General features: G+C 37.6%; 1 pseudogene; it reads right to left on the minus strand.

Annotated features, from left to right (window-relative positions):
• Positions 1-34,093: 34,093 nt before the first annotated feature.
• LOC116915010 lies at positions 34,094-35,306 on the minus strand (annotated as a pseudogene).
• Between the last annotated feature and the right edge of the window lie 108,873 nt (positions 35,307-144,179).

Consider the following 144,179-nt stretch of genomic DNA (forward strand, 5'->3'; position numbering starts at 1 on the left):
TACGTTATTTTTATAATATTATAGTATGTCATTTGAGATGCAAGTAAAGCAAGCAAATGAGCTACTTAGTAGAAATGAACCATTTATTGATTTTGTGAAATAATTGAGCAAATTTTTCACATTTGAATTTAAAAATTTGAGGCTAAGTTACTGTTGTTATTTCTTACTTTCTTGTGTGTGTGTGTGTGTGTGTGTGTGTGTGTGTGTGTGTATTGCCATGCACACACTTGTGTTTTAGGATGTGTGCAAGTGTGTGGATGTAGGTATGGAGACCAGAAGTCTACCTCGGATGCCATCACTCAGGAGTCATCTACCTTTGTTTTGTTTTTGAGGCACTAAGGTTTTAAAACACTAGGCATACTGGTAGATGTTTGTAATCCAAATGCTGGTGAGACAGCTATAGGAGAATCCCTGGGACTCATGGTACAGAGAATTTGGCCAAGTCAGTGAGTTCCTAGTCCCAGTGATAAATCTTTAGTGCCTGGGATCAAACTCATATACTCATGCTTCTATGTTACCCAATGAACTTATATGATGGATTCTTCCTTAAGTCTAAAAGTAATAAATGAGTCAGTAAGTAAAGCAAGACATATATCTGTCCATTTTGCAGTAATGACACCTAGTTCCTTCCTGGGATTCAGAAACATATTTAGATTGATTTTGGTACTACCTGAAGTTAGCTTAGCTTATTTTTGTAAGGGAGAAGTAATTGCTTTGTCTAACACTTTCTCCAAAATCTGAGTTAGAGATCAGTTGCATTGGTGAATATGTATTTAAATATTAAATAGTTTTAATATTTACTCAGACATAAACTATCTAAGCAAATCATAAGACTCAAATATTAAATAAAATATTCTTTATTTAACCAAGATTTTTCACATACATCCTCTGACTTCGATGAGTCTGTCTTACTGTATAAACATGTGGCATCCCATTCAACCCTTTCAATATGCTTAAACCTTAAGGCTTTTTGCCGCCTGGAGATCTGTAGCCCCCTGCCAGTGTTGGCATAGTGATAGCAAAATGATTTGAAATGCAGACAAAGGCTGATAGCACAAACCACTAGTCTGAGTGACTATAGGAAAACAAGTGAGAGGCACATGGCAAACAAGGCTACTACTGTGCTTTTAGGTCATGAGCAAATCCTTCATTGTTAGCTGAATGCTTCCTGTGGCAGGCTGCCCTCTGGAAAGTGTCAAGCACAGCTGAAATAAAGGGGTCCAAATATCAATATGGACCACGGATGGCACTGAAGTTGATAGCAGCAGGCAGACTCCACTTTACAACCTGGCTCCGAAGTAAAAGGAACAAAGTTTCTAAAGATTTCCAGACTATTTTGTTTGCAAATCCTACTCTTTGTGGGCACTATGTTAGAAAAGGATTTCATGTGAAAATAAAGATTTGTGTACAACAGATTCACTTTATAATGAGTTAGGAGTATCCAAAGCAGCTGATGTTACAGAAAGGGTCTACTCATATTAGCCTTCAGGGAGTTCAACTTGTTTCAAAGAACAGCCCAATTGTTTCTGCATTTACACTTTAGTGTGTAGGTTCATTGTGCCCAAGTCTTAACTCCAATAGACATCAGTTCTATTTGTCAAACGCAACTTCCTGCCCATATCAGTAGACAAAACAATTCATGGTAAAGGTGCTGAGTTCACATTACAATTTCTCCAAAGCATCAGACTCCCATTTCTTTTCTCCTACAAATAGAATAGAGATATAGCAAGCCTTTGAAGTCTTTATTGAAGTTGATGGATAACTTTTTTTGGAGCCCCGATTCTTTAGATATTCTCTTCCCATCCTATATTTTCATTAACCAGCTCTTCTTTTGTAGGAATTATTTGAGCTATTCCATTACCCAGAGTTCCTTGGAATTCTTACACTATTAAGCATATGCATGTTTGATTTAACATGTAAGACTCACTGGGTTTTCAAAGATGCACTTAGTTTTTAAATTTTTATACACCTGCTTGTCAAATATTGAGTCAAAGAGATATAGATTTTTAAAAATCAATTGCTTTTACAATTTAATACCTGCATAGTGTAATACTGATTTATAGATCAACCTGTTCTGAATTTCTAGCAAGGATTCCTGTGTTTTCAAGTGGTAGCTTTGGTGTTGCCTTCTATTACAATTATTTCATATACTTTCCCTTATTCTTTTAGGAAAATGATAATTTATTAGGCACAAATCACTTTATATAGTATGCAAAATTAATAGACTTAATAACTATTAAAATAATATTAATAATAATTAATAATAACATTATGTTCAAGAGCTTAGATGTAAATATATCACTATTTGATATATTTTTGTAAAACACTTATCTTACTGTTTGGGGAGCAGAACATACAAACGTTCATTCACACAGACACACACACACTAACTTACACACACCCACAAACATACACACACATACACACTGAGTCCTATTATTGTGATAGAACTTTGAGAAATCAGAACAAAGGAGATAAATGCTTAAATGCTGTATTTTTTTCACATGGGGTCTGGGAGAAAGATTTAGGCTAATTATCATCCAACTACTTTATGTTTCTATATAAGTAAACAACCTCAAAATTAGTAAAGAGAGTGAAATAAAACTTAAATTTAGCCAATCATTAACTATCAATTATGGGTTTTTCCAATATATCATATCCATACGACACAAATAATATCCAAGCAATGTTCCCATTTTGTATCTATGTTCTTCGATTGAAATGCTACTTGTCTAAGTCAGCACACCGTAGAGATGCTTGCACCCCTATGTTCATTGCCATAGTATTCAGTATCCAAGTTATGAGGCCAAAGTAGATGCTTATCAACAGATGAATGAAAAATGAAACGTAGTACACAAACACAATAGCATTTAACTTAGCTATAAAGAAGAATTAAATTATGGCATTTGCAGGACAATGTTTGCACCTGGAGATTATACATTTAAACAAAATTAAGCAGAGTTACACAAAAAATATCACATGCTTTCCTTCACATATAAAACTTAAATTTGAAGACACATGATGAAATACATATCCACATATAACCAATGTCTCTCTCTCTCTCTCTCTATATATATATATATATATATATCATGTGTATTCATATCATGTGTATCCATATCATGTATATCCATGTCATATATACTCATATATAACTATATGATATGAAATTAAAGAGGGAATATGTAGAAGTTTAGAGTCGAAAGAAGAAAGAAGATATAGAAGTTTGTGAGAAGAAATGCAAAGGAAAATTTTGAAAGATTTCTTTCATGTGGAAGCTAGAATGAAATGGAAGTGGACTAGTAAGAAGGGGAGAAAAGATCTTGAGGGTTATGAGATGATGTGGTAATATTGAGGAAAGTACAATAATACATAGAGAGAAAAGTGCGAAAATGACGCAAATGACTAGAAAATAAAATGGAAGATTTTGAAAAGCCTGTTGCTCATACTGTTAAAAGTTTTCATCTAAACTATCATTTCATTATATGCTAGTATTGCTATGGGCAGGCAAACATCTTCATATACTCTAGGCCATCTAGAACTAAACTCATACAAAAGACCAAGAAGGGGAAGTTAAAAGAGCCTAATAAACATATCAAGAGAGACAAGGAGAATGAACAGCCATGAGAAACAAGAATAGGGTACATGGAAAGGAGGGAGGTACAAAGTAAAAACCATTGCCTTAAGTCAACATTGTAAATAAGTAGTAGACTATGTATATCAAAGAACGAATAGGGCATCATTTAGGAAAACATCCTGAGAAAACAATTTTAAAAAATAGAACATAAGGGAAAAGTTAAGAGAGCTGAAGTAGAAATACTGAGATGTCCCCAGGTCAACACTCGTTCAAAGCTCAAGGAAACAGTTCTGCTAATCAGTCTTCAGTATCAGATAATATGGGCTCTTTATATAAACTAATAGAAGAAAAATGGGGAAGACTCTTAGCACATCGGCACTGGAGGAAATTTTCTGAACAAAACACCAATGGCTTATGCTCTAAGATCAAGAATTGACAAATGGGACCTCATAAAACTGCAAAGCTTCTGTAAGGCAAAGGACACGGTTATAGGACAAAATGGCAGCCAAAAGATTAGGAAAAGATCTTTACCAATCCTACATCCAATAGAGTCCTAATATCCAATATATACAAAGAACTCAAGAAGTTAGACCCCCGAGACTCAAATAACACTATTAAAAATAGAGTACAGAGCTAAACAAAGAATTCTCAGCTGAGGGATATCGAATGGCTAAGAAGTACCTAAAGAAATGTTCAACATCCTTAGTCATCAAGGAAACACAAATCAAAACCACCTTGAGATTCTACCTCACACCAGTCAGAAAGACTAAGATCAAAAACTCAGGTGACAACAGATGCTGGAAAGAATGTAGAGAAAGAGGAACACTCCTCCATTGTTGGGGAGATTGCAAGCTGGTACAACCACTCTGGTGGTTCCTCAGAAAATTGGACATTGCACTACCTGAGAACCCAGATATACCACTCCTGGGCATATGCCCAAATGATGCTCTATCATACAACAAAGACACACACACTTCACTATGTTCATAACAGCCTTATTTCTAATAGCCAGAGGCTGGAAAGAACCCAGATGCCCTTTCACAGAGGGATGGATTCAAAAAATGTGGTACATTTATACAACGGAGTACTACTCAGCTGTCAAAAACAATAACTTCATGAAATTCATAGGAAAATGGATGGAACTAGAAAATATCATCTTGAGTGAGGTAACCCAATCACACACACACAAAAAAAAAACATGGTATGCACTCACTAATAAGTGGATATTAGCCCAAAAGCTCGAATTACCCGATACAATTCATAGACTACGTGAAGTTCAAAAAGAAGGACGACCAAAGTGAGGATGCCTAAGTCCTTATTAAAGGGGGGAACAAAAATATTCATAAGAGGAGAAATGGAGACAAAGTGTGGAATAGATACTGAAGAAATAACCATTCAGAGCCTGCCCCACCTGGTGATCTAGCCCATATATGTACAGCAACCAAAACCAGACAATATTGCTGAAACCAAGAAGTGCATGCTGACAGGAGCCTGATATAGCTGTCTCCTTAGAAGCTCTGCCAGAGCATGACAAATATAGAGGCGAATGCTAGCAGTCAACCATTGAACTGAGAATGGGGTCTCCATTGGAGGAGATAAAGGATTGAAGTAGCTGAAGGGGTTTGCAACCCCAAAAGAACGATAATACCAACCAACCAGAGCTCCAAGGGACTTAACCATTATCCAAAGACTACGCATGGACAGACCCATGGCTCCATCTGCATATGTAGCAGAGTCTGGCCTTATTGGGCACCAATGGGAGGAGAAGCCCTTGGTCCTGCCAAGGCTGTACCCCTGTGTAGGGAAACGTTAGGGTGGGGAGGCAGGAAGGAGGGATTGATAGGGAGGGGGAACACCCTTATAGAAGAAGGGATAGGGGATTAGGGGACAGTATAGGGGATTTATGGACAGGGAACAGGGAAAGGGAATAACATTAGAAATGTAAATAGAAAATATCCAATTAAAGAAAAAAAAAAGACACTCAAACCAGCATCCTAGGACCTTCATGGTGGGGCAAAAAAGGGGAAAAGATGGATCTGGGGGAAATCTGTTCCAGCCAAAGGGATGCCATACTAATTAACTATGCACCTTCAGATCTGTTACCACTTATGGTAATCCATTATCCTAGTAAAATCCTTATGGAAGATCATTGGCTTGGAGGATCAACTTCTTGCTTGCACAGGAAAGATCCATGTAAGGATCAAAGGAAGTGCCTCTCTGCCTCTGAAATGAATCTAACTCCTTTCCAGGAATGAGGCAGAAACAGTTCTTCTGCTTGCTAATTAAAATCCTTCCCACTGTCTCTTTACTCTCAGAAAGATTATTAGCCTTTGTAAGGACTTAGAGGTGGATTTGAGAGTCTTTCTCTTTGATTTTCGCATGCCCTGGCCAAGAAAAGGCTTTCTTTCATCCATCTGCTAATGCTGGGTTTTCTAATTGGTTCCATAATTCCAAGAGGAAAAAGGATCCAGCTTGGGTTAAAAAATTGGAAACGCATAAAGAAATAAAACTTCAGGTGAAGAACTACATAAGGAAATAATGAAGACATATTTTCTAGAATTTGTAGAAAAACAAATAATTTATACTGAAAGGAGAGAAATTAAGAAAAATACAGTGAAGTTATCATAAATGTTAATAAATTGAGTTAGAAATTTAAAATGCATGCACTTATGAAATTTTCAAACAATAAATAAAATTACTTAAAAAATAATTTCCAACAAAGGAGTTTAAAATATATAGAAAGTATAATTATTAACAAATAAAATGGTGGTAATATATTTTCCTTAAGAATTCCAGAACCAAATTATGATCAACTAGTATTTTCAAAATATTAAATGAAAATAGTTAACAACTGGAATTTCATATTAAGTAAAGGGACACATCATTCATCATTAATGAACAACTTTATGAAACTGACTTCTAGGCACCCAAAGTTTCAAAAGTTTTGCAAAACAATGACAATTGAAAACAGTCTTGAATAAAGTCATTCAAAGGAAAAAAAATTAGAGAGATGTTTAGGTATTTTCATGATAAATGGAGTTCCAAATATTTTATGTATACCATAAAATCATATGATCCAAAATAACTAATTGAAAGATAAAGAATGAGTGGCTGAATAGTAGGTAAGCACTACCCAAGCTGTATCAACAACCACTCTATTTTTTCTCACTCTCTGAGACAGGGTCTTAGGGAATCCAGGGTGAAGTCATCTTGCTATGTAGCCAAGAATAAATCTGACCTCCTATTCCTCTTGCCTCTAATTGTAGATGTGTTACACCATGCTCAGGTAGAAATGTTTGCTTCTCTTTCTAGTACTTGTGTATAGCTGGCTTTGTTACTTTACCATGGGTCTTTCAAACACCTCTTTTGAATTCTCACATTGGACTTTATATTTAAAGCAGTAAAATCAGCACATATCATCTTGCTATATCTCTAGACTACAACTTCTAATTGTTGCCACTTTATGCTTATCACATCAAAAAGCCAAATTGGGGAGGGGAGCAGGCTGAGTTGAGATCATCCCCAAGAGTGTTAGGTAGTAATATACACTATCAGTAGGGTTTTTAGAAAGTTTACAAAAATCGACTTAGAGAGTTTGTTTCAGATTTTGAAACAGATAATGAGCTGAAAATTGTAACATATATGATATAAATATCATATTTATCACAAATATATTTTGGTGATAAGTGTTAATACATATTTAATGGTTTAGTCAGAAAAAAACTGCTTTTTAGCTAATATGGTTTTCAAGTAAGAGTAGAAGAATGACCCATAGAGTTATGTCTCAGTGGAATTACTCAAAAATTACGCTTTGCACCTATTCTGCAGCTGACACTTTGCTAGTTCATAGCCAGCTGTAAAGGAGCTGAGCTCTGAGAAATTCCACTTAGAAGTAAATGGGAATTCAATGAGGTGCACTTAACATTTTGGCTGATAATTTGCTTGATTAACTTAATATACCATATGTGTTCATGTTATTCTTAGATTCCTCTTGTGAATACTTTCAGATCATGTATTTTTTCCCCATGTGCTTCTCATCCTTAACCTCTTCTACTCTTGGAAGGACAAGGTTGTCTATGACAACTAAAATTATATTTTAGTTCATTTATAATATTTATCCAATATTCTTTTTTTCCTCTATACAGGTAGAATGTAACTAAAATAGATTCCTTCATCACCATAATGTCTTTACATATCTCCACTAAAAAGTATAGTTTGTTTTTTAATAATCTATGCCAGATGGCAGAGAATTTTTAAGCTAAAGTTTAGTGAAGATAAGTCTATTTTTTACTCAGTTCAAAATGACAATCAAGGTTATTATACTTTTATTGATAAATTTTATAGTAAAAATGTTACACAAGCATTAAGAATAAATTTAATTTTTTTAAATTAAGATTTTATTCATATATTTATTACATTGTATACTGTTATTTATATCATATGGAGGGAATTGTGAATGTATGAATATATTGCTTATGCTAAAATTAGGAAAAGTGATCTAAATCTTTGGAAATTCATTAAGCATAAAAAATGAGGGGCAATGGGGATAAAATGGAAAAGGACTTTAAAGAATATGTTTTCTTGATAACTTAACTTTGAAACTAATATATTTCACTACTATTAAAATAATAACCAAAAATAAAATATCTATGTTTTTACAATATATTCTTTTATTGATTATTGGTATTCACACTTTTTCTGTTTCTTAATCTCAGTTTTTCATGACAATAAGCACATACATTTAAATTTAGATTTGAAAGCTTATAATTCATTGACTTCTTTGGGTGGCATATAAACCTTCGTGTTTTTTGATCCCTCCCTTTTGTATTCTAAAATGTTGGGGAGTCCATGTAAACTATACTTCTCTTTTGTCTGATTGGCTCTGCTTCTTGGAAGTTGTTAGAGAGTTCAGAGAAAGCTGAAAGATTAAGGGAACTGTTCATTCCCTTTTGTTCTCAGTCTTGTTAGAATCCCTCTTCTGTGTGCTTCCTTTGGCTCCCCACTGTGGGCTTTGACACTTTCTTACCCTCTGACAATCAACTTCAGTATAGTCCATGAAGAATGCCAGGACCAGTTGGCTTGCTCCCTCTTCTCCTGTCAAACCTTAATTCCAGATCCACAGGGCCTCTTCTTTAAGATACAGGGGGACCCATATTGGACCTTCATAGAGGAAGTCCCAGAACTGCAAGCCTAACCTTGCAGTCAGTTCTGTAGCCCTAATGAAAGCTGTTGGTTGCTTGGTAAGGTCAATGTTGTCATGACACTTTGTTGCCATCCTTGTTCTTGACTATTTGCTAATAAGTTTTCATGTTAGATTATCTTATCTCTAGTGGAGACAAACAAGCATTGCGACCTCATGAGTGGAATCTAAACTTGTGGAGTCGAAAAACTACAACTGTATAGAAATAGAGAGCAGATGGTTAATTCTCAGAGAAGTGAATCAGCATCAAAAAGGAGAAGGTTTTCTTCAATGGATACAACACAACAGTTAAAGAGGAGGAATAAGTTTTGATGTTTTGTGTCTACAGTGGCTATTGATAAGAATATATTGGACAAGCATGGGACAGACCTATTGTCCTTACACATATGTAAGAGATGTGCAGCTTAGTACTCATGTGGAACCTATAGTAACAGGAACAGGGGGCTGTCTCTGACTTTGTTGTCTGCCTTGGAATGCCTTTCCTCTAACTGGATGGTCTCGTATACACTCAATAGAAGAAGATGAGCCCAGTCCTGCTACAACTTGATATGGCAAAGTGGGTTGATATCCATGGGAGGTCTTCTCTTCTTTGAGAAGAAAGGGAGGGGGTATAGGGGAAGGAAAAGTGAGAGGAAGGAACTGGGAGGCAAAGAAAGAGGTAAACCTCTGATAGAGATATAAAGTAAATAATTAAATTAATTGAAGAAAAATACATTGTACTATTCAAAGCAACTAAAAGTGGAATTCTTTAACATTCTTACCACAAAAAAATGGTATACATATTTTAGGTAGGGTTAAATAAATCACTAACTGCCCCAAGTTAAATATTAGACAATAGATACATAATAAATCATATTTGGATATATATATATATATATATATATATATATATATATATATACATTCATTTTAAGAAATTACTACTTCAAATTCTATCTGGCAAAATAAACCCTGGACTTCCTTTCTCCTGACTAGATACTGATAAAAGATGTAAGTATGATATGTTCTCAAGAACATAATACATTTCTCAAATACATTTGTCTTTTTCTGAAAATTTTTAATCACTGATGAAAGTGGATTATTCTCTTATACAATATATCTTGTCCACAGTTTTCCCTCCTTCTATTTCTCCCAGTTTCCTCACCCTCTCTCCCATCTCCGCTAGATCCACTACCCCTCTATTTTCATTCAGAAGAGACTAGATCTCCCAAGAGACACCAGTCGACAAGATACAATAAGAAAAGGAAAAGTACTCACTCTGAAGGTGGACATGACTACCCAACAAGAGGAAAACAGTCCCCAGAGCAGGCAAAAGAGTCAGGGACAGGCCCACTCCCACAGTTAGGAGTCGCACAAAAAAATGCAAAGCTAACAGTCTTAACATATATGCAGAGAACCTGGTATATATTTTTGCCCACCCTGTGATTGCCACTTCAATCCCTGCAAATCTGTGAGAGGCCTGCCTATCAGACTCACGAGCCATGTTTTCCTGTTGACCTTCTTCCTCTCTGACTCCTACAATTCCCATCATCTCCACCGTCAGGATCTACTTCCTCTGGGTTTCCCCCAAGCACTTGTTCTTAAGTACTGTCAGAACTTTTCAAGATGTTAAGTACTAGGAACAAATCTAGGGTCTCACATGATTTAAACAATCATCCAAACACAGGCCTACCTAGAATTTTCTCTTTGTACTGCAAAGTAGATGTCTAATCCCCATACATACATAATTTCTCAATAAATAAGTTATTACACATTTTAAGGTAATTATCTTTTTACCTAGACTTCTAGATAAACTGTTTGGGAGGTATTTATGATATATCTTTTAAATATATTAGACAAATAAAAGAGGGAAATTGTATGAGTTTGCTAGCTAACTGGTTCATTCAATCATTACATATATGCTTCTATCTGAAAGAAAACTCTTCCTATTTGTGTGTTTGGGGAAGAGAAGTGATGATTTTTGAAGCCTATTAGTCTTTGCAAATTTCAAGTAAATGATCTAATCTTAACTCTAGTCACTAAATTGTTCAATAGAACCTGAGATTTTATAGTTCTTTGTCTAATCTCAACGGTGATAATTTATGTCTACCTGAGCTCTAGCTATTCTACTGGCTTCAGGACCTCACACTGTGTATATAGCCTTTGTGTCTTGAACAAGCAATTTAATTAGATATCCTTGAGGAAGAGCAGGTGGAAGGGATACCATGAGATCAGGACCAGAGGCATGTATAGGAGACTGTGAATCACTCCACTTATCATTGTTTTTCTCCTACTGTTCTCACTAATGGAATCTAGTATGGCCACGTTCTTAAAAGACACAACCATATATTTCTTAAATACACTTTAACTTGATTTTTCCAGCCCCCAAACAAGTAAATATTATAGATAATGAATAATTAAAAATGATAACTGGAACTTTTCAAGTTTGTAGGGAAAGATATTACAAAGAAATTATACCTCTATATAGATCTGTAGTTTTGCTTCAAAAAAAAAAAAGAAAGAAAAGAAAACTTTAAAATTCAGATAAACTATAAACCAAAAAGAAAGAAAATCCAATGACAGTGAAGAGCTACTGGGACAAGCAGAACCTGGCCAAGGCTGTAAACAGAAATGCTGAAGGGCTGTCAAAATCTCAGCAGGATTGGGAGTCTCTGCTTAGTTGCTAACCACCAAAGTAACCCAGTAGAACTGAAGTAAAAAAGAAAAGAGTTGTGTCTTGATCAGCTAAAGATTCAAGTAGAGAAGAAGCTAAAATATCTCTCTGTCTCTCTGTCTCTCTGTCTCTCTGTCTCTCTGTCTCTCTCTGTCTCTCTCTCTCTCTCTCTCTCTCACACACACACACACACACACACACACACACTCTAAAACTCCACCTTGCTCTTTTCTCACCCTTGGAAGGTGTGCCATTCTGGGGCAGATCTGTGGAGCTTCCTGCAAAGGACCCATGTTTTATAGAACCTGGGTCTTAGATTAGGAAAGGAGTGAGGTCTGGATACAGAAAAACACTGAGCAATGAATCAATAAGGAGGAAAAGGTCAAATTTTCCCCTTACTCCCCTCTAATGAAATGTCCATCCGCAAAGACTCATGAAGAGAACCTGGATCTAGGCCTTAAAAACAAAGACCTAAGAGTGCAAGCAGCAGGCTTAAGCACGTGAATGTGTCAGGCACTTGACAATAGTTCCTATCACAGACAATAAAAGCTTCAGTTTTTTTTTAACCTGCTGGGAAAAAGACAAAAACTGCAGGCATATATTCTCCTTATATATTAAAGCCATTATGTTTATGAAATCTACAAATAACCATAGTTTAATAAAAACATTATTAGAGCAGAGTAATACTGCAGCAATTAAAATAGTAAATGAAACAAAATAATTGAAAGGGACTTACAGGCAATTGAGGAATGGGAGTCAGTTGTTAAGAATCTCAGTACTGCCCACCTTCTATTTTCTTGTTTTCCTTGTGATTGGGAACAATCCGGGTGCTGGGTCACTATACTCTCATTTTAAATACTTAACTGTATTTTATGTTCCACTGCAAGCAGGAAAGATACTATAACACTGGCTCTGACTTAGGAACTTTACATCTCAGTTCTCAGGGTGGCTTCAAAACGGTTCAAAAACTCACTCTAAGGGCAGTGTGATTCAGGGATTCTCCCTAGAAGTCAGAGAATGACTGAGTACTTTTTTTTAACTTCTGTCAAAAGAAAAACATAAAAATCTATGAAGTTTGGAATAATGCCTCTAAAGTGATGTTTATACTCACAGACAAATGTTACCCTCTGCCTTAATTAAAGACGCCTTCTAGGTAATGAATGACAGTGAATGCAGAGACACGTGGGCTAGCCAAGTTGTGGAGAATAATAAGTGGCTGTTGAGCCCTGAACAAGACATTTTTTTTCACATTTAATATTTAGCATTTTCATTGGATATTTATGTATTTGCATTTTAAATGTTATCCCCTTTCACCCCCTCTCCCATCTCCTCTCCGTCTCCCCATTTCTATGAAGATGCTTCCACTACCACCTCAACACCCTCGAATTCTCCTACACTGGGGAAACAAGCCTTCACAGGACCAAGGGCTTCTCCTCCTATTAAAGCCAGATAATACCATCCTCTGCTACATATGCAGTTTTAGCCATGTGTCCCTCTTTGGTTGGTGCTTTACTCCCTGGGAGCTCTGGGAGGTCTAGTAGGTTAATATTGTTCTTCCAATGGGGTTGCAAGCCCCTTCAGCTCCTTCATTTCTTTCTCGACTCCCTCATTGGGATCTATGTGCTCCATCCAATGATAAGCTGCAAGCATCATCATCTATATCAGTAAGGCTCTGGCACAGCCTCTCAGGAGACATCCATATCAGGCTCCTGTCAGCAAGCACTTCTTGGCATCAGCAATAATGACTGGGTTTGGTGGCTGCATATGGGATGAATCCCCAAGTGGGACAGTCTCTGGATGGCCTTTCCTTTAACTTCTGCTCCAATAAACAGTCTCTGTATTTTCTCCCATGACTATTTTGTTCCCCCTTCTAAGGACTGAAGCATCCACATTTTGGTCTTCCTTCTTCGAGCTTCATATGGTCTGTGAATTTTTCTTGGGTATTCCAAGCGTTTGGGCTAATGTCTACTTATCAGTGAGTGTATACCATGTGTGTACTTTTGTGACTGGGCTACCTGACTCAGGATGATATTTTCTAGTTCCATCCATTTGCCTAAGAATTTCATTAGTCATTGTTTCTAATAGCTGAGTAGTACTCCATTGTGTAAATGTACCACATTTTTTTTTATCAATTTCTCAGTTGTAGGACAACTGGGTTGTTTCCAGCATCTAGCTATTTATAAAGAAGACTGCTATGAACATGGTGGAGCAGGTATCCTTATTATATGTCGGAACATCTTTTGGGTATATGCCCAGGAGTGGTATAGCTGGGTCCTCAGCTATACTATGTCCAATTTTCTGACAAACCGCCACATTGATTTCCAGAGTGGTTGTACCAGCTTACAATCCCACCAAGAATGGAGGGGTGTTCCTCTTTCTCCATATCCTTACCAGCATCTGCTCTCACCTGAGTTTTTGATCTTAGCCATTCTGACTGGTGTGAGGTAGAATTTCAGGGTTGTTTTGATTTGCATTTCCTTGATGACTAAGGATGTTGAACATTTCTTTAGGTGCTTCATAGCCATTCAACATTACTTAGTTGTGATTTCTTTGTTTAGCTCTGTACTCCATTTTAAAATAGGATATTTGGTTCTCTGGAAGTCTACCTTCTTGAGTTTTTTGTGTATATTAGATATCAGCCCTCTATCAGCATGACAAGAGCATGCTTGTCAATTGAGTAGTCAATTCTGGGTTGAAAAGGATCTCATGGGTTGTTTTCCTCCCTTCTAAACTATCAGCCATTATGGAATATGTGCTAAGGTGACAGTTATTTTCTTCAATCTTGGGTTCATCTGGTGAGCTCACCAGGGTCTACTTCACAGTTCCAAACTAATGGTAACAAAGAATATCACAAAAATACTTGGTGAGTCAGAAAACAAGACAAAAAGACAATATGGAAAGGAATTTAAAGGAGTTGGGTTTGAGAAGGTTGGGATAAAGAAAAGGGAACCCTGGCAGTGAATGTAATCCAATTGTGTAATTCATGTGTTTGAAATCATCAAACACCTAATGAAATCTAATTTATTTTCTTTTAAATCTAAGAAATTGGTGTGGAATCCCAATAGGTAGTCATCAATGTTGTTGTGAAATATTCAATAGGCACAACAAAGGTCCAGTCTAACAAAAAATTATTCAAGCCAGATGTTACTAATATACAAACTAAGAATTGATATAAATTATTATTCATTCATTGTTTTGAATACGAAAGAACTAAGTAGAAATGACACTATACAAAATATATACTTAAAAATCCTAAATACAAAATCAAGTTCAAGAAGTTAATTTAGTTTCTTAGTAACATAATTAAGTAGATGTTTATAGTTTAAATTATATTAGTATATGTGCCCATTTAGTGTAATGAAGCCTTCTGGCAGATTTCTGAACCTAAAAAACAGGCCTTCTGATTAACTTCTGGTTAACTTATTTAGAATAATCATTAAAATAGAATCATTAGAGTTGATCATAAATATGTTCCCCAATTAATATCAATAATTTTATAAATATACAAGACTTGACTATATCAGGCAATTCTTTAGGAAGTTGAGATTATCCTGAACTCCTAAAATTATAGAAAATTCAATGTTGCACACTTCATTAAACACTGTCAGCTCTTCTAACACATGTCACTAATACATGGAGATAAATGTTAAGAAAAATAGGGAATAAAATAGAATCAGAACTTATAATGCAATGTGCAATATTGTAATACTCATTTAAGAAAAATCACTTCCTTAGCCTAAAAAACAACATTGAATGGATAAATTTCAGTGACCTGTCCTATGAAGATAAAGAATTCTGTTATCTTTGTTAAGTTGAGGCATATTAATGCAGCAAACTGAAGAACAACTTAGTAAGACAATAGGAGGCTTTAGCCTAGTAAGAGCACCAGTGGAAGGGGAAGCCCTTGGTCCTGCCAAGACTAAACCCCCAGTGAATGTGATTGTTGGGGGGAGGGCGGTAATGGGGGGAGAATGGGGAGGGGAACACCCATAGAGAAGGGGAGGGGGAGGGGAATAGGGGGATGTTGGCCAGGAAACTGGGAAAGGGAATAACAATTGAAATGTAAATAAGAAGGGTTTGGGGATTTAGCTCAGTGGTAGAGTGCTTGCCTAGCAAGGGCAAGGCCCTGGGTTCGGTGCCCAGCTTCGGGGGATGTAAATAAGAAATACCCAAGTTAATAAAGATGAAAAAAAAGTGTCTTTCATCTATTTCTAGCCACTTTCCAAGCATGCACTTGTCTTTCAATTACTCTGTTATCAATCTGGAATAGTGATTTACAGGAATGCCACGGCTTTCACTCTGTTGATGTATTTTAAACACACTTTAAAGTTTAGACATAAACATGGCAGCACAGGCCTAATTTAAGATTAGATATAGGCTGTCTTTCTAAGTGTCTTAGTTTGCCTAGTGGGAAAAAGAAATCCCACAGCTTAATCCTGTTAATTAGCTTTTGGCAAGCACAGCCACAGACATCAGAAGTCCGACTCACTCTTCTCTGAGCTTTAATAATAGCTGATAGCGGTGTTTTCTTTTTCTGTTCTAATCTTTCTCTTACCATGCCAATTTTAATCATCCCTCCAACTCATTCTTACTGCAACTTCCACTCCTCAAAGAATAGTATAAAAAAGAAGTTGTGGCAGAAGACTGTTCTTTTCAGTTTGGCTTTAAGTGCTTCTTAAAAAGGATACAAGTATTTCAGCTCTTTAATATTTTAAATTTGTCTTTTCAACATGTGATGGCATCTGAGGAAATTTTATGGTGATAATGTTCAGGACCTAGTTGTGCTGCGATGATAGGTGGTGGAACATCTTCCACAGCTCCCATCAAGAATAGTTAATTTATTAGGTAACCCGGTAAGCTCGGCTTACATGGAACCTAAATTGTAATAAGCAACCAAAAAGAAGTTGTATGTTTATCTTAAGGCATTATTTAATTAAATACACACACACACACACACACACACACACACACAAAGGGGATGGGGGGGGAGAAAGTCAAATAGCCCCAAGTTTAGTTTGTCAAGAGCTTTAGGAAATATGGTTGCTGTGGACACTGTTCACATTGCAAGTTTTTGTTATTTTTTAACAGCAAAGAAATAATATTTACGATGAAGTTTGGGTCTTATCAGAAGAAAGTCTAAACATGTTGCAAATAAAATCACCAGATATTCCATAATACTATTTTTTAAATAATAGAATAATTACCAACTGGTTTGGGTAACAGCCAAGCTTGCCATTACGATCTTTTTATACTAGTATTTTTGTACCATTAAACTACATGCAAAAGAAGCTCACACATTCATTTATCTATGATGTGTCAGTTTCCTTGTTATTAATTGTTGTGTCTTTTATTGATTGACTTTTATTTATCTTACCCTGTTCTGTATTTTATGAGTGTTTACTGAAATAGAGACATTCTGTTAAGCACTTAAAAATAATTTATTTTGCTCTTGCTTTTGCTCTCTTTTCTGTTCTATTGCCCTCTTCCCCTCTGTCCCTTCTCTCTCCTTTCCCTTACCCCTTCCCCCTTCCCTCCACGTGCTCATGGTCAACCTTTCCTTTCCTCTTCTACTCTTCTCTCATTAAACCTTTCCACATGGAAAAATTATTTTAATGAAAAACAACCATATACAAAACTGCTATTAAACATCACAGATGGGGAAAATGAAGCTTGCACATGCAAATTGCGATAGCAAGGACCTGTCTGTGCTTCCCTCACAACTTCCCAGGAGATTTCTTCTGGTAATCATATGGAAGCTGCAATCAGGATAGATCAACAATATGGCTGCCTAAGCAAGCCCTGAACCAGAATAGCACCAATGGATGTGCTAATGTGAAAGGGAAATCTCACTGGGCTCCACCCCTGGGCAGAGAACTACCAGTAACTGAGGAGTGCTGAGAGGAACAATAATCTTCTCCAGGATGAGCCCTATGATTGGTTATCCAATACCAACTAGTTAGCCCTGACAGCATATGCAAATAAATAACACTAAACTGACTGAGCAGTTTGTATACAATACAGCGGGGTGGGTGGGGGTGGGGACATTCTCTTGATCCTTTTGGAGGTGGGGTGGGAGGAGGTATGGGATGGGGAGTCGTGGGGGCAGACTGGGAGGGGGATGAAGTCTGGACTGTAAAAATGGATTAAAAAATAAAAATAGATAAATTTTAAAAAGCCAAGTCCAATAAAATGAAATGTCAGAAAAAGAAAAAGAAAACTATGAAATAAACATGAGCGGGAGTAAAGGGGGATGGCTATACAGGAGAGATTATAATGAGTAAAGGGAATGGGAAATAAGAGTTTTAGTTTTTAATTTAATTTAAAATTTTAATTTAAAATTAAAACAATAAGATTTACCTCATTAGCTCAAGGGAAAGCTGACATTATTGCAGGGATTTTGTCTACTTGATAGTTGCCTGTCCATCCCAAGACAAACATCACTATCAACATTACACAGATATTAGCCAAAAGATTCAGAAGTGTCAGTTGAGGCGCATAACATTGAACCTTGGTAAAATTCTCACAAGTACAGTGACTGATCTATCATATTACCACCATACTTGTCAATTAGGATGTTAGAATCTGTCAAGTGTGCATCAGGAGAGCACACTGATTAACTTTCAACACTGATTAACTGAAAAGCCAATTGCATATTCCTTTTCTCAGAGAGTCATTTTATGTGTTTTACAAATGAAATTGACATATCATAAATTATTTTGTATATTTTGCCAGTAATATATATATATTGCATAATTATTTTATATATTTATATAATTATTTATTCAAGGGAACCCAGATGTCAATTTTCTTTTCTTACTTTTTTCTAGTTCTAATTCACATTTTAAAAACTACTTTAACTAACCTTCATATAGAAAGGAATTCTAACTCTTTGAGGCATTTCAAAGTTTTTGTCTCCTAACTTTACTAATGGCTAAAATATCTTGAGATTCAGATAACCAAGAGACCTGTGATATAATCAGAAAGTGCTCACTCTGTCCTTAAAAGAGTGATTTGGTTGTGCAGCAACCAAAGCAGAAAGTTAAATTCTGTTATTTACTTCTATGTTGCAAAAGATTCCCATTGTATATAAAATGGTCATGTAATAGTCATAATAATATTAAATAGGATGAACTTTAGCCAAATCATTTGAATTAGTTTAGGGAAAAAGGAAGTTTTTGGTGATAAGTGGTTTGTTTGGTTTTTTTGTTTGTGAGACTAAGCTATTTATATAACTGTAGGAGAGCAAACTTGCCAGTAAATCTTAGAAATTATGGGAAACAGAAAATATTGTCTTCATCTCTCATGGTGCCCTTAGTTTTTCTTATAGCAACTTGCCCGGGACATAGCTCCTGTCAACTATTAGCCTTAGATCCATGAGTTTGCCCACTATGAAAAGATTAATTCAACCTACCTAACAGACCCAAAGAAAAGCTCAGACACATTGGCTTAGGTCAGATACATGGCCATCATTAGACAAAATAACTGAACCATTAGACCTGAACCAGTTCTTAGCCAATAGATAACAGTGTCTCAGATGAACACAATAATAATAGCAGTGCTTTATTTACTTGCATGCTATAGGTAATGGTTTGTCTTGTCAACTTGACAGGATCTAGAAGCATCCAAGAGACAGGCATCCACTTAATATCAGAGCCTGTCTACAAGGGATTATCTTGATTAGGTTAATTGACATGGAAAACCCCATCTTAAAAGTGGGCAGAACCATTCCCAGGGCAGAGATTCCAGACAGCATGAGATTACAGAAAGTCAGTTAAGCACTTGTTTTCAATGCTTTCTGTTTCCTGATTTGTGAATGCTATATGACCAAGTGAGTGGTTGCAAGTTCCTGATACCTCGGTTGTCATGTTATGATAGAATGTAACCTTGAACTGTGAGCCGAAATAAACCCTTTCTCCCTGGAAACTATCTTTCAATATTTTGTCACAGCAACAGGAAGAGACTATGATACCATGTGCTGTGTACAGTTTAACTGTTGTGTAACCATAGTAGTAGATTTAGACTCATAAGAATTTTATACTTCTTATTCACTGTACTAATGAGAAGACTATAACACCAAAAATACGTATAAGTTGCTCAAAGTTTTTATACACCAAGTAAATGTACTTCCTAATTGTAAATCTTTGACTACTGAGCTTCAGTATATAGTATCTTCAGTGTACAGGAGTCTATCTTATCTATTTCACCTAGGCACTTGGTTGGGAGCAGCTTTTGCTTGTTTTCTTCCCTAGTCTATACTTTTACCAAATAACACTTTTTAGAGTTCTTGCTCTATGTGGGGAATAAGAATTCAAAGTTGTTTTGGTACTAAATTAATTTTGGTCCATTAGAGCCCAAAACTCCAGGCTACATGAGACAGATAGCTATCAGGGAAGTTACTGGGTGTAGAGGTGCTTTTGTGAGCAGTAATTTCTTACCACCTTTAGTATGTATATATTTCTTTGCCTTTTCCAAGTCTATACATGAATTTGAATATATTTACTATAGTTTCCAAGTTTAAAAAAATCCAAAAATTCTATGCATGAAAGGCTTAACTCCCAAAGTGGTATATCTGTTTTCCAGGCTTGGTAAGCCATTTGCTCTGACCTGAAATACACATCATTGCCATGTGGCATACCTGTCAGAGGTCTACCCAAATTTTTAGGTTGGAATATCAAGAACTGTGAGCTAAATTAAACTTTTCTTTTGTAAATTAATCATATCATGTATTTCTTTAGAGTGGCAGAAACCTGACATGCAAGATTTAGGACATTCTATTGTTTTTATCAGTAGCAATATCCTGAAACTGAAGTGATATTATATATGGAAATAATAAAGAAGTATTTCACTGAGAGAACATTTAGGAAAAGATGATAAGTCAGATGTGTTTTTAAAAGAAATGATCAAAAGACATCGAATTCTTAATAGAAATGTGACCAGAAAAAATCAATAGCTATAAAAATTCTATATTAGTAATATGTCTATTTATAAATGTGCTAAATTCTTAGTGCTTCTTAGTGTTGAGATTCAACTATAAAGTCTAAATGTAAACCAAACACAGCACTCATCTGTAGACTTAGATTTTCCAAAACCTGCATTAATAAGAGTTCTTAAATGCTTCAACTTCTCTTACAGCCCACTGATCAAAGGTAGGGGAGGAAGATCATTACTATGACAATGGGGATTTGGACCTGTTTAGAAGTAGTTCTTTGCGGCAAACCCAATCTTTATTGTCAGAAGTTTAGTCCTATCGAATCAGCAGCAGTGTCTTGATACAGGACAACTATGAGGCTCCACTATGGGCACAGTCTGCTAAAGCAGCAAGAAGCAGCTCGAACACCTCCAGAAATTCTTTGGTGCATTTAACTCTACAAAGTCATAACAATTGAAGATTAGTAAAGAAAGCAAGGCTATCCAATGCCACAGTGTCATCCACTGATTGTTGGATTATACTTATATTCTTTCCAAAGATTATGTATACTCTCGAAAATCTGTTCTAGCAAAGCATCAGATGCCATTTCCTCAGACAGATTCCAGAAAACTATCACATGTCTGTTCTCAGCAAAACATCCCCTCAGACGTGTCTGCTTTGGGGCAAAACAACCTTTCATGTGTCTGCTTTAGCAAAGCATCCTCTCATAAGCCATCTTCCAGAAAAGCATCACATGATACAGCTGAGTCTCCAAACAAACCAAAAATAACCATTTCACTCATCTATATTTTTTCTAGAGAATCCTAAAATAAGGTTGTGATTCAAAATTTCTCCAGTTATTTGCCCAGAATGGATGGTTTGTGTTTGGTTCTCTTAATATGAGTAAACTGAGAGACAAATATATGAATGAATAGAGAGTTCCTCCAATAACTTGAGAATAAGTAAATAGTGTGTGCTGACTCTGATTCAAATAAGAGTAGATATGTTGTAAAGTAAATAGAAAAGAGAAATAACTGACTTTGAAACATAAATTGGTTCAAGTTCACTTGGCTATGATATAACGTGTCCTAGTATAATCTACAGGAAATATAACTTTTTTCCATTCTTGTCACACTATAGAATGTTCTGGAACATAATGTCCGTAATATGTCTTTCTGTTCTAAATGAAAAATATTTTCTAGTTCTATCTGTACTTTAGTACAAAAGTAAAGGATACTAAGATCAGGATAACTTATAACACAAACTTTAAATTGACTTTGTATAAACAAAAGGAATTGAACACTAGTTATCACATATTTTATAGCTGTTTTCTAGATGTATCACTATCTATTAGTCTTGGTATTTTATAGGGACTATAACCATAGAGTAAGGAGGAATTTGAAATAATTTCATTTTCCCAGCACAAAGAAGGGAAAAGAATGAAGAGACAAGCTTACACTGTGACAATCCTATTGAGCAGGAAGGGAAGCACTTCCTTTGATAACACATGAAAATCAAGCTGCTGGCAGTGTGAGTTCACACTACCTGAGTGTTGTATGCAAACTAAATCCTTCTCATTGGCTGCTTCCTTTTGAGCATGACTCAAGAGAAGAAATGTAGAAATGATCTGGAGAACATCTTAAAACTCAGGGCACAACGTGAAGGAAGTCTCAAGTCAGAGGGGAAGTGGCTCAGTCTATACAATGGCTTATTGCTCAAGGATGAAGACTCAGGTTTAAATACCTATCACTTATATTAAAAAAATGATCATAGCAGCACAGTCTTGCTATCTCAGAGCCAAACAGTAAGTGGAAAAAGAAGGACCCATGGACATTGCTTATGAGAGTCTGGGTTGAATGTTTTTAAATTAAAGAAGAGAGCAACCAAGGAAGACATTCCCCATCAACCTCCAGCCTGTGTAGACGTACAAATAAGCATGTCCATATACACTCAAAAAAGCTTCAGGACAAGCTGAGCATAGCCTAGCAGAATTAAAACCACAGTAACAATACAAATAAGTTTTCATAAACAGCACCAAAAATTAAGGAACTAGACTTTAAAACCATTGACATAATTTATAGATATTCTATAATGGTATAAGGAACAATAAAATAAATAATTAACAAAAAGGTTGAAAAAAACTAAAAGAAATCCAAGAAGGTAAAAAAATAAGAATTTTTATTAAACTTAAAACTGAAGAACACATTTAGCATTCATAAAGTGTGAGAAAAGAATGAAATGAATGATAGAGAATTATAAATAGGAGAAGGCTAAGATGGAATTTAAAGGGAAAGAAACACAATAGAAAGAATGTTTCACAACTGTGAAGAGATCAGATGAAGATCCTAAAAGCCCAATAACTTAAAAATGATGAATACAGCATCAAAATAAATCTAAGGTATATGTAAAGTAAGTCCACATTTAAACACTTGATAGTGGATTATAATACACCAAAAACAAAGGCAATGTTTAAAGTCTTCAAAGCAAAACTATAATTATTAACAAAACAATGAAAAATAAATTGGTAAGTGGCTTCTGTGAAAGCAGCAAAAGCTTAGACATAGAGGGATGTCTTTGACATGTTGGAAGATAATGGCCTATCTTTTCCAAGGATGAAAGAAAACAGACATTTTAAGGAGATTAAAACTGAGGTTTCTGATGAAAAATCATATGTAATAAATTCTAGAGAAAAACTCAAGGGAGACAAATGGGTTGACTTGTTCTGTACATGCAGGCTAAGATATTGCACATATATGGAAAAGCATTTGTAGGTCAAGGCTTTAGAATACTGCAAGTTAACTCTCTGGACATCACCTTTCTTCATAATCAGTCACTTAGCTGGTATGACAATGGATGAACTAGTTAAATTCTTTTCTCTTGTTTTCCCCAATTCATGTTGGTGATATTGATGTCACCATCTTTACGGGACCAAGAAGACAGTGAAAAGGAACAGGGACCCGCCGAAAGAATGGAAGCAGACAACCTTGGAAGGTAGGAGGGTGGGGGACCCTCTAGATTGTACCAGAGACCTGGGAGGACAGAGACTCTCAGGACTCAAAGGGATGGACCTTGTATGGAGTGCTTTAAAGTAGGAAGGGGGAACTTGTAGAGTCCACTTCCAGTGAAGGGACAAGACATCAAGTGGGGTTGTCATCCTACAGTCAAAAATTCTGACCAAAAATTGATCCTGTCTAAAGAAACTGCAGGGACAAAAATAAAGAGCAGAAGAGAAATGAGGTCAAGTGACAGGTCCAAATTGTGATCCAGCTCAAGGGGAGGCCTGGGGCCCTGACACTGTTACTTGATGCTGTGGCGTTCTTGCCGACAGGAGCCTAATGCGGCTGCCCTTTAATATGCTCAACAAGCAGCTGAAAGAGTCAGATGCAGATACTAGCACCCAAGCAATGGACAGAAGCAGCGGAACCCTGTGGTGGAATAGGAGAAAAGCTTGAAGAAACTGAGGAGGAGGGAGGCCCCATGGGAAAACAGCAATCTCAACTAACTTGGACCTGTGAGATCTCTCAGACACTGAGCCACCAACCAGGCAGCATACACCAGCTGATATGAGGCCCACCTCCAACCCCCACCCACTCTCCACCCACCCCCCACCCGGACAGCATAGGCGGCCTGGTCTGGCCTCAGTGAGAGAACCTGCACCTAACCCTCAAGAGATTTGAGGCCCCAGGGAGTGGGGAGGCCAAGTGGGGTAGGGGTGGAAGGGTGGGAACATCTTCTTGGAGACAGAGTGTAGGGAGGAGGTATAAGATGGGGAGCTGTCAGGGGTGGAAACAGACTGGGAAGATGATGAACTTTGGACTGTGAAAAAGAATTAAAGATTAAAAATAAATTAATTAAAAAGAAAAGAACAGGGGAATTCAGAAGACTAGGTAGCATGTAGTGAGAATATGCTTTCCTGTCATCATGACAGTATAGAAAGGAATGCCAATATTGTCTAAAATATGAAAGTATGAAGTCAATAAAATGTAGTACTAAAGGCAGTAGCATTGAAAACACGCTGTTTTGGAAAAGAACGAAGATTTTAACATTAGGTTAGACCTCAATAAATTGCATCTGCACACTGGAATGCATACTAACTGAAATAATAGAGAAGCCCCCTAAAAAGTAATAATGTCAAAAGATAAAGGGAAAAATCTACTGAGGATGAAGACAAATGCTGACTTGTTTTTAGAAAAGAGTGTATGCCAGGGAAGTGAAAGTGAGAATCACTTCTGTTTGTTATCTTCTCCCCTCATGGGGTATTAACTTAAGCATTTCCATGGCCACCACTTCCACAGGCGACAGTAATGTGGTTCTAATTTTGGCAGCTGACCCAACAGGCTCTATTAGCTGAAGTTCTTCTGTTTCTCTGTAGGTCAGGCAAAGTAATAGCTTCCCACTGCTGCTACAATTGCCCCTTCCCTCTGCCACTGCAGGCAGATAGGAAGTCATATGTATGCAATGCCAAAAGTCGTCTCTGCTACCTGTCCTGTCCCGTCTGCTACTGAAATATCATTGCAAAAGGTAACTTTCAATTCTTTCCTTAATCTCCCCACTTGCTCTGAACCTTTACTCCTGCAGTAACTACCTTATAGTTAGATTTCCTCCAAACACTCTCATGGGGATTTATTGTTAGTAATTCCTGAGCAGGAATACAGTTTTTGGAAATTAAATGTTGTAGCCTCTGTAAGCAGGGAAAACAGACCTGTCCTCTATGCTCTATGCTGGGTACTGATATCTGTGCATTTAATCCTACAGTTGCAAAGACGAAGGGAAGGGTGGAGGCCCTGTGAGTCAGTTTTTAATAGCACATCCTCAGATTTCATTGTGTAGCTAGTCTTTCTTCTTGAAAAGTCTAAGAGTGCTGCTTTCTCTGTATATTCTGAGAAAAATGAGTACAATAACCTTTCTGGTAAAATATTCAAGGAGCATCATTTCCAGTACCAATGAGGCTTCCTAGAAACAACCAAGTTCTTTCTATAGAAGCACTTATTTCACAAAAATTTTTAAACATTGAATCACTGATATTTTAATATTTTGTTTGTTCAATAGCCCATATTGTTTGTGGGTCTTCTGGATTCTCTTGGCAATAACTTAAAATTGTCTGTAGAGTGGAAAATCAACTTTTTAATAAGTTCTTATCTTCCTATTAGGCAATATTAAAATATCCAACTTCAGATATTTTACTCATATAAATAATATGAAAAACATTTCATAATCATGATTTAATTTTGTTAAGGCATCAATAATTCTTATGTGGAATGCAACACTTTGATGTTAATGCTTTCCATCAATTAATACAATCTCAATAATTAAAAGCACATTAAAATTAAAGAGCCTAAGAGAAAGCAATGAGGGAGAAGGCAGTGAAGGAAGACCCACAGTAGGTAACTTTAAATTTTACATTGTGTAATAAGCAATAAATATCTACAAGTTTATATATATATATATATATATATATCATATATCATATGTCACATACAATATATCATATATCTCATGATATATACTGTATAGCACACTATGATTGATATGTGATATACAGCATGGGGCATGTGATATGTGATATATAATAATAACATAATATATAAATTAATATATAATATATAACACAACATATAAAATATAATATATATTAGGATAACATGTAGTATTTCCATGCATATGTTTAAATTAGGTTAAACAGAGCAATCTCTTCAAGTATTTGGCATTTATGATGAATGTGTTAAAATATTTTTTTGATATTTGGAATATGCAATGAATTTCACTGTGTATAGTTAATCTACTGTGCAGCAGCATATCCTGTCTCTTCCCTCCATCTGCCTGTAACTGAGCATTCATTCAATAGATAGTGTATTCCTTCTGTTATGTTCATTAGTTTTTCATACAAGGCTATGTGACATAAACAACCACAACTAAAAATGCTTACATTAACTATAATAAAGTATTACAGACTACATAATAAATTAACTATTATAAACTACAATACATTAGATTTGGACACTTTACGGATGGCAGTTCCTATTTTAAAATAAGATATTTGAGAGTCGAATGATGGATGTTTTTTAACTTTTTCAGTAATTTTTATTAGTAGCTGCATCATGACTTTGGGTCCCAAGGTGGAGAGCATCATATAACTGGTGTGCCCTTTTACTATTGGGGAGAAGGACACAGAAAGGAAAGGTGGGTGGGGTCATATCAGATCTTCCCAGGAAATATGCCTTCTGCTCTTACATCATCCCAGGCTGCGACCCGTGATACTGTGCAGAGGAACTTGAACATGCACAGGAACCACTCATAGACTCTATAACATAGATATCTGAAAAGCATTATTCTGCATGTTTTACATGGTTTTTGAGTTGTTTTCCACACCTTGTTGCCTGAGAATGTAATATTCCCCAGGGCAAGAATCTATACTTGTTTGTGACTCTCCTGGCATGAAGATACAGCATGAGCAGAGCACCATCTTTTATTCCTAGGTCACACAGTTTGGGTATCTAATATAAAGTTTAGTGATATAAAGCCTTATCAATCAATAGTTAATTTGAGAACAATTCTGTTTTTTAACCTATTAACTAGAATAATGATCAAATACAATGTGCCTGGAAAGCTAAATTATTTGAAATAAATCAATGTACCAATTGCCTTGATTGTGTGAATTCGAGAAAAGACTGATAAATTGTAGTGGGTTAAAAAGTTACCTTGATGTTTCTGATTCTTTGGCTGGCTTTTGGGACCCTTTTCCTCCTCCTGGGTTGCCTGGTCCAGCCTTGAGTATGTCAATGTAGAACATGAAAAAGTCATCAAAGTGTAGAGAAAAATAATGCAATGATAGGTGTTTCTACACTTCTTGATTCTCTAGACATGTACTGTGTTATGACAAAGAGTTTCCCTTAAAAAGGGATAACATTTTTATTTTTAAATATTATATTATAGAATTTTCCTTTTCCTCTCTCCAAGCCATCCTATGAATGCTTTCCATAGGCTTCCCATAATTCATGATGGTCAAGGTTGACTCCAAACTAAGATTACAAATTCTAATGCCATCCCTGGCCATGTTACCTGCTTCTGGATCAACTGTTTATGTTTTCAATAGATTTAAGATTGGAGAACAAAGAAAAAAAATCCAGAAACTTATTGACAGCTCTGAAAAAATCTAAAGTTTTACTCTTAAAGTAATTAATTTCAAAAATAAACTTATTTTATCTTTGGGTAGATGAGGAAGCTAAGATTGGAGAAGAGTTTCTCTTTAAAAAACTTTGGTCTTTCCTTAAATGCTTTGCTCAGTAAGTACAAATGAATGCAAAGTGGCACCGTTTTAAAATCCTATGGTCAGGCTTTGATGAGAAGGGAGAACTCTGAAACAGGTTGGTTACTGCTGTTAACAACAGAGATGGGAAAGAAACAGCAAAAGCTTCTCTTAGCTGGAAGTGTCGAAGAAAACTTAGTAAATTTAATTCACCTCGAGTTCCTAAGTTTCTCCAAACTGTCAAATTTACTAGAACACACAAATTTTAAAGCAAGCACCCAGAAGGCCTTTAATGCTAATGCTGTTTATGGGGCTCCCTTAGCGAAAGTAGATGCGCTTTAAAAGCTTGCCTGCAATCAGTCTGCTTTTAAGAACCTTCCAGGATTTCTAAGGGAAGGAAATCACTGCCTTTGGAGTACTATCTTTCACAGAGTTTGTTTTACTAAAAACAGTAATATGTTTTATTCAGTCCATTTTCTAAAAAATTTTGGCAGATCCTACAGAGATGTGCACGTGATTCAGTAACAGGGCTTGGCTGAGATATTATTCTCTTCCTGCTGTGTTTATTGGTACTAAAATTCATTATAAACCCAAAGGAATTTATTTTTATGTTGCAGAATTATGGTTATTCAGACTTCATGGATTCTTGAGTGCATCTGTCAAGTGACAATTGGGAAAGTGCAAAATTATGCTAAAATGTGTTGTTAGCATTCTTCATCTACTATCGATGGGGTGCGAAATATTTTTAAAAGTTTTGTTTTCTTTTTTTTTAGTTTTAGTTTTTATATTTCTTATTTTTTCCACAAAGTACTTCCTTGGGGACATTCAACAACAAAACAGCTTTGAGGCATGGAAATTACTTCTTACAAGTCTGAAGTATCCTTGCTGCAGAAGAACCTGCACTAGGGTATGACTTTCTGGGCATTCAGGTCTGTGCATAGGGAAGGACAACAAACTCTTAGAGATGAAGACACTGGAGTTGCTGTAACATGGAATCAACTTTTCCATCTGGTCTAAATCGGTGAGCATGTGGGAGTCTCTCTTTTGCCAAAATATGACTAAGAATTATGCAGAAACTTTTCTAGGGCTAAATTCTACACAGGCCAAAGTAGTCTCGGGATGATGATGACATGTTGTATTTCTAATTAGTGTAAACCCACTATTGATCAAGAGTTTGTTCCCATGAATCATATTCTCAGAATGATTTACTGAGTCTGTTGATAAAAACTTGTAAACTCAAGAGCCTTTAAGATCATAAGGAAAGGTCTAAATTATGATAAAATAACAAAGTAAAATAATATCTCCAACAAAAGACAGTTGTTCCCCTCCAAATAGACATGCTAGTATTTGAATTTTTTATTGCTGGGGTGATACTTTTATTAATTTAGCGATAAATATTTAAAATGAAAACCTGTTTTCTTGAAAGCCAGTTTGTAATATTTAGCTGTTTTTTCTGAATAATATTTTATATTTGAGTACCTTTTGAGTCTGACAGGTAACAATATTTTGCCTTGCTCACTCAAAAGTGGTGTAAGTGGGGACAGAGACCTGTTCGGCAGTCATGATGTCTGCATAAATTATGAACCTCATGCATCTTACTATCATAAAGTTTAAAATGCCCCTCTTTGTATTCCTATTTGCTGTATTTATATAACGTCAGGCATTTGGGGATTTAACAGGCAATAGGTATATCATGATAGATTTTTTGCCTTGTATGTTTAAGACATCATGCTTGATATACAGCACTACAATAAAGAACACACACACACACACACACACACACACACACACACAAATTGGTTTGTAACTATTTTCTGACACACTCTAGCTTGTCTTCTTTCTGTTTTTCTTTCTTTCTTTCTTTTTCTTTATTTAAGTTTTATTTTATTTTAGTATTTCTTTTACAGGGCTCTCCTCTAGCTCTGGTTGTCCTGAAACTCACTCTGTAGACTAAAATGGCCTCTGACATAGAGATCATCCTGCCTCTGCCTCCCACCCCCAAGTGCTAGAATTAAAAGTCTGCCCCACCACTACCACCCAGCTTCCTTTGTTTTTACTGCCTGTTTGGGCAAGAAAGTTTTACATTGTTGTAAACCCTTTTTCTCTCATGCTTTTATTGCTTGTGGTTTTGGTAACTTATTAAAAATTCAATTTTCTCTGTATTTTCTTTTGTACTTTTAGAGCTTGGGATATTTTAGTTATATTGTTAATCTGTGTAGAATTTTGTGTGTGTGTGTGTGTGTGTGTGTGTGTGTGTGTGTGTTACATCTACTCATGACATTGTATCTCCAACTCCCCACAGACCCCAGCAGCATATCCCTCTCCTAATTTTGTGTCCTTGAGTCTATCATTTGATATGAGGATGATGCTGAAAGAAAGAATGAAAGTCATGGAACTAATTAGAGGATTGTGAAGAAATGAAATACAAATGACTGAAGAAACACTTTAGGAGAAATGTTCAACATCCTAAGTCACTAGGGAAATGAAAATTAAAACTACTTTGAGATGTCCTCTCATCGAGTTCAGAGTTGTTAAAATAAAGTTTAAAAAGAAAAAAGAAAAGAGCACAAGATAACTAAAAATTGCTGGATTGAAAGTGGCAAAAGAGGAATACATATTCACTGCTGATGGGAGTGTAAATTAGTGCAGTCACTGTGTAAATCAGTGTGGCTGTGCCTCCAAATGCTACGAATACACCTATAACATGATCCAGCTATCCCATCTTGTACATATCCAAAGGACCCTTTACTCTCCTTATCCATATATTCATGACTGCTCTATTCACAACACAAGCCAGGAAATGGAAACAGACTAGATGCCACCAACTGATGAATGGATGATGAAAATATAGTGCAATTACACAATGAGCTATTACTCAGCTGTTAAGAAGAAGAAATTAAGGAAATTGCAGGCAAATGAATAGAACTGGAATCACTCTGAGTCAGAAAACCCAGATCCTAAAACACTGTTTTATCTCATTTTTGGATGTTAGCTGTTAATCTTTACATATGTGTTACATTTGTAATAATCAAAGACATCATAAAATTACTAACGTTATTTTGGGGGATGGAGGAGCTCAAGGGAGGAGATATAGGATGCATGGTATAAAATATTTAAAAAAAAAAACAAGTAATGGAACAGTAAGGATAGATTTGGGACTGGGGAGGGGAAGGAATGTTAGAGGAGGGAATACCGAGAAAAATAATAACAGTATGTCACATGAAACCCAACTGCTCTAGAAGCCTATGTGTGTGCAGGCAAATATGTGTTCACATGTATGTGTGTAAATGTGTGTTGCAAAGGTATATATAGTGCATACATATATCATTAAAAGAACTTAAACTGTACTAGTTAACCCATAATGGGGCAACAATACCTATTCAAGAAAATAACTGCTAATATATAAAATCCCCAAACCAGAAATGAGTTGCTTCTTTTGGAGTTGCTGGTCAATGAAATCTGATAGAGCCCAAATATTACAGGCTTGCTCTTGATGATATCCATTACTTGTTAATAGACCCTTCTGCTGAATAGATCGCATATTTGAGTCATAGAACATGGAGAAATTCATCTGATACTGACCTGGAAGCAATTTTTATTTATGTTGTGTTCACAGAATTATTATAGAAGATCAGTTGGACAATAACTGTGTGTGTTCATTTTTTGCCTCTTTATTTTGCACTATTAGAGTATGCTTTTGTTCTTCTACTGAGAAAACTGAACTAGGCAGAGCCAGGCTGACTCCATGACAGGCTGCAAACCAGCAGTTTAGGAAGCTAGGCTTACGTTTCTGTTTCCCAGAACTGGAAAGGTCCAAAGCAAGTCATTCCTGGAAAAAACATCCCCTCGCACAGGATCAGCCAATCAGGAAGCTGCCCTATGACCTAGTTTGAATCAAGTATAGTTAATCAGCAAAAGTCCCCACATCCCCTTGGAGCCTTAACCAATTACAAAAGCACTGATAGCCTTGGAGATAGAGCTAACCAATCAAGGGAAAGAAAGTTAAAATCACTCACTCTTACCCTAACAGGATTTGAATTGACCCTGCAAAGTCCACCCACACCTCTGTTTTCTATCCCCATGGTAGACCCCTGCATGCAGGTTCTCTGCAGAATAAATGCTCTTTGCTCTTGCACACTGTTTGAGTCTAATTATCTGTTTTCATGAATCATGGACTCTTACACACCAGGACCATACAATTTTGATTATTATAGCTCATGATATAATTTGAAGATAAAGATTCCTTCAGTTTGCGTAATTTAATATTTCAATATTTGCCTCTTTCTGGTCATTTCACTTTTATTTCCTCAGATGGATTTCAAGATGAGAACCATACCCAAGCTCTATGAATGCATGACTCAGGCTGAACCCAGAATATTTCTTTCTGTGTTCTAACTATCCCTAGTCTTGATGCTTCTAGTCTATGTACAATATAAGCTTCGAAGCTGACTGAGTCAATCTAACTGAATTGCTCTGCTTGGCCTCATATTAACTTTGGCAATCTGTTCTAATCTTCTGGCTCCTTCTCATTCTCTGGCTCATTCTGTCTTCACCTGTGTCTTGCTTCTCTCTGTCCTCCATCTTTGTAAAACTCTCCTACTAAAACCCATTCTCTCTCTCTCTCTCTCTCTCTCTCTCTCTCTCTCTCTCTCTCTCTCTCTCTCAAGTAGCCTCTACTTGTCTTCTGTTCTTCTGTGAGTTGGCAGATCCAATCTCTGAATTATTCTCTCAAATCTTTCTCTGATTAATAACTTTGCCTGGTCCTCAATTAGGGGTCACTTTCAAACATGGCTGCTTCCTTCTTCAAACTAACCTTACCTTCATTGTTAGGAATTAAAGGTGGTACTGAGGGAATGTCTGCATTCCAGCCAAATCATATTAAAATCCAGGGCATGTTTGCATTCTAGCCAGATGTGATCTGTTATCTTTGGGTGTGATCCCTTGCCGGAGCAGCCATGTTTATGTTTTAAAATTCCTCTGTAAATGTAGTGGCACATGAATATCAGCTATGATTTTACTACTTTAAAGAATACACTTAAGTGTTGTTTGTAATTGAAACTATCGCTTTAAACAGCAAGTTGACATTAATCGTATTTGGTCTGATTAACTATCAAGCCTTGAAAAACTTTAGCAATCTTTCCTATGTTCTGACACATATGTATGTGACAAAAGTCCTTTCAAAGAAGAGGGACCCAGTGTTTTTACTTTTTTTTCCTCCAAAAGTTAGTGGGATGATCAATTCTCAAATAGCTAGGTCAGGTAGAAAGAAATTTATAAACTGGACCTCATTTGTTGTACACCACCACTAATTAAGAGTCACAGTTTGAGCCGGGTGGTGGGAGTGCACATCTTTAATGCAAACACTTAGAGGCAGAGGCAGGTGGATCTTTGAGTTTGAGGATAGCCTTATCTGCAGAGCAAGTTCCAGGACATCCAGGGGTACACAGAAAACCCTGTTTCAAAAACAAAAGCAAACAAATGAGAGAGAGAGAGAGAGAGAGAGAGAGAGAGAGAGAGAGAAAGGGAGGGAGAGAGAAAGGGAGGGAGGGAGGAGGAGGAAGGAAGGGGAGGGAGGAAGGGGAGGGAGAGGAGATGGAGATGGAGATGGAGAGGGAGAGTTAGTTTGAGCCTACAAAAAAGAAATACTCTGGTAACTCAGCTACATCAGCTCCCTCTGACTCCTTGATATAGGAGTGAAGGGAAATTAAAGTGATGGAGGGTCAGTCAGCCTGCTCACAGCTGTAAAGATAGGCTGATAAGATGTGTAAGCTGAGAGTTTATTTAAGTCATCACCTTCTCACACTGGGAAAAGATAAAAAGGAAGGAGTTGGCTTTTACAGCAGAGAAACATCTCGTCCTTCAAGCTTTCTGCCAGCAAGAATAATTTCCTTTTAGATTTATGGCTTATAATCTTTATGTTCTTATGGATGTGGAAGAAATTAAAGACTAGCCAATATTTCTTTTCCTTTTACATTTTCATAACATCTTACCATTTAATAGAAACTATATACAGTAATTTCACTATATTTTACATAGAGGATCCACCACAGAAATATGCATTAGTTAAAAGCAAGAAGAATTAAGGAGAGCCCAGACCTATGAGCTGCTTTTCTCAGTCACAGCTCACTAGGAAAAGGGGTTTATATTGCCCAAGTATGTGAAGCAGAGGAAAGGCTTCAATACAGGTTTTAGATACAGCTAGCCAGACACCAACAGCCCCACCTGGAGAGCACCATTCTTGACCACAACTTGGCCTAGACATGCATGTGGATTTCTGTCTGTGACCTATAAAGTCCCATTATAGAAATGTCTCTTCCCTAAGGCACAGTCTCCAAAATGCATTACATCCCATAGGCAGGGGCCACCTCATGTTCTTCCTTGCAAAAAAATCCCAAAACTTAAATACTAAATATCCATGCTGCACAAACTTGGATTATGTTTGTCTATAGCACTCTAAAGTCCTGAAAGAAACAATTTAGTCTGAGCTCTCCCTGTTCAGGGAGAGATGATCAGAGATATGCTTTTCTGAAGAATGGAAAGTTCAAATCCAAAGGGAAACAATTCCCACATGAACTGTCAACTGATAGAAGTGTGTTCTGGTTTTCCATTTGCAGTAACCAATCAAAGTTGAGGGAATGGTGCACAGGCTTTCTCTGCATTTCAAGGTCCCTGGAATCTGCACCCATCCCAGCCATCTGCATCTGTCTGGGGCTTCCAAATCTCTGGCAGTATTTAAAGAGAACCTGATTTGTATCCTGACAGATATGAGCAAGGCAGTGTCTAGTCATCAGAAGAGACTGGTTGGAGCAGCAAACATCATCCACAAAGGCTAAGCACCTCTGACTGGAATGAGTGGTATGAGGCAGTTGAGCAGACCCACCTGTGGCCAGCGTTCTGAGTTCCTTCGACTGCCTGTGTAATAAGGCTCCTACTCCATAGTGCTGACTGTATTGCCTAAGATATTTTAGTCACTTTAAATTTTCTCTGTCTCTTTGGCCAAAAGTCCCTCAGGGCCAGTCAGGAGACTCCTACCTAAAGCTTCATGTTCCACTTTCCGATTATGCAAATAACAACACTTCTTCTCTTTGAGCAAGTGTTGTAGACATTTAAACTGATCAATGTACAAAGATTGCAAACAAATTAGCTTTTCTCTCATAATAAGAGCCGTTTCTTCAGCTGTATGGATACCAGCATGTTTTAGAGGATCTTCTTGATCACTGTCTATGCTACCAGCTTCATTGTCAGGGTCACCACTCCATGTCTCATTCACAGTAATGGGTTCTTTGTCCCCATCACTCCAGCTGTCTTCATCCAGTATCTAGGGAGCTTGCTTCACTTCAGCTACTCTTTTGGAGTCTGCAAGCTCAGCTCTGTTTTAGCATATGAGCTCAACTGGCACAAGAGGGTTTCACTCATGAGGTCTGGGTTGCTCTTCTTCATTTGAGTTAGGGTATTCCTTCAAGTGTGTCAGCACAGAAAGACACCCCTCTTTCTTCTCTGGCTTTTGGGCAGCACTGGGGCACCTTTCTCTCTTCTTCATCGAAATGTAACTTCATTGTTTGAAGAATACATTCTTGTCTTCAAGAATATGCTTAATGCAAAACTCCTGCCTCTCCAGACTCAGCTGAGAGTAAATGAACAAGAAAGGGCCTCCTGAGATCCAGGCACTGGGGTGATCCTTCCCTGATTCACTGGCAAAACATGAATCCAAATCCTGTCCATACGCAAACCTTCTCTCTACTTGCCTTCTGCTCTTCCCAATATCACTTTCAGTATTTTGAGCAGTTCTGTTTCACTTGGAGTCTTCTATGGATTGGTAAAAATGTAAGAGAAAGTATGGCTTTATCACAAGATTCATAGGGAGTCACAATGTACACCATCATTGACAAATATCAATGGTGGTAGGGATGTATATTGTTAAATGCAGAGTCAAGGCAGAACCCTGTGTTTCTGCAGACATAATTCATCTTCTCAAGAAATCCTCCAAAACAATGGGCATGTATCTGTGGAGGATCAAAGGACTCTTGTGAATTGAGAAGTTGCGAACGCTTGGTTTCCACAAAGTTAATCCTCATTGTCTTTGTGTCTCTATGTCACTATCTTTGTCTCCTCGATGTCTCTCTTTCTGAATACTATCATCTTAAAAATATCCTCCAGTAAAACACAGAAACCAAGCCCAAAGCAAACAAACAAAACTCAAAAACTAGTTAACTTCACAAATGACCCATAAATTATACTGAACTGTTAGTTTGTTTTACATATTAGCCAAAGCTTTGAAATGTTTTACAATTTTCCTATCCTTCAAAATTACTCATAAACTGCTACACTTTGGAGATGCCAGAGGAGCCAACACTAAGCAAGCTTGAAGTCTGACTGATGCTAAACAAAACAAAACTTTCGGTCAGCTATTTTTATTGCCAGCCTGAGTGTAGATCAGATATTTCAAGCACATTTCAGCTTTTTAACTAGATCTGGAGGAAGCCTAACCATGTACATACATGTTTAACCCACTTATTACCCTATTAAGTGGAGGGGCAAAGTGATTCTTGCTATAGAGTCACCAAATTATCAGATTCTAGTTCTTTTTCAAGGTTCTTTGGATGAGTATAGAAATTTCAAAGGATTCATTCAAGATATTGTTGCTGAACTGAACAAATACTTAAAAGGCAGTTTCAGACTTCTCACTTTCCTTAAGTCTGGAATTACTTTCTGACTGTAAGTATTGGGAAAATAATTAGTAGTGCCTTACCAAAGAACTCAGGCATTTCAAAAAGAAAACTAAGGAGAACATTTTTATCTCTATAGTTAGCCATAAAGGTAAGTAGTGCAAAAGTATTTTTTCACCTCAAAACTTTGGCAAGTATTTGTGAATGAGCAGTGTACATTCTTTGATTATTATGCTTTTTATTTTTCCACATGGTTGTTAAAATTAATCTAGTGATTAATACTGGGGAAGTTTCTAGAATCTCTTGATAGTTCTTATCATCTAAAGACATTTGATACCAATTGGATGATCTCATTGACTGTTTATTTGTAGAAGAACAGCAAAGGTTAAAAATGGGAGTGGTAGGGAAAATCAAACACCTCAGCCAACATGAGGGAGAAAATAGTTTGGTGTCAGTAGAATGGCTCAGACAGTAACGGTATTAGCTGCCAAACCTGACAACCTCAGTTCCGACCTCAGGAACTACATTGTGGATAGGAAGAACTAACTCCTAAATAGTTGTCCTCTGACCTCTACATGCATGTGGCTACCCACAAACATGCATGCACACAAGCATAAGTAAACAAACAGCAACCAAACAAATTAGGTAAACTAAATAAAAGATAAGGTATTTGCTGAGATGTTTGAAGGTTACAAAATTATCCATGTGAACTTTTCAAATGAGTTGTACACCCAGAATTTGATGTGGAAAAATTATCTCATCAGAAACTGTAAAAATCATGAAGGAAAATATATTGGCTGCTTCTCAACAAAAATTTTTTATAATCTAAGAAACACCTAAGAGACACCATCAATCACTCTCAATGCATTTGAAAGGTCCAAGATATTATTTTCAGCTAAACATCTATCTGGCATGTTTCACCAAGTTAGTAGAGGGCATGAGACTCTAGAAGGCAAGTGATATTCCTACTCATGCTTGCATGTCTGAGTGGTTTTCTTATTTCCAAACTCCATGGAATAGTACCTATTATTACAGCAGGCAGTGTCACAGATGCACTTGTTTTGCACAACTGAGAACATACACATACTCAAATTTTTTATAATGCACAAAAGCAAATTCGACCTTTAACCTGGAAGAATGATTTATCTACCTTATCCTAAATGATAAGAAAAGTTTCCCATTTTCCCAGAAAGAGAAACTACATTTCTCAAAGCTGTTCATTTACAGACATATTTCAAAAGATTGACTGGGAAAGGGGAGGGGGAAATTACTGTTTTGTCTGTAAGATGTTCAGAAATGGGAGTGGCAAGACTGAGAAGATGGCTCATTTGGCAAGAATGTAGCAGATGAACTTGTGATCTTGATGCTAAGGAGAGAGAAACAGGAGCATCCCTGTGGCTTGAAGGCTAGCCATTCTATTCAATCTCAAGGTCCAGGAGAAACCTTGTCTCAAGCAAAGAAGGGAGTGTGATAAAGAAGATTCCTATATGTCATACTATGGACTCTGCCTATATGCACATACATTTCCACATGAGGCAACAGACACAATCATATTACACATCACACATAGATGTGCACAATCACACACACACACACACACACACACACACACACACACGAGAGGCTTGTGGAAATTCTCCAATCATGCATGGGGGATTCTTTAATAATAATTATCTAGTTTACTCATAATTTAATTAAATGTAACATTAGACTTTCCCAAGTAAATTATAGTTTTGAATCAACTCATTATTGAAAGAGCTAGGGAGTAATATTTTTTATAACCATGGCTATAGTGAAAATAAGATAGCACAGTTCTGATTAATTCATTTTATTCTATGGTGAACTTTTTATTTGCTTAGAAATACCAAAGGAATATATTATATTGGAGACTATAAAATAGTTGTTATGAGTAATCTAGCATTTAATATTGAGGAAATTTCCACAATTTCTTGATTGTGACCTGAAGACCTTGATAGTATTATACTGATCTAAAAGGCAACTGATTTACAGACAAAGTCAGCATGGTTCTTCAATAGACCTTCCTTTAGAGTCTATTTTAATGTAACAATTTTTAATCCCTTCATATTAGCATCTGGGTTAGTGACTAGAAGGACTATACATGACTAGAAGGAAATGTACTTAACGGGTGGGCAATTTTTGGAGCCATTGGGAAGTTCTGCTTCCCATACTAGCCCTTTATCCCCCTCTGAAGAGGTACAGTTGTCACTATCACACTTGAATTTATGTATATTTTATCCTTAATTTATCTTCCTACCATTCATAGCTTTCTTACCAAGGAAACAAAGTGATCTTTTTCTTTTGAGTGATAATAATATTTTATTGGATATTTATTTATTTACATTTCAAATGTTATTGCCTTTCTTGGTTTCCTGACCATAAACCCCCTATCGCCTCCCCCTTCCCTTCATCTAAAAGGGTGTTCCCCTCCCCATCCATGCCTCCTTACTGACCCCTCCGACATTTTCTTGCACTGAGGGTCTAACTTTGGCAGGACAAAAGGCTTCTCCTTTCATTGGTGCCCAACAAAGCCATCCTCTGCTACATATGCAGTGAGAGCCATGGGTCAGTCCATGTATAGTCTTTGGGTAGTGGTTTAGTCCCTGGAAGCTCTGGTTGGTTGGCATTGTTGTTCTTATGGGGTTGCAAGTCCCTTCAGCTCTTTCAATCTTTTCTCTAATTCCTCTAACGGGGGTCCCAATCTCAGTTCAGTGGTTTGCTGCTAGCATTTGCCTCTGTATTTGACATGCTCTGGCTGTGTCTCTCAAGAGACATCTATATCTGGTTCCTGTCAACATGCCCGTCTTAGCTTCATCAATCTTATCTAGTCTTGGTAGCTGTATACATATATATATGGGGCACATGTGGAGCAGGCTCTGAATGGCTGTTCCTTCAGTCACTGCTCCAAACTCTGCCTCCATATCCCTTCCTATGAATATTTTTGTTCCCTCTTTTAAGGAAGCATCTGCACATTGGTCATCCTTCTTCTTGAGCTTCATGTGGTCTGTGTATTGTATCTTGGGTGATTCAAGCTTTTGGGCTAATATCCACTTATCAATGAGTGCATACCATGTGTGTTTTTCTGTGATTGGGTTACCTTACTCAGGATGATGTTTTCTAGTTCCATCATTTGCCTTTGAATTTCATGAAGTCATTGTTTTTCATAGCTGAGTAGCACTCCATTGTGTAGATGTACCACATTTTCTGTATCCATTCCTCTGTTAAAGGGCATCTGGGTTCTTTCCAGCTTCTGGCTATTATAAATAATGGTTCTAACATCTAAAATGCAGGAGTCTGCACTGTTGTTTGGTGCACCAAGCTTCCCAGTGACAAAAAGCATTAGAACTCAGTTGCATCTATACTATCTTAAGCAAGTTGTAAAACATGTAACAGTGTAGAAAACAGGTACACTGAATCCTACCACTCCTTCAGAGTCCCATGTCTGGTCCTCAGCAAAATAATGATGAGAGACATAGGTCAGCTGCTAATGTGTTTGCTTACTGTCTTAGGGTTTCATTGCTATGAATAGACACCATGACCAAGGCAACTCTTTCAGAGGCAAACATTTAATTTAGGCTGGTTGATAATTTCAGCGGTTTAGTCCATTATCACTGTGGTAGGAGCATGGCAGTGTACAGGCAGACATGATGCTGAAGGGACTGAGAGCTCTACATCTTGACCTGAAGGCAGCTAGTAGGAGACTCTCTTCTGCAGGTAGTCAAGTGTAGGCTCTCTTGTGCACTGGGTGGAGCCTGAGCGTAGGAGGCCTCAAAGCCAACCTATATAGTGTTGTACTTCCTCCAACAAGGCTGCACCTTCAATATAGCTGTCTCCTGAGAGGCTCTGCCAGAGCATGACAAACACGGAGTCAGATGCTCGAAGTCCTCCTATTGGAGGAGTTAGAGAAAGAATTGAAGGAGCTGAAAGTGTTGTAACCCCATAAGAACAATAATACCAACCAACCAGAGCTCCCAGGGAATAAACCACCATTCAAAGAGGACATGGACAGACCTATATATAGCAGAAGATGACCTTGTTGGGCACCAATGGGAGGAGAAGTCCCTGGTCCTGCCAAGGTTGGGTCCCCCAGTGTAGGGGAGTATCAGTGCAGGGAGGCGGGAAGGTGTGGGTGGATGGGTGAGGAACACACTCATAGAAGAGGAAGGGGCTATGGGATAGGGGTTTATGGATAGGAAACTGGGAAAGAGGATAGCATTTGAAATGTAGATAAAAATATCCAATAAAAAAGGAAAAAAATAATAAGGCTAAACCTTCTCCAATAAGGCTGTACCTCCTAATAATGCCACTTCCCACTGCTCAAGCATATTCAAACCATCACACCTAATAAGCATGCTAACCTGCGTTTGATCAATAGAATTCACATAAAGAAAGCCAAGGGTGGCGGAACATGCTTGTAATTCCAGTACTGTGGACTCTGATACCCTCAGATTTCAGTGTTCCCCAAACAGCCAGCAGAGCCTACTTGGGAACTTTCAGACCAGTGAGAGACATTGTCAAAACAATATGTAGACAACATAGCAGGTTGCCAAGTGATTTGCTTGAGTCTCTGTTGGATAACACAATGAAGCCAAACTACAACCATTGAGGCTCCCAAAGCTCCACATCTTAGCCACTTTGAATCCATCAGGTCAGGTTTTCCTATAATTGACAAGTAACATATAGAGATGACCATTTAATTAATTGTTGTAAGCTAATATCAATCAGTCATGTATAACATAGGAATAGTAACCAACAAAAGTTTAATATCAAGAAGAATCAACAGTAAGTGCAAACAGTCAAAAATACAAAGCATCAAAATCCAAGCAAATCTTTACTTTTCTTTACCATTCTCACACACTTAGATTCCGTCAATTGGAAAGGTGAGCTAACTCAGACTCATTCTGCAGTCTTTGATGAAGGGGCACCTGTCTGCCTCTGTAACTGAGATAATAACATCTTGCACAAAACGTCAGGGGAAATTGACCATTATATTTTAGATTCTGAATCCAGGTACTCCTGTATTCACTGTCCAGTGCCTGGATCCCAAGGCATCTGACAAACATGCCTGGATTTCTCTTCCCATGGCTGAACAGGTGAATGAGATCTTACATTGGGTTACACAGAGTAGGCATTTCCTTAAATATTTTACAAAGCTCTACACATTTATGCTGTTTTTCAGCAAAAGAAGATTCAGCTATGAGTGTGCTGGTAAATCAGCTATTAATTTTGCTAAAGCAGAAAAACTCATTTTTGAAAGTCCATTAACATAACTAGGAAAGCCTTGATATTAATCAGAAACACAAATTTAAAAAAGTGTCTTTGCTAGAGTGTACTTTCCAACAGCTCTTGAGCAAACCTGTATTTTAACAGGATTTTGACCTGTATTCTCTGAGTGAAGTCACTGGTTATAAGTAGGGCCTCACTTTAACATGCTCATAATATTAGACTACGTAGAAAGAGGTATTTCAAAATAAATTACTGCTATGCCATAGCTATTTTCAAGTGACATACAGTTAAGTGGCTATATGCTACTTTCAGTTCATCAACAAATTGTAGGTGAAGTGGCTATAGTCCTGTTTTACAGAGTTCAGAACATCATCCCATACAATAATTTTTCCATCTGCTATTTTTCTATCTTCTATAAAACTGGAGGTGATTCCCATTCAACTCAGACATCTTCCTTCCTGTTTGCGAGAAATTTTAATCTCTTTCTTGTGTTTCCAAGACTTCACCTCCATGTATACCCAGCTTCTCTTGTAGACCCTTTGGAACACCATGGAAAAAAGCACTATTTCTTAGGCAAAGGAATTAAAGGAATCTTGGAAATATTAATAGATCAGAGAAATAATCAAAATACCACAGAAAACAACATATCAAATTGTTGTGTCAAAAATAAGTTTATATTGGAGAAGGACATTGAAATTGTTTCTTTGATTTTGTCAACCAACACTGTGTTGTTCTGCGATCAGAAAGAGAGAGTAATAGTTTGAGATAGGACTTGGCTCCTGTGTACCTTCTCAGAAACAGGGTATAAATGACTCCTGTGCACCTCCACTCTAAGAATGTAGCTGGTCCTTCTCAGCTTCCTCCAGCTTTTCCCTAATTTAACCAGAGGGGCTAGCAGCTTCTGTGCATTGGCTGGTGCACATATCTGAATCTGACTCTTTCAGCTGCTTGGTGGATCATTTGGAGAGCATTCATGATAGGTCCCTTTTTGAGAATGCCCCACAGCCTCAGTAGTGGTGTCAGGTCTTGGGACCTCCCCTTGAGCTGGATACCCTTTTGGGCATGTAGCTGGACCTTCTTTTCCTCAGACTCTTATACATTTCCATCCCTGCATTTCTTTCAGACAGGAAGAATTATGGGTCAGAGTTTTGATGGTGGTATAGTAACCCTATCCCTCACTTGATGCTGGTGGTGGGGTGAAAAAGTTTCCTCTCCCCATTGTAGGGCATTTCATCTAAGGTCCCTCCCTTTGAGTCCTACGAGTGTTGTTGGAAAATTATAAAAAATGGCTTTCTTTTACCCCCACTAGATCCAGCACTGCAGTGCCCCAAGATATCTGCTAGATATCTTGCCAGAAGCACACATTCCAATCCCGTGGTGGCCCACTGTCTCTGCTGCCACACACTCTCCCAACTCAAATTGCCACAAGAAAGAAGACACAACACAATAACCTCTGATTCAATTGATAAGATATAATTGTCCACATAAACATACAAAGCCATGTACATATCCATCCCTTAAGAATATTCATAACATCCTGTACAGTATGGAACCTTCACATCAGCCTCCATGTTCTCTCAACGGCTTCCGTGCCGTTTCCCCAGTCTCCTGTCCTTCCCTGTCCAGTCTCCTCCTCTTTCCTCAAACTTTTCTCCTGCTCATCCTTCCTTTTGGTCCAATGACAGGCCTCATTCTATCCTGTACACACCCTCACTTGTATGATATCCTACGTATGAGTCTCTCACTTTCTAGATCTCTGTACATTCTGGACGGTCCTCCCAACCTCCTCTTCCCAAGGTCGCTGTTTCCATTCTTTCTGCTGGCCCTCAGGGTTTCAGCCCTTTTTCCCCACGCATTACCAGATCACATTCCCCTCTCTCCCATCCCAATCTCCTTTTCCTCCCCTGTCCCTCCCTCACCCCTTGTGGGTGCTTTCTTCTCTCTTTCAAGGGGTACGGAGGCATCCTCACTTGGGCTCTTCAGCTTGTTGACCTTTTTGAGTTCTGTGGTCTGTACCATGGGTATTCTATACTTTTATTTTTGGCTAATATCCACTTATTAGTGAGAAGATACCATGCATGTCTTTTTGGGTCTGAGTTACCTCACTCAGGGTATTTTCTAGTTCTATCCATTTGCCTGCAAAACTCAGGATGTCCTCATTCTTAATAGCTGTGTGCACATGAACCATATTTTCTGTATTCATTCTTCTGTCATGGGACATCTGTGTTGTTTCCAGCTTCTGGCTATCACAAATAAGGCTGCTATGAACATAGTGGAATACATACCCCTCTGGCATGGTGGGGCACATTTTGGTTATATTCCTAAGAGTGGTATTTCTGGGTCTTAAGGTAGATCTATTTTGAATTCTCTGAGGAACCTCCAAATTTATTTCCAAAGTGGTTGTACCAGTTTGCAGTCCCACCAGCAATGGAAGTCTTCCTCTCTCTCTACATCCTTGCTAACATGTGTCGTCACCTGAGGTTTTGATCTTAGTCATTCTGACTGGTGTAAGATGGACTATCAGAGTCATTTTCATTTAACCTGGACTCCCAAGATCTTTCAAACACTGGATCACCAACCAGGCAGCATACACCAGCTGAGATGAAGCCCATAATACATATACAGCAGAGGACTCCTGGGTCTGGGTTCAGTCAGAGAAGATGCACCTACCCCTCAACAGATTGGAGGCCTCAGGAAATTTAGAGGTCTGGTGGGGTGGGGGCTGGAGACATCCTCGTGGAGTTAGGGGTTGGGGGAGGTATGAGATTATGGGATGTTGAACAGTCAGAGGGTGGACCAGGAGGGGAATAAAATCTGGAGTGTAAAAACAAATAAAAAGTAAAATAGAAAGAGGGTATCTGAGGACTCTGGACCTCCACTGACTTGTATACACTTCCACTATAACAGAGCATATATCAATCCCCTGTGAGAATAGAAGATAGGAAAAGTTAAAGATTTTAAAAACAGAATCTGCACACAATATTATTATAATTTGCCCATGCAAATTTCTCCTCAGGAAACTCTAGGCTAACTCAGTGTTTAGAAGACCTCTGTGCTTTCTCTCTGTTGTATCATAAGCTCTGGGTAAAGCAACTGCTTGTTCAAATTAAATTGAAATTCTTTGCTAGAATTGCTAATTGTTTATGATGAGACATGTCATGAAAGACAAGTGCAATCTGCTTTTACCCACCAGACAGGAAATGTTACATTCCCATTCTGACTCCCTCAGAAAACCTTTTATGACTTGTTAGGAATATTTCATTTTGTCACTAATAAACAATAGAAATATTTCTTAGTACATAAGTTAGCAAAAACTACCTCATAAGTTAGTATTAGTTTATCTTTGTCCAAATAAATACATTTTTTAAAAAAACGAATGAATACATTTCAAAATGAATAATATCAAAAGTCTAGGACTTGATTAGAAGACAGATAAGGGTATGAGCTGATAAATATCTCCTTGGGGTTAGAAAAAGAAACATACTTTTTTCAAAAAATAATGCAAATAAAGAAGTGAATTGTGAAGCAGACATGAGTAAGTGGGAAAGAATACTAAAGAAACTCATCTTCATTATTTTAAAATTGCTGGACAGGAGACACATTGGATGGGAAGGTGTATTAGAGAAGATTAAATGTTAAAAGTACATTATAGTATATTAAAATATAGCAGAGATCTAAACAGAAACTGATTTCTCAGTGTCTCTGAGAGCCTAATTGCAACTGGACATTATCAATTTTTTAGGAGGAAGTGCAACAATGCTCAGCCACTTAAAGAACATGTAAGTAAGTTCACACCTCAGTAAAATAAGCACTGTCTCAATTAGGGAAAATTCTACAGCCTGTACACTGAAAACATTCATCAGAAGAGAATTCTCATTACCACATATTGAAAATTCAGGTACCTTTAAGTCAATCATGTGAATTATGACTCCTTAAGAACATTCCTAACAGGCATCTAGAACCCAACTAGCAGTTGTAATTTTAAAAATGTGCATATACATCATATACATATATATCATCCACATATATACCTACCTACCTACCTACACACACACATATACTCATACACATATACATATACATATACATATACACATACATATACATAAGAATAAGATGAAGTAATGCTAGTGGTAAAACAGGAGATATCTACAGTGGTAAAGAAGGCCCAGCTACAAAAGAGATGAACCTTCAAAAAATGGGGGGAATTTTTGTTTTGCCTGAAAGGAACAAGTTAACTTCTAATACTCAACACCAGATTTGAATCCTCTTAACTGTTATTGTTGGAGAATTTTGTGCATGCATGTAGAGCACTTTTATCATGCCCTACCCTTTTTAATTCTGCTCCAACTCCTCCTTTTGTCTCCTTCTGTTCCTTCACAACTTCATGTTTTGTTTTGTTGTTTAACCCAGCATTGTCAGTATGTATACGGTTGGTGTAGGGGCAGTTAATTGGAGGATGGGTAGCCTCTGTGAGGCTCTATCCTGAAACAAAATGGACTCTCTCTTTCTCAGCAGCCATAAGTTGCTAATAGATCCTTAGCTAGGGGTTGGACTTCTCTTTCCATGCTGAGATTTCTCTGCCTTGACCTTGTGTAGATCGTATACATGCTGTCAAAAAACAAAAACAAAAACACAAATAGAGAAACAAAAACAAAAAAAAAACTTTGAGTTTATATGAGTATAGAACTGATCCTTTGTGGTTATCTATTCTCTCTGGCTTTAACAACTTTGGCACTTCTCCTGCAATGATCCCTGAGCTTTGGGAAGAGTAAGTGTGAAGTGGATGTCTCACTCAGACCTGAGTATTTTACAGTCTCCTAGACTCTAAATGTTGACTAATGGGTTTCTGTGTTGTTAATTGCCATGTTCTGCAAGAAGCTTTTCTGATTAGAGTGGAGATTGCATTCATCTTGAGGCAGGTGGGGCACAAAGGACACATAGTCCTAAGTGGGAGGATTCGGTAGTGAAGTAATCAAAACACTTATTTTTGTAAAACTGGGTAAGCACATTATTTTGCCTAACTTTTGAATTATACTTTACTTATAAGTCAGAAAATTTTATCATGGAATAAATGTTTCCCACACCTCCTTACCCTTTAAAAAATGTGATTGATAAGCATTACTAAATATTTCCTTTTACTCTTAAGGGAGAAGTCGCTATGGAGATTCCTTTTTAGAATTGCAAACAGATGTCTAGTCAAGATCAGGTCTCTCTCTTTTGCTTAGGTTGAAAGTTGAAAAATTGAAATTTTGTTGCCTTGTTTGCACATCTCTAGAAGTCTAAAAATGATTTACAGTTTCAGCACTAGACACTTATGAAATGTGATTAACTCCTCCCCGAGATTCCATGAAACACTAGACACTCAGTTAAAAAAAACAAAGCATCTCTCTTCACTTTCTATATTTGAGAAATCATTAGAATATGCTTGAATCTGAACGACTTCCAGAATGTTCCCAATTAAAAACTACTTATGTGTTAATGTTATTGTCTATGATCTTTCTTTATCTATCTTATTTATTTTAGCCTCTTGTTATCTACTGCTAAACTATACTTAAAGTATGTATGCCAGAGGCTGTTTCTTATTGACAAATGCATAACATATCTTGGCTTACTAAGAGAGGGAGATTTTTTGGGAGAGTAAAAGTGATGAATTCCCTGTGTTACTTATTAATAAGTTTCTAATTCATGGTGTTTATTAGAAGCAGGGTGTAAACTCAAGGTGAAATTTCTGCCCCCTCTTCCTCCTTGCCTTCCTCTTCTTCCTCTTTCTCCCCCTCCTCTTTCTCCTCTTTCTCCCCTTCCTTTTCTGATTTTTCAAGACAAGCTTTTCTGTGTAGCTCTGGCCATCTGGAACTATCTGTTTAGACCATGCTGTCACTGAATTAACAGATGTGCCTGCCTCTGCCTTCTTAGTGCTGGGATTAATGGCATGAGCCACCTCCACAGGGCCATATTTCTATTTACAACCAAAAGTGACTTGCTACCCTCATTGTTATTAACATATTTAAGATAAGAAAAGAATCCACATTTTTATGTTTTTAATTGATGCTATGACATTGTGACTATGTACAACAACCACTCAGAATTTGTAATACATCTGTAATATGGAAATACTAGTAATAAGGAAATAGGAAAAAAATCACCTCAAATAATGTTTTGAAAAGCATAATGCTCCCTTCCAACATGCTTCCAAACTATAAAGCATTTGAGTGTAAGAGTAGCGGAATGGTGCATTACCCGTAATCAGAAACTCTAACTCATAAGCAGAGTCACACACACACACACACACACACACACACACACACACACACACACACACACACAGAAGACATGACCAGAGCCTGAATATGTTACACAGATGACAGAACAAAGATTGTTCCCTCTTCTAGGACTCGCGGTGACTAGTCTCCCTCTACTACCTGAAGCCTGATGACTTGCCTTCTGACCTCTGAGGCGAATGACTAGGAGGGCACTGCTAGGTCATATCCCAACACCGGGAAACTTGTTTCCCAGTTTCTCTAATTGCAATCTATTCACTTCACCAGTGTCTATGAACCTATATGGTCTGTGTGTTTTCATAAAACATAATACAGAAGTTTGGAATCACAGACACTTGTCATTTATAACAGGAGAAATTATTGCTCTGATGGAATATATTATCTTTTGTAAGTAACAAGATGAACTTTTACTCATAGCTATAATCTAAATGGGGCTCTGGAAAAATTATAATTATGAACATTTACTAGTGATCATTTATATTTTACAAATGTGCTAGTTCCTTTGTAGACATACCAGTAACTTAACCAAGGTTATTAGTCCAATGATTGACCAACATGTCTTGTCTAGGAAATAATCTGAACAAAGATATAAGCCATATCTTCGTGATCTCAAAGCTCATGAGCTCACCACACTGACCAGCAGTCTTAAAACTCAGTACCTCATGAGAAATTGAAAGTCACTGACTGTCTGTCCCCAGTGCAGTGCTGCTTCTACAGGAGTACATCTATATTTATCTCACGAGTTAAAGTAAGAAAATCGTAACAAGTAGAGTTACAAAAACCCCTTAAAAGTTAAAAAATGCCAAATTTAAAATATATTTTATATGTTAACTAATTTATAAACTAAAGCATTAAATGCATTGCATGCTAATATAAACAAAATGTTTTGTGGGAAAACATGTTTTCAAAAGCAATAAAAATATGAGAAGGATGGTATGACTTTATAATGTGAAAATATCGCTAATGTATGATTTAATTGGAAACAGATGTTCTGGCCAATGTGCTTCTGTATTTAATCAGTTGCAATATGTTGTTTTGGCTGAAATGTACATAGATATACATAGATATAGAGAAGGAAATTAGAAAACTGTGTAAGCATTACTTTTTAGGTAGCTTTAAAAGTCTTTAGAACCGTACCAAACATACAAATGTTAGTTTTAATAGAATAATTGAATCTGATCTCTGAAATTACAGTAATAGTATGTTTTCTATACCAAAACCCACTGTTCCACCTGTCATTTGATAGCTTTTTTCCAGACATTACTTTTTTAAAAATTTTATTTATTTATTTTTACACTCCAAATTTTATTCCCCTCCTGGTCCACCCCCTGACTGTTCCACATCCCATACCTCCTCCCCACTCCACTCCTAGGGTCCATAAGGATGTCCCCAGCCCAACCACCCCACTAGGCCTCACAACTTCCTGGAGGCTCCAGTCTCCTAAAGGTTAGGTGTGTCTTCTCTGAATGAACCCAGACCCGGGAGTCCGCTGCTGCATAGGTGTTGGGGCCTCATCACAGCTGTCGTCTGTTGTCTGGTTTGTGGTTCAGTGTCTGAGAGATCTTGGGGATCCAGGTTAATTGTGACTGCTGGTCCTCCTACAAGGTTGCTCTTCTCAGCTTCCTCCAGCTTTTCCCTAATTCAACCAGAGGGGTCAGCAGCTTCTGTTCATTTGTTGGGTGCATCTGACTCTTTCAGCTCTTTGTTGGATCTTTTGGAGGGCATACAAGATAGGTCCCTTTTTGTGCACACCACATAGCCTCAGAAATAGTTTCAGGCCTTGGGGCCACCCCTTGAGCTGGATCCAACTTTGGGCCTGTTACTGGACCTTCTTTTCCTCAGGGACTTCTCCATTTCCATTCCCGCATTTCTTTCTGACAAGAAAAATTATGGATCAGAGTTTTGACTGTGGTATAGCAACCCCATCCCTCACTTGATGCCCTGTCTTTCTGCGAGGTAGGTTCAAATAGTTTCCCCTCTCCATTGTAGGGCATTTTCCCTAAGGTCCCCAGCTTTGTGTTTGGAGGGTCTCTTACTTCCCAGGTCTCTGGTACATTCTAAAGCATCCTCCCAACCTCTGTCCTCCCAAGGTCAACCTTTTCCATTCTTTCTGCTAGCTTCAGTCCCCAACCCAATACCAGATCATGTTACTTTCTTTCCCTACCCCCCATCTGTTTTCTGTCCTCTATCCTTTCCTGCATCCTCCTTTGTCGTGGCATTGAGGTGTCCTCACTTGGGCCCTTCAGCTTGTTGACCTTTTGTAGTTCTGTGGACTGTATCTTGGGTATTCTGTACCTTTTTTTTTGGTTAATATCCACTTATTGATCAGAGCATGTCATGCATGCCCTTTTGGGACTGAGTTACCTCACTCAGGATGATACTTTCTAGTTCCATCACTGGCTTGTAAAACTCAGGATGTCCTCGTTGTTAATAGCTGAGCAGTATTGTGTAAATGAACCACATTTTCTGTATCCATTCTTCTGTCATGGGACATCTGGGTTGTTTCTAGCTTCTGGCTATCACAAATAAGGCCACTATGAACATCATGGAACACATGCCCCTGTGGCATGGTAGGGAAATCTTTTGGGCATATTCCCAAGAGTGGTACTTCTGGGTCCTTAGGTAGATCTACTTCCAATTTTCTGAGTAACCTCCAGATTGATTTCCAGAGTGGTTGTACCAGTTTGCAATTCTGCCAGCAATGGAGGAGTGTTCTTCTGTCTCTACATCTTTGCCAATATGTGTTGTCACTTGAGATTTTGATGTTAGCCATTCTGACTGGTGTAAGGTAGAATCTCAGGGTTGTTTTGATTTGCATTTCTCTTAGGACTTTGAACATTTTTAGGTGCTTCTCAGTCATTTGAGTTTCCTCTGTTGTGAATTTTGGGCTAATATCCACTTATCAATGAGTGCATATCATGTGTGTTCTTCTGTGATTGGGTTACCTCACTCATGATGATATTTTCTAGTTCCATCCATTTGCCTATGAATCTCATGAGTCATTGTTTTTGATTGCTGAGTAGTACTCCATTGTGTAGAGGTACCACATTTTCTGTATCCTCTGTTGAGGGACATCTTTCCAGCTTCTGGCTATTATAAATAAGGCTGTTATGAACATAGTGAAGCATGTATCTTTGTTGTATGTTGGAGTATCTTTTGGGTATATGCCCAGGAGAGGTAGAGCTGGGTCCTCAGGTAGTACAATTTTCTGAGGAAACTGATTTCCAGAGTGATTGTACCAGTTTGCAATCCCAGCAACAATGGAAGAATGTTCCTCTTTCTCTACATCCTCACCAGCATTTGTTGTTACCTTAGCTTTTGATCTTAGCCATTCTGACTGGTGTGAGGTGTAAACTCAGGGTTGTTTTGATTTGCATTTCCCTGATGACTAAGGATTTTGAGCATTTCTTTAGGTACTTCTCAGCCATTTGATATTCCTCAGCTGAGAATTCTTTGTTTAACTCTATACCCCATTTTTAATAGGGTTATTTGGCTCTCTGAAGTCTAACTTCTTGAGTTCTTTGTACATTTTGCGAGTTAGCCCTCTAACGGATACAGGATTAGTAAAGATCTTTTCCCAATCTGTTGGTTGCTTGCCATTTTGTCCTAATGACAGTGTCCTTTGCCTTACAGAAACTTTGCAGTTCAGCCATTCTTTTATTGTTAAGAATTATTTTTGCTATTCTCAGTTTTCTGCCTTTCCAGATTAATGTTATAATTGCTCTTTCCATGTCTGTGAAGAATTGCATTGGGATTTTCATGTGGATTGCATTGAATCTGTAGATGGCTTTTGGCAAGATGGCTGTTTTCACAATATTAATCCTGCCAATCCATAAGCATGAGAGATCTTTACACCTTTTGAGATCTTCTTCAATTGCTTTCTTCAGAGACTTGAAGTTCTTGTCATACAGATTTTTCACTTGCATGGTTAAAGTCACACTGAGGTATTTTTTATTATTTGTGACTATTATGAAGGGTGTCATTTTTCCTAATTTCTTAGTAGAGGAAGGCTACTGATTTGTTTGAGTTAATTTTGTATCCAGCCACTTTGCTGAAGTTGTTTATCGGGCTTAGGACTTCTCTGGTGGAATTTTGGGGCCAATTAAGTATTCTTTAATATCATCTGCAAATAGTGATATTTTTACTTCTTCTTTTCCAATTTGTATACCTTTGACTATTTTTTTGTCTGATTGCTTTGACTAGGACTCCGAGTACAAATAGGTAGAGAGAGAGTTGGTAGCCTTATCTAGTCCTTGGTTTTAATGGGACTGCTTCAAGTTTCTCTCCATTTAGTTTGGTGTTGGCTACTGATTTGCTGTATATTGCTTTTACTATGTCTAGTTATGAGCTTTGAATTCCTGATCTTTCCAAGACTTTTAACATGAAGGGGTACTGAATTTTGTCAAATGACTTTTCAGCATCTAATGACATAATCATGTGGGTTTTTTTTCAATTAAATTTGTTTATATACATTTGGGTTTGTTTGGATTACATTGGTGGATTTCCACATATTGAACCATCCCTGAATCACTGGGATAAAGTCTATTTGATGATGATGGGTGATTGATGATTTCTTGTTGTCTACTCCTTGTGGGTATATTTGCTTCTTTTTTGTTCTAGAGCTTTTATGTGTGCTGTCATGCTGCTAATATATGCTCTCTGCAGTATCTTTTTGGAGGCACTCAGAGTTATGTGTTTTCCTCTTAGCACTGTTTTCATTGTGTCTCATAAGTTTGTGTATGTTGTGCCTTTATTTCAATTATATGTTTGATTTTGAAGAAGGTACAATGAGATTCTTAGAGGAGGTGTGTTCTTTTGTTTTAGGGCGAAATAGTCTGTAGATATATGTTAAATTCACTTGGTTCATAACCTCTATTAGTTTCACTTTGTCTCTGTTTAGTTTGTGTCAATGACATTTCCATTTGTGAGAGTGGGGTGTTAATGTTTCCAATTATTATTTTGTGTGGTTCAATGTGTGTTTTGAGCTTTACTAAAGTTTCTGTTATGAAGGTGGTTGCCCTTGCATTTGGGGCATAGATGTTCAGAATTAAGAGTTTCTCTTGGCTTGAAGGGGCTCGAGACCCTATATGTACAACAATGACAAGCCACCAGAGCTTCCAGGGACTAAGCCACTACCTAAAGACTATACATGGACTGACCCTGGACTCTGACCTCATAGGTAGCAATGAATATCCTAGTAAGAGCACCAGTGGAAGGGGAAGCCCTGGGTCCTGCTAATACTGAACCCCCAGTGAACTAGACTGTTGCTGGGGCGGCAATGGGGAGGGTCGGAGGGAACACCCATAAGGAAGGAGGGGGAGGGAAGGGGATGTTTGCCGGAAACCGGGAAAGGAATAATACTCAAAATGTATATAAGAAATATTCAAGTTAATAAAAAAAAAAAAAAGAAAGAAAAAAAAAAGAAATACTCAAGTTAATAAAAAAAAAAAAAAGAGTTTCTCTTGGTGGATTTTCCCCTTCATGAATATCAAGTGTCCTTCTTCATCATGTTTAATAACTTTTGGTTGAAAGTCTATTTAGTTGGATATTAGGATGGCAACTCCAACTTGTTTCTTGGGACCATTTGCTTGGAAAACCTTTTTTCATCCTTTCACCCTGAGATAGTGTCTGTCTTTGTGAATGAGGTATGTTTCCTGTATGCAGCAAAATGCTGAATCTTGTTTGTGTATCCAATCTGTTAGCTGATGTCTTTTTATAGGTGAGTTGAGTCCATTAATATTAAGAGATATTGAAGAAAAATGACTGTTGATTTCTGTTAAATTTGTTTTTGTAGGTGGCTTTATGTGCTTGTGGTTTTCCCCTTTTGCCTTTGTTGGAGATGCTTAATATTTTTTCTTTTCTTTGGTAGTGGTATCTTCCTTGTATTGGAGTTTCCTTCTAGGATCCTCTGTAGGGCTGGATTGGTAGATAGATACTGCTTGAATTTGTTTTTGTTTTTGTTTTTGTTTTTGTTTTTGTTTTTTGCTGGAATATTTTGATTTCTCCATCTATGTTGATTGAGAGTTTTACTGGGTATAGTAGCCTGGGCTGACATTTGTATTCTTCTAGAGTCCGCAGGACCTCTCACCAGGCTTTTCGACTTTCATAGTCTCTTGTGAGAAGTCTGTTGTAATTCTGATAGGTCTGCCTTTGGATGTTACTTGGCCCTTTTCCCCGGCTGCTTTTAATATTCTTTCTTTGTTCTGTGAATTTAATGTTTTGACTATTATGTGACAGGAGGATTTTTTTTTTCTGTGCCCATTTGTTTGGTGTTCTGTAGGCTTCCTGTACCTTTGTGGTCATCTCTTTCTTTAGGTTGGAGAAGTTTTCTTCAATGATTTCATTGAAGACATTTTCATGTCCTTTGATCTGGGAATCTTCATTCTTCTCTATCCCAATTATTCTTTGATTTGATCTTTTCATCGTGTCCTGAATTTCCTCGATGTTTTGGGTTAGGAGTTTTTTATGTCTTGAATTTTCTTTGACCATTGTGTTAATCTCTTCTACCTTATCTTCTATACCTGAGATTCTCTCTTCTATCTCTTGTATTCTGCTGATGATTCCTACATCTGTAATTCCTGACCTCTTTCCTAGGTTTTCCCTTTCCTAGTTTGCTTTCATTTGTGTTTTCTTTATTGTTTCTACATCTACTTTTAGGCCTTGTACCACTTTATGAGATTTCTTCGATGTTTTATTGTGCTTCCCCATATTTCTTTAAGGGATTTATTTGTTTCCTTTTTAAGGGCTTGTCTCTGTTTACCTGTGTTTTCCTGTATTTCTTCCAGTGAGTTGTTTCTATCCTCCTTAAAGGACTGTACTATAGTCATGAGGTAGGATTTTAAGTCAGCTTCCTGATTGTCAGATGTGTTGGGGGTATTCAGTGCTTACTGTGGTGGCAGAACGCGGTTCTGATGATGTCTACTCATATTTGGCTTCTCTTGCTTTTGGTCTTGAGCTTACATCTCACCATTTGGTTATCTCTAGTGTTTGCTGGTCTGAGTGACTCTGTCTGTAGTCTGCCTCTTTTGCCCTTGTGCTGCAACAGGTCTCCTGGTAGGTCTCGCAGACCTCCTATGGGGCCTTCCAACTGGAAGGCATTCAGAGGGGCAGAAAAGCTGCTGATTTGTAGCTCTGGCTGTAGTAGATCTCCCGGGAGACCTTCACACTGTTGGGTCTTCAGAGGAAGAGCAGTCACACTGTTGTCCTGTGTAAGTTGTTCTCCGGAGGAGCGGGAAGCATGGGAGAAATGGACTATGGTTTCTGTTTCCTTGGGCAGAACTCCAGGGAGTTTTCAGTCCTTTGGGTCAGTTGCCCTGCATGTCACAGAGTCCTTGGGAAGTCTTCAGACTGTGGTGTCAATTTCCCAGTTGTCCTGTGTACAGAGGAACCCCTGGGATGCCTTCAAGCTGTGGTGTCCTGGAAACAGTGGATCTCCTGGGAGGTCTCCAGATGCCCTGGGTGTCACAGATCTCCTGGGATGCCTAAGAATGTTATATTAAATGTTTTGAGTGCAGTGGTTCTTCTGCTATGCTTCAGGATATGATGTCAAATGTTCTGAGTTCAATGAATCCTCTGTTAAGCCTCAGGATATAGTGTCTTCCGGGGAGCAGACTGTCCCAGCAGAAAGGACCAGGCAGAAGAGGATTGGCATTTGGCAGGTGGGGGATTTGGTGTGGATGGTGGGTTACTGAGTCCACTGGCCCCCAGAGGCAGCTGTAGGACTCTGGTTTGTTGTTTGCTTTTTGGCTTTGTTTGTTTGTTTTTTACCAAATGCTAAGTGCAGTGGATCCTCTGGTATGTATCAGGATATAGCCTCTTCAGGAGAGCAGACTACCTAGCAGTCTGTTGTAGTCCAGACAGTTATTACCAGTTATTAGAAAATTATTCAATGAATTATGTAGGTGTTTCAAATGCGGACACATTTCTCCTAGTTCAGTAAATCCTGTGCTTTCATTCTTACTGCTTTATGCTTTGTGTACATATTAGAGGTTTTCCTCTTATGGCCTCCATGGGGCTTATATGAAACATCTTCTATCATTCTATTCTAAGTTGATAACAACTTTCATCACATAAGTCTAAACTAGACTTTGTCAAGGTGGTGGCGCATGTCTCTAATCTCAGCACTTATGAGGTTGAGCAAGAAAGACAGTGAGTTCCAGGGTAGACATTGAGACATAGCAGTTCTCCATCTAAATTGAACCACACTTAGATTAGATTAGATTCTTCTTCCCTCCCCCCTAAAAAAAAACTATAAGTATCAATGAGATTGTTCAGTATGCTACCCTACCCACCATGATAACCTATGTTCAATCCCGAGTCCTACATTGTTAAATTAGGGATCCAATTCTCACAAGTTGTTCTCTGACTTGCATATGCATGACAAATCATATGTGTATGCATACACACACACACACACACACACACACACACACACATGTTAAATACACAAATCCTATCCTTTTCCTTCTGTCCTTCATATTATATACTCTTGGTATAATCCTGTGAGTAGCCATTTAAAATTGTTGTAACTATGGGACATACTTCTGTTCCAATTTAAATTGTAGTTAAAATGATTTATACAAGAATATTATAGTAGTAGAAAATTCTGAATTTGATCCTGTACTCTTACCAATAGTTTATGCATTCATATGTTTTCACAGTGCTCCCTGAGCCCCATCTGTTAAAGGGAAAAATTATTTTAGCATCTCCTGTAAGGCAGATCTTCTGGTAATGAATTATTCATTTTTTAATTTGTTTTCTATGTATATTTTTAACTCTGATTCATTTCTGAAGGAAATACTTTTCTAGGTTTAATATTCTTGGTTTATATTTTGTTGTTGTCCTTGCCACCTCAATATTTTTAGTATATTATTGCACTCTTTTTTAACTTTGATACTTTTTTTCTGTGATATCTTTTCTTAGCCTAGTAGAGGTTCCCTTGTATGTAAACATTAGTCATTGTCCCACTGTTTCAAGATTCTTTATTTGGACTTTAGACAAATTTCTTCTATTGTACCTGGATACAGTTTTTTATAATCTTGTTGAAGTCCTTTGGATTTTATGAAACTGCATGTACATGCCATAGGAGACTCAAGATATATTCAGCTATTATGTCTTTAATCACTCTGTTTCTTTCTCTTTTTCTTCTGGGTCTCCCATAGTTTGTAATTTTAGTTAATTAATGCTATTTCATTGGACCTTTGCTTCACCATTTCTCATTCCTTCTATTTTTCTTCTTCTTATGGCCTCTTTCCAAATCAGGTATGAAAATTATTTCTTCTACATGATTAATTACTACAATAGCTTCCAAATGAACTTTCTACTTCTGTAACTGTATTATTTCTTTTAGAATTTTTGTGAACATTTATGTTCCCATTTCTTCTTATTTTGTATTTTCATTGTTTTTAATTTAAAAAATTATATTGTTTTTATTTAACTGAACTTCTTAAAATCATTCTTTTTAAATCTTTTTGGAAAATGTATAAACTCTCACTGGGTTGTTGATTACAAAGTTAAGATTCTCCCTACCTGAATTTTCATTGTCTTTTGAGTCTCAAACTTCCACCTGATATTTGAGGGCACAAATTCTGCTTCTGAACCTTTTAGACTCTTATCCATGACAAAGACATTTTCATATTTGCCTCAAAGCTGATGAATTGATTCAAAGATCACAGCTGAGCAGGATAGAGCTCAGTCAAGAGACATGTACTCAACTCACAGTGCACTCCCTGGGTGAAGTCCTATAGTGACACCTACAGTTATTGGAGAATCTTTCTGATAACCAAATACATTGATTAGTATATTTGTCACAGAAATTAAGTGACTTTGTGGACTCAAGTATGGCTTCCTCCATGTCCTGAGAGGTCTTCCACTAAGTCAATGGTTGATCCTCTGGCCTGACAGTATTGACATTATTTCAGTTAAAGGGACTGTACAAAATCACTGACCCAACAAAGAAAGAGAACTACAGATCAATTTCCCTTATGAATATTGACACAAAATACTCAATAAAATACTTGCAAACCGAATCCAAGAGCACATCAAAGCAATCATCCATCATGATCAAGTAGGTTTCATTCCAGGGATGCAGGGATGGATTAATACACAGAAAACCATCAATGCAATCCACTATATAAACAAACTGAAAGATAAAAACTGCATGATAATTTCACTAGATGTTGAGAAAACATTTCACAAAATTCAACACCCCTTCATGATAAAAGTCCTGGAAAGATCAGGAATTCAAAGCCCATACCTAAACATAGGAAAAGCCATATACAGCAAACCAGTAGCTAATATTAAACTAAATGGAGAGAAACTTGAAGCAATCCCACTAAAATCAGGGACTAGACAAGGCTGCCTACTCTCTCCCTATTTATTCATTATAGTTCTCAAAGTTCTTAGCCAGAGCAATCAGACAACAAAAGGAGATCAAGGGGATACAGATCGGAAAAGAAGTCAAAATATCATTATTTGCAAATGATATGATAGTATATTTAAGTGATCCCAAATGTTCCACCAGAGAACTACTAAAGCTGATAAACAACTTCAGCAAAGTGGCTGGGTATAAAATTAACTCAAATAAACCAGTAGCCTTCCTCTACACAAATGAGAAACAAGCTGAGAAAGAAATTAGGGAAACAACACCCTTCATAATAGTCCCAAATAATATAAAATACCTCTGTGTGACTTTAACCAAGCAAGTGCAAGATCTGTATGATAAGAACTTCAAGCCTCTGAAGAAAGAAATTGAAGAAGATATCAAAAGATGGAAAGATCGCCCATGCTCATGGATTGGCAGGATTAATATAGTAAAAATGGCCATTTTACCAAAAGCGATCTACAGATTCAATGCAATCTTCATCAAAATTCCAATCCAATTCTTCATAGAATTAGAAAGAACAATTTGCAAATTCATCTGGAATAACAAAAACCCAGGATATCAAAAACTGTCCTCAACAGTACAAGGACTTCCAGGGGAATCACTATCCTTGAACTCAAGCAGTATTACAGAGCAATAGTGATAAAAACTGTATGGTATAGGTACAGAGACAGGCAGATAGACTAGTGGAATAGAATTGAAGACCCAGAAATTAACCCACACACTTATGGTCACTTGATTTTTGACAAAGGAGCCAAAACCATCCAATGGATAAAAGATAGCATTTTCAGCAAATGGTGCTGGCTCAACTGGAGGTCAGCATGTAGAAGAATGCAGATCAATCCATTCTTATCACCCTGCACAAAACTTAAGTCCAAGTGAATCAAGGACCTCCACATCAAAGCAGATACACTCAAACTAATAGAAGAATACGTGGGGAAGCATCTCGAAGACATGGGCACTGGAGAAAACTTCCTGAACAAAACACCAATGGCTTATGCTCTAAGATCAAGAATTGACAAATGGGATCTCATAAACCTACAAAGCTTCTGTAAGGCAAAGGACACTGTTGTTAGGAAAAAATGGCAACCAACAGATTTGGAAAAGATCTTTAACAATCCTACAATTGATAGAGGTCTCATATCCAAAATATACAGAGAACTCACGAAGTTAGATGCAGGGAGACAAATAACCCTATTTAAAAATGAGGTTCAGAGCTAAACAAAGAATTCACAGCTGAGGAATGGCTGACAAGCAACTAAAGAAATGTTCCACATCTTTAGTAATAAGGGAAATGCAAATCAAAACAACCCTGAGATTCCACCTCACACCAGTCAGAAGGGCTAAGATGAAAAACTCCAGCGACAGCAGATGCTGACAAGGATGTGGAGAAAGGAAAACTCCTCCATTGTTGGTGGGATTGCAGACTGGTACAACCATTCTGGAAATTAATCTTGAGGTTCCTAAGAAAATTGGACGTTGAACTACCTGAGGACCCAGCTATACCTCTCTTGGGCATATACCCAAAAGACACCCCAACATATAACAAAGACACAATCTCCACTATGTTCACAGCAGCATTATTTGTAATAGCCCAAAGCTGGAAAGAACCCAGATGCCCTTCAACAGAAGAATGGATACAGAAAATGTGGTACATCTACACAATGGAATACTACTCAGCTATCAAAAACAACGACTTCAAGAAATTCATGGGCAAAATGGATGGAACTGGAAAAATATTATCCTGTGTGATAACCCAATCACAGAAAAACATACATGGTATGTCGCTCATTGATAAGTGGATATTAGCCCAAATGCTTGAATTACCTAAAAATGCACAGAAGACATGAAATTCAAGACGGATGACCAAAATGCGAATGCTTCACTCCTTCTTTAAAAGGGGAACAAGAATACCCTTGGCAGGGAATAGAGAGGCAAAGTTTAGAACAGAGGCAGAAGGAACACCCATTCAGAGCCTGCCCCACATGTGGCCCATACATATACAGCCACCCAATTAGATAAGATGGATGAAGCAAAGAAGTGCAGGCTGACAGGAACTGGATGTAGATCTCTCCGGAGAGACACAGCCAGAATATGGAAAATACATAGGCAAATGCCAGCAGCAAACCACTGAACTGAAAACGGGATCCCCGTTGAAGGAATCAGAGAAAGGACTGAAAGAGCTTGAAGGGTCTCAAGACCACATATGAATAACAATGCCAAGCTACCAGAGTTTCCAGGGACTAAGCCATTACCCAAAGACTGGACTGATCCTGGGCTCCAACCTCATAGGTAGCAATGAATAGCCTAGTAAGGGCACCAGTGGAAGGGGAAGACCTTAGTCCTGCCAAAACTGAACCCCCAGTGAATGTGATTGTTGGGGGGAGGGCGGTAATGTGGGGATGAATGGCAGGGGAACACCCATAGAGAAGGGGATGAGGAGGGGTTATGGGGATGTTGCCCTGGAAGCTGGGAAAGGGAATAACAATTGAAATATAAATAAGAAATACCCAATTTAATAAAGATGGGGAAAAGAAAAAAAACCCCTATAACATAGTACCCAAAGAGCATGAAACACAGAAGTTACTTGGACATAACTGCCTCTCCTCACTCATTTTTCTGGAATTAATGAAAGAGTTATCTTTCAGAACAAAGTTTCTTTGTTTTTTTTTTTTCGGAGCTGGGGATCAAACCCAGGGCCTTGCGCTTCCTAGGCAAGCGCTCTACCACTGAGCCAAATCCCCAACCCCCAGAACAAAGTTTCTTAATATTGTCTTCATTCATATCTATCCCTTTTGGTATCAGGCACTTCTCTTTTATTCTCAACCTGGTGTATTTTTTTCTTCCAAGTGAATTTATTCATTTTTGTTCTTTCTCATTTTCTCTCACAAAGGCATATGTTCTGTTTTTGATAAATGACTATTCTAAATGTCTAGCTTAGAGTTTAGTGTCTCCACTATCTAATGTCTGTCCCTTATAAGTGTACTGTAAGACAGAGAATATTTGTTACATAACTTTCCAGAAAGAAGGTGAAAATCAAGGACTATCTCAAAGATTGATTTTATTATGCTTTGTAACAACTCCAAAATATTTGGATGGCTCCACTTGGAAAGATAAATTTCTAATAGCTTTTAAATTGTATTAAATAAACATTCAGCAAATCTTAGAATTTTGTCATCTTTGAACAGGATGTAAATTACATCAGCCACATTAACAAACAACCATATGGTCAGGGTTTCAGAGGCATCAGACAGGAGCCAAGGACCCCCTGGCAGACTAGGCATAAAAGAAATTGAAGAGTGCCAGCCTCAGAGAAACTTGACAACATTTGTAGCTTCACTGTATTGTGAATTTGGCAGGCATGAGGAGACAAACTGACTTCTCTACATGTTTCAGAATTTAGTCCAGGTCTATTGCAGATCTCCAGAGAAGTAAATATTTAAGGTCAAGTTGAACAGAGCAGAATTTGGCATGAGAGAAATCAGTAAATCCAATACAAAAAATCACATGCGTGGGAGGAGATATTTGTAGATGTTCCAAATACTCTTGTTACTTGTTAGGGACTGCATTATGGAATGGGGCACCATAAATCTTCCTTTGCTGGTTTATCAACATACCATGTCTTGTACACATTTGAATTTTAAATTATGTGCATATGTGAGTTTCATATTATACATTTTCCCAAGTTTCTATATTAATTCTAGCCTATGCTCAAAATAGTACTACTCTGACAAGACTAGACTTCCTCCCCTCAATCCTTTACATAAATATGTGCATTCTTATTCGCTCAATGCTATGGGAACAGTCTGTGAGGACTCTACCCTGTGGAGTATCTCAGGCATTTCCCTTGAAGAGAGACTACCATGTCAGCATTCCAAAGCAGACAATTCAATCTACTTAATATTTACCAAGCAGTGTCTCATATGCTGCACGACATTTCATAACATGCTATAAATGGTCCTATTCTGTTTCATAGTATGCAACTTCAGACAGCTTAAGGATGTTTGCTGCATTGTTTTAGAGATAGCTGCCCATTAACCTGTTATGGTAAAAATTGGTTTTGTGCACTTCTGGTTTCTTAAGTGGATTCCTGCTTTAATAAGTCTGCTGGTCTCTGATGTAAGACACATTCTATAACATACCAAAATATTTTTTCCTATTAAAAACTCTTATATTTTACTCTAAACTATGTGTGCTTTACATTCATGCACTACAAATTAAAGTACTAATTTGCTTTTCAAGCATTTTTCCAATAAATATTTTTATGAAATAACATAGCAAATATAGAACTTCAATGACATCAAACATCACATTATGCCAGGGTAGATAACACATTCTATCAGCTATCTATTAGCAACATTCTTCTTCATTTGTCAGAATAGCATTTAGATTATAAATTAAAATTATGTACATATGTGAGTTCCATATTAAAATACTAACCTGATTTTATTAGGAAGATTTTTGGAAAATAAGCAGGTTTATAATATAAAATATTCCCATTAAGTATCCCTGGAAAAGAAGTTTGAAACATATTAATAATGAAATATCTAGAAAAATGTATCGTAGCAATGTCCACCTTATCTTTGGTGACTTAACAATGGCCTTTTAAATCACAATTATCCTTCTCCTGAATGTTCTTTCTTAAAAGAGAAAAAAAAGAACAGTTTGTCCTTATGACTCATTTTTCCCTGCCCATAGTTATTATCAGAGAAGACAATGCAAAATACATTTGGATCTAATGTCAAAGTTGTATCAGCCCTTATACTTTCAAAGAGAGCTTACAGTATAGCTTTAGATATGAGACTCACATTTAGGGAATTGAACTATTAATAAAGCAGTTGGTTTATAATTTGTATCATTAAGACCAAACATTTTACTTATATTCTATAGCTTAACAAATAAAATAAATAAAAAATAATAATAGTATTATATTTTTCTCATTAGTGTATATTTGTTATCATGCTCATAGGTGACTGTCATATATCTATGCTATAGAGTATCACCAAGGACTGGAAAAACTAAATGATCATTTGTTGTATGGACCTGTCACTTGGCCAACTATATCACCGATGTTGGCTGAATCTTTTGCTAGGAGTAGAGGCTGAAGTATAATTTTCTTCCCATGAGGACTTTGTGTCATCTTTTTCTTAGCATGGCAGGTAGTTTCAAAGTAAATGTTCCAAAAGGTCTGTATGTGAGCTACAGATCTTCTTTAGTACCTAGCTTCTCATCTACCAATTTTATGAGCTATAGTTACTAAAGCCAGACCAGAGTCCAGGAGATGGGAATAAGAACTATCCTTCATAAAAGATATAATAAAGAATTTATAGCTATCCTCATTCTACAAATGAACCACTGTAATATTGTTTATTACTCTTTCCTCGTGTCTGAAATCAAGCCATTTTTAGCTTTGGTAGTTATGATGTTCCATGATATTTTCTGTCTTCCCATACTGCTAGCCTTGATCTCTCGGCAGCTCTGTGATGTGCCAAGGAATAAAAGCTTAGCTATCAAATGAACAGAATGGTATAGTGCACTGAAATTAGGCTTCATTTAAACTAGTTTAATCCGAATTTCTGCTTCCCACAATTCCCATATACACAAAGAAGTCAAAAAGGGTATGCATCAAAGTTCTCATACTAGGAATCATGGGTTAAAGAAGTAGATAGAAAAGTGTGAACAACAACTCATTTCCAGCATACTTATAATGTCCCTAAACTAGTGTAAAAGAGATTAAATACTATGATTTAGAAGATAATAATATTTTCCACACAGCAAATAAAACATCTCTGAGCTATGAATTAGCCCCAAATATTTATAGATAAAAGTTCAGTATTATTGAATTGAATTCTGGTCAGGTCACAGCAGAGACTGCGTTAGGATGTATAGACACACTGTGCTTTTAATTTTCTTCTTATTTCCTTCCCCTCCCTCCTTCCTTCCCTCCACCTTTCTCTTATTTCTCTTCATTTTAAAGACAGCATATTAATATGTAGTTTGAGGCACCTTTGATCCCCCATCTTGCCCCTAAGTGTGAGAATTTCAGATGTTTGTCATCACCCCTGGTGGGCTTTGCATTTTCTTCACAGAAAGATGTTTCGATAAGATTCTTCTTCCTCATCACAGCTAGTCACCATTTTCTGTAATATTCTAACATATTAACCACTTAATATTCATTATATCTAACACTCAGGTTTTGCCATATCCAAAATAAATCTACATTTGTATTGCATGTGGCAATGACTCAAAACTTTTTTTGAGCAAATTGGGAAAGTCCCCTCCCTCTGAGAAGATATAGGTAGGTATTCCTGTGGCTGTCTTAGATTATTCCCTATAAACAACAACTATGTTACTTCTTTCCTGGTGCCTTAGAGATGAGAAATAGAGTTCTAGAGTCAATCTTCTATCAGAAACCAAGCTTTCCTTTATTCCCACCACTTTGACTTTCCTCTATATCATTGGGTCAGTAACATGAATCTTAAGTTTTCTTGTCTCATTCATCTCTTCCAGATTCACAATTTTCAGTGAATACTATTCCTTTTAGCATTTCAAAATCAACTAGTATAAAAATGAACTCTATTTTTCTTCATGTCTATTTTGGAAAACTGTTTCAATGTTGAACCTTGCCTAAGTAGACTACTGATTTACCTTAAATATACTCAACAATCCCAATAGAAGGGACAGTGTCCTGTGATCACCCCTTCTACATACGATTACACACGATGACAAACCAAGCCTCCTAATTCATCTCAGAAATCTTTTCAGGGTTCATAGCCTTTCCACCTTTCATGCTTGGTGCTCTTTGGCATCTTTTACTATTTCTACTCTGTCCTTAAATTTTCCGCCATCACATTGAAAGAAGCACTATCTTCCTAATGCTCGCACATGAAAAATATCTGTATGAATTCAACAGGGTTTGTACCCAAATATAGCCCTTAGGACATCTTTTAGTTCATTATCATCTCAATTTGCCCTTATCCAAAATTCTAGCCAAAACATTCAATTCACAATTCTCTTAACATTGTATACTTTTCCCCATTTTCCACTATATGTACTTTGTCTCCTCAATCATTTAATTTCATTCTCTCTGCTAGCTTTAAATTTTTTCTCATCTCCAAAGACTTTGCTGGAAAACCACAGACTTTGTGATCCCTGACCCCTCAGAATGAATTAGTCATCAACCATTCTTTATCCCATGATACTAAATAGCATGAAATAAAAACTTCCATACATAAAATTTTACCAAAATATTACACAAGTCCATTACATTATTACTCCTTCTATTTTATAAAAATATAAGTTCTGACTAACAACAGCATGTGCTAAACATTCATTGAAATAGTTGGAAAATGGTTTTATCCACTCTGTTTCTTAAGTTATCTATCTTCCAGGGCAGCTGAGACAGATGTTTATGGCCCACACTATCAGAATGAGATAGCCTGATACTTACTGAAAACTGTACTGTTTCATTATTGAGCAGCCTAGTGTCCCAAATGTCTCTTATATTGGGCTTAAATATCCTGAGTCTTCCCTTTCCCCAGCCCTTCATTAATATTGTTTCTCTCCTCTGAAATCACCAATAACAAAATGCTTTTCAGCATGCCATATTTCAATATTTGAAGTCATCTGGTACACCATCTCTATGGTTTCTCTTCATTAACAGTACTTAACCCTCTTCCAGAATTCTCATAATTCTTTTTTCTCCTTATCTATACACGTTTTATTTATAGGTTTTCTTACAATGTGCCAGACATAGACTTCCTCTGCAGGGTAGCAGAGCATGTATGGGAAATGAATGTTACACTGTTCTGTGCCCAGTACTTCTTGCAACGCTATTGCAGGCTTTACACTTGCAGAGGAGTTTTATTTTTCTATTTCTGTCTTAATGTCTTCAGATCTTTAACTACTGGTGCCATAAAAGAGTAAATATTTTGCTGTGGCCTTGATCCTTAATGCATGCTATAATATCCATAACCCATAATAAAGCATGTAGAAGAATTAATCCTATCTTCTATATAACCAGCCTAACTTGCAAATTGCCTTATCATTCTACTTCAGATCATCTTATTGGTTGTATTAATATGTATTCCTTATATTTCCAAGTTGATTCAAATGTCTATTTGAAATCATATTTTCCTATGCCAATTGACCATTTCTTAGTTAACTAGAAATAATTACCCTGTTTCTGATACCAATTCCATTACCCAATTATAAACAATAAGACTTTTATACTGCCTATATACCATATCTTTAGCAACTTAAAAATAAATTATCTGTATTTAATTTTCTGAGAAATATTTCATAATAGGTATTTAAAATTTGGAAGACTGGAATCATTCCTTTTTTGATGAATATTTATCTGTATTTAGTGATCACAAAGACTGTAGATGCATAGCTCTTATAAATCTTGAAGAATTGAAGAATAAGGGTGTTTATAATAAGTTGAAATCTTTTACTATGAAATTGCACTTTCATTGTTTTCTTCCTCATCAGGTAGACTTTATTTAAGCTTAGTATTTACCAGTTATGGATGCTAGACATGATGATCAACTATAAGTTCCAGAGGCCTTTAGTTCCTGCACTATATACCTACCTTTGCATGGATCAACAGCACAGTGGCATTGTGTGCTATGATACATTCAGAAATCATGTGAACAATGTAGTGTATCTAAATACATGTTATGAATAAATGTGTATATTTTCAATAGCTACATTAGGCATCTTATGTATTTCCTGCTAATAGGATGACTTAGATTGAAACCTGACACTATTAAAGTTAACTGAGGGGCAGAACTATTCATGACTGCAGCACAATCATGAATATCAATGTGGAAAAATAGTTATTTTTAATTTATATCACATTTTTTCCTTTTCATTTTTCATGTATGTTTTCCTTTATGCTTTTACTTTATACTTTTTTTGTTAGCATTCATTCCTTTGAATAGTTTTAAGGCCCATTTAATTAAATTGCAAACACCACATTTTACTATCTTTATTATGGTGATAAACTCAAAGATTATGGATATGAAATCAGGATCTATCCTTCTTCTTCTAATATAATATACCCTAAATGCTGAAAATAATACATTGCAGGTCACAACAACAAAAATAATGCAAGCCAGGGTGCCTGTGAGACCAGTGTGGTTGATATAACATTAAAGATTTAGCAAAGACTTTTCACTGAGCACATCATATTGCACAGGGAAGAGTTGAGTTTTATCATCTGGGAACCAGAAGATAATAGAAGTTCCAACTAGAGAAAGTAAAGTTTGTGCTTTAGTAACATAATTTACATTGTGATGTGAGGGGGAGAAATGTGTAAGAGATGAGAAGAGATGAGACCAGAATAAGATTCTAGAAGTCTGGAATATTTTTTACTCTAATATCAATGGGAGACAAACCGTAGTAGCAATGGAGATAGGAGAGAGAGAGAGAGAGAGAGAGAGAGAGAGAGAGAGAGAGAGAGAGAGAGAGAGAGAGAACAAATAAGTCAAATAAATCCTTCATTAAAAAAAGGGCAAAAATTTCTCCTACTTTTTTTGAGCATGCAGTGTTATCAGAAATTAAAGATTAACAAGGTATGTGTGATAAAATACAGTGGATTTGGAATTTGAGGTACCAATAAAACCATTTTGGGAAGTTCATACTTTGCTGAATGGACTACCCTGTAGCTCTAATATACAAAGGAAAGTTTGAATGTGAAGACAGTGACCAGGTTCCTGTCACAATAGAGAGATATTAATTAATATGACCTTTGGTATAGTGTTTTGTTTTAAAAGGAAAATCTATGACCCACAACCCGCCCTTCCTACAAAATGTGCTGGGACAATGGTAGCTCAGAGCTGGTGTGATTGGCCAACCAATGACTGGTCTACCTTGAGGCCCACACCACAAGAGGGAGCCCATGGCTGATACTACTTAGATGGCCATGATCCAGAAACTAGATGGCTCAGACTTAGGGTGGAACCAAACAAGATAGACAGGAAAAAATAATAATAAACCAATGAAACAGTTCATAATGATATTCTGGCACCTAGCCCAATGGTCATCAGAAAGCCTTCCTCCAGCAGCTGATGGAAACAAATACAGAGACACACAGGCAAATCTTAAGCAGAGCTCAGGAACTCTGCAGAAGAGGGGAAGGAAGAAGTTTTGTAGCATTCTAGGACACCAGGGGAACACAGCCCACAGAATCAACTAAGCAGGGCTCATAGGGCCTCACTGGGGCTATTGCAGCTGCCAAGGCAGCTCACATGCACCAAGCCCTCTGGAGTGAGATTTTGCTGGACTCCTAACAGTGGGAGTGGAGGTATCTCTGAGTATTTTGCATGCTCAGGAGACCCTTTTCCTCCTACAGAGTTCTTTATTCATCTTTGATATGAGTGTATATGCGTAATCATATTGCATCTTGTTATGTTTTGTTTGATATACCTGGGAGGCCGGCTTTTTTCTGATGGTAAACAAAGGTCCTGTGGGTCTGAGGGACCGAAGAGTGGGAGGGGACGAGAACAAGGGGAGGGAAGGGAGGCTGAAGTTGAGATGTATTATATGAGAGAATAAATTAATAAATAAAATAAGAATTAAAAATATATTCTTGAATATTCTAATATTTTTAAAGGACCACTTCTTTTCTCCTCCTCCTACAAATGACTTTGTATTGATTCCTTGTGAATTCCACATCCCAGTTTCATTCATCTCCACGTACATTTTTACTCGCTCTCCACTCATGCAACCTCACCTCCCAAAAGAAAAAAGATCTCTCCATGGAAGCTATAGTATATCACAGTTTTACCATGTATCCTTTTTTCAATACGATACTTCTTTACTTGCAATGTTCATTACAATGAGTCATTGGTCTGGTCTGAGGCCTCTGGTTTCTGCTACACTATCAACACTGGATCGTAACAGGAAGTCTTCTGGGATATTCTGCTGTTCTCCAGTATCATGAAGATCCTGGTGCTTTGGATCTATAGGTCCCTTCATGTCTTCCAGCAGTTCACAGAGGGAGTAGATCTTGGGGTGCCAACTCAAAGCCCTGGAATGTGGGCCTGGATGGTAAGCTGAGATGGTCAGCCCACCAGCTTTCTTACACCCATACCACCAGGGCATACTCTCCAGCACTGCTCTGGCTAGCTTACCCAATGCAGAAGCTAGCAAGGTGCAGGGGCAGCTCTCTTGTTCTCATGCCCTCAGGCTGGCCCACCTGTATCCACTCCAGCAGAGCCAGGTCTGTTGTGCTGCCCAGGTGAGGTGTAAGGCCCATTATTCCTAGTGCTGCAGCAGATGAGAGGGCCTAGGGCAGCTCTTCTGCTTTCACTTCCTCTGAGTTGGCTCATCAGCAAGCCTTGCAATCTGGGTCAACTCTATTGGGCTGTTCAGGCAGTACAAACATCATGTTATAGGTCTAAATCACCATTCAGTGCTTCTTTTACTCAAATGCATAGTTAGAATGGATGGTGTTTACAAAGAGCAATTATGAGTTCAGTATATTAGCCTCCACTGATGAATGAGCTGAAGTGGTGAGGGGGCCTGGGGTGGGGTGGGCTGGCAGGGAGCTCTCTAGAGAAAAAGAATCCACATGTGGTTAAAATATGTTTTTAAGACAGTTGTTAAGTAATAGAAAAGAGATGGGAACCCACTTCAACTGAAAAACATTACTTCTTTATACTTCAAAGAGGTATATACCCTTTTTAAATTTTAATATGTTTATTGTCAACCCTAACTTGGTAGGAGAGAAAAAATAATGACCTTGATCATAAGAAACAAACATAAAACTGGCAATGGGTCTGAAGATAAAAGCATCCATGGAGACATCTAATTGTCCAAGACTGGAACCTAAATCCAAGAAACTGAGCCACTACACAGAAAAATTCTAACTCACAGGAATGACTTTTGGTGAAAATATTGACTTCAGAAGTCAGAGGAGAGGCGGAAGGTTATAAGGACCATTAACGTACTTCAAATGTGTCCTTGACATTAAAGGTATGTTGGTTTAGATATGACTTTAGTTATGGTATGAATATGTTGTGTTTACTGTCTAAAATCAAGGACATGGTTTCCAGATATTCTTGATGCTAGCCATGTAAAGACCTTATCATCTACTTTCTGCCTGAGATGTATTTGTATCCACAGAATAAGGATAATATTAGTTGCATGAATACATCATAAAGAATACAAAAAGAGAATAATGTATTTTTCTCATTACAGATGTTAAATTTATTAAGATGACAATAATGTGCTTATTAACTGGTATTCATATTTATATCTTTATATCTATGTCATCTATCTATAATCTATATCTAATCAATATCTATATCTACTTATGTTGCTGATCTGGTGGAGTGAAAACTGTGTCCTCCTTTCATCCTCATTTTATTAAGGTTTATTTTAAGTATGTGCTAACATGTAGGTCTGTCCGTTCATGTGTGTATGAATGCTGACAGATTCTGACAGAAAAGAAGGATCTGTAAGAGCTGGGGTTATATGTGATTGTCAACCCCAGATATGGGTACAGTAATTCAAACTTGGATCCTCTTCAAGAGCAGTCTCAATTGCAGCGCTGTCACTCCTGCCCCTATTCTCTTTTGTAATAAGTGACTAGTCTTTCAGGGCATGAGGGTAGAGGCTTGTAATTCTAGGTGCTTGAAAGACTGAAGTAAGAGCACAAGTGTCAAAGCTGCCTGGACTTTCAGGATGAGCTTAAGATCATCTGGGGAAGATTGTGAGAGTCTGGCCCTAAGTTAAAGGAAGAAAATGAAAAGAATGAGCTACAGCTCAGATAGCCTCCAGTCCCTAAATAAATAAATAAATAAATAAATAAATAAATAAATAAATAAGATTCTAGCCTAGTTACAACAGGCCTCTCGAGCTTAATTTTCTATTATTTAACCAAAATTAGATCTTCATCTAACTAAGATGGAATATGTTGCTTTCTGTTCACTCTGTTAAATATGCCATAATTTTCATTTCTAATCTTGTTATCACATAGTTTGCAGCAGTTATCAATTTAATCAGAAAACTAAATTGAATTTGCTTGTGTTTGTTGTACCAGGAAGAGTCACAACTATGTTAATGTCTTGCAAGTATTATTAAATATGTAATTGTATTATTTTATTTAACATTTTATGCCTCTCTTTTTTTCAGTATTGTAATATACACATCCTTGAGGTCAGTGAATATTTCTTATATTTATAGCATATAGCATCTGCTGATGACAATATGATGGCTTACAGATATTTGTTATCTGTAGCATCAAGGTATCCCACACAAATAAGTAAGCTTGATTTCTAGTACAGCCTGTTTCAGATGCTTGGAATTATTTCAAATTGCTTGACTCTCAAAGCTTTTAAAAGGAGGTTAATTTCTCTATAAACTTTGTGTTGGAAGAGCTTCCCTCATGGGCTGATGAATCTCCATCGTGAAGAGGGCTTGAAATTGCATTTCAACAATAAATACATTAGGGACTAAACCACCAACCAAAGAGTACACATAGTGTGACCCATGGCTCCAGCCACACATGTAGCAGAGGATGGACTTGTGGGACATCAGTGGGAGGAGAGGCCCTTGGACCTGTGAAGGCTCAATGCCTCAGTGACAGGGAATGCCAGGGCAGAGAGGTGGGAGTGGGTGGGTGAAGAAGCACTCTCATAGAAGCAGGGGAATTGGGGATGGGATAGGGGGTTTCTGGAAGGGGAACTAGGAAAGGGATAACATATGAAATGTAAAATACATATACAGCCACCCAATTAGACAAGATGGATGAAGCAAAGAAGTGCAGACCGACAGGAGCCGGATGTAGATCGATCCTGAGAGACACAGCCAGAATACAGCAAATACAGAGGCGAATGCCAGCAGCAAACCACTGAACTGAGAACGGGACCCCCTGTTGAAGGAATCAGAGAAAGAACTGAAGAGCTTGAAGGGCTTGAGACCCCATATGTACAACAATGCCAAGCAACCAGAGCTTCCAGGGACTAAGCCACTACCTAAAGACTATACATGGTCTGACCCTGGACTCTGACCTCATAGGTAGCAATGAATTTCCTAGTAAGAGCACCGGGGGAAGGGGAAGCCTGGGGTCCGGCAAAGACTGACCCCCCAGTGAACTGGGGGGGGGGGGGGTGGCAAGGGGGGGAGGATGGGGAGGGAAACACCCATAAAGAGGGGGAGGGGGAGGGATTAGGGGGATGTTTGCCTGGAAACCGGGAAAGGGAATAACACTCGAAATGTAAATAAGAAATACTCAAGTTAATAAAAAAAAATATTAAAAAAAAAGAAATGTAAAATAAAATATCCAATAGAAAAAGAAAAAAGAAATAGTAAAATTCGATGAGCTGTATTTCTCCCAGTGACTTTCCTATCCTGGAAAGTAGAATAATTGTGAACATTAAATTAATGTATGTGCAAACGGTTAATCGAGAATGAACTAAGGTTGGGGATTAAGTCTCTATTTGGTTAGTGCTTGTGTTTACTTTTGTCTAAAAGGTCCCAAGAAATCCATTCCTAGAAGTGTTTAAGTATTTTCTCCCATTTCAGAACTTAGTTGCAGTAGTTTCTAGACTTATGTCTGGGGTCATTGTGTGTGAGTGTGTGTGTGTGTGTGTGTGTGTGTGTGTGTGTGTGTGTGTGTGTGAGTTTTATAACTACCACATTCTGTTTCTGATTGAAAACTGCACTGTGTTTTGTTGATATGAATGCATACTACCAATACCAATATTAAGTGTTACATATTTTATAATAAATCTACATTATCTTTTAAAAATAAAATAAAATGAGTACAATAAAAACCCGGATTCAAGACTTAAATTTGATCTGTTTCTTTAAAATTATCTAGGGAGACATGTTTTTTTTTCTTTTTATAATTGCAGACCAGGAAAAATGTGTTATGTGGTCTACTATTGCAACAAAACCCCCAAATATTTAGGAAATATTTCTTGTATAAATATTGATCTCAAATTTGTTTTGTTTCCCCCAATGAAGCAAGAACAAATAGGGCCATGTGCCAATTACATGGCTCAGGGTTCATTGAGAGCAGCTTCCCAAGTGCTCACCAGAAACCCCCAAAGGAAAAATTACCATTATTTTTTTTAAAGTTCTCTGAAAAAGCAAGGTTAAATGAGATCATTTCAATGTATCTTATAGGTTGTATACTTTTCTTTGCCCCTCTGTAGACATAGCCAAAATATCGCCTATAAAGTCTCAGAATCTCATCAGTAATGAGGAAGTATGAAATTTACATAAATAATCTCACCAAGACGTAAAGGTATTAAAACAATACATAAGGAGAAAAGTGTCAGTTTTCCTTCACGTTGTTCAAGGTTATTTGCCTCTCTGTTTGAGGGCTGTGGTTTCATGGGCAGTTAGCATCTGCTGCACCACAATGTTGGCTCGGTGTAGAGGTTTGTAAGTGTACCTAGTTCTGTTCTTTTTCAAAACGCTCAAGACAATTGATTTTATTGTCTATAAGTTCCTTCATCCTATCAGAAATTATCCAGCTGTCAAACGCTGTGACCCTTTAATACAGTTCCTCGTGGTGTGGTGACCTCCCAACCATAAAATTATTTGCTGTTCCTTTAAAATTGTCATTTTGCTGTGGTTATATATTGAAATGTAAATATCTGATATGCAGGATATCTAATGTGTGATCTCCAAGGGGTTGTGACCCACAGGTTGAGGAACACTGCCCTACCTGACCAAAGTTCCATTTTTAGCTATTCTGATTCTTTTGTGCTTATTTATTTTCAATTTCTAACATTTGATGGAGCTACCGACAAAAGACCACAAGTGGCCATAGTTATTGCTATCATAATAAAAGTTACTTTAAAATGTTTCTATGCATACCTCTTTGCAACTTCTGGCACTGGGATTTTAAACCATTAAGGAAGATATTTGCTTATTGTCTCTTTGTTTTTTAATTTAAGAGATGTTTCTCCATTGCTTTCTATTATAACTGGTCAATGAGCGAGTGTAGATTTTTCTAGAGACATGGTAGCACGGAGTATTTGTTCTATTGTATTCTTGTGTTTTACCCCCTCACTTACTTTTAAAAGTCCCTCCCCCTTGTTTTTCATGTAAAGAGACAGATGAAGGTCCATTCTAGAAGATTTTGATTAAAAATAAGTTACATTATGAGGTATGTTGAATAAAGAAAGGTAGAGAGTCACAGTTAATGATGCTTTGGTAAAGCGATGCAGTAAAAAGTTAGGTGAGTAACTTGCCTTTTTTGCTATTATATTTTGATATCAAATATTTTGATAGTAAACAGGTGTGTGAGATCCATCTCTTCGGTCTGCTTGTATTATATGTTTCACTTGTTTACCATGCAGAATTAACAAGGTAGACATGATTCCTAAGATTGACTTACTTGCTTCCTTTTAGGGGAACTTACAAAAGAAAGTGCATTGATAATCACATTATAATCAATTTTGTGGAGAAACAATTCTAGGAAAGATTAGAAGGAAAAGCATTTTGTTTGTTTGTTTGTTGTTGTTTTGTCCTTAAGAATTAAATAGTGAGAAGGAATTGAGTCTAGAAACCATGGTAGAAAAAAGAGTAAGTTAAAGCAAGGAAGAAATGCCCTGGAGATGCACAGAAAAACTCAGTTGGAAGAACCAAGACAATGTTGGCTTGGGGTCAGGGGTTCAAAGAAATTGTATGTAATGCATTGGTTGAGTACAATAAAAGCTCAATAATAGGGAGATTGGAACTCAGTAGTACAGGGCTGGCATGTATGATATCTCGTATTTTATCTGTAGTATCATAAAAAGATGATTGAGTCGGAGATGATGGTAAAGAAGGAAAAAGAGAGGGGGAAGAATAGAAAAAGGAAAGGGTTTGGATCCTCAAAACCCTTAAGCATAAATGAGAAGTGACTGTTACTAGGCAGGCCATGCTCAAGACTAATCCACCAACCCAACTGTTTTCCATCATTTTTTGCTTTTGTTTTTGAAAAGAGAAAGAATATGACATTGGGTAGGTTGTGAGCTGAGGGAGGACATAGACAGAGTTGGGGAAGGGAAAAAAGATGATCAAAATACATCATATAACATTTTCAAAGAAAAATAAGAATTTTTTTAAATGGCTGTTACACAGAAGGAAGGAAGCTAACTATAGAAATGTAGAAAAATACTGGTGGGCACTGTAAACAATTAGGTCAGAGAACATGAAAACAAGGAGCAGGGTCTTGGATTATTTGAGTCAAGTGAAAGGACTGCACCCAAACACTCTGAACATTCTTTCTACTCTGCATCAAAAACCCAGGAAAAAACCCAGGAGCAGCAGTTTAAGCCCACAATAAAGCATAAGCACCATGCAACTGCAACACAATTTGTCAGCTCTGCCCTTGGCTTTGGGTACTAAATTTTCACGACCTTCCAGGTCAAAGAGATATATGAAGCTGATGATAACTTAGTGTATCTTAAAGTTACAGATAATATAATTTAAAAGACCACAGGCAAATAATTGAAATGAGATACTGTAGGTATTTTTTTCACTTTACTAAAGTTGCAAAAAAGGCAGGAAGAAAGGACAATATTTTTAATAAGATATATATGCTTGTACTTAATATGTTCTTATTTATGTTCTTTAATTCTATATCAAAATTATGTCCATGGTTTATATATCTGCTATATATTAAACCTTTGAACATTTAATGACAATTAAAATTTTATAATTATTTATGTGTATTAATAAAATTATTTTATTCAGTTGGTTGCTCTAATTAGTGTTTTATGCTAAATATTGTGATAATTTAGAAGTGTGCATTGAGACTTAAGAAGCACTGTTGTATTTGAAGAACTTTGCTCTTTTCTTAGTCATGAATCACTTTTCATTCAGGAAGAATAACTTAAGATGGATTTCTAAGTATGAACAACTAAGTATAAAATCATATCTGAGGTTCTTAGTAGTTGTTATCAAACTGGCTTCTGAAAACATCAACCACAATCAATTAAGCAGTAAATAAAACAACTGTATTTTTTGCCAAAATTTAATCCAGACTGATGACTAGATTAAAACTAGCTCTAACTAGTGTAAGTTTAAAAACTATCCATGGGGTACTTGGGCCACTGGTTACTGAAATCCAAAGACAGAATGGATGAAAACATGTTATTGGCTTAGGAGTTGAGTCCAGCAAATGTCACCAAGAGTGTCTAGGTTTAAATTCTTCAAAGCTCTTCCTTTTTTTCCTGTAATGATATCCTTCACTCAGGGAATTGTTGTGTATTTTGCAACAAAGAATAAGCAAGATTCACCAAGATTTCACATCTTGTAAGAAGGTAATTCCATCTTAATATCTTCTTATTCTTTTTCTTACCTTTGGGGCACCTAATATAAATCACATTCTTAGGGTACTCTGTCAGCTTAGATAGTCTTACTTTTTAGAAGATTTAAAAAAATTCAAAGTATGAGTACTATTGTTTACACTGTACTCTTTCTATAAAGAATAAATTGTATGTAAATTAAAAATACCTTAAGTGAATCACTTTTTCAAGTTCCATATGGCTTTGAGTATTAGAAGATGCTATTCCATGGTCATGGATAATAAAGGCTAATTACAGTTTGAAGAATTTTTCCCCAAGTATTTTACAGCTCTAAGTCTTCCAATAACATAAATATTTATAGTTAGCTAAGCTCTCATTCCCCTCCTCCACTCTTTTTTTTTTTTTGCAAAGGATCATTGCCTTCCATGTGCTAGCAAGTGCTTTGTCACTGAGCTTTACTTCAAGTGCCATATATATGTAAATAAATATGTATATGTATGTACAGATGTATATGTATGTTTACATGTATGTATATGTATGCACACATATCTACATGTATACAATCTGCATATGTAAACTATACATGTATAGATCACATGTTCATGTATATATACATATATAATAGATATATATTTTATTTACCATATGGAACCACAAAAATAGTATTTCTCAGAGAGCATCATTGAACAGTGATAGAAGGCTCAGCCTTGGGCAAGTTATTCCTGAAAATCAATATCTACATGAGAGATATATTCAGCCAAGGGAAAGAATCTCATGGTCTGTTTCCACTATCTGTTTTGGGTTGGCAGAGTTGTGGTTGTAGTAAGTAGTAAGGCAGACATGATGATGAAGAACAGCAAAACGTCACAGAAAAGAATGTAAGTGGTATGAAAAATAAAACACCAGTAAGTCCTTGGTCACTGTCTTATACAAGGTTTCTCTTGCTGTGAAGAGACACCCTGACCATAGCAACTCTAACTAAGGAAAGCGTTTAATTGGCCCTGGTTTACAGTTTCAGAGGTTTAGTCCATTATCACCATGGTGGGAAGCATGGCAGCACACAGGTGCTGGAGAAAGAGCTGAGAGTTCTACATCTGAATCTGCAGGCAGCAGGTAGAAAGAGACACTTGGCCTGTCTTCAGTGTCTGAGACTTCAAAGTCTATCTTGACCCCAGAGGGAAAAAAAGCTTTTCCAACAAGGCCACACCCACTCCAACCAGGCCACACCTCCCAAAAGCAACACTCTTTCTGAACCTATGGGGCCATTTTCACTCAAACTACCACAGTCACTGACATAAGCAAAGATCACAAGACAATATTATGGTTAGGGAAAGTCACTTTTCTCTCAGTGTTGATCTCCCACTACTTCCTCTGAATTATTCCCAGAGAAGAAAGAGACATATGAAAGAAACACATTTACCTTTATGAAGACTATTCTTGCTGTGTTATTACTAACCAGCCACATTACAACACAAAGGAGACTACATTTATGTAAATTTATGAATATTTCCATAGTTTGACAAAGTATGCACCATATACCAGTGGGAGATGCAGAGCCAGGAACAGGGATTGCAGATACAATGAAATGAAAGCTTTTGAGAGAACCTAAGGATGATTTTGCAACCAGGAGACTGATGAATGGGCATGTAGAAAGTGACTTCTCTGCTAAAAATATCTAGATAAAGAAGGTGGGGAGAGAAAACAATGGTGTAAGCAAGTGGACCTGCTTTTCTGAGGCACACTGAACAGAATAAGAGCAGTAATTCTGAAAGTCATTCAATATGGCCCGAGGTAACGTGTGAGCTGAGGCAAACTTAGAATAAAGTATGAACTGATTTTATGTGGAGGTCTTTGATCCACTTGGACTTGACACGAGATAAAAGACTGAAACTAATAAAAGAGAAAGTAGGGAAGAGCCTCAAACACATGGGCACAGGGGAAAATTTCCTGAACAGAAGACCAATGGCTTATGCTCTAAGATCAAGAATCCACAAATAATACCTCATAAAACTGAAAAGCTTATATAAGGTAAAGAACACTGTCATTAGGACAAAATGGCAACCAACGGACTGGGAAAGATCCTCCATCTGATACAGGGCTATATCCAATATATACAAAGAACTCAAGAAGTTAGACTCCAGAGAATCAAATAACCCTATTAAAAAATGGGCTATAGAGTTAAACAAAGAATTCTCAACTGAGTAATATCGAATGGCTGCGAAGTACTTAAAGATATGTTGAATATTCTTAGTCATCAGGGAAATGCAAATCAAAACAATCCTGAGATTCCACCTCACATCAGTCAGAATGGCTAAGGTCAAAAACTCAGGTGACAGCAGATGCTGGCAAGGATGTAAAGAAAGAGGAACACTCTTCTATTGCTGGCAGGATTACAAACTGGTACAGCCACTCTGGAAATCAGTCTGGTGGTTCCTCAGAATATTGGACATAGTACTACCTGAAGACCCAGCTATACCACTTCTGGGCATATTTCTAAAAGATGCTCCAACATATAAAAAAGATACATAGAAGACTTATGTATGATAGCCAGGAGCTGGAAAGATCCCAGACGACCTTCAACAGAGGAATGGATACAGAAAATGTGGTACATTTACACAATGGAGTACTACTCAGCTATTAAAAAAAAAAACAATGACTTCATGAAATTCTTAGACAAATGGATGGAACTAGAAAATATCATCCTCAGTGAGGATCACAAATAAACACACATAGTGTACAATCACTGATAAGTAGATATTAGCCCAAAAAGCTCATAATACCCAAGGTACAGTTCACAGACCACATGAAGCTCAAGAAGAAGGAAGAGCAAAATGTGAATGCTTCAGTCTTTCTTAGACTTTGGAACAAAAATACTCACAGGAGGAAAAATGGAGACCAAGTGTAGAGCAAAGACTGAAGGAAAGGTCATCCAGAGACTGCTCCACCTGGGGATCCATCCCATGTGCAGCCAACAAACCCAGACACTATTACAGATGTCAAGAAGTGGATGCTGACAGGAGCATGGTATAGCTGTCTCCTGAGAGGCTCTGCCAGAGCCTGACATATACAGCAGTGGATGCTTGCAGTCAATCTCTGAACTGAGAACAGGGTCCCCCATGGAGGAGTTAGAGAAAGGACTGAAGGAGGGGAAGGGGATGGCAACCCCATAAGAAGAACAATATCAACCAACCAGAGTCCCCAGAACTCCCAGGGAATAAACCACTATCCAAACAGTACACATGGATGGACCCATGGCTCCATTCATATATGTAGTAGAGGATGTCTTGTTGGACATCAATGAGATCCTTTGAAGGCTCCATGCCACAGTGTAAAAGAATGCCAAGGTGGGGAGGTGTGAGGGAGTGGGTGTAGGTGTGGGTGTGGGAGCACTCTCATAGATGCAGGGCAAGGGTAGATGTGATAGTGGGTTTCTGGAGGAAAAATTGAGAAAGGGGATAACATTTGAAATGTAAATAAAAGAAATCCAATAAAAGACAAAAAAAAAAAGAAAGAAAGAAAAAGAAAACCCAAAAAACTAAAAACTATGAACTGAGGTAGGCTTAAACTCACATAATAGAGAAGAGTGAGGTACATTAAAAAAAAACCATAGACATCAGAGTGTCATTTTATGTTTTAGGACACTTAACTCATCTAATAGATTAAAAAGTTATTAATCTTTGAAATAAGATTGAAAAACTAAACTCCTAGGAGATTCTAATATCAGACCTAGCTAAAATCTCTAGGTACCTGAACAGGCCTCTGGAAGACAAGCTGATGTTAGGGGCTGTGGAGCCAAGCCCCTAGAGCAATCCATCGAGAGTTCTTAGGTATTTCCTTCACTGACCTTCCCTGGGTCATCTCAAGCAGGAAATTGCTTTTAGGTTATAGTGATATTATGTTGTCATGTGTCTGACTAGTTGGCCAATGGTGTCACAGACTTATGTAATGGGTTGTTCTGAAGCTGCTCATACTTTCATGCTAAATATTAGCTTCTCAAGATGTGATTGTCTCTAAGAGCAGATCCTCACCACACCAAGTGATGCTACGTTAACCTTGCTCCCTAATTTAATTGGTCAGTAAAATCTAGAGCCTGTGATTGGGCGGTGGAGGAAGAAAAGTGGGACTTGAGTGAAGAGCTTGCAGGTAGAGGGAGAAGAAGAGGAAAAGAGGAGGAGGAGGAGGAGGAGGAGGAGGAGGAGGAGGAGGAGGAGGAGGAGGAGGAGGAGGAGAAGGAGAGGGAGAGGAGAGAGAAGAGGAGAGAAGAGGAGGAGGAGTCTGCCATGAAAGGAAATGGTCATTAACTGTGTGGCCAGGAGAAATGACAAGTAACAATGATCTTTATAGTTGGGGAATAAGTATAGCTCTAAACCTGCCCGATCTAGGTTTATGGCTTGTAAATAAATACCTGAATTGTGTGTCTCATTTGGCCTTGCTAGGACTATAAATTCTTTTCACAGATTTGTCAAAGCAAAAGTCACTACATACTTGTATAAAAGGACAGTTTGCCAAGAACGTAGGTCCATAATCTCTTTCTTGCAGGTGCTTATGGAGTCCTGTGGCCAATGAGAGGTGATGTCTAGTGGAGAATGCTGAAGAAAGATTTAAGTGCCATAGACTTTATTGCCTGCCTTTGTACATTTGCTCCTTGTTTGTGATAGAAAAATGCTGCCTAGAGATAAAATAGCTACCTTATTCCCAACTACTGAAGGAGCACATATGCAGAGAGAAAAGGCAACCCAAGTCATAGGTAGCTTGGCAGTACGTTGGCACCAGCCCTAGTCTGTCTCCTATTAGTTTTCAATTGTGTGAGAAAATAAACCTTTGTTTGATTAAGTCCTGGCTTCCAGTTCCTCATACATGCAGCTGAAAGCAGTCATAACTAAACCAGCAGTTTTCTTTGCCACTTAACAGAGCCCTTTGGTATTCTTTTTTATTTTCCTGTTTTATTGAAGCAGTAAAATGAGTGTTCTTTAGAGGAACAAATAAGCTATCTACCTCAATCTTCCAAGCTGGTTTTTCTAAGCAGGACTTTGTGAATTAAACATCCGAGGTTATATCATCAAGGGCTCCTCTGAAGGCAGAATAATATATCTCTGAATTAATTTGTAGAACTGAATGCCTGGTGCCCTCTCTGACTGTGTACAGTTTTCACAGGCACAAAGAGAGAATCAAAATTATTTGATTTTCTGAGGAGACAGACCCTCCCATATCTTCAGAATAACAGTAAAGGAAAAAAATAAGACAGGATTTAACTCATCAATTAAACTTAACATTCCTCAATTGCCTAAACAGGCGATCTATATCAAAGAACTTGGCTTGATGTAACACAAGCCTTTCACAAAGCCTTGGCCCTTTACCTACTTTATCCCAGCACAAATTGATAAGCTGTTCACTCACTCATTTATTTACTCTTTCAATAAACACTTAGTGAGTACTTGTTCTAATTGTTTGCTTAACACTGATTGTTAGAAATTAAAAGCAGACAAGACTCATGCCTGATCCCAAAGAAGATGCAGTATGTAGCAGGAAGAAACTTTAACAAGAGGCAGATACAACTTAGTGGCAGATGTAAGTTAAATTTCCTCATGCTGCTGAAACCAGAGCTTAGCAAAATACCACAAAGAATGTTGCAAGTCATGAGTCCATACTGGTATCCTCCAGGGAATAAAAGACATGTCAGGCATAGAAACAGGTTCAATAGATGCACATGCAGGGGACAGAAAATGATATACAAAGTCGGAAGTTCAGAGTATATGAATAAACAAAAAGAAACACGACTGCATTGCAAGTAATAGTATAATCAAGTATAAATGTGTGTTTTTTAAAAGATCCTGGAAGTTTTAGCATGGATAAATAAGGGATACCTATTTAGATTTAGAAAAATTATTTACTCTGCCATCCAACTTTGAAACAATGAAACTAATCACATATTGAGGTAGGAGTTAAAGTCTGATAATGAAAGAACAAAATTATTAAATATCAAGTTAGGAACTAACATAATGATTAGAGAAGTGAGATCAGAAGGCTTGTCTGGAGAACATTAATGCATTTCCTTACTTAGTAACTAGAAGAGTTATGATCTGTTGTGTTATTTGAAATAGGAGAGAGAGCAAAAAAGTAATCTTGATGGAGAAATATTTTAAATCTGGCTTTTAGCTAGCATTGGTATGAAATGGAAGAAGGCAAGTTTTATAAGAAAGGAAGGTTAAATTCACACTCGACCTATGCTGTGCAGAAAGGAAATGCCCTCGATAGTCTCAGCACATCCTGAAATCATGTTTCACCTATAAAGAGAGGATCAATTTGTCTTTCTTAGAGATCCTTTGGCTAACAATACATGCACATTGTCTAACACTGTCCAACTGGATTGTGTTTGATATCGTCACTAGTGTGCCAGTCAAGTTCCTAGAATTTCCTCAGTGGTTGTTGGAGAGATGGGAAACATTAGACCTTGGTGCATATATCCTTGTTCAACGTGGGCTTTCCCAGGATTTTGGCCACATTCAATTAATCCAATGGGAAGAGTGTTACAAGAAAGAACAACACTGAGTTTCACCCCTCTTCGAAGATGACAGTAAAAGAAATAGCCATTTATAAATGACTTTCAGGTAGGCAAATTTATACAAATTATCCACTCTGTTATCCTTTGAAGTGTTTGATTTTGCCTAGAGTTTAACAAATAAGGAACTGGAAGTTTAGGAACAATAAATTGCACCCCAAGGCTCAGATGGGCAGCAAAGCAAAGATGGTATGACCACACTGTTATTTATTTTTTATTTCTGTTGTTTATTCTTCCTTCCCCCAACTCTGCCAAACACTTAGATAGAAAAAGAAATCAAACAAGGTCTCAGTTCTGTAACAACTGGAACACATCAGAGACTTAAAATAAGGATGGACAGAATGAATGCGATAATCAAGCTTCACAGGCACTTTTTATGTGTCAAACATAATTTTAGAAGGCTTGGGAAGGCTGAATTTTTCCTCACAAGGAAGACTGAAGTTTCTCTCACAAAATGAATTAATTAAAGATTTTTGCGTTATATCATGGTTCCCTTATACATTGACAAGTGCTCCAAAAGGATCTATCACAACAAATTCACTCCAGGATACCTTATCCATGGGGCTAAGCAGAGGCAACAAGAGTGTTGCCCACTGCCCTCTGTTGGACACAGTGCGTAAGTGCATTGCTTACAGCAAGGACGATTGGTTTTCGCATAATGTAAACACAATTTAATTCCACATTTTTTTTTTCATTTTGAATATCATGGTTTCATGAGCAGTAATAATGTTAACGTTTTAAAGGCAGGAGGACCAAGATTGTGCAATGCAACTAGAAGGAAATAAACATAGATATTAAATCATTAAGTGGACGGACACATTCTCTTTAACATAGTCTACAAAAGAACAAATTGTGATCATTATTGTGCTATTGAGTCACTTGGGAATTTGGAAAGTAGGGAAGTTGAAAATGAGGGAAGGAAAGAAGAGGGGGAGAAAAAAGACATTAAGCATTTTCCTAATTACTGTAATTTAATTACTTGTGTGGAGACCTTAAATTTTCTTTTCTTTCTTTCTTTCTTTCTTTCTTTCTTTCTTTCTTTCTTTCTTTCTTTCTTTCTTTCTTTCTTTCTTTTTTTTTTTTTAACAAATGGCCACATTTGTTAAAACAGCTTCCACAAAAGCTGTTTTGTGGAAGTCACTAATCTTCAATGCTGTCTTCTTTCTTTCAACGCTTGTATAAAAGCTTATTAGAAGAGACATTTTTAGTTTTGTCTGATATCCTTTGCATCTTTCTAATCCTTAAGTATCCAAGCTCCATTGCTCTGTGAACACTGTATATTGCTTACACAATATAAGACCTTTTTCTACTTTTGTACATTAATAAGCAAAATATAAAACATGCATATTTACTTTACAGTTTCTAAGGAATTTTTCAGCTGCACTGCTGTTTTTAATCATTACCAAAACCAAGCAAATTACCAGGTAAGGGCATTTTTATAGGACACATAGAAAAGTAAGCCATAAAGGCTTGAACCAGCTAAGGACAAAAACCTCACTTAAACTTGAATATTTTTACTCAAATCTAATTTTCACTTTGCTACATGCTCTGTCACCAGAAGCTCTTCTCAAAATCCTTACCCCATATGTTTCCAACTAAGAAGTGAAGGCTGAATTGTGGAAGTGCCCCCAGGAACCTCTAGTGAGACTCCAGGGAAAACTCTGGAATGTTTTCTCTGCTCTTCACAGAAAACCACCTGACACTCTCAGGTTTATTGTTTGTGCATCTTGGGACTCACACTTTGACCAAAGCAAAGCTGTTGCTCTAATTCCAATCCATCATTGCCCAAGACATAGCTAGAATGAGGATTCCCCTGACAGGTTACACTTAAGTGTTTTCCTGCCTAGAAACACATTTCTTTACAGTTTGATATAGAATCCCAGAGATTACCTCTGACCACAACATCACCCTGAACCTCTTTTCTTCTCTGACTTATTTATCAAAAATAAAGGATACCCTTGTATTATTTAATGCTAAAATAAATTTTCTGGAGGTCTCTCAGAAATAGGGAAACGTGTGTTAGCAGTTTTGCTCTGTATTTTGTTGAGAATGCTCAACTTCTAATCCTTTAAACTTCCATGTCTCAGAACTACAGCAGCAATGTTGTTCAGGGATATGAGTGTAGGAAGTGTTGCTTTATTCTAAGACACGTGTGGTCTCAAGCCCATTCTCTCTCAATGGAAATTAAAAAATAAGGAGGGGTTTAACCCAGCTGGTGCTATTGGGCTGTGGTAAAAAATAAATTATCTAAATAAGTAGTTGGACAGTTTCAAAGAACAAGAAGATGTCTTCCTAATGTATTGATTTTGTTGTTACTTTTTCTTTTATATCAAGGAAGACATAAAATGTTAATCAAAATTTAATATCTAAGTCCAAGCAAGAATAAGTCTATACTGTAGCACAAAATTGGACCAGTATATTCTTCAAACAAATCAAAACTTTGACCTAGAGTTTGGGGGACATTCCTTAGGGGAAAAGTCCATACTTAGCCTGTTTATGGCCCCAGGCAGATTGTAGCAATGCTTCTTTTTCTAGATTTCTAACAAATCAATCATATCTTAGAACTTCAAAATACAAATCTTAGAGTTTTCCCAAAAATGTTATTCTTTAAAACATGGTCTAGCATTCAGAATAATTGTCTCATATAGAAAAAACATGGATACACAAACACATGCACCCCTACACAAATGCACCCTACACCATCCATGGGTGTTGTGAATGGATAAATTAATTAAGTTATACTATCTAATAAGATATGATGTCAAATATATCAGAAATTTAATAATATCAACAGACATGTAATAGAAAAAAAACAGTGTTCAATTACAATTTACATTTAAGAATCCTTTAAGTACTCTAACCTCAAAGTACATAGTATTTAATATTTAAAATCTAGATTTTGTGTGGTATAATTCCTATTGTATTTGTTCTTGAAACTAAGACAATCTTTTTCTCCCCACGGAAGACTCTTTCCACATCAATTGTCAGCATTAGCAACATATAATTAATAAGTTTGTTGATCTCCAGTGAAACATCTTTTCCATTAAAAAAAGACATTTTCTTATCTTTTTTCTTCAAAAGCAGGAATCAACTATCTGCAGTAGTTTTGGTAGGTATCTTATTTTATCCTGTCCCTAGAGTTCTCTACTTATGTGCCCAGGAGCTGAATCCTATCAACTAAATTAAAGCAAGTGTTGTTATGTATGGGCTTTGCTGAAAAATGGGAGTGCCCACAGAGGTGAATGGAGTTTGGCTGTAAAGTAATGCTTTATATTTTCTCTACTTCCTTCTTGCTTTGTTATGAGAAAACTATCTCCTCCATATCCCTCTTTAGCCTCATCTTTAGAAATGGGGCAATTACTTCTTGCTTCAAAGCTTGCTCTTTTGCCACAGGGTAATAGAATAATGTGGGAAATCAGCTTAGAGCTAATGTATGCCAACTCTGAATTCTGAAACAGGAAATATCCAAAAGATTTTTTACACTGTAACAGTACCCATAATGAGATGATTTTGGGCTTCATGCATACCATGGGAGAATGGTGACAGGGTAGTCATTCACATAAACTCAAAGCTGATGTCGTGAGACTCTTAAAAAAGTTTACTTTCCTCAGCTCATAGTGATGCTGATAACTGTCCCTTGACCATCTGGTTGGGGTGATAGAAGAAAATGTAGGATATGTGTTTGCATGATCCTTCCTGGGAGAAATACCATTCATTGATCAGAAAACTGTTGATATATTAAATAATTTAAACTTTAATCTCATAAAGTAGGCTGGATGCTGTGAATTAATGGTTCTGGTATGTTTTTGTTCCCTATACTTGATTGTTTCCCAGTTATTTGGATCAAGGCAGCCTGATGGGTATAATTTGAAAGCCAGGTTGAACAGAACCATTAGCTTATTATCACTAATTGGGATGATGTATAGGAGACAAGTCCCAAGTAGAATCACAATATACGTGAAAATTGCATTGCTACTTTGTAAGCTCTCTGTCACCTCATAAATCATAAATCAGTAAAAACAATTATGATATTTATGATTATGTAGTGGAAAAGGAATGTACATACATGCATGAGGGTGTGTCTGTGAGTGGGTGTTATTGTTGATGATAGTGATAAAGACAGTGATTATGATATTTTTTCTCTACAATGATCTACATAATACAATTTTGGATAGCAGCGAATATAATATAACCACAAAAATAAGCCCCTAGGCCTCAACTCCATATATATGTAATAACAATGAATAGAATTGTTAATAAAATAATTAAAAGAGGACATAAGTTTGTACAAGAGAAAGAATGAAGAAATGGAAGGTTTTGATGGAGGAAAGGGGATAGAAAAAATATGTAATTATATTCTCAAGTTAAAAGATGTTTAATAACTAATGCAAAAAAACAAAATTTCCTGATAGCAATAGCTCTGAGAATACATCCAGTTGATCATCATTTTTTTGTTTTATGAAAAATTATTTGAAGCAAAGATTTACAAAGATAATGAATGTTGGTTTTTCTTCTTTCATACACTGCATCCCCTCCCGCCACCACTGCCAGTCCCTCCCTGCACTACCCCAGATCCACTTCTCCTCAGTTTTTGTTTTAAAGAAGGAGCAGGTCTCCTAGAAATATTAACCAAACATGGCATAACAAGTGTCAATAAGACGAGGCCCAAGCCCTCATATCAAGGCTGGACAAGGCAACCCTGTAGAAGGAAAAGGCTCTCAACCACAGGCAACAAAACCGGTTACCCCACATCAATGTTAGGAGTCTCACAAGAATGTCAAGTTACATAACCATAACATATATGCAGACTTAATACCTCAAACCCTACAGTGTCTGTGTTTGTTGCTTCAGTCACTGTGAACACCTATGAGACCTACTTAGTTGATTGTATAGGCTGTGTTTTTAGGTGTCCTTGACCCCTTTGGCTACTAAAATATCTTCTCTTTCTTCTGCTGAGTTCCAGTTGTTCTGCCTAATGTTTGGCTGTGGGTCTCTTCAGCTACTTCCATCAGCTTCTGGAGGAAGCCTCTCTGGTGACAACTGGGCTACACACCAATCTATTAATACAGCAGAACACCATTAAAGATCATTTTACTCACTTTTTCTTTCTTTTCTTCCCTTCTTTTTTTTTTTTTTTTTTTTTTTTTTTTTTTTTTTGCCAGTCCTGTTTGGTTCTATCCTGGGGTCTCTGAGCTATTCATCCTCTGGTTTCTGGCCATCCAGGGAGTGTCAGAAATGGGCTTCTTCTTGTAGAATAATCCCCAAGTTGGACTAGTTGTTGGTTGACTATTCACACAAGTTCTGTGTCACCATGGCCCCAGCACATCTACATCTTACAGGCAGTAAAAATTGTAGGGGCTGGGGATTTAGCTCAGTGGTAGAGCGCTTACCTAGGAAGCACAAGGCCCTGGGTTCGATCCCCAGCTCCAAAAAAAAGAACCAAAAAAAAAAATTGTAGAAGATCTGTGGCTGGGTTGATGTTCTAATCCCACTGCTGCTTGCTTGCTTGCTTGCTTTCTTTCTTTCTTTCTTTCTTTCTTTCTTTCTTTCTTTCTTTCTTCCTTTCTTTCTTTCTTCCTTTCTTTCCTTTCTTTTTTTCTTTCTTTCTCTCTTTCTTTCTTTCTTTTTCTTTCAGCAGTTAAAATGAGATTGGTATAGAAAACTATAGCTATAAGAAGGAAAATAATATTGAATATCTTAGAATATTTACACTGTGGATACGTGTGTGGCATATTAGTGAGAAGGATGCAGAAAATTACAAGATATTTATTTACTGACAGATGACCTTTGATTTAGAAGGTTAAGGAGTATTCAGTGAAGGAGAAATCCTACAAGGGAATGAAGCCAAAGTTGCATCAACATAGAAGCAGACTCTTTCCTGGTCATTTTCCTCTCCCCTGGCTACTGAACAGACAAGAAGAGAGAATGCTAACAACAGGAAGTGGGTTGCTGCTATGCCATATGGGTGAGAATCCAGGGTATTTTTTGGTCAACCTCTTGTTATCCCATGACTACTGGCAAAGTGAACAGAAAGCTGTGAAAAGAACAAAATAGAATCTTGTGATAGAGGATCTCGTGGAATTGGAAGGAACATGGTGGCAGGCAACCAAAGTTGATTAAAATGGTCTTGAACAAAGAGCAATGTTGTTTGTCCCAATTATTAAAACATTTTACATGGCTTAAGGTAGCACAAAGTGCATACTTTCAGATAAATGCCAGACTATCCCACTTTAGCCTGGCCTAAGCTGGTGAAAAAGAGAGAAAGAAAAAAATGATGCAGAAAAATTTAAAAAGGAAGTAGAGTTAAGAAATCTATTTGGGGGCCATGTCTATCTACTGGAGGTACTCTCTTCCTGTTCTATCTCCCAACTGTTAGGCATTTTGGCCAATGTCATCCCCATTGTGTCCTGAGAGCCTCCCACATCCCTAGAGTCTTAGACTTTCTAGTTGTTTCCCCTGTTCCCCACCCCACACTAGTGTGTATTTATGTTCATTTTCCTGACTCTCTGGGATTCTCTCTTGTCTTCTCTCATACCTGAACCTGCCCTTATTTTCTTCTCTCCCCTCTCCCACCCAGGTCGTTCCCTCCCTCTACCTCCCATGATTCTTTTCTTCCACTTTCTAAGTGGGATTGGAGCTTCCACACTTGAGCCTTTCTTCTTGTTAAGCTTCATATAATCTGTGAATTGTATCATGGGTATTCTAAACTTTTTGGTTAATATCCACTTATCACGGAGTACATACCATGTTTGTCCTTTTGAGTCTGGGTTACCTCACTGGGGATGATATTTTCCATTCATTTGCAAGATTCATATCCTGGTTTTTAAAAGGTGAATAGTATTCCATTGTATAAATGCACTGCATTTTTTATATTCATTCTTCCTTTGTGAAATATCTGGGTTGTTTTCAACTGCTGACTATTATTTATAAATAAGGTTTCTATAAACATTTTGGAGCATGTGCCCTTAGTTTGGAGGGTTATCTTTTGGGTATATGCCCAGAAGTGGTATGGCTGGGTCTTCAGGTAGAAGTATTTCCAGTTTTCTGAGGAACTGCCAGATTAATTTCCAAAATGATTATACCAGTTTGCAATCCCACCAACATTGGAGGAGTGTTTCTTTTTCTCCAGATCCTTGCTAGCATCTATTGTCCTGAGTTTCTAATCTTAGCCATTCTGATTTTTGTAAAGTGGAATCTCTGGAATGTTTTGTATTGCATTTCCCTGATGACTAAAAATATTAAATATTTCTTTAGGTACTTCTTGGCCACTTGAGATTCCTCAGCTGAGAATTTTCTGTTTAGCTCTGTACCACATTTTTTAATTGGGTTATTTGGTTTTCTGGAATCTAACCTTGAGTTCTTTATATATTTTGGATATTAGCCCTCTATAAGATGTAGGATTAGTAAAGATTTTTCCCCAATATATGGGTTGCCCTTTTGTCCTATTGACAATGTCCTTTGCCTTACAGAAGCTTTTCAGTTCTATGAGGTCCTGTCAACTGTTGGTTTTAAGAGCCTGAGCCATTGATGTTCTAGTCAGGAAATTGTGCCTTGTGTCAATATGTTTGAGGCCAAGGGCCACGAACTCATCTAAAAAAATTTTAATCCAGAATCTTTCCTGTCTGAAAGAAATGCAGGTATAAAAAAATAGAGCAGAGACTGAAGGAAAGGCCATCCAGAGATTGCCCTACCTTGAGATCCATTCCATGCATAGACATCAAACTCTGACACTATTGTTGATACCAATATGTGCTTGCATATTGAGCCCATCCTCTGAGAAGTTCTGCTAGCTAGCACCTGAGTGAGACAGATGCAGATATTTACAGACAACCATGTGACTAAGCCCCAGGATCCTGTTGGGGATTGGTTCTAGAACTTTGTCTTAATTAGGCTCCCAGAATCACATGGGAATTTGCACATTTAGTTGCTAAAGGAAGCTTACCCTCGGTTGACTCTCATTTGGAAATAAGGTTATCAGTGGCCAATGGCTGGGCAGAGTGAAAGAGGTGGGACTTTTAGATTGCATGGGCAAGGATCCAAAAGAATAGGGAAGATGAGGAGAATCACCATGACTGGGAAGCAAAAGGATAAAACTTAAAGATCCTGTGGCATGTAAGGATCCAAGAGAACTAAAGGCTTGAAGCCCCAGAGACCCTGAAGGGACGGTAGGAGCTTCACCTACTCCTGGCACCAGGCCCCAGTCATGTAGTCGCAGCCCCCTGCCCTATAGATTTGTGGCTATCAGTCACATAAAGGCAAGCCCTTCCATATGAGGCATCCCTAATATCTCAGACCAGGATAATAGGAAAAGAGATGTGACCTGTGATCATGTAGTCTTAAGAAAGAGATTTACATGCTAACCAAGTAACTAGAGTCCAAAAGGATGTTGCCGATATGTAGCAAGGGATACCTTGTCTGCCCTCAATGGGAGGAGATGTTCTTGGTCCTGTAGAGGATTGAGGCCCCAAAGAGGGATATGAGAGGGGTGAGGTAGGAATGGGTTGGTTGGCTGGGAGAACTCTCTTAGAGGCTAAGGGGAACAGGGATAGAGTTGAGGGTGGAGGGGGACTGGGAATGGGGACAATATTTGAAATGCAAATAAATAAAATAATAAAAAATATATATTTGGAAAGAATTCTAGATGTGGATGTTGTGTTCATAATTAAGTTAGACATTTAAAAAGCTGCTAAGGTTTTTAGGGAGACTACTGCTGAAAAACATCATAGGCATGGATAAAATGAAGTAAGTCTTTTTAAAGAATAAAAATGGCCTGCGGTTCCAAAGTTTCTGGGAGACAGGAAGCATAGTACTAGCTTTAATTTCAAAGCAGCTAATTAAGAATGAAGAGAGGGAAATAGAGAAAAAGACTATAAGAAGAACGGGGGTAGCAGGAATCAACCAAGGAGGCTAGAGAAATGCCTCAGTAGTTAAGAGCACTTGCTGTTCTTTCAGATGGCCCTGGATCATCTCCCAGCAGCCGTATGGTGGCTCACAATTACCTATAGGCATGTAGAAGGTGCAGATACATAAACGTCCCCCCCAAAAAACCCCACACAATCATATTATAAAATAAAGAAATCTTATTTTTAAAATGAGTAATCAAATGCTCTTATGCTTGCAGATAGAAGTCTAGTATAACTGTCCTGGTCCACTGGCTGGAACGAGGTCCGCAACTTACATGTAGCAGACATGCAGCTCAGTCTCCATGTGGGTCCCCCAACATCTGCAGCAAGAGTTATCCCTAAAGCAGTAGTCCGATATGGAATCTGGTACCCAACATGGCTGCATTGTCTATAAATAAGCATAGGCAAAGGCCAGGATAAAAAATAAAATAGAGAAAACTTCCAGGAACAAGAATTAACATCTGAATAACAAAAAACCCAGGATAGCTAAAACTATCCTCAACAATAAAAAAGGACTTCAGGGGGAATCACTATCCCTGAACTCAAGCAGTATTACAGAGCAATAGTGATAAAAACTGCATGGTATTGGTACAGAGACAGACAGATAGACCAATGGAACAGAATTGAAGACCCAGAAATGAACCCACACACCTATGGGCACTTGATTTTTTACAAAGGAGCCAAAACCATCCGATGGAAAAAAGATAGCATTTTCAGCAAATGATGCTGGTTCAACTGGAGGTCAACATGTAGAAGACTGCAGATCAATCCATGCTTATCACCTGTACAAAGCTTAAGTCCAAGTGGATAAAGTACCTCCACATCAAACCAGATACACTCAAACTAATAGAAGAAAAACTAGGGAAGCATCTGGAACACATGGGCACTGGAAAAAATTTCCTGAACAAAACACCAATGGCTTATGCTCTAAGATCAAGAATCGACAAATGGGATCTCATAAAACTGCAAAGCTTCTGTAAGGCAAAGGACACTGTGGTTAGGACAAAACGGTAACCAACAGATTGGGAAAAGATCTTTACCAATCCTACAACAGATAGAGGCCTTATATCCAAAATATACAAAGAACTCAAGAAGTTAGACCGCAGAAAGACAAATAACCCTATTAAAAAATGGGGTTCAGAGCTAAACAAAGAATTCACAGCTGAAGAATGCCGAATGGCTGAGAAACACCTAAAGAAATGTTCAACATCTTTAGTCATAAGGGAAATGCAAATCAAAACAACCCTGAGATTTCACCTCACACCAGTGAGAATGGCTAAGATCAAAAACTCATGTGACAGCAGATGCTGGCGAGGATGCGGAGAAAGAGGAACACTCCTCCATTGTTGGTGGGATTGCATACTGGTACAACCATTCTGAAAATCAGTCGGGAGGTTACTCAGAAAATTGGACATTGAACTGCCTGAGGATCCAGCTATACCTCTCTTGGGCATATACCCAAAAGATGCCCCAACATATAACAAAGGCACGTGCTCCACTATGTTCATGTAGCCTTATTTATAATAGCCAGAAGCTGGAAAGAACCCAGATGCCCTTCAACAGAGGAATGGATACAGAAAATGTGGTACATCTACACAATGGAATATTACTCAGCTATCAAAAACAATGACTTTATGAAATTAGTGAGGCAAATGGTTGGAACTGGAAAATATCATCCTGGTGAGGTAACCCAATCACAGAAAAGACATACATGGTCTGCACTCATTGATAAGTGGCTATTAGCCCAAATGCTTGAATTACCCTAGATGCCTAGAACAAATGAAACTCAAGACGGATGATCAAAATGTGAATGCTTCACTCCTTCTTTAAAAGGGGAACAAGAATACCCTTGGCAGGGAATAGAGAGGCAAAGATTAAAACAGACACAGAAGGAACATCCATTCAGAGCCTGCCCCACATGTGTCCCATACATATACAGCCACCCAATTAGACAAGATGGATGAAGCAAAGAAGTGCAGGCTAACAGGAGCGGATGTAGATCTCTCCTGAGAGACACAGCCAGAATACAGCAAATACAGAGGCTAATGCCAGCAGCAAACCACTGAACTGAGAATAGGACCCCGGTTGAAGTAATCAGAGAAAGAAATCAGTGGAAGAGCTGGAAGGGGCTCGAGACCCCATATATACAACAATGCCAAGCAACCAGAGCTTCCAGGGACTAAGCCACTACCCAAAGACTATACATGGACTGACCCTGGGCTCCAACCCCATAGGTAGCAATGAATATCCTAGTAAGAGCACCAGTGGAAGGGGAAGCCCTGGGTCCTGCTAAGACTGAACCCCAGTGAACTAGATTGTTGGGGGAGGGCGTCAATGGGGGAGGATGGGGAAGGAACACCCATAAAGAAGGGAGGGGAGGGATTAGGGGATGTTTGCCGGAAACGGGGGAAAGGGAATAACACTTTCGAAATGTAAATAAGAAATACTCAAGTTAATAAAAAAAAAAAAAAATTAAAATCTATACAGGAAGCCTATTGGACCCTTGGGAAATTTGTTGGTATAATTTTAGAACTTTTGAGGTCCAATGAATTATTTATATTTTCCATTCATTCTTTTTCCTGATGGTGATAGTTACCTGTCCTTATCATTGAATATTGACATTTGGAGTATCTGGCAATTTATCTTAGAGTTAGAATTATAGACAAATGTAATCATATATTGTTAAATGGATACTTGGCCTGGTTCGGATGGAAGAATGTTGAAGCTACTATATAGTGTATCCTGGTTTTGATATTGTAACTGGTAAAAGGAATTCTTTGTTTAGGGTTTAGAAGGCAACCTGGATAGGGATGTTCATTAAATAGTCAGCTTTCTTCCTGGTGAGCATGTGAAAATTGTTACACTTCCTGGCCAGCTTGAAATTGCTTTGACCCTAGGAAGATGAGCTGAATTCTGTAGGACGGTCTTGGTTACATGCCTTTACAAATCAATGATTAAGTTAGCAGCCTCTCTCGTTTTCTGCCATGATTCTCAGCAATGAATGCTCCACAATGGTCTGTCGGTCTGAGGAAGGACAGCACTGAAGGGAGTCGTAGTTCATTCAGAATGAATCTCTTTGTAAAGAGATTTATCATTCCTCTGTAAAGCCACTATGACTTAAAATCATTCATTGTGTGACCTAGATCTTTCCCTGATTTATGTACTGAAAGTGAACAGTTTTCAGACTTGATAGAATCTGTTATTTCATTTCATCACATAGTAAGATTTTTCCATACACTGTTTAAAAAATGATCAACATTAAGGTAACCTGCAATAAGAATGTCTTATGCCTAGGGCTTCTTTAGTCGTATTTACAATTCATGGAAAAGAAGGGCAATGTTACTAGTTCAGGTTTTACTATTGAGAACAAAGAGTTCAAGGATTTTCTTTCATTCAAAATAATCATTATTTTTTTTTCTTTTCCCTTTTCTCCTTTATTTACACGACCAGTTAGTATGCAATCAGATAACCTTCAAATATGTGAACAAACTACAAAAAGTAAACGGCATGTGCTTCATTTTCCTCCTTCTTCAGAGGCCAGGAAATGGGAAACTGTGGCAGAGTGATTGCTTCTGCTGCTTCTAAAGGATGAGTCACTGAAGGTAATTTCAGGGATGGTTTTGGTCACCTCTGCATTTCATTACACACTTGTAAAGGATAATGAGAATCACCTGCCAGAGTGCTGCAAACCAGCCAGAGGGAGTAAACACTCAGCTGCTCCTCAAACTGACATTGACCAGTCATTTCTGAGGAGACCAGTTGAGCAAATGCAGGTCCTGTATGTATCCAGAGCCGCCCTAACAAATTAGTCATTGAGCTTTTCGTTTTGCCTGTAAAATAAGCACGTTTCCCCCTTTTGAGCTGTTTTGAGATCATTCAGATCATCTTTAGAAGACCTATGTTAAGTAATTTTTAATATGGCATATGTCTGGAATGGGTTCCTTTCATTACCTTAAGGTCCTCCTTCCTTTGGCTCTCTGAGAGAACAGAAGGAAAAAGATAAAGGCACCATGTTTTTAGGATATGCCAAAATACATGTCGATTTAGTTGACTGTTTTGAAAATCTATTATAACCCTATGCTAACTATGACACCAATTTTACGTTATAAATTGTGTCTAAATTTCTTTATAGCCATAGTAATTTCCTCCATATTTAAGGGCAGGGGGACACATAACCTATGGAAATGTTTGCAGTTTTATTCTATAGGCTCAGAGTACTTCTCCAAGCATTGCTTCTTTTATGGAGGGGCTGTGTTCTAAGATTATGATAGTCTATCCCTTACTGGCATTGAGTTTATGTATTTATGTATTCTGTTTCCATATTATTAATATATATACTTTTGTAGCCTGATAATTAATCTTTATTTTTTAGCTTGTTCTTATGGGATGTAAGAGTAGTTCTTTGACTTTCGTTTGAAAGGATTCTTAAGCAGTTAGAGACACTCCTATAAGAGGCAGGTTGCTATTACAAATGAACAAAAGTTATCTCAAATATATTAAGAGGCGCATAATCTGGTTCATTTTAGTTAGTATAATAGTCCAGTAGCTCAATATGTCTGTGACTGTATAAATGTTCTAATGATCCAAGATAAAATATAAAGGTCTCATAGTTCTCATAACATCATGGTGTTAACAGCATTTTCTAACAACTGGAGAAGTTTACTGAGAAAGGGAAGACACACAGTCTGCATTAACAAACTATATCTTGCATTTGTTTGTTTTCTTTGTTTGTTTAACTATTTTGTTATCTAACAAGGATGGTAAACTACGTTGAGTAAACCTGAGAGGTAAAACAGACATGTTTCTTCACCGGAGGATGTTTCTAATTAAGCAGCAACCTCAGGGCTATCAGAGGTCTGATGGGTAGAGTGCGTGTACAAGCCAGTAGTACAGGTTTATTTGTATTTCAGTAGTGAATTTAAGTGAACTTGTGACCTTAAGAACTACAATGCTAAGTGACCTTGTAGGTCTCCTTGGAATGAATTTTCATCTCTTTTAAAAGTTTCTGAAGGCCTGATTGAAGGTCGGTGGCTCCCCTCTTGCCTTCCTGGAATCCCGAGGTCCATTTACCTTCCTGCTGGCTGATATTCTATCCAGCTCAGTTTCAAGGATCAGATGAGGACAGCTTATCAGCAGCTGAGAGTTAAGTACCTGATGCTGTCTATTGAAATAAAATGTAGTCAAGAGACATTTGTGCCACCTTTAATATATTGAGCTATAAAGTATATAAAAATAATCACCCAGATAATATTACTGTGTAATGTTAGGACACAAATTAAGAGAGGAACAGTTCATAATTTTACACCTAATTAATGTGCAATAAGGGGTTAGTTGCTCTGTAATTGTATAATGGCCTGAGCTGAGGATTGAGTCTTCTAACATGCATTGGGTCATAAGCTGGAATGGCCTTGCTATGATTGGTTTAAAATACACCTGCCAATGTCTTATCTGCCTCAGAGATATGGGTAGTTTAACAGTGTATATAAATGTCAGGGAAGTCCTTTGATTATGAACAATGAGTCACAACGTAGTTATGGACATCATGGGTTATTTATTGTGTGTCCAGGGCATCTTAAACTATGATCATTAACATAATACAGTCGTGGCTCTTTTGGTTTCCTCCATCTCAGGGATTAAGTGGGGGAAAGGCCATCAAAGCATTTTTCACTTTCATGCTTGACTACTTAAAGGACTCCCACAGAAAATAAATCCGCATTTTTATGGATTTGGGAACAGTTAATATTTTATGAAGACATGTTGCCTCCAGGATAACAAAGACGGTCAGATATATATATATATATAACCAAGTAAGTGCTGATTCACGTCCAGTGACACCAATTTTTAAAGTAATTACTTTACTCTCACTACTACAGTCACAAGCACATTGCATGTTTGAAGGTGTGCATATACATCATCTTATTTAATATGTTTTGGAGAATATACTCCAAGCCTCGCTTTGCTGTTACGACTATAAAGGCTGGAAAGGAATCATTTTTACTCGTTTGGGTGTAGCCCAATGTTCATGGATTGTTTTCCAGGACACACTGATGTTTCAGGTGTAGAAGTAATGTGAAAGGGGCAGGAAGTTTCCCTGCTCATCACCAGCTTTTCATCCATTGAGCACTTGATTAATTTGCATCAATTATCATGAGTTGTAAAGGATACTGACCTCTGGCAACCTATTCTTTCTGATAATCTTAAAACAAGACACCAAGTAAAAGCTAATAAGAGAAAGAACATTATTATTATTATTATTATTATTATTATTATTATTATTATAAAATAGTTGTTGCTATACATATATGAATTTGTTTAATAATGCCTTGTATGTTGAATTTTATCATAGATGAAATACAATCATGATTATTATAAGAGTCTTTTGAGATTACTATATATTCAATACCAATGGTTTGCTGAGTGAGGCAATCTATGCTGTATTAGCACAGATTAATTTTTTGGCATATTTTACAAACTACTTAACATAGTTATTTAATGACCTCAGGTTCCCAAAGCGACACCTTCTTTCAATTACCTTTCATCTTATCATGAACTACTACTTTCCAAACCATATACAGCCTATAACTGGGGAGAGACATATTTTGTTTCAGATATAAGAAGGCATGCTTAGTAACTTCTAATAAATAAGATATTCATAAACATGTAAATATTTCAGAAACTAACTGGATGAAATTAGATGCCTTCTATATACAATATCTTACTGTTTAAATAAGACACATTTCTTTTTTTTTAATCTTTATTAACTTGAGTATTTCTTATTTACATTTCGATTTTTATTCCCCTTCTCGGTTTCCGGGCCAACATCCCCTATCCCCTCCCCTTCCCCTTCTCTATGGGCTTCCACTTCCCATCCTCCCCCCATTACGACCCTCCCCCCAACAATCACGTTCACTGGGGGTTCAGTCTTAGCAGGACCAAGGGCTTTCTCTTCAACTGGTGCTCTTACTAGGCTATTCATTGCTACCTATGGGGTTGGAACCTAGGGTCAGTCCATGTATAATCTTTGGGTTGTGGCTTAGTCCCTGGAAGCTATGGTTGGTTGGCATTGTTGTTCATATGGGGTCTCGAGCCCCTTCAAGCTCTTCCAGTCCTTTCTCTGATTCCTTCAATGGGGGTCCCGTTCTCAGTTCATGGATTGCTGCTGGCATTCGCCTATGTATTTGCTGTATTCTGGCTCTGTCTCTCAGGAGAGATCTACATCCGGCTCCTGTCAGCCTGCACTTCTTTGCTTCATCCATCTTATCAAGTTTGGTGGCTGTATATGTATGGGCCACATGTGTGGCAAGCTCTGAATGGGTGTTCCTTCAGCCTCTGTTCTAAACTTTGCCTATTCCCTCCCAAGAGTATTCTTATTCCCCTTTTAAAGAAGGAGTGAAGCATTCGAATTTTGGTCATCCTTCTTGAGTTTTGTGTGTTCTGTGCATCTAGGGTAATTCAAGTATTTGGGCTAATAGCCACTTATCAATGAGTGCATACCATGTGTGTTTTTCTGTGATTGTGTTACCTCACTCAGGATGATATTTTCCAGTTCCATCCATTTGCCTATGAATTTCATAAAGTCATTATTTTTGATAGCTGAGTAATATTCCATTGTTTAGAGGTACCACATTTTCTGTACCATTCCTCTGTTGAAGGGCATCTGGGTTCTTTCCAGCTACTGGCTATTATAAATAAGGCTGCTATGAACATAGTGGAGCACGTGTCTTTGTTGTATGTTGGGGCATCTTTCGGGAATATACACAGGAGTGGTATAACTGGGTCCTCCAGTAGTACTATGTGTAGTTTTCTGAGGAACAACCAGACTGATTTCCAAAGTGGTTGTATCAGCTTGCAATCCCACCAACAATTGAGGAGTGTTCGTTCTCCACATCCTCACCAGTATCTGCTGCCACCTGAGCTTTTGATCTTAGCCATTCTAACTGATGTGATATAGAATCTCAGGGTCACTTGGATTTATATTTCCCTGATGACTAAAGATATTGAACATTTCTTTAGGTGCTTCTTGGTCATTTTATATTCCTCAGTTGAGAATTCTTTATTTAGCTCTGTACCCAAATATAATAGATTTATTTGGTTCTTTGTAGTCTACTCTCTGGAGTTCTTTGTATATATTAGATATTAGCCCTCTATCAGATGTTACATCAGGATCAGATAGACAATCTAAGCAGTTCCATAACCCCTAAAGTAATATAAGCAGTCATTAAAAAGTCTCCCAACCAAAACAAGCTTAGGACTAGATGGGTTTAGTGCATAATTCTATCAGACCTTCATAGAAAACCTAATAGTAATACTATCTAAACTATTCCACAAAATAGAAACAGAAGGAACATTACCTAATTCCTTCTACGAAGCCACATTAACGCTTATAGCTAACCACACAAAGACCCAACAAAGATAGAGAAATTCAGACCCATTTCCTTCATGAATATTGATGCAAAAATACTCAGAAAATTCTCGCCAACTGAATTCAAGAGCACAACAAAATGATCATTCACCATGATCACGTGGGCTTCCAAATAAAAAATGAAAAAAGCACATTATCATCTCATTAGATGCTGAGAAAGCATTTGACAAAATACCCCTTCATGATAAAAGTCTTGGAAGGGTCAGAAATTCAAGCCTCATACCTAAACATAGTAAAAGCAATATACAGCAAACCAGTAGCCAACATCAAACTAAATGGAGAGAAACTTGAAGCAATCCCACTAAAATCAGGGACTAGACAAGGCTGGCCCCTCTCTCCCTCCCTATTGAGCATAGCACTTAAGTCCTACACAGAGCAATTAGACAACAAAAGGAGATCAAAGGAAGACAAATTGGAAAGGAAGAAGGTAAAATATTACCATTTGCCAATGATACGATAGCATACCTAAGTGACCCCAAATATTCCTTCAGAAAAACCCTAAACCTGAAAACTTCAGCAAAATTGCTCAACTAAAATTAACTCAAGCAAATCGGTAGCCTTCCTCTACTCAAAAGATAAACAGGCTGAGAAAGAAATTAGGGTAATAATAGCCTTTATAATAGTCACAAATAATATAAAATATCTTGATGTGACTCTAAACAAGCAAGTGAAAGATTTATATGACAAGAACTTCAATTCTCTGAAGAAAAAAATTGAAGAAGATCTCAGAAAATGGAAAGATTGTCCCAAGCTCATGGATTGGCAGGATTGCAGTTAGTAAAACCTGACCATCTTGCTGAAGGAATCTATAGATTTAATGTAATCCCCACCAAAATACCAACTCAACCCTGTAGATTTAGAAAAGCCTAATTGAAAATTCATTTGGAAAAACAAAAATCCCAAGATAGAGAAAACTATTCTCAAAAATAAAACAACTTCTGGGGGAATCAGCATCCCTGACCTCAAGCTCTATTACAGAGCAATCATGATAAAACTATATGGTATTGGTACAGTGAGAGGCGAGTAAATCAATGGAATAGAATTTAAGACCTAGTAATGAACCCACACACCTATGATCACTAGATCTTTGACCAGTGGAAAAAAGATAGCCTTTTGAACAAAATGACTGTCAGCATGTAGAAGAACACAAATCAATCCATTCTTATCTCCTTGTACAAAGCTCAAGTCCAAGTGGATCAAGGACTGCCACATAAAACCAGATATACTGAAACTAATAGAAGAGAAAATTGGGGGATGAGCCTCAAACAAATGGGCATAGGGGAAATTTTCTTGAAAAGAACACCAATGACTTGTGCTCCAACATCAAGAATCAACAAATGGGACCTCATAAAATCGCAAAGCTTCTATAAAGCAAAGGACACTGCTAATAGGACAAAACTGCAACCAATAGTTCAAGATTTCTTGAAAACCTTCTTTTCATAAAATATGTTTAAAATTCTTCAGACTTTGCCATCGCACATTGGTTACTGATGCAAGCAAGACCGTGGTTTTTCTATTGTTTTTGGAAGAGAGCTGTATAATGCAAAGAAGACCTCCTCCAGGATTCCCAAGGTAACAAATAAAATAGCATTTTGCAGAGTAACAAAACTATTCCAACGGTCGAATGACTGTGACTTAACTTGAATACTGATATCCACAGAACAAAGATTTTTTTTCTGCAGTAGGGAAGCTGGAAAACAAACCCAGCATATTACAAATGCACATATGCAGAGGTTCTGAGTCTGCACAGTTGACACTGAGTTCACTCACAACTATGTCCCTTCCTAGCAGGGAGGAATCCCCTTAATCTTTCTGAGCTTCAGGTTTTTTTTAAACTTTGTACTTTTATCTGGCAGTTTGCAAATGTCCTGGGAGGAGCAGAGATAGTAAAGACTGCTGGCTTCCTTTTATCCGGCCAATTATTGAAACAATGGTCTCCTGGGGAACTGGAATTTCCCCCCTTATCTCTTGCTGGAAGAATGACAAGGCTGAAGCTTGGTGCCAGCCAGAGGAGGAACTTGTCTCCCAAGAAGAGATTTCACAAACCTTTGACAACTTGTCAGACTACCTTGCATTTGCATGAGAGCGTGGATTCAGGACAAAGAGATGGGTGGGATCACACTTAGAACACAATGTTACCTGATTGTGCACATATCATGCATTCTATTTAAGCTTATACTCCCTTGCCCATCCTCAGAAAACTGACCTGGAATGGGTGGAGAGATGTTACTGGGATCACTTTGTTATTCCTCTTTGTCCATTGGACACATGGAATATATCACTTTTCTATGATTTTCACAATTGCTTGTTTCTTTGATAGGCATACTTAGGACTTGTCATCCAACCTAGGTTTTAGAGCTGGCAGGATCCAGGCTTTTACATTCACACCTTGGTAACAAGACTGCATCATCATGCTGTTCTAACTGAGCTTATTCTATGAAACCCTAAACAGAAGACCTCAAAAGTAGTTCTTCACAATACTAAGTATTTTATGCTTTTTAATATTTTTATTTGAAACAATTTTCATGCAATATATTTGATCATATTCTTTGCATTTCTTCAACTTGCCCCTGATCCTTAGTAACTCCTTAACCACCCAACTTCATTCTCCCCACAAACAAACAAAAACAATTATCAGGAAAAACCAACAGCAGCAAACAATTAAAAATTGAAAAGAAAAAGATAAAAAAGAAATAAAACAAAAATTCTCAAAACAAAAAGTGCAAAACCAATCAATCCAACAAACAAAACCATGAAGGACATTTTGTGTTGGCTAAGTACTCCTGAGCATGGGACCTGCTCTGAAAAGTGACTGATATAGCTAGTGGCATTCTTAGGAGAAAATCAGAATACTCTTCTCAACATGTATCAATTGCAGATATCTTCTTTATAAAGGATGGTACCTGTGGCCATTCCTCTTCTCAGTGCTTACATATTTGTTTGGTTTGAACCCACACTTGTCTTGTGCATGCTGTCACAGTCTCCTTGAGTTCATGTTCAGTCTCACATTAGTTCATGTATGTTATCAGTTCTGAGTTCTGTTGTGACTGCAAGACACTGTTTTCTAGGAGTCATCCATCAATTCTGGCTTTTACAATTCTCATGCCTCCTCTTCCACCTGGACCCATGAACCATGAGGGAAAGGTTTGATAAAGACATCCTATTTGGGACCAAGTACTCCTTCCTATTGTCCTGTCCTCTGGTACTTACCATTTACTATAAAAAGAAGCTTCTCTGATGAGCGTAGAGTAATGCTTTGCTCAATGGATAAACAATAGACCATTAGGAGTCATTTTATTGGTATGTTCCTTTAGCACAATAATAGTAGTAAGTTTTTCTCTTGGGTATGACCCACCTAGTCTAGGGTTTTTGGACACGTTAGCAGTGTCAAGAATAACACTAACATGTCAGGATGGTCGAGTGGTCTAAGAAACACTAAATTCTAAGTGTTTAATCTTTATCAGTAATTAGAACAATATCTGTCATAAATATACTAAACATTTGTTTCAATAATTAATAGAGTAATTATTTCTACTTATTTATTCACTCAAAACAATAACACACACAAAAGCAAGATAACAATTTTAAGTTCTATATAACATCACGAAGCCAGGGTAATGGAAGGCTGATGTAGAGATGTAATACATTTGATACTTATTTGTACATTCTCTCTCTCTCTCTCTCTCTCTCTCTCTCTCTCTCTCTCTCTCTCTCCCCCCATCCCTTTCTATCTATCTGTGTGTGTGTGTTTCGCTCTGCCTCTGCCTCTCTCTGTCTATCCTTCTCTCCTCTTCTTCCTCTCCCTCTTTTCCTCCCTCACTTTCTCTTTATTTTTAAATTTGTTTTCTTTTGGTATGGGCTTCAAGACAAAAAGTATGTATAGCCACAGAGAACAAAAGAACATAATAATGAGATTCATCCATGCTCACACTTCAGTATCTTGAACCCACTTTTCACAAGATATAGTGGTATATACCTGTAATTCTAACATTCAGAGGACTGGAAAAGAAAGCTCAAAACTGAAAGACCAAATTTATCAACACATCAAGACCCTGTATCAAAATAAAATAAAAAGCATGGGTTCCTTTATTCTGAGGTTTGTATGGATGTTTCTATGATGGCATGGTTTACATAGAAGAATCTCTCAGAAACAGGTTTATGTAAAGGGAGTCATTGTATTTCTCTGTCCTAGAAAGAAATGAACTTGCTTATACTTACATTTCCTCAAGTCCTATTCTCGAAAAATTCTAAATGAAGTCTGCTAATCTTTTTTTTTATTAACTTGAGTATTTCTTATTTACATTTCGAATGTTATTCCCTTTCCCAGTTTCCCGGCCAACATCCCCCTAACCCCTCTCCCTCCCCTTCTATATGGGTGTTCTCCTCCCCATCCTCCCCCCATTACCGCCCTCCCCCCAACAATCACGTTCACTGGGGGTTCAGTCTTAGCAGGACCAAGGGCTTCCCCTTACACTGGTGCTCTTACTAGGCTATTCAATGCTACCTATGAGGTTGGAGCCCAGGGTCAGTCCATGTATAGTCTTTAGGTAGTGGCTTAGTCCCTGGAAGCTCTGGTTGGTTGGCATTGTTGTTCATATGGGGTCTCGAGCTCCTTCAAGCTCTTCCAGTCCTTTCTCTGATTCCTTCAACGGGGGTCCTGTTCTCAGTTCAGTGGTTTGCTGCTAGCATTCAAAGTCTGCTAATCTTAAGAAGAAAAAGGAATTACAGGGAACTGTACCAAGGCTCTTCTTGGAATCAGAAAGTGATCAACTGTAAAAAGACCTCTCTTCAAAGAGCCAAGAATGTGAAATACTCCTATGTCTGGAAGATGAACAGAGATCACTGACAGGGCAAACTGCAGAGACTAAATTAAGAAAGAAGGAAATAATTAGAGGAATCCACTAGAGAGACTTTAGATTTGAGGGCAAACTGGAAAAAGGTCAAGGACCTGCAAAGAATGCCTAGATCTGATGTCATGAGTGGAAAAATAAGCTGGAATCATTTTATGAAAAAGTCAGTCAGACAGTTAAGCAAGGCTGAAGAGGGAAAACAAAGTAAAGGAACAAGAAGACAAAATGTGTTTAGAAATTAAATTCAAAACAAGATGATTTTTCAGGCTCTCTTCATTTGATTTGAGTGTGTGTGTGTGTGTGTGTGTGTGTGTGTGTGTGTGTGTGTGTGTAGAAGAGAAAATAATATTAAAGTCTCCTTTAATGAAAACCAAATAAGCACCATCATTCAATGATTCATGTGTGTAGACATGACATGCTATCCTGACCTTCTGACATCTAAAGAAGGAGTAAAATAAACAGAAAAGATACAAGCCAATTTCAGACTCTGTATACTCTGAACTTTAGTATACAAGTTCTATACAATTTTGATTGTGTTGCTCTTTTTTTCTTTCTTTTGGATGTGATGGTGAGATGAAGGATTTAATGTCATGCGTCCAATGACCAGAGGGTAGTGCTGTCATGAGAAAAGAACTGGAATATTGAATAAGGCATTCAGTGACCAATGAGTGACTAGGCACTCAGCCATTCTAACAGATGGACATTAGTCCTGAAAGCAGTGTGCCCATGTATGTTCATCAAGGTTGTTTTCTATAGAGAAAAAATTCACCCACCATTGTTCCAGCAGCTGTTCACACTGAGCATGTACATTTCCAGTTGGGAAGAAATGTCATTATCCATTCATCTTTGAGTGGGATAAGCTTTCCATACGAAGAAATCATCCTCTAAAGTGACCATTTGGTAGCTACAAAGACAACCCAGATGGCAGATGGAGACATCAACCATTCAGTAGAGAGTATCTACTTGAAAGTATTTCTCAAATAGTTGATATAAAGCATCCTTTGATCTCTGGTGTCCCAGTTTTCAACTCATGAAGTACTTTTAGTTCTTTCCTTTAGTAGATTTTCATGTGTGTAATACTATTTTAGAGATTAATGTGGGGTGCTGATAGCTCTCAAAATAAGGAAATAGGTTACAGACCACAACAAAATCTTCAAGTAAGTTAATGTCTTCTTCTGCCTTACAGGAATTGTAGTCTGAGAACCAGACATATCTCTGTTTGCTCATCAAATCAAAGGTAATAAGTCTTTGTGTCAAACAATGAAATATTAAATAAACTAAAGCATCATACATTCCTTCAGACTCCAAAATGAAGCCCATTTAAGATGAGTTGGTTTGATGAGAAGGGAGAGATCTGTGCTGTATGACACCAATTCATTTTAAACCCTACAGCATTTTCTGCTTAGTTTCCTTGTCTGCTTATTCTTTCACAATCTTAAACAGATATACAATATTTGTTGATCAAGGTGCTACTCACATTGTTTTCTCTTAGTACCCACACTCCTGACAAATCTATTCTTCCCAAATCCTCCTCTTCTTTCACATTGTTTTCTGTGTGTATGAAATCTATCATGTTTAATTAGGACTACTTACACGAACAGAAATATGAAGTTATTTACTTACATGAAGGTAAAGTACCAGTTTCCATACCATTGAAAAACTTGTCTTCCCTTTCCTTCAAAGTTTCAGCTAGAGGTTAGGCCTTATTAAACCCTCTCTGATCCTTGTTTGAATGTTGATGGTTTCAATCTTATGAAGGTCTTGGGTAGATAGCCACTGCTGTTGTGAGAGCCTGACCAAATCAGCCATGCCATGTCCAGAAGTCTATTTTGCAGCTTTCCTTTCCATCCTTTGACCCCTTCTTCCATAATCTTCGTGAGCTTTGGAGGTTTAATATAGATGTCAATGTTCTCTCACTGGTTACTGATGTCCAGTTGTCAACACCAAGTTCCTATGCCTGACCCAAGAGCCTTTGTACTCACATTCAATGAGTCACCAATTCTACAACTGACTGTATCTCATAGCTGCCCCTTATCTTTCTGGCCACCACCATTGCTATGACTCAAGTCTTTGTAAGTTTAGTTTGAATCATGTTAATAACTTCATAGATGGTGCTCCTAATAGTGGTCTTAGCCAGAGGTTTTGGAAACTTTTTTCTATATGTTACTAGTTACTCTCATCATCTTCTATTCTTACAAGAATACATGATTTGCTTATTATAGTATACTTAAGTGACTCCAAAATTTTCACCAGAGAACTCCTAAACCTGATAAACAACTTCAGCAAAGTGGCTGGATATAGAATTAACTCAAATGAATCAGTATCCTTCTTTCTATAAAAGGATAACAGGCTGAGAAAGAAATTATGGAAATGACACCCTTCACAATAGTCACAAATAATATAAAATATCTTGATGTGACTCTAACCAAGCAAATGAAAGATTTGTATGTCAAGAACCTCAAGTCTCTGAAGAAAGAAATTGAAGAAGGTCTCAAAAGATAGAAAGTCCTCCCATGCTCATGGACTGGCAGGATTAATATAATAAAAATGTCCATCTTGCTGAAAGCAATTTACAGATTCAATGCAATCCCCATCAAAATTCCAACTGATTTCTTCACAGAGTTAGAAAGGGCATTTTTTCAAATTCATTTGGAATAACAAAAACCCAGGATAGTGAAAACTAGTCTCAACAATAAAAGAACTTCTAGGGGAATCACCATCCCTGACTTCAAGCAGTATTACAGAGCAATAATGATAAAAACTGTATAATATTGGTATAGAAACAAGCAGATAGATCAATGGAATAGAATTGAATAGCCAGAAATGAACCCACACACCTATGGCCACTTGATCTTTGGCAAAGGAGCTAAAACCATCCAATGGAGAAAAGACAGCATTTTCAACAAGTGGTGCTGGTTCAACTGGTGGTCAGTATGTAGAAGAATGCAAATCGATCCATTCTTATCATCTTCTATAAAGCTCAAGCCCAAGTGAATTAAGGAGCTCCACATAAAACCAAGTATACCAAAAGTAATAGAAGAGAAAGTGGGGAAGAGCCTTGAAAACACTGGCAAAGGGGAAATTTTCCCAAACAGAACACTAATGGCGTATGCTCTAATAGCAAGTATTGACAAATGGACCTCATTAAATTGCAAAGCTTCTGTAAGGAAAGGAAACTGTCCTTAGGACAAAATGGCAGCAACAGATTAGGAAAAGATCTTTCCCAATCCTACATCTCATTGAGGGCTAATATTCACTATATTCAAAGAACTCAAGAATATAGACTCCAGAGAATTAAATAACCCTATTAAAAAGGGAGTACGGAGGTAAACAAAGAATTCTCAACTGAGGTATTCTGAATGACCACAAAGCACCTAAAGAAACATTCAACATTCTTAGTCATCAGGGAAATGCAAATCAAAACAACCCTGAGATTCCATCTCACATCAGTCAAAATGGCTAAGATCAAAATCTCAGGCGACAACAGATGTTGTTGAGGATGTGGAGAAAGAGGGATATTCCTCCATTGTTGGTGTGATTACAAGCTGGTACAACCACTCTGGAAATCAGTCTGGCCGTTCCTGAGAAAACTGAACATAGTAGTACTACCTGAAGACCCAGATATACCACTCCTGGGCATATACCCAAAAGAAGCTCCTACATATAACAAGGACAGATGATCCACTACATTCATGGTAGCCTTATTTATAATAGCCAGAAGCTGGAGATAATCCAGATGTCCTTAAGCAGGGGAATAGATTCAGAAAATGTGGTATATATACTCAATGGAGTACTACTCAGCTATTAAAAACAATGACCTCATGAAATACTTAGGCAAGTGGATGGAATTGGAAAATATCATCTTGAGTCAGGTAACCCAACCACAAGCGAACACATATGGTATGCACTCACTGATAAGTGGATAATAGCACAAAAGCTCAGAATATCCAAGATACAATTCACAGACCACATGAAGCTCAAGAATGACCAAAGTGAGGATACTTCATTTCTTCTTAGAACAAAGATCAAAAATACTCACAGGAGGAAATAGGGAGACAAAGCATGGAACAGAAACTGAAGGAAAGGCCATCCAGAGACTGCCCCACCTGAGGACCCATCCTATTGACAGCCACCAAACCCAGACAATGTCAAGAAGTGCATGCTGACAGGAGCCAGATATAGCTGTCTCCTGAGAGACTCTCCCAGAAACTGAAAATACAGAGGCGGATGCTCCCAACCAACCATTAAATTGAGACAGGGTCCTTAATGGAGGAGTAAGAGGAAAGGACTGACGGAACTGAATGGTTTTGCAACCACATGAAAGAACAACAACATTAACCAACCAGACGCCCCCCTCTCCCACCCCCAGTGCTCCCAGGGTCTAAACCACTAACCCAAGCATACACAGGATGAACCTATGCTCCATCCACATTTGTAGCAGAGGATGGTATTGCTGGGTATCAATGGTTGAAGAGGCCCTTTGTTCTGTCAAGACTAGACAGATGCCCAAGTGTATGGAAATGTCAGGGTTCAGAGGTGGGAGAGAGGGGGTGTTAAGGCAAGGGACCACTCTCATAGAAGCAGGAAGAAAGAACATGTTTCTGGATGGGAAACCAGGAAAGGGGACAACATTTGAAATGTAAATAAAAAATATCAAGTACAAGAAAAAAAATACAGTAAAACTTGCTACTAAAGATACCCTCTAGAAATATTCACTGAATATATATATATATATATATATATATATATATATATATTAACTTTCACTGACAACTCACCTAATACTTCCTCAACTATGATGCCTATACTTGATTGTGCATATATTTTTATGGTAGCATAGCATTCCCTAGCAATACGATTAAATGATTAAAAGGATGTTCTAATTCATATCAGTACCTCGGGTTCACTAAAAGGCGTTGACTCTGCCAGTAACATAAAGCAAAGATTAGACGGCCAAACACTTCGCTGATAACAGTTGAATACCTGTCTGTCACCTTCATAATAAATAAGGCACTTCGAATTTCGTCCAAACTGCTCACCCTTTCTGCAGTGAGCCGTATTGGATTTGGGCCTAGCCGCTTTGTGAATGCATAGCTCAAGGTGGCTACTTGACTCTGGGCTGCATGGCCACAGAGGTTTAACCTTGAATTGACTGCCATACAGACTTGAGATTGTTGAACTAAGAGCCTCTCCCAGGAAGACCCTGGGAGCAATGACAGGATGTTTCAGCCTGAGCAAAACACGGATGTCCCTGAGCAGATTCCTGAGAAGGGTTCAACCTTTTCTAAGAACATGTCCCCGGAAGACTGTTGCCTCTTTGTTATAGGAGGATATCTTGCAGTATAGTGATTCACCTTATATCCTTGGGCACTTCCCAAACTCCCCCACCCTAAGCTTCAGTTCCTGCTTCATTTCCTGCCTCAGAGCTTTAAATGCTGTACATTCCTCTCAATAAACGAGACCTTGACAACAGAACTCTTGCTTGGTCTCCTTCTTCTCTTCACCCCCATTTTGGCCCACAGGTAGAAAGCCTCTTCGGGACCCTGAATAACTGGGTCCCCGCTGGCGGGGACAAGTGGCGCCTGAACAGGGACCCCGAAGTACGGCCAACTACCGGACGACGGAGACAGGAGATCCGCGGAGAGATTGAGGACTCTTCAGGCTGCATCGCTCGTGCATCGCTGGAGAGGGAGGTAAGACCGGTCGAATAAGTGTCGTCCCATCGCCATGGGGAAGGTATTGTCTAAGGAGGCTTGATTCATGGGAGAAATCAAGCGCTCATTCAGGGAGAGAGGAAAGAGTTAAGAAAAAGGATTTAATCAATTTTTTTTTTTTGTTTTGTTGATGAAAAGTGTCCTTGGGGTAAGATGGGCTAGAAAAGGCCTTGATGATTTGGGCTAGCGTAAGTAAAACTTGTAATAAAAAAGGGACAAGGTAATGGTAAAAGTGTTTTTTGTATGCGTTCTTTTAGAGTTATGTTTTAGTCTTTGGACCCTGACTAGAGATAGTTTACACCCTAGACATGAGAGAGAATGGGCTTGGGAAAAACAGTCCTGCCAGACTCTCCAGATGCTTTGGAGAAAGAAAAACTTTTCAGAGCTCTCCTAGGAACAGAGGGAAAGCAGGAGACGTCCTGCCTCTCTGCTGGCTCCTATTGGAAAATGCTTATTTCTGGTTCTGGGTTCCATAGGTAGGATATGTGGGTCCCTTTGGTGGGACACCATCTAGTTTTTCCTTCTATGTCTATTGTCTGTCCTTGGTTTTCAAGCTCTCCATGTCTGTCAGTTTATGTCTGTGGTTTTGTTTCTCTGGTTGCTTAAATGTTTTTATGTTTTACGTGTTCAAAAGAAAAAATGGTAAAAACTTTATCTGCCGGTCGTTCACACCTTGACTTGGTTTTAACTCGTTTCAAAAAGGAACAAATGAATAAAAAACAGTTTCAATCGGCCTTTGGAGCCCTATACCTAAAGCTAGGAGCTTAGGTCAGCTGGAGAAGCTGCCCAGGGGTGAGCGTCTGCAGGAGCTGATTATTAGACTCAACAGGTGACAAGGTGCTTCTCTTAAAAATCACAGCTAGAAAACTAAAAATGGTGCTTGGTGTAAATATTAAAAAAGACATGTGGCCACTTCAATTTTGTTTCTGATTTGTTTTAAATGTATAAGTATGCTCTACATGCCTTGGTTATGGACTATTGGCTTTTAAATTACTAGATATGGTTAAAAAGGTGTAACATTGGTAACAGAATGTTGGCTTAAAACTGTAATTTGGATGAAGTCATTCTAGATAACATGTGGCATGAGCCAACCTAGGGAAACAGGTCTAAATTGAGGTAATATTTTTATGGAACTCTTATTCTAGAAACCAGGCTTCTAAAAGATTTTAGGACAATGTCTCTTTGTCAAACTTAGTAGCATGAAGGACAGACTTGGTGTCTTTCCAAAGTTGTGGTTTGCCCTGAAGTTACCTGTATTTTGATGCTAATTCCACTGCCCCAAGGGCAGCTGCCTAGTCACATACTCAGAACTCAGGTGACTTCCCAAAGTTGCTGGCTGTCTGGTGTTACAAGGAGAGCTTAAAAGATTGTGATTAAGGATTGCCAGTGTTACATTGACTAACTCAAACTTATTTATAATTAAAAAAAAAAAAAAAAAAAAAAGAGAGAATCAAACAGGTAGAGATTGTTACAGGATTTACAAAGGATTGATGAGGTTTTGGAACTTATGAAACATTACAGCCAGTTTGCTTCCAACTGCCATTTCAATGTAGATTTAGAGGATTGTTTTTATGCAAATTATTTACGTCCTGGCGATTGTGAGTTTTCATTTTGTGAGCTTGCTTATGATTTTAGAGAGCCCATAAAGTGATATCATTACAAATTTTACAAAAGAATGGATAATAGCCTTATATTATGTAATTTTGTTGCTTCTTCAATGTAAAAAGTTAGAACCTTGAATCTTTCAGTGTATATGGAAATTTTTACTACAAACCTTTGCTCTCAACATGAGCTTTAATATTTGGGGAGTAGCTGTTGCACTACTCCAGAAAAGAATATTTGAAGCTAATTTTAAGCTTCTAAGGATATGTTAATTGGCTAAGTACCTCACCTTACCAGAGGACTTAGGCCTTTGTTTGTTATCCTCATTGGAGATAAAGCCTCAGTTGTGTTAATACAGAATTATAGGCTAGAGTCTTGAAAGTATTTTTAAAAGAAACCTGGTAAAACATATCTTATTCCAAACAGCAATTAATTGGTTATTACAAAATACTGATATTTGGCCTATTACATATAGAAATTTTCAGGCAAAATTGATAATTTTACTCTTTGCATGCTTTTCTATTTACTGTAAATTTGTGCATGCAACCCATAGAATATGCGCTTAGTGTATTTATAGGTGGTTCATCTAATGAAAAGGCTACATGTATGATTGGATCACTTGTTTATTCTCTTGAGTTTCCCCTGCTTCAACACAGACTATTAAATTACGTGCTGTAGCCACTGTTTTTAAATGGTAAAAATCAAGCTTTCAATTCATATGCTGATAACCAATGTGTGGCTTGTGGTTTACAATTGATTACAATTACTTAATGCTTTATTGGAGACAAGTTTTCTACTTGAAATCAGTGAGTGATGATTTCAGTGTGAATGTCTGACAACTCACTGTCCTTTCAGTGCTCTGGCTCAGAGAACTAAACAAAACCATAGACCCAGCTCTTTGAAAATGGTAATGGAGTTGATAACACACCCTCACGAAAAGAGGAAGCTCCATTTGCTTACTTTCAACGCCCAGCCTCACCCTGCCGGCTCAGGGATTTCTAGTAAGACTGAATCTGGACAGTATTTATAGGATTTGGCATCTCTAATTAATGCTTATGTTTAGGTAAATAAAGCTGGTGAGGGGCTGGAGAGATGGCTTAATGGTTAAGAGCACTAAGTACTGTTCCTTAGTAGATCATTTAAGAACTCAAACTGGATTGCCTAGACCCCTTAGCAAGGGAGGACAATGATACCAGGCAGATTATAGGCCTTATATAGAAACAGTCAAAAAATCTCATTCTTTATATCACCAAAACAATAATTTGGTATACAAGTCAATTTATAAATACAAGTGCTCAATGTCCTCAATTTAATCCTCAAGGACTTATCTTAATAAATAATATCTTAACTATATCTTAATAAATAAAAAAGGGGAGTTATCCCTGTATGCTAAAATATGCTCCTTTTATTTCAATTTTAAAATTTGTATGCCAAGGAACTCTTGTTTGGTGTTTATGGCACCCTACAACTAGGCATACTTCTGCCTAGGTGAAATAGAAAGACCCACATACTGGCATGATCCTGTCCAGGTATTTTATATGGGGAAGAGGGAATCTTTGTGTTTTTTCTACAGGATGCTACAAGAGTATGCCAGCTGCCAGAGGTGGTTGCTGAGACTTGCTGATCCTGATTACATGAAGATTCAGCTCTCGTGGTTCGGGTCCCTGGAGTCTTTCCTCTGCCCTGAGAGAAAGATAGAAGACCCCCCCTCATTCCCCTGGTGACTCTTGCTGCCTTAACTGGTGTTGTCTGAGATCTATATAACCGGGGCAGAGTTCCCTTGCCTGCTGGTTGTTCCAGAGAAGAATGACTGATCCTGAACTGTCCTGGGAAAGACCTTGGCACTTTCGCTGCTTTTGTAGCAGCCATTACTGCTGCAGCCATTGTGTCTGCAGTGTCTGGAGTTACCTGCCCCCCAATCTATTGTTAGGCAAGCACAGTGGATGAACTTTCTGGAGTAGTTGCTAACAATTGGGAATTCTAAATTTTATTACAGGAGAGGCTTGACTAGGCCCTTGGTGGTATGGCCATAGCAGCTGAGGAGAACCAGATGAGGTGCCCACTACTTATCGGGAGAGGCTCAATTTCCACAATCTCTTATATTAATGCCATCTGGCTCCTACTCTTTCGCCCCTGGGCTCAAGTAAGAGGAATGAGAAGATGATCCAATGTAGCTATCCTCAGCGACGGGCAACTTCCTCTGACCCTTGACCAATCTAAGGCAGGAACCTTGGGGGCGACAAGGTGATCCTATGACAGATAAGGCTGGGGTTCAAGAGGTCGATCCTAAGACAGAGGTGGCTACACCCCGTTTAAATGTACGGGCCGGTCAAATGCTCCTCTGCCCAGTTTCTCCCCCAATAACACACATGTATAGCCCAGAACGGTGTGTTACAGCATAAGTTCATTCCTAGCCATTGGGGTGCAGTCCTAACTGCAAGAGTGGCTCACCATGGCCGAGCTGGGCACTCTGTGAGGCATGTCTGATCTATCTCAGACCACTACTTCCACCTAATGGTCCTTTTTTTTAATAAAAGAATAACGGGGAGATGCAGTGAGCCGTGTTGGTTTGGGCCTGCTTTTGTGAATGCATAGCTCAAGGTGGCTACTTGACTCTGGGCTGCATGGCCACAGAGGTTTAACCTTGAATTGACTGCCATACAGACTTGAGATTGTTGAACTAAGAGCCTCTCCCAGGAAGACCCTGGGAGCAATGACAGGATGTTTCAGCCTGAGCAAAACACGGATGTCCCTGAGCAGATTCACTGAGAAGGGTTCGACCTTTTCAAAGAACATGTCCCCGAAGACTGTTGCCTCTTTGTTATAGGAGGATATCTTGCAGTATAGTGATTCACCTTATATCCTTGGGCACTTCCCAAACTCCCCCACCCTAAGCTTCAGTTCCTGCTTCATTTCCTGCCTCAGAGCTTTAAATGCTGTACATTCCTCTCAATAAACGAGACCTTGACAACAGAACTCTTGCTTGGTCTCCTTCTTCTCTTCACCCCCATTTTGGCCCACAGGTAGAAAGCCTCTTCGGGACCCTGAATAACTGGGTCCCCGCTGGCGGGGACACCTTTCTCCAGCCTAGTTTCCCTCTAACTTCGCAAGAATATTCTCTAAACATATACAACTACATTTTTATATGTTTAATATATATCCTATGGTTTTAATATATATCGTATGGTTTTTCTTTTCTTTCTTGTTTTACTGATGGTAAATGCCACTTAACCAAGTATATATAAATAACCAAAACTCTAAAGACCATTTAAAATTTGCCTGTAATTTTAAGAACACACAGTATTATTTTCTTCTTATCCTAGAATTTTTTCCAGCTTAATAAAACTGATAAATTCTTCATTCTTGTTTTCTTTGGTGGAGGAAAAATTGTTCAAAGGTTTCTAATCCCTGTTTTGGAGGGGATTTTGTACATTTAAAGAAAGTTACCAAACCCTATCACAATTTTCCTTCAAAACAACTTGTTAAAAATTCTAAAGATTTGTTTACAGTCCTCAAAGATCTTCAGCACCACAAATGCCACTCCACGATTAATTACAAATCTCATTAAGAGTTATCAAGTTTAAAGCATTACAGAAAAATAAAAGTTGATGAGAAAAGGACTCTGAAGTCATATGCACATGCCTAAATTCAAATTCCTATTTAATTTTTCACCTAGCAAGGACTTAAAGTAAGAGTACCAGGTCAATATACCATTGATTACATAGTAGTCTGTTATATAAGTCCATCTATTTTCTATCATCCAACTATTCTATCTGTTTGTCTGTCTATCATCTATCTAACTATTCTATCTAAGTGTTGGTCAAAATTCTCAATATTAAAATCTAGTTGTAATAAATTATATTTGAAATGTAGGTATATGATATTTCTGATAAATGCACCTCCATTATTGAATTTAATGCAAACAACAGACTACTATGTAATCAATGTTATATTGACCTGGTATTCTTACTTTAAGTCCTTGCTAGGTGAAAAATTAAATAGGAATTTGAATTTAGGCATGTGCATATGACTCCAGAATCTTTTTCTCATCAACTTTTATTTGGTATTTTTTGAGATAAGATTCTGTGTGTTGGTTATTTGTGATTACAGTTTTGATTAGATTGAGAAATATCAAGGAGATTAACATAACAAACCTCTGCATCTATCTTTGAGGGAATTTCCAGTGACAAGTATTTCATGAGTGATCCAACCTAAAGAATGAATTAAACCATGACTACATTGCACGTTAAATCTAACTGATAAGAGGCTGTGAATTACATAAAGTGAGATTTGATTGAAGAATGTTCTTGACAGCTCAGTCCACTCTTGGCCTCTTTCTGCTATCTATCCACTCCTTTTTGTACACTATTATACAAGCTGCATTCAGTATTTGTTAACCATGATGGATTGAGACTTCTAAAACCGAGAGTAAAATAAATCTTTCCTTCAGTAAGTGTAGTCACAGAAACATAAAACTTGACTAACAAAACTCCCCAAAGATAAAATTCATTTAAGACAAGAACCTTCATTTTGTAGCAATTACACCTAGTACATTGTCTCTCATCGACTATATAGTCAATTGACATTGCTTATTCAATGAATAAAAGAAAGTGTGAGCAAACTTGTCAGTTCACATGTGTTTGTACTGTGGTCCATAAAAGAAGACAAATTAAAAAAAAACTATCATATTTTCTTGGGTGAAACTGTAAAATTTAGTATTCAAATAGAAAAAGAATGTCCTTTTGTCAGTCATGTCTAAGCTAGAGTGCTTAATACTCATCAGTTCAAAGGACAAATGGTACTCAAACTAGTAGTCACAATATTTCTTTTCTCAGCTGGAGATGATTCGGCACTTAACATCACTGGCTGCTGTTCCAGAATGCATACCTTCAGTTGCCCAGCACCCACATGGCAGCTCCCAGCCATCTTATACTCTAGTTGTGGAGTATCTACCACCGTCTCCAGGCTTTACTGGGCACTGCATGAATGTTTAACTTGAAACCGTTCTAAACTGATTCGCAATGAAAAACAGGATTTCAAATCCACAGGCAGTTCTCTTTAGTGGCTTTACTTTCCAGAATTAGCTCTGCCCTCATGCAGAGTTATGTTCACATTTTCAGTCCATTCTACATGCTTCTTTCTCTCCTTTGCCTGCCCTATCTGCAGTTTCGCCCACACATAACAGAATCTCTGAACAGTACCCTGGATCAACTACTATAGAAATCCTAAAATGTAGAAATTGGAAATATTAAAATGTCTAAGCAACATTCCTATTTAAGTATGCAAAATTACGACAACCACATCTTGTCTAATATTTACAATTCCTATAAATTCTTGCAATTTTTGACTTAAGGCTATGGATATTTCCTTTAAAAGCGAAGATGAGCTTTTGACACATGCCTATTCATCAGTTTTAGGACTCTAACTCTTTACTATTTTAATGTTTTAATAATTTAATTCTTTTCAGGCTTATAATTTTGTTTTACTATTATTACCTTGAATGGTTAGACAGATTAAATGTCAGTTTTGGAAAATGCCTGAGAATCCATTTAATTAATATAATTAGTATCCATTCACAATTCATATTATCTATTTTTCTCACGTGCACCTGCTTAATTCTCTCTATCTCCACTTTTTTGAGGAATGGGAAACATTTAGAAATCAGTGAGACACAACAATATTACACAAAAGTATTTGAATTGTGAAGGTATGTATTAAACTAGCAAAGAATACTGTTTTCTTCCTTTTATTCTGAAAATAGTGCCATTGGATATGAATCACAGTTAAATGGAAATAAGTTCTAGTTTTTTTGTAGAATAATGGTATATAACAAGTACACTATTTTAAATAGCTAGAATTCTCAGCATAAAAATATGTATTTGAGGAACTATATATGCACAAGGTAACTTAAACATTATAGATTGTATACATGTCTTGAAGTACTAATAGTACCCCATTGACATGCATTTTTATCTATTGACTAATGTAAAGGTTTTAATTTTCATACAAGTTAATTTTAAAGTACATATCTATTTTAGTTTCAAGGACCTGGGGCCATAAAAAGAGGGAAATTATTAACTACAAAAGTCCAAGAATTCTCAATGAAACAATATTGAGAGGAAATATAGTATTTCCCTGTGGAGATAACATAACATTTTGAGTTGACCTTTGAGATTCTTAAATTTTAATTTTGCCATAACATTTGGTGGCTAAATAATGAATCGTATCTAGTTACTCATTGATACAGCAAAACTAGACAGACTGACCTGAGGCTGGCCTTCCAGTCGACTGTGAAGGCAGGCTTCTATATCTCATCAGTAATTTAGACTCTGCCTCACTAAATCACTAGGCAAGGGTTTTATGGATCCTATTTAAAAAGAAGCCAATGCTTAGCTAGCCAATGATAGAATGTCAGCTGCCCAGGCTTGTATTAATTCATCTAGCCCAGGGTCTTGTTTTATATAGTCTCCATTCAATGCTTGCTGGCAGATAAATGACTCACTGGTAAATTCCAAAACATTGCTGACATTGTAGTTGTGAACATTGAATTTTATGTTTGAGAAGCAGGAAAAAATTAAAGATTTAGTAACATCCTAACTGCGAGTTCCGAAGCAAATGGCTTCCCATGGCACTATGAGATTGCTAGAATTGTGAAGGAAATAAAGTATGAAAGATCCTAAAAAGCATACCGAAGTAAAAATCATTCAGAAAACGCAAAACATTTAAACTTTTCTTTTGTCTATTGTTATTTTACAAAAATGAAGTGGAGGAGGGGGCAAAAAGTTTCAAATCATCGTTAAAGACTCAAGAGGGAAATGCAAGCATCTCGTCATCCCACACTGCTCTAATCGACTCTTAAATAGAAACTGTGATCCATCACATCTTTTGTTTTAGCTCAAATATTCCTTCTTTCCTTCACTTTATTAATTAGACCAGAAATACAGATATATTTTAACTATTTCAAAAAGGAGCTGACATATGTTATTAAACTACAATAAGTGTACTATAATAGTTGCATTACAAATATGTAGTTATTTAATTAAAAAAGGAAACATTGTATTTAGACTACGCCTTTCACTCTAGCTGTGTGTTTGTGTGTTTTATCATCTGACCATGAGGACAAAATAGACAGTAGTGATAAAATTCAGAAAACCTTTAATATAATTTGTTTAAAAAATTATTTCTGTGAGTTCAGAAACTTCCCTTCATACTTGCAAGATTAATATACCAGAGCCGAACTCTCCATAACTATTACTATGTTCATTCTGAAATCAATTTTAACATGATAAGTTTCATTCAAGTTGCTTAATAGATCTCCTCAAAAGATAATTGGTCTCAATTATCTTGAAAGAATAAGGACTGCTATTTCAAAATGTTTTCTGAAAGTAGTAAACAACACCCAGAATGATTAGGAGTGCTAATCAGAACAAATATGAAAAGTCTTTGATTGCCTGCTCAAAGCTTCTGTTGTATGGAGAAGACAATTCCATTCAAACCATTTTCCCGCAGCACAGTTTTCAAAGGTTTTGTAGTTTGGGGTCCAGCTTTATTCAATTTTAAGTCTCATCTTGAAAACACAGATGTAATGTATCTACTCTCTCTAATGACAAATATTATTCCTGTGAAATTACAAATATTATTCCTATGTAGGTTTCAGACATAAATGCTTCTATATTTTATGTTATGTAAAAATAGTATCTTAGAAATTATGATTCCAATCAAATGGTTTGAACTATAGTTTTTTTTTTTTTTTTTATTAACTTGAGCATTTCTTATGTACATTTGAGTGTTATTCCCTTTCGGTTTCGGGCAAACATCCTTCCCCTACCCCCCTTCCTTATGGGTTGTTCCCCTCCCTACCCTCCCCCATTGCCCCCCCCCGACAGTCTAGTTCGCTGGGGGTTCAGTCTTCAGGACCCAGGGCTTCCCTTCCACTGGTGCTCTTACTAGGATATTCATTGCTACCTATGAGGTCAGAGTCCAGGTCAGTCCATGTATAGTCTTTAGGTAGTGGCTTAGTCCTGGAAGCTCTGGTTGCTTGGCATTGTTGTACATATGGGGTCTCAAGCCCCTTCAAGCTCTTCCAGTTCTTTCTCTGATTCCTTCAACAGGGGTCCCGTTCTCAGTTTAGTGGTTTGCTGCTGGCATTCGCCTCTGTATTTGCTGTATTCTGGCTGTGTCTCTCAGGATCGATCTACATCCGGCTCCTGTCGGTCTGCACTTCTTTGCTTCATCCATTTTGTCTAATTGGGTGGCTGTATATGTATGGGCCACATGTGGGGCAGGCTCTGAATGGGTGTTCCTTCAGTCTCTGTTTTAATCTTTGCCTCTCTCTTCCCTGCCAAGGGTAGAGTGATCATCCGTCTTGAGTTTCATTTGTTCTAGGCATCTAGGGTAATTCAAGCATTTGGGCTAATAGCCACTTATCAGTGAGTGCATACCATGTGTATGTCTTTCTGTGATTGGGTTAGCTCACTCAGGATGATATTTTCCAGTTCAACCATTTGCCCTCCCGAATTTCATAAAGTCATTGTTTTTGATAGCTGAGTAATATTCCATTGTGTAGATGTACCACATTTTCTGTATCCATTCCTCTGTTGAAGGGCATCTAGGTTCTTTCCAGCTTCTGGCTATTATAAATAAGGCTGCGATGAACATAGTGGAGCACGTGTCTTTTTTATATGTTGGGGCATCTTTTGGGTATATGCCCAAGAGAGGTATAGCTGGATCCTGAACTATAGTTTTAAGTAACATGAACATATTATGTGCTTGGAACTGAGATAACTAGATTTTTATGCTATGTCCTATAATTTTTATGAGACATAAACTTAAGTACTCTTTGTAAATCTGCTGCAGGGGAATAATTTAAGGGTGGGAGACATTTGTGCTTTCCCCAAAATTGCAACCATAGTGATTAAGGATCAATAGCTGAAGTCAGATCTGACCTTATATTACTAGCTCTCAATTCAATACACAACCGCAAATATCCTAGACAGTGGTTTATCTGTTTCCAATTATATTGTTATAAATCCATTTTAATATTTGTTACTAGATCAACAAAGTCTTAACTGGGGTTTAAACGTTTCAAAAATCTACAGTTTGTGTAATCATTAGCTTGTCTATTGATCCTTGAGTCCATGACAATTATTGAGTTCAGATTGGTTCACCCAAGCCAATAATGAATAGAATGAGGTTTCAAGTAATTACCATTGACCTTATAAACAGTGCGTGCACAACAGCACCTAAAATATGATTTATGAATTCAGAATTGTGGTTTGTGTTTGAGAACTGAGCACTGTAAAAAGATGTATGGGTAAACTGTAGGTTAATGACAATATCTTAGTGTTTGAACCTGATTCAGTATTTATCATCTCATTTATAGCAATTCCAGCATTTTCCCCATGTGTGTTATATCTCACTAAAGTTTTTCTGATAAGTTAATACATGGATAACTGTCCACGTGAGCACTTAAGTTTGCAGGTTTAGGAAATATGAGTTAATACTGGAGTGACTGCTCTGTTTTCTGTTTATAAATTCTAACCTATTTCTCAGCCTATTGGACATGTACTCATTGCTGTATTTTAATGTGTCATCTGTTCCTCTAAGTATTATTATATTTTTACTTGATGTGCCTATCAATTCTGATGACTGGACTTGTGATTGTTTTTGGTGGCAGTGTACTTTAAAAGGAAAAAAAAATCAGAGAAGGAAGATCAGGGTTAGAGACTATTGATAAAAAGTAAACTTTATATCCTGTTTCTATGATGTCAATTTGGTTTTTGACAGAGCATTAATGTTCTTTTATGTTTTTGTAAGACAAAATTTCTCTGTGTAGCTTTGGCTGTCCTCGAGCACCCTTTGTAGACAAGGCTGGCCTTGAACTCACAGAGATATGCCTACAACTGCTTCCTGAGTGCTGGGATTGAGGATTGCAATGCCAATGCCAGGCAGGTTTAAGCTCTTAACCAGTTGCTTTCAACTAATCAGTAGCTGTTAGTAGAAAAGAATGACAATAATACAAATAGTCCTGCAATTGATAAATATGCTCACATTCAGAAAGCAAACACATATGGTCATTATTAGTAAGCTGTTAAATAGATATAGCAGTTATCATCCATCCAATAGTTGTACCAAACACTTAAGATATTGAAAGCTTATGCTAACTCAATTAACTTGTGAAAGAATACATCTGATCCACTAGTTCAGAACATGTCTCCTAAGAACTAAAATATAAACCTTACCAATGTCAGTGAAACGTGAAACCACCAGACTTGTTATAAAACCCAAGAAGATAATGATGACCATATTTAGTACTCTGTCCTTACTTATTACTGTGAACATTTACATTTGATTGATCAGTTTCCCTCAAGCATAAAATTTATATGCCGTTGTAACAATATAGATATTTTAGATACACAGAAATTTTTGATATAAAGCCTGATTCTTCATCATCATCATCATCATCATCATCATCATCATCATCATTGGATATTTTTTATTTACATTCAAATGTTATTCCCTTTCCTGGTTTCCTGGTCATAAGTCCCCTATCCTTCTCCCCTTCTTCTACAAGGATGTTCCCAGTACCCAACTGTTGCGGTTTGTCCTGAAGTTACTGTATTTTGATGCTAATTCCACTGACCCAAGGACAGCTGCCTAGTCAAGGACTCAGGTGACTTCACCAGAACCACCTCTCCACTGAATTTGTAAAGTACTGGTGAGGGGCAGGTACAGGATAGAAGGAGGCCTGACATTGGAGGAGAAGGGAGGATGGGTGGGAGAGAAGTTTGAAGGAAGAGGAAGAGACAGGAGGGAGAGGGGGAGAAGCCGTGGCAGGACAAGATGGCAGGTGATGTTAAGATTTTGCTCTGTGTATTTACAGGTTGTTATTAATGTTCTCAAGGGATGGATAGTACCGGGCTTTGTATGTTTAAGGGGGCAATTATATCTTACCAATTGGATCTAAGATTATTGTGTTGTGTGTTCTTTTATGTGAGGGTTTGAGTATAGGAAAGTGTGCGGCTGGGCTGTGTTTCTGCCAAGATATCTAGCAGATATCTTGGGGCACTGTGGTGAGGACCTAGCGGGGTAAAAGACACCAATACTATTTTTATTTTTATATTTTTACAACAACACCCAACTACCCCCTCTTCCCACCCCACCACCCCACCCCCCGACATTCTCCTATACTTGGGGTCCAGCCTTGGCAGGACCAAGGGCTTCTACTCCCATTAGTGCCCAATAAGGCCTGATTCTTTAACATGTTTTCAGAGCAGTCCTGGGGCCACAGTAATCTAGCATTGAGGATATTAGCAAATTATATAAGCAAAGAGGAAAAAATAGAAAATGTGAAAGAAAAGGATAATAACAAGGCAAAGGAATTTCTCAGCCTGTCACCTGGCAATTGTCTTATTGTTGTAGCTCAGTCCTTGGTCCTGGTAATTTTGAAGTATTTGTGACCAATTAAAATATTAGCATATGGATATAATCGGTTAGTAGAGTCAATTTTATAACTATAAATTAGAACAAAATGAGAAGGACACTATAATTTATTAACAGATAAAGAGTTAGGTAATGGCTCAATGGTAGAATGATTCTCTAGCATGTACTAGGTTGTGGGTTAGAATCTCAGAAATGCAAAAAAAAAATTAATATTTCCATAGAAGCTCACCCAGAAAAAAGGATAAAAAAATGCATGGTACCTTGGCAAATTTAGCACCATGATCGTGGGATGGAGTTCAGTTGGATGATCAGCACTGGAAAATCTTGTACAAAACTTAAATGTCATAAGTTAGTATGATGTAACAAAATGAAATGTACTCTTAGTTCTTGTTAAAATGTAAGCACATACCAGAGTATTAAGAAGTACCTTGTTAAAACTTGGGCTCATATACATATCACTATTATTAATAGAATTGTTTTAAAATAATTCCTGAAGTGAAAATGGAAAATGTTAAAAATTAGAATTCATTGGCTATTTTAAAGCTTTGAGCAAGGGCGTGAGAACGAGCCAAGTATCTACATTCAGTAAACGTATGATTTGGCTTCTTTTCCTCTTGCAATTTTTCTATGTATTTAAAAGCTAATGCAGTGTTTATGTTAAATATGACCAACATTCTACACAGTAGATTATGTGCTAATACCAACTAGTTTAATACAAAATCAGTCAAGGTCTTTTGATTTTTGTGTAATATGTAAATAGCCATTCCTAGTATCAGTAATTCCAGCTCCTTGGAAGACTGAGACAATGAGATCATAAGTTTAAATCCTGCCTGGGCTATAGAGTGTGATCTCAAAGCCAACCTGGAGAAGTTAATAATAGCCAGTTTTCAAACACTTGGTAAAAAGGAAGGCTAAGATTATAGCTCAGTGTTACATTGTTGGCTAGAATGAGTGAGGTCCTAGGTTCAATCACCAGTGGCACACACACCGGAAAGATAATTGGGGGTGGGAGTGAACATACTGTCTTTTTTTTTTCATCTTTATTAACTTGGGTATTTCTTAAGTACATTTTGATTGTTATTCCCTTTCCCGGTTTCCGGGCCAAAATCTCCCTAACTCCTCCCCTTCCCCTTCTATATGGGTGTTCCCTTCCCCATCCTCCCCCCATTACCGCCTCCCCCCAACAATCACGTTAAATGGGGGTTCAGTCTTTGCAGGACCCAGGGCTTCCCCTTCAACTGGTGCTCTTACTAGGCTATTCATTGCTACCTGTGAGGTTGGAGCCCAAGGTAAGTCCATGTATAGTCTTTGGGTAGTGACTTAGTCCCTGGAAGCTCTGGTTGTTTGGCATTGTTGTTCATATGGGGTCTCAAGCCGCTTTAAGCTCTTTCAGTCCTTTCTAAGATTCCTTCAACGGGGGTCCCGTTCTCAGTTCAGTGATTTAATGATGGCATTCGCCTGTGTATTTGCTGTATTCTGGCTCTGTCTCTCAGGAGAGATCTGCATCCAGTTCCTGTCGGCCTGTGCTTCTTTGCTTCATCCATCTTAACTAGTTTGGTGGCCCTATATGTATGGGCCACATGTGGGGCAGGCTCTGAATGGATGTTCCTTCAGCTTCTGTTCTAAACTTTGCCTCCCTATTTCCTGCCAAGGGTATTCTTGTTCCCCTTTTAAAGAAGGAGTGAAGCATTCACATTTTGATCATCCATCTTGAGTTTCATGAGTTCTGTGCATCTAGGGTAATTCAAGCATTTGGGCTAATATCCAATTATCAATGAGTGCATACCATGTGTGTTTTTCTGTGATTAGGTTACCTCACTCAGGATGATATTTTCCAGTTCCATCCATTTGCCTATGAATTTCATAAAGTCATTGTTTTTGATATCTGAGTAATATTTCATTGTGTAGATGTACCACATTTTCTGTATCCATTCCTCTGTTGAAGGGCATCTGGGTTCTTTCCAGCTTCTGGCTATTATAAATAAGGCTGCTATGAACATAGTGAAGCATGTGTCTTTGTTATATTTTGGGGCATCTTTTGGGTATATGCCCAAGAGAGGTGTAGCTGGCTTCTCAGGTAGTTCAATGTTCAATTTTCTGAGGAGCCTCCAGACTGATTTCCAGAATGGTTGTACCAGTCTGCAATCCCACCAACAATGGAGAAGTGTTCCTCTTTCTCCACATCTTCGCCAGCATTTGCTGTCACCTGAGTTTTTGATCTTAGCCATTCTCACTGGTGTGAGGTGAAATCTCAGGGTTGTTTTGATTTGCATTTCCCTTATGACTAAAGATGTTGAACATTTCCTTAGGTGTTTTTAAGCCATTGGGCATTCCTCAGCTGTGAATTCTTTGTCTATCTCTGATCCCCATTTTTAATAGGGTTATTTGTCTTCCTGCAGTCTACCTTCTTGAGTTCTTTGTATATTTTGGATATAAGCCCTCTATCAGTTGTAGGATTGGTAAAGATCTTTTCCCAATCTGTGGTTGCTGTTTTGTCCTAACAACAGTGTCCTTTGCCTTACAGAAGCTTTGCAGTTTTATGAGATCCCATTTGTTGATTTTTGATCCTAGAGCATATGCTATTGGTGTTTTGTTCAAGAAATTTTCTCCAGTGCTCATGTGTTCGAGATGCTTCCCACTTTTTCTTCTATTAGTTTGAGTGTATCTGGTTTGATGTGGAAGTCCTTGATCCACTTGGAATTAAGCTTTGTATAGGTGATAAGCATGGATCGATCTTCATTCTTCTACATGCTGACTTTCAGATGAACCAGCACCATTTGCTGAAAATGCTATCTTTTTTCCATCAGATAGTTTTGGCTCCTTTGTCAAAAATCAAGTGACCATAGGTGTGTGGGTTCATTTCTGGGTCTTCAATTCTATTCCACTGGTCTATCTGTCTGTCTCTGTACCAATACCATGCAGTTTTTATCACTTTGCTCTGTAATACTGCTTGAGTTCAGGGATAGTGATTCCCCCTGAAGTCCTTTTATTGTTGAGGATAGTTTTAGCTATCCTGGGTTTTTTGTTTTTCCAGATGAATTTGCAAATTGTTCTGTCTAACTCTCTGAAGAATTGGATTGGTATTTTGATGGGGATTGCATTGAATCTGTAGATCGCTTTTCGTAAAATGGCCATTTTTACTATATAATCCTGCCAATCCATGAGCATGGAATATACTATCTTTGTCCTACAATCTATCATTTCAAGTCTCCATATTAAATTTGTGATATTAAGCTCTATAGTGAAAGTCAAATATAAAAATAGAACCACACACATGATCCACGTCTTCCCAAGAAGTCATGAACCAACATTGGTTGCTCTGAACACAGAATCTTGGGTGTGTCACTTTTTGTTTTGTCATGTTGGCAAGGGAGACAACTGTAAAAAGCGTATCTTAAGTACGCTTTCTATTGTTGTGAAGAGACACCATGACCAGGCAACTCTTATAAGGAAAGTATTTAATTGGGGCTGGCTTACAGGTCAGAGATTTAGTCCATTATTATCATGGTGAAATGCATGGCAATGTGCAGACAGTCATGGTGCTGGAGAAAGAGCCATGAGTTCTCCATCTTGATCCACAAGTAGCAGAAGGAAATTGTGTAGCACACTGAGCATAGCTTGAACATAGAGATGTCAAAACCTGCCTCCACAGTGACACACTTCCTCAATAAGGACACAAGTTTGAATAGTGCCACTTCCTATGGACTACACAGGTCATTTCTATTCAAATAACTAAACAACACAAATACTTATTTTACTCTTTCCTGCATTGAATGCTGTAATATGTTGTATATTTTGTTTACAAAAGCCACTGGCATGTCTTTGGACTAGGAAATTTGTATCAACATCTTGAATCACCCATGCAGAAATTAGTTTTAGATGTGATATAGTTCAGGGCCAAGAGTATCAATAATTACTGGAGTCATTACTGAAAACTCTAAACCTTTGTATAAAGTTTTCTGGGGTGGCTAATTGCTTCTTACTGACCTAACAATTATCTATCATGACAAATATGTAATGTCCACTTAGGGAGCACAAACTGTTTGCACTGAGTGCACACAATGAAATATGATGTTGTGAATTTTTAGAATGGTCAGAAAAAATATGAGATTGTCTAAAAGGAAATAATTCAAAAATAGTCCATTAACTATAAACAACAATATATCACATTAGATAAGCAAATATAAAGTTCATATATAATATTTTCCCTGAATAGAAAGTGACTCTTACACTGTAGATGTGTCATGAAGCTTGGTATTCATCAAGTATGCAATAAATACAAGGTGAACTGAACAGAATAGTAGTTAGGAGTCTAAAAATGATATTGCAGAGCTATAGATCAACAGTAGTAATGAGCTACATTTGTATGCATTAAGTAACTGGTATTTTTATAACAGATTTTATTTTTTATGTATGTGTGCATGTGTCTGTCTGTAGGTAGTATGTGTATGGGGGTTCATGTACCCTCAGAGTCCAGAAAAGGCAATTGGGTCCCCTGAACCCATATAGTTATAGATGACAATGAGCCACCTAACAAAGATTATGGGAACCAAACTTAAGTCTTCTGCAAGAGCAATGCATAAGCAAACCTTCTGAGTCATCTATCCAGCCTTAACTGATGCTTTTTTAATTTGTACATTCTGTGGGTATCTCAGTGTATCTCCTTTGTTAAAAATGGGATGTGGAACAGTCAGAGGGTGGACCAGGATAAAATCTGGAGTGTAAAAATAAGATTAAGTAAAATTTAAAAAAAAAAAAAAACGACTAAACAGAAAATTCAAAATATGCTCTTTCCCTCCACCAAAATATCTTCTAAAATCATAGAACGAAGATGTTTCTTTCATGATCCTTATATTTTTATATCATCACAGATGCATTAAAATGACAACCTTATCTTAACATTTTATTTATTTAATAAAGAAATAAGACCATGGCACGTTACCAACTGAGTGATATTTCCAAGCATTGGAAGGCTGTCAAACTTGCTTTTAATTCAAATGGCATTAAGAATCTGCTGGGCACTAGGGCCATATTTACATCACAGCAAAATGACCTCTTTACTGTTTTGTTTCACTCTCTATAAATCTGAGAATACCAGAAAAATCATGTTCTAATAAAAGATTTTATTCCTAGTAAGTTTTCCATAATTGGAAAATGTGTGTGTGTGTGTGTGTGTGTTTGCATCTGTGTGTGTGTGTGCATGTATGTGTGTGTGTGTGTGTGTGTGTGTGTGTGTGTCCATCCAACAATGACCATAATAGGAAAAAAGCTGGTGTCTAATTTATTAGGATAGGAGTCAGTTAGCTGGAACCTGACCCAGCATATTTATGGATAAGTTGTTAAGTCCTTCAGAAATCATTATTTACATTCTTCTCTCACTCATGAGACAATATGTCTGGGCAAGGTTTCTGATCATAATTCACTAAAATTTTCTTTAAGTTGTATCAGAAGTTATTATTTTTTGTAGAGAATTATATTTCACCTCTAAACTAGAAATTCCCTTTAGAGGTAAAGTATTGAGGTACAAGTAAACAAACAAAAATGCTGTAAGAGATGATGCTGTGATATGATAAAGCATACCAGATTATAATCATTAAACTCTCCTAGGATTCTTCAGATTTTGGCTTTTTATTTTTTATTTTTCATGGAGCTTGTACTGTGACCTATCACATGCATTTTGGTCACAGACCACCTACAAGTATTTAACCCCATAAAATCATAATGTGACACTATGCCCAAAAATATTTCAACTCTCTTACTGCAACACTAGAGAGTTTTAGAATTTACATTTAAGTAATGTAATAAATATCTTTTTAATAAATCACATGGAAAACTTAACAGCACAACTTTAGCTATGAAGATTCAAAGTGTTTCACTTCACAAAAATTCCACATTGATTTCTGGCATGAATTAAAACCCTAAGCTAAAGAAATAATTGTTAATCAAAGATGGAAATGAAAACAAAGTAGGAAAACTCCTTGGGGAGCAAAGCACAATACTAAACAAATTTGCACACCAAAATTATACCACCTCTGATACCAGAGGCTACCATACATTTTATTTGGCATAGCCAAAATAGCTCCATTTTTCTTCAGTGTCATTATCTGATCTGCGAACAAAGGACTATATCCACTTCTGTGATATATTAAAAATGTAAATCATTGTCTTGACCCATTCTTGGTCACTTGGTGAAATAAAGATACCTCTGAGTATTGATTCCACATTAGATACACTACTATATTTAGGAAATGTTTTCTTGATATAAATTCTAAGAATGGTGACAGGGATTCCTTTAAAAAGTAATGTGAGTTTTGTCTCTTTTAAATATGAGATGACATGTGGTTTTGATTAGATAAAATAAATGTAATTCACACAGAAGATAAAAGTTCTATACTGATATGTTTCCCCCCAAAAGATGGGAAGTAAGTATAAAAACTAGTGGAAGCTTGTTCTCCAAAAAGTTTGGACCTAAATAGGAAGAAGAAAATGCCAGTCAGGACCAAAAAACAGGGGACAGAGCCATGGAGCTTAGCTCTCACAAAGATCTCCATGTGAGGCGAATGCCAGCAGCAAACCACTGAATTGAGAATAGGGACCCCGTTGAAGGAATCAGAGAAAGAACTGAAGAGCTTGAAGGGCTTGAGACCCCATATGTACAACAAATGCCAAGCAACCAGAGCTTCCAGGGACTAAGCCACTACCTAAAGACTATACATGGACTGACCCTGGACTCTGACCCTCATAGGTAGCAATGAATATCCTAGTAAGAGCACCAGTGGAAGGGGAAGCCCTGGGTCCTTCTAAGACTGAACCCCAGTGAACTAGATTGTTGGGGGAGGGCGGCAAAGGAGGATGGGAGGAACACCCATAAAGAAGGGAGGGGAGGATGTTTGCCCGGAAACCGGAAAGGGAATAACACCGAAAATGTATATAAGAAATAGTCAATTAAAAAAAAAAAAAAAAGAAAAGAAAAAAGATAATACAGAAGAAAAAAAAGTACAAGCACCCAACACATTTTAAGTGCTCAATAAAGATTGGTTCTGGAATTCATATATGTTTATATGTTTGTGAACTTCCAGCTCCTACTCTGAAAAACCTTGCAGATGATCATAAGTCAGAAACAAATAACAGGTTACTTGAGGTATGAAGCCACAGTGGGCAAAATGTAAGTGTGGATTTGCAACCAGAAAAAATTGTAAAGTGTCAGACATGGACATTTCTCTTAGTGAGCATTTTTGAAGGAACCCACATATTATGGGATGTTCTCCTTTGAAACTGGTTTAGGCACAGACCAAACCTAAGCACCAATATCCATGCACAAAGCAATGTAAAGAGATCATTTCTTTTTTTTTCTCCATCTTTATTAAATTGGGTATTTCTTATTTACATTTAGATTGTTATTGCCTTCCCAGTTTCCAGGCCAACATTCCCCCAACCCATCCCCCTCCTCTTCTATCTGGGTGTACCCCTCTCCATCCTCCCCCCATTACCGGCCTCCCCATAACAATCCCATTCACTGGGGATTCAGTCTTGGCAGGACCAAGGGCTTCCCCTTCCACTGGTGCCCTTACTAGGCTAATCATTGCTACCTACGCAATTGGAGCCCAGGGTCAGTTCATGTATAGTCTTTCTGGTTGCTACCCTCACAGAGAGCTGAAACCTAGCCTCAAGGAGCAACTTCAGGCCCAAGACCATAGGTAAGACCAAGTGACCTGCCTGTTGGACTCAGGACACACAAAGTCAAAATCCCTTTGGGACTGGACACTTCTGGTTTCTAGCTGGACCCCGAACCTCGCTGATCCCGGCGCACAGCTCCTTGCTCCCAAACCCCGTGGCAGAGGGAGCTCATCGCCCAGACAGGTGGGCACTCCTGAGACTGTAGGGCAGGAGAGACCGCCAGTACTGCCCACTCTTGCCCACATCCCTGACCCAGGAGTAAACTATATAGGGCCTCTGGGAACAGGAAGATAGGAGCACTCAAGCTGCAGGTGCCCTGCAGTTCAGACTGCGCCAGGATCTTATGGGATCCGGTCAAACAGCTCCCTGCACCCAAATCCTGTGGGAGGGAGAGCTAAACCTTCAGAGGGGCAGACATGCCTGGGAGTCCAGAGGAGACTACTCTCTGCCCACATTTCTCACTCTAGAGAAAGAGATCATCTCTTAAAGAAGGCAAAGGGATAAGATGGCTAAATCTGAACCAGGGAAAAATAGCAGGAAATAGCTATACAAGTACTAATTATAAGAGGAAATTTAGGGGTCTGGTCTGTATTAGAATGAACTAGAGTGTGTTCGTAAATTCTGATTGGGTATGATAATAATAAGGTAGTCCAAATAACGGGTTTTGATTGCTGGTCCTTGAGGTCTTGATAGCTGGAACATGGTGATCAGTTCCAGGAATGAGTCAGCAGCCAAGTAAGGGACTATACCTTGGAGAAGAGCGTTAGGAATGCAGTTTAGCAATAGGGAGAAAGGTAAAAGGCAAAATCTATTGGTGCCATGTTTGCCATGCTTGGGTCTGGGGTGGCAGAGTTCATTCTTAATAGAGCCTTTCAATTTTCGTATTAGAAAACATATTTACTGATATAAACAAGTAAATTCATTATTGATTTTATGAAATAAATGTATGGCTACGTTTTTATATTTTCCATGTCAATATTTCACGTGACAAATAAAAACATAAAAAAAAAAACTCTGTGGGATTTCATTCATTTCAAAGTTTTAAAGAGGTATAGGGGCCTGGAGAGATAGCTCAGTGGTTGAAAGTTCACACCACTTTTGCAAAGAACCTTACTTAGGTTCCCAGCACCCACATTATGTAGCCTGCAAATGAATGTGACTGCAAGTCACATACTTCTTGCCCGAGGGCACAGTACTCACATTCACAGTTCTGCATGTAAAACCATGTACATACACATCTCTTTAAAATAAGTAACAATAATTTGTTGGTAAAGAAGAGACCTATAGGGCTTAGAATATAGTGATAATGCTGTAGAGGAATCTTAATCCAATAATATGGCTACACTGACAAGAAATCACTTTCAAACATATGATCTACCCTGATCATATACATGCCTGAATTACAGTATGATCTGGTTATAATATAGACATGCTATTAGCACACACCTTTAACACCTAACAATGAAAGTAAAGTTCGTTTGTAGAAGGAAGTAGCCAAGTTTGAAAGTGACATTTAAATGAGGGGCAGAAAAAGTGATGAATCCAAGAAAGATTTGATAGAATGAGTCAGAGATAGGATATGCCAAAAGTCACATGAGAACAGCATGGGAAAGAATAATGAGAGAGAGAGAAGAGGGGTGCATGTGTGTGTGCATGCATTCGTGTGTGCGTGTGTGTGTGTGTGTGTGTGTGTGTGTGTGTGTGTGTGTGTGTGTGTGTGTGAGATAGCTTCACTAGGACAGTTTTACAGAGACAGGCTAAACAAAGGTGAAGATATAATGAGCCAGAGAATGAGAAAAAGCCAGAATGTTAGAATAGATTCCCAAAGTTAGTATGCGGCCAGGCAGATCAATTCAGGCAGAAGCCGAGAGAAGCTGGATTGATCCAATCATCTTGGATGATTAGATTGCTCAGAGGCTAGAAGCTTCTAGGTCTATGCCTAGAGATAGTACACAGATAGAAATGCTCTGAGCTCAGCCTAAGCTATTTATTTGCACAGCATAGGTAAGCATTCCATCTCATCCCTTCATCAGAGTACATAAAAGAGATATTTACATGATGCTTTTGTATAGAAAGTTTGAGGCCATTGGCTCACTTACTAGCACTACAAAAGTGTATGAAAACCAAAAGTTTTGCGATATTCTAGTTAGATGAGACTAAAATTAGGCATTAACTAATTAACTAATTAACTAAAAGATAATTAGCATTAACTTTTCTAAAATTTGTAACCCCAGTGTTTGTTGAGGAAAATTAGAAACTATAGTTTTCAATCCTGAAATGTCTGTTTTTCTATGACATGCCTTACAAAATCTTCTATTATTTCATTACACTGCATGTCTACTGGATGAAACAAAAAATGAATGATATTGTATGTAGTTGGTGAGAGCTGAAACTATTCATAACACCCTGGTATAGAATGCGTGCATACAGAGTGAAAACTGGAGTAATTTTTTATTCATTGATTGTACTTCTGTGACTCTATGTTGAGTGAAAAGTGTGGTTCTTGGGGAAACTCCACTATAATACAGAAGTTCAGCAACATTTTGAAATGTGTAGTTGACACTTTTTTCAATGCACTATAAAGTCTAACTTCAAAGAACAAACTTGGTACAGAAGGACTGTAATTATGGGATTTGAGCATCCCCAACTGTCTACCCCCTACTCCCTGTCTGCTTCTGCACTTGGGGTATTCAGGCCTGCTGTGAGCCAGGTGAGAGTGAAAGGAACAAAGCTTAACATTTATTAGTTATATCTACCCTGTACATGGAAGCGAACTTTATACCGTGCTCTTTGGGCCCCTGTCACAACCATATGTCATCTAAGGAATATATCATTCATGGACTTTTAATATGCATTATTAAAAATAACATTTCAATTACTTCCATAAATTAAAAACAAGCTATATTTCCAATCAAATTCCCTCAGAATCAACAACAACAACAAAACTTTTATTTCCTCTCTATTTATAATATCATCACTCAAAAAATTCAAACTATGCTTTTTGGGCAGTAGTATATGTTCATGTGTATGTATATATGTATGCATATATGTATATTGACAATATGACTGGGGAGATGGTTAAAACATTTGCTGGCAATGAGTGAGAACTGGAAGTTCAGATTTCTACAACCCATGTAAATGCTCACAGGCCAGGAAGCCACTTCTGCTTCCAGCTTTGGAAGACAGAAACAGGATATCCCCGAACAGGTTGGCTAGCAGCACTAAGCATGTTATGCTTACAGACAGGAATCTAGCATAGTTGTCTACTCAGAGGCTACAGACTTAAACAGATGCAGATACCCACAGTCAAACATTGGACAGATGTCGGGGTCTCTTATGGAAGAGTTAAGGAAAGGATTGAAGACCCTGAAGTAGATGAGAGCTCCACAGGAAAACCAACAGTAACCTGGACCCCTGGGAGTGCTCAGAGACTGAGACACTAAACAAAGAGCATACATGGGCTAGACCTAGCACCCAGCACATATGTAGCAGACATGGGGCTAGACCTAGCACCCAGCACATATGTAGCAGACATGGGGCTAGACCTAGCACCCCAGCACATATGTAGCAGACAGGCAGCTCAGTCTTCATGTGGGTCCACCAATAGGGCAAGGACTTTCTCTAAAGCTGTAATTTGACTGTGGAATCTGACCCCCAACAGGGCTACCTTGTTTGACCTCAGTTGGAGAGAATGTGCCTAATCCTGCAGAGACTTGATGTGCAAGGGATAGAGGGAAATCCAGGTGGTCCCCTCCTTCTCAGAAGGGGAAGAATGGGGGACTCTGTGAAGGGGGAGTGGGAGGAGCCGTATGTGCATGCCTGTGGGTGAAGGTGTGTGTGAGTGTGTATGGGGGGTGGTACGTGCATGCCTGCGTGCATGCGTATGTGTGTGTGTGTGCATGCGTGTGTGTGTGTGTTTTGTACATGCGTTTGTGTATGTGGATATGGAGGGTAGAAAAAGGTGTCTGATGTCCTGGTCTATTACTCCCTGCCTTTTTCCTTTGAGATGCTCTCCTACTGAGCTGGAGCTTGGTTTACAGCCTGGAAGCCCCAACGATCCTCCTGAATCTGCCCACTCAGAGTCCTAGGCTCAGAGGTAAGATATTTCTGTCTCTGCCCTACCACAGCTTTGAGGTTACCAGCACATGCCTGGCTACCTCAAACCTTTTTAGGTGGGAGCAGAAATATAGTTAGTTTTTCATGCTTATACTGCAAATGTTGTTACTCACTGAGCTATCTCTCCAGTCCCTCTTTCAACTTTTCAAAGACAAGATTGTCTTACATAGGGTTTCTATTTCTGTATAAAACATCCTGACCAAGAAGTTGGGGAGGAAAGGGTTTATTCAGCTTACACTTTCCACATTGCTGTCCATCACCAAAGGAAGTAAGGCCTGGAATTCAAGCAGGTTAGGAAGCAGGAGCTGATGCAGAGGTCATGAAGGGATGTTACTTACTGACTTGCTTTACCTGGCTTGCTCAGCTTTCTTTCTTTTTTCTTTCATTGGATTTATTTTTATTTACATTTCAAATGTTATCCCTTTTCCCAAATTCCCCTCCAGAAACCCCACCATCTTAACTCTCCTTCCCCTGCTTCTATGTGGGTGTTTTTTTACCCACCCACCCGATGCCTCCCAACTCCCCACATTGACATTCCACTACACTGGGGCATAGAGCTTTGACAGAACCAAGGGCATTTCTTCCCATCAATGCCTGACAAAGCCATCCTCTACTACATATGTGATTGGAGCCATAGTTCCATCTCTATGTACACTTGGGATGGTGGTTTAGTCCCTGGGAGCTCTGGAGTGGGGAGAGGGGTCTGGTTGGTTGATATTGTTGCTCTTCCTATAAGGTTGCAAACCCCTTTAGCTCCTTCAGTTCTTTCTCTTAACTCCTCCACTGGAAACCCTACTCTCAGTTCAATGGTTGGCAGGGAGCATTCGCCTCTGTATTTGTCACTCTCTGGCAGAGCCTCTCAGGAGACAGCTATATCAGGCTTCTGTCAGCATGTACTCCTTGGCATCTGCAATATTGCCTGGGTTTGGTGGCTGTATATAGGATGGATCCTCAGGTGGGGTAGTCTCTGGATGACCTTTCCTTCAGTCTCTGCTCCACACATTGTCCCCATATTTCCTCCTGTGAATATTTTTGTTACCTTTTCTAAGAAGGACTGAAGCATCAATACTTTGGTCTTCCTTCTTCTTGATCTTCATGTGAACAAAAGGGCAATCAACAGATTGGGAAAAGATCTTTACCAATCCTACATTGCACAGAGGGCTAATATCCAAAATATACAAAGAACTCAAGAAGTTCGACTCCAGAGAATCAAATAACCCTATTAAAAATAGCGTACAGAGCTTAATAAAGAATTCTCAGCTGAGGAATATCAAATGGCCGAGAAACACTTAAAGAAATGTTCAACATCCTTAGTCATCAGGGAAATACAAATCAAAACAACCCTGAAATTTCACCTCACACCAGTCAATGACTAAGATCAAAAACTCAGGTGACAGCAGATGTTGGCAAGGATGTGAAGAAAGGGGAACACTCCTCCATTGTTGGTAGGATTGCAAGCTGGTATAACCACTCTGGAAATCAGTCTGGCCATTCCTCAGAAAATTGGACATAGTAGTACTACCTGAAGACCCAGCTGTACCACTACTGGACCTATACCCAAAAGATGCTCCAACATATTACAAGGACACATGCTCCACTATGTTCATAGCAGCCCGATTTAAAATAGCCAGAAACTGTAAAGAACCCAGATGTCCTTCAACAGAGGAATGAATACAGAGACTGTGGTAAATTTACACAATGGACAACTACTCAGCTATTAAAAACAATGGCTTCATAAAATCTTAGGCAAATTGATGGAACTTAAAAATATCATCCAGAATGAGGTAACCCAATCACAAAAGAATACACATGGTATGCACTTGCTGATAAGTTGATATTTGCCCAAATGCTCACAACACCCAAGATACAATTCACAGACCACATGAGGTTCAGATTGCTTTCTTATAGAACCCAAGACTACCAGCCCAGAGATGGCACAACCCACAATGTACTGGACCCTTCCTTCTTGATCACTAGTTGAGATCTCATGGAGTCATTTCCTCAACTGATGCTTATTTCTCTCTGATAATTCCAACTTGTGTCAAGTTGACTCACAAAACCAGTCTGTACAAAGATTATCTTAATACCACAAACTTTAGTCACAAAGCCTAGTAATGTTTTTAAGATTTTATTACATTATTATTGAGGGAGTATGTACCACAACATGCATCGATATTAAAGTACAGTTTTCACAAGCCAGCCTCCTTCCACTATATGGGTAACGTGGACTGAATTTAGGCAATCAGGCATGAGTGCAACAGGTACTGTTACTCATTGGGCCATTTTATTGACAAAAATAGCAACATTTTAATAAATTCTTTTTTTTTTTTTTTTTTGGTTCTTTTTTTTCGGAGCTGGGGACCGAACCCAGGGCCTTGGGCTTCCTAGGTAAGCGCTCTACCACTGAGCTAAATCCCCAGCCCCAATAAATTCTTTTGAATGGTGATACTGTTCTATTGATAAATTAACACTGACAGCTCATAAAATAACATAGAGGCAACACATAAATTGATGCAAATAATATACAGTGATCAAGTGTTATTCATTTCAGGAGCATAGTTATTCTTTATAATAGGATTGGATAATAGAATTAAAGAAAGGAACACTTCACAAAATGGATAAACCTCAGGAGAAAAGGCATGTGATTATTTGCATGAATATTTTAAAATACATTGACAAAATTCAACACACATATTTCAGTGACATTCAAAAACAACAATTGATGAAACTCATCATGAAAACTTGTAAATATTCCATTGAGGTTCAAAGTCATATTTTACAGAAGGGTGAAACTTTTGAGATTATTTTGTTGAATGCAGGATCCATATATTAAGCTATTTGATTGGTTTGTGATTAAATGTCAATTATGACATGGGCCTGGTGGCACATACCGCTAATACTAGCACTTGAAAGGTCCGGGCAAGAGGCTTGTGAGTTTGAGAACAGAATGAGGATATGGTGAATTTTGGTTCAGTTTGAACCAATATTTTTATTAAATAGAAAGAAAAGAGTCATTTTTATTTAGAATTAATATTTAAAATTAATACAGTTTCAGTTGAAGCAAGTACTTCTTCCTATATTTAGTATAGTTAATTTGAAAGAACATGCAGTATTTTTTTAATTACATGGAAATATAGAGAGCACAAATAGCTGGGAGGGGAGAAATCCATGGGAAGATATCAGCTCAGCTAGAAACTAAAGTATCCTAAAGCCATTGTAAGTAAAACATGTGGTGCTGGCAAATGCACAGACAGGCAGGTAAAAGGAACAGATGGCCCAGGCAGACTCAAGCACGAGTAAAATTAAATACATAAGAAAGACAACATCTTTGTGCTTGGTATTAATTGTACCAGGACAATTGAATAGGCACAAAAAATACAAAATTAAATACATATTTCTTATCACATTAAGTAGTTTGGAAACTAACTATTAAAAATGAAGCCACACATCATAGAAGAAACTATAAATATATTAATTATTAATTACTATTAATTATTATTAATTTTAGGTTAATAATTTTCATTCTAAATAATAACACATTCTAAATATTACTTAAATTTTAGAACCACCTAGAAAAGAAGACTGAAATATTCATTTATATAAAATAAGATTTTTGAATAAATAATAACAAAACTGAGTGAAGCTAAGGACAGGTGACAGATTAGAAACATATTGAAATGCCTGAATAAATTCAATTAACAACTTATTTGTTATCATATTTATTTGATATAAGATACCACATGAGATTCCTTCAAAGTCCCTAAGTATGCCCTAGCAAACTATGACCTAAAATTCCAAATGACCACAACTCTGTCTCACAAATACCAGGATACCAGGCAAAGCATATATATATATATATCATGATAATATATATCATGAAAGCAGACGAGATACTAGATGTTGGAAATGTTGGAAGGAAATTATCAAGAGAGAAAGAGAGAGGAGGGGTAGAAAGTGAGCAAAGGAATGAATATGTTCTAAGTACATGACATACTTGAAAGAAATTGAAATTGTATTTATGAAACTTTAGCAATAGACATGGGATATTTGCATATTTGATTTTAGCTGTTTTAATGGGTTCTTCTTTCTCTACTTCCTTTTCAACCCCTCTTCCATTCTAATCCTTCCCGGTCTTCCAACAATACGTAGAAGAGAAAGGTTAGAAGAATAAATGGGGAGCCACAAGAGGGTCTATGCTGGTTGTTGCTACGCCATGCTCTTCCTGGTTGCTGGTGTTGAGGTTTGTTACATGTTTGAGAGGAAAGAAACAAGAAGTTGGAGATATCCTGATAACAAAGATTGGATTTTGTTGTCAAACTCTTCAACTCTAATCAGTAGCAAGCAGCCCCTTGGATGCTGCCACACTCTCTGGGTTCATATGTTCAGTAGTCCAGAGTGACTAAAGACACTGCTTGTTATCATCTGTAGATCCCTGAGACCTAGGGGGAGGGATTTGATGAAGATTGGATGTTACCATTTAAAATTGAGTGTTACAACATCTCTTCTCCACATGTTTAGTTGTGGGTCTCTGTATTAGTTTTCATCTAATTCAGGAAGAAGCTTCTGTAAGTATGGTGAGTGAGACACTGTTCTAAAGGTATAATAGAATGACATCTGGGATCATTTTATTGCTATAGTCCTTTTGCAAAACACTTGTATTTGATTTTCCCACACTTTCATGTCCTATCTAGTCTCAGGTCCTTGTACACCTGAGCAATGTCAGGCATGAATTCCACATCATGGAGTGGGCCTTAAATCCAGTCAGATATTGGTTGGTTACTCTCAGAACATTTGTGCTGTGATTGCATCAGCATGTGATGCATGCAGCTTACCATGGTAGAGTGAAATGTTTGGAGCAATATTTGTGTTTACCTTTGCTTCTGGTAATGTGCAGAGTGTCTTCCAGTAATAGGAACACTAAATAGTCAGTAGGCCTGAAAGTTCGAGTTAGGTCAACTTCTTTGTATTTCATGAAATATATAGGTGACATCTACAGCAAAAGAACCAGACTGTCAGTTTGTGGAGAACAACCAATAGCATGGCAATAGTCTGAGTTGTTTGATGATTTCCACGGGGCCCCTCTAGCCAACAATTCTATTAGATAAAACCCATTCCAGGCATTGGAAGTTTGATTTGGTGGCAAGCAATTTAACATTGTCTCCTTTGTTATTTGGTAATTCTATTTATATTTCTTTCATATAAAGATGTATTTTAAGAGGCTTCTAGTGTAATAATTTGCAAATAACTCTTAACATTAGCTGTCTTTCCCATGTTTCTTCCTTATTTCCTCTTCTCATCCTTTCTCTGCTTAATCTTCCTGTTCCAGTCTCCTGCCTATTTCTCTTTAACTGTGTATTCCATTTAATTTCCTTTGGACATCTTTCGCTCCCCCTAGTTCCCTACTCTATCCTTAACCACTGAGAGTATTCATACTTTAGCATGCTTATCAAAGGCATAAAAACTAAGGTCTACATATAAAAGAATGCATATCATATTTTTCTTTCTGGGGCTTGGTTACCCCATCAGGATGATAGTTCTATTCCATCTGTTTACCTGTGAATTTTATGATTTCATTTTCATAATAGCTGGCTAATATTCCATTCTATAAATATACATTTTCCAAATCCATTGATCTGGTGATGGATATTTAGTTTGTTTCCAATTTCTGGCTGTTATGAACAGAGAAGCAATGAACATGTCTGAACAAGTATCTCTATAATAGTATGAAGAGTCTTTTGGGTATCAGCCCAACAGCAGTATATCTGGGACTTGAAGTAGATCTATTCCCACTTCCTGGGATAATAGTATTGAAGAGGAGGAGTGTTCTTTTGCACGCCCTTGGTAGTGTGAACTGTAACCTTGTCAATTCAGCAGATATATCTTCAAGGGATTTGCTTGTCTAAGGATGTTAAATGATCCATATTCAGCATGATACATGACAAATGCTTTTATATATGTATTCCTGGTCTGAAGTCATTCTATGGTTTCACAAACCATCCGATTTAAAGCCATTTGTAGTGAAAATAAACTGTAAAGCCTAGAGAGAATATAGAGTCTTTATAAGTATGTAAACTTGACAAAGGCAAAAATGGAGGAAAGGTTCCATTACTAACATACATGTGTATATTTACATTTGCACGTCAAAAACTATATTATTTAATTTATGTATGTAACTGTCAACTGATGTCAATACCAAAAGGACAACAAGATATTTTTGGTAACTTCATTTTCTCATAACTTTTTCTCAAAAAATATTAATAGTATAACTGTTGGTTGAAATAGCCTACAAGTTTGTGCTTCAGCATTACAATTCAAATTTAGATATAAATTCTCCAACCTACAAAATAGTCTTCAGTGAGTTAAATTCAGAAAAATAAGAGTTTATTGATTGTGTTTCTACCAACACCATAAACAAATGCTGGATCATATGAGCACCATCGTCTGTTCTCAATATTTATTATAATTTATATCATCATGTATCGTATGCAGAATTTTCAAGACTGTCAAACCTAAGGTTAATTGCTCTTATAAAATACCATATCCAAAGTACTTAGGGAAGAAAGGGTTTGTTTTGCTTTATGGATTTATCCACAGTGACAGGGTTGGGTGCATTTGAGTAGGAGACCCGAACAGGAAGAGATCACATCTTCAACTCCACACTGAAAGCAGAGTGTACTGGAAGTGGGGGAGGATGTAAAATAATGAAAGCCTGCTTCCAATAACATACTTCATCTAATAAGACTTCACATTCTAAAAGTCCCATTCTCTGCCCAAACAACACCACCAACTGGGACCATATGGGGAACATTTCCATCCAAGCCACCAGAGTCACTAATCACCTATTCTTCCCTTTCAGATCATCTTTTAACTCCATCTCTCATACCCCTCATTGTAAAGGATCTGAACTCAACTGACACTGCAATATTTAGAGCAGAGAATTACTAATGCTTATTTCACAACCTTACATAGACATATAGCTTTGTAATATGTGTAAAGCCATTTGCTATTATTCTGCTTTATGAATGAGGAAAACAAGGCACAAATCATTAAGCAATATATACAATATCATACACTCTGGGACTAGTTCCACATTGAGCCTAGAGCATATTCAGGCACAACCTGGAGGTACACAGCCTCCTAACTAGTTCCATTTAACACCTGATCTGTTACCAGCATGATGGCAGAAATGCATGACATTCTACACTGACATCTTTGCCAAAGTCCCCATGTCATGGATCACCCAAGACACTTTCTAGTAGAAAAATCCTAACTCTGAAGATGTGAAAGGCTTTAGAGAAGGGAAATGTGTTCATTAAAGTGCTTCTAGATGCAGAAGCACAACTAAGCAAGTTTGTTCGTGATCCTTTGTTCTTGTACTAAAATCCCTCAAACTATATGACATGCAAAAGGCAGAGAGAATTGTGTTAATATTTTGAAGCACATTTTTTAAATATACTAAACAAAGTTTATTCTAATGCCCATCATATTTTATAGTGAGGAATGTGAAATGATGCCCAGGACTATTTCCACACTGCCTCTCTCTCTGTCTCTCTCTCTGTCTCTGTCTCTCTGTCTCTGTCTCCCCCCCACACACACACACAGGGAGAGAGAGAGAGAGAGAGAGAGAGAGAGAGAGAGAGAGAGAGAGGAGAATTTCATTTTCTTCACTAAGTATACAAACCTTTAAACATTACATTGCTATTAATAAGTGCTCAATTACACCATTTGTTCTGCTCATGATATATAAGCCTTAACTAATAAAAGTTCAAGGTTTTTAATACATAAATCATGTATTTATATGTAATATGTTGTTTTCTTATAGTTTTCCTCTAAAAATTCAGACAGCAAGTACATTTGTAAAAATCACCTACTTGTTTGTAGTGTAGCTCAAGGGTAAAGGTCTTGATATAGTCAAAACAAAGGTGAGATGGATATTATGCATGTAGATGTTAGTTCTAAAATTTGAATCATGCACTAGCCTTTTGTACCATATACAGATCCTTCTGGAACTCAAATATATAACAAAATAGAGGCAAGATCAGACCTTAAAAGCTTAAACTACACAGAAATATATTATAGTACAAGAGTCTCTCTGAAATAGTAATATTTTTATGATGTATGATTTTGATCATCTTAAGTTGTTTAGAAAAGAAGATTGTGGGACTGGAATTTTAAGAGGATACTATGATGAGAATTTTAGTTTCTTTAAAAACAAAGAAATGTTATAGGGATATGTTCTTGTTTTAATCCCAGGTATGGAATATGGGGCTTCTTCAGATTGTTCACAGCAGCAGACTACGAGTCTCATTCCTTGGCAGGAGCATGATTTTGCCTCCTGCAGATAGTTTTGAAAGTGTACGACATTGGGAATTTTGGGGACTCTTGACTGGGTATAAAAATATTAGAGATGCAAGATCAACAATGACTACTGCTCTTGTTGCTACTGGTTGCTGCTTTGGTGCTGCCGCTGCTGTTGTT

The sequence above is a fragment of the Rattus rattus genome, chromosome 13, assembly GCF_011064425.1.
Source record: "Rattus rattus isolate New Zealand chromosome 13, Rrattus_CSIRO_v1, whole genome shotgun sequence".
NCBI classification, from domain to species: Eukaryota; Metazoa; Chordata; class Mammalia; order Rodentia; family Muridae; genus Rattus; species Rattus rattus.